The 144,179-nt window shown below is 41.3% G+C and overlaps 5 protein-coding genes across 7 annotated transcripts; 1 reads left to right on the top strand and 4 right to left on the bottom strand.

Moving 5' to 3' along the window:
- Positions 1 to 1,449: 1,449 nt before the first annotated feature.
- Positions 1,450 to 36,743, bottom strand: LOC119735215 (muscle, skeletal receptor tyrosine protein kinase-like). The gene is made up of 20 exons (XM_038208921.1): positions 36,629 to 36,743; positions 20,398 to 20,505; positions 19,362 to 19,454; positions 18,990 to 19,244; positions 17,949 to 18,050; positions 17,362 to 17,418; positions 16,876 to 16,932; positions 14,817 to 15,071; positions 12,933 to 13,049; positions 12,500 to 12,616; positions 10,944 to 11,057; positions 10,150 to 10,322; positions 9,494 to 9,695; positions 6,834 to 6,944; positions 6,319 to 6,512; positions 5,071 to 5,193; positions 3,850 to 3,961; positions 3,251 to 3,347; positions 2,518 to 2,617; positions 1,450 to 1,572 (listed from the first exon to the last, which is right to left on the bottom strand). The coding sequence occupies exons 1-20, from the start codon at positions 36,741 to 36,743 to the stop codon at positions 1,450 to 1,452; spliced, it is 2,625 nt and encodes an 874-aa protein (XP_038064849.1).
- An 11,396-nt stretch (positions 36,744 to 48,139) lies between these two features.
- Positions 48,140 to 76,986, bottom strand: LOC119735216 (muscle, skeletal receptor tyrosine protein kinase-like). The gene is made up of 18 exons (XM_038208923.1): positions 76,911 to 76,986; positions 66,482 to 66,589; positions 65,440 to 65,532; positions 65,068 to 65,322; positions 63,986 to 64,087; positions 63,447 to 63,503; positions 62,961 to 63,017; positions 60,902 to 61,156; positions 59,018 to 59,134; positions 58,585 to 58,701; positions 57,029 to 57,142; positions 56,235 to 56,407; positions 55,580 to 55,781; positions 52,920 to 53,030; positions 52,405 to 52,598; positions 50,542 to 50,664; positions 48,977 to 49,088; positions 48,140 to 48,240 (listed from the first exon to the last, which is right to left on the bottom strand). Exons 1-18 carry the CDS (start codon positions 76,984 to 76,986, stop codon positions 48,140 to 48,142), a joined length of 2,367 nt encoding a protein of 788 aa, XP_038064851.1.
- A 4,954-nt stretch (positions 76,987 to 81,940) lies between these two features.
- On the bottom strand, positions 81,941 to 114,751 carry LOC119735217 (muscle, skeletal receptor tyrosine protein kinase-like). Its single transcript, XM_038208924.1, has 21 exons — positions 114,637 to 114,751; positions 110,937 to 111,038; positions 109,620 to 109,712; positions 109,241 to 109,495; positions 108,268 to 108,369; positions 106,242 to 106,334; positions 104,639 to 104,893; positions 98,997 to 99,275; positions 98,259 to 98,486; positions 97,846 to 97,962; positions 97,422 to 97,538; positions 95,874 to 95,987; positions 94,781 to 94,947; positions 94,129 to 94,330; positions 92,065 to 92,175; positions 91,549 to 91,742; positions 89,630 to 89,752; positions 88,052 to 88,163; positions 87,489 to 87,585; positions 83,372 to 83,471; positions 81,941 to 82,422 (listed from the first exon to the last, which is right to left on the bottom strand). The coding sequence occupies exons 1-21, from the start codon at positions 114,749 to 114,751 to the stop codon at positions 82,300 to 82,302; spliced, it is 3,099 nt and encodes a 1,032-aa protein (XP_038064852.1). The 3' UTR covers positions 81,941 to 82,299.
- A 16,081-nt stretch (positions 114,752 to 130,832) lies between these two features.
- Positions 130,833 to 134,299, top strand: LOC119735973 (protein ALP1-like). The gene is made up of 2 exons (XM_038209952.1): positions 130,833 to 131,114; positions 132,065 to 134,299. The coding sequence occupies exons 1-2, from the start codon at positions 130,842 to 130,844 to the stop codon at positions 132,569 to 132,571; spliced, it is 780 nt and encodes a 259-aa protein (XP_038065880.1). The 5' UTR covers positions 130,833 to 130,841; the 3' UTR covers positions 132,572 to 134,299.
- Positions 134,300 to 138,993: 4,694 nt separating this feature from the next.
- On the bottom strand, positions 138,994 to 142,965 carry LOC119736227. Of its 3 annotated transcripts, XM_038210265.1 has the most exons (5): positions 142,747 to 142,965; positions 141,681 to 141,751; positions 140,935 to 141,132; positions 140,379 to 140,576; positions 138,994 to 139,711 (listed from the first exon to the last, which is right to left on the bottom strand). In XM_038210265.1, exons 1-5 carry the CDS (start codon positions 142,785 to 142,787, stop codon positions 139,134 to 139,136), a joined length of 1,086 nt encoding a protein of 361 aa, XP_038066193.1. In that variant the 5' UTR covers positions 142,788 to 142,965; the 3' UTR covers positions 138,994 to 139,133. The 3 variants fall into 3 exon arrangements, with proteins under 3 accessions (XP_038066193.1, XP_038066194.1, XP_038066195.1); XM_038210266.1 differs by lacking the exon at positions 141,681 to 141,751; XM_038210267.1 differs by lacking the exon at positions 140,379 to 140,576.
- Positions 142,966 to 144,179: the final 1,214 nt, after the last annotated feature.

Below are 144,179 nucleotides of genomic sequence, written 5' to 3' on the forward strand. Positions count from 1 at the left end.
ACAGGGGACTTTTCAGCATATTTGCGCACAAATAAACCCACCCTGTGAGAGCGATATTATTTTGGAGCCGCAAACAAATGGGAATAATTCAATAGCAAAATATTGGTGGCATTTTGTTTATTTGAGGCCACATTCAAAAGTGAATAACTTCTAAATTTGAGGAAAATAGCAATCATCAGACAAATTCGCAGTAAAACTCAAAATAGCACGGGGAAATTAGTAACATTGTACGTAGAAACCATTTAACATGACTAAAATCGTAATTTTGCCTGTTTTGCCCTAACGCAGTGTGCTATTTTGTATGATCATTGTGAACAATGTGTACTACTACTGTAATTCGCATTATGTGAATAATTGCTATTGCTTAGTTCTCACTTAACCTAAATATTGAGCCTTTTCGGTAATCAAGTCAGTGAAATCGGTCCCTGGTCGAAGCATTCCAGCTAAAACTGGAAGGAGTAGTACTGCATAGAATTATATACACTTCAAACATGATCAATACTTTCTGACTTTTAGTTAATTTGAGTAATGAATTTGTACATAATTGTAAAATAAAAAGTTTATTAAGAATATCTGAATATACTTGTACATTTCTTATTGACATACTTCAAGAGTATCTGAGTAAAGTTGTAGGACATCAAATAAACCTATTTTAAGACAATACAAATAATATTTTCAAGTTGAAATTGACACTGATTTGTACATTTGCACTTGTACAAGAAATATATTTAAAAAAACAATTAAACAGTCAAGTTATATACAGTGCCCTGAAATATTCGAAAACACATTCAGTCAATGAACGTAGATGTAGATATTTTAATACCTAACAAAGCTTAGTTCATAATTGGAATGGAAAAAAAATACACACTTTACAAATAACTTCACCATGCATAATATGCAATACATATTATGTCCACCTGTACATTGCAGCCAATTTTTTCAAGAAGTAAAAATAACGTTCGGAATAGTTGATAAAAATCATCATCCATACTCCAAACCGGTCTCAAACATACTGTTTAAAACCGGCCAAGCACACAATTTTTGTTCATAATAAAAACATAATCACCAATGATAGTAAACATCTCGAGGTTAATGTAAATTTATCGTGCTCTACAAAGACAAACCATTTAATGAGCTTCTCCCTTCCTATAATTTTTTTTTTCTGGAGCTTAATAATCACTTAATACATTCTGCAATTTATTTGGTCCTGCAATTTAACAGATGTCGACCGTTATGTACATAAAGCGTAGAGATCAGAACTAGCGCGAGGTCTTCTTCAGGAGTTCAACTATTCCAGGCCTAGGCTACATCTAGAAAAAGACAGTCGAACTATGGTTGACGACAATTCTCGCTCAAACTTGCCCTAGGGCAATGCACACTGAACCAGGGATATTTTCCAAGTTGTACACCGCTGTGGCGCCTGTACGTAGTGAATGCATACGCGATCACTCAGCCTGACTCGATGCTGCCTGTGGGCGAATGAGTGGGTGAGTGAGTGATGCTGCTCGAACCTTGGCCAGGTTTCAGGTACACGTAATCATCCGGGTTAAGACTTCCCATTTCGAGATAGCCCTGTAAATAACGAAATATAAGTATTAAACCATAGAAAAAAACATAGTTAAAGGCAATTTCGGCTCAGTGGATATTAAACTTTTCGAGAGAATGAAAAACCATGCACGATTCTTTTAACACGAAATACGATTTCATCCATAACACTCTTAATTCCAAAACCGTTGAAAATCACAATACATTTCTTGACTTCTTAGGAATACTTTCGTGGGGTGTTAAATACCAGAAAGATATTTAATCCTAGTAAGCTTTTTGATAATAGTTCGGTAGGTTACTTTTGGGTTTACGCACATTATCTTATTATGCCTTTAATGCTGCCTTGTGCAACTAAATCAGTAACTTTATAGTAATTAAGTTGATTTTTCTTCCAATTTGAACGTGAATAACGATGAGTTCACATAGACACACCAGGTCACCAATTGCATTTGTATTTGTCGGATATACTGCATATAAACAATGAGGTAAGCTCCAACTACTGTGTGTCGATCGTGGAGTTGAAAAGTGGCAACATCAGTCGTAATGGCTTCATTCACAAGTTGGCCATATTAAATGGAAAGCGAGGTAACATTTTCATTTTTGGAACTTGTGAAGAGTAATGGAAGCAATGACATACAGTAAATTACAAATTAACACCAGTCTGCTTTGATGAATAATATAAAATGTTTGATTAAACATACCGCAATGTTTTAAGCCACATTTAAAAAAACAAATGAAATTGAGGTTATAATTCACAAATAGTCTGGTGCTATCCCGTTCAAAAGTTTATAATTTATAGAATACATTTAGGGAGCACGACCAAAATGGCTTCCTCGTGATTAAGGTCCATAACTGGAATGACGTTCCTGAGTGCGATCAGGGTTGTATACAACGACAGAATAGTTGTGGCAGACAATATGAGAAATAAAATGACAGGTGATCAGTACACCTGCTTGGAAACTGAATACCCACCGCTGCATCTGCAAGGATGTCGTCTATGGTGGTGTGAAGACCAGCGAAATCCGGCCTGTCTTCAGGTTTCTCCTGCCAGCAGTCCATCATTATCTGGTATCTGCAATAGAAGTATATTTCAGTGTAATGCAGTCATGGAAAATGATCCCTGATGATAACGATAGAATAGCAGAAACGGAAGATGGAAACACTGTTGAGGAAAGACTAACTGAATTTTGTCCATTGTTGGGTTTTCAGAAGAACCCGAGGTGAAATCTTGATTTTTTTTTGGGGGGGGGGGGGTTCGATATACTGACTGTCATCGAAGCGACAACCGGTCCTGCATTTATAAATCAGATTCAATAATATGCTACATACGATTAATACCAACCCCATGCTGCCGATGACAGTAACTGGTATTTATAAAACACCTTTGCCAAAGGATTCGAAACGCTGTAAACAAATCGTACCACACTTTCGGTGAGGGCGCTGTTATAATCCGACGATAATTAACACTATATCACAGAATAGTCTACATATACCCCCTAACAAAGCTGCCTCTTTCCGTATTTTGTGCAAAGGCAGACATTATTACCAATGAAAACAATTTGGGTGTCAGAGCGGGAGGGGGGGGGGGGGTTCGCTTTTTTCATGATTTTCTATGATGTTTTTTGTTTTGACAGAACTGGGGGTGTTGAACCCCCCCCCCCCCCCCCCCCCACCCTGGATCCGCGCCTGACCCCATTATCCTTACATGTCGTCGCCACAATGCTCTGGTTTGGGTAGTCGGTAGCCCTTTTTTAGTTCATTGATGACCTCCTGTGATGACATGCCAGGGTATGGATGCGATCCTGATGGGAAAAAGAGGTGTTACAGAACGTGCCAGAGAAGGTAATAGATATTGAGGGCGCTGTCACGACCCCATATTCGGGATGAACAAGGCGTGAATTAAAGGTATGTGACGTCAGATTACATTTTGCTGTCATTCAAAGTTACCTTTTCAAAACCTTACATTTTCAAAATGGCATTGGGTTAATATCTGAAAATGTGCTTCAGTAAACGTCGTTTTTTTTGATCGAGTCATTAATTGAGGGCGCCCCAGTTATGGCCAGAAACAAATTGTTGGGTGCGGTGTAGTGTGAAAGTTAGACTCCATGAAATATGAATTGATTGGTTGTATTGCGCATGCGTAAGTGAACATGATAATGACAGTGACAGGTCACGAGTTCATCATGATATAAGGTATAAAAAACCAAGATTTCATAGCAGTCCTAATTTCATATGAAAGTGGTATCAACAAAAGAGAAAGGAGCCCTCCAAAACATTAACAAATGAACAGAGATTCCGACTCACCTAACGTAACCAGTTCCCACAGAAGAACACCAAATGACCATACGTCACTCTTGCTCGTGTACATATTACTAAGCAGTGACTCAGGAGCCATCCAACGAACTGGTACCTTGCCCTGTTCAGATTGATTTAAAGATATGATGCAATAAGTTAACTTTCTGGAATTATGTCGCCATACAAGAGAAGTGGAAATTTTTCTAACATTTGATTTCCTGCCTTACATTCTGTAATTTCTATCTGCGTGCTGACAAGAAGCCATTGTTGTAGTAGTCGTACTTGGTACTCGTACTCGAGTACTACTCGATTCCTTTTTTGGAGTACTTGTATATACTCGTACTCGAATGTCAAAGTACTCGTACTCGAAATGACGATACTTACTCGGGCAGCAAAGTACTCATACTCGACATGTCGAAATTGTACTCGATCATCAAAGTACTCGTACTCGAATAGCAGTACTCGAAAGAAATGGTATAGCTCGACTTACCTCGGCCTTATTTTATCGATACTTTCAGTTTGAAATGGTTGATTGGCTTTCGGAGAAATTGAAGTTTTAACAGCTAGCCTTGAGTGGGTCTGTTTATCGGTCTGACAGGGTCTGGATCAATTACGCACAAGGAACCATTGACGGTATGGCCGTATTCTGAAACAGAAGTACTCGTACTCGTACTCGGAAATAGAAGTACTCGTACTCGTACTCGGAAGTACAATACTCGTACTCAGAGACCTGTACTTGTACTCGGAAGTACATGTACAGGTACTAGTACTCGTACACGGTGACCTATGTACTCGGCAGTACTCGGTACTCGGAAAAAAGTACTCGACTGCTACACTGCAATTTAAAGCAAATCTTCAAAACTCAGGCAATGTTATACGTTATTTCTGTCAAACAAACGTGCTTTTCCTGATGGGTCTTTTACTGACGTGCTCCAATCGAGAGTGCATGCTTAACTAGTGCATGACACCAACCTGATTCATGGAACGATTAAACCACTAGAGAGCTACCTCTGAAGTGTATGTACTCAAATGACATTGTATACATGGGCGTGTTCAGGCATTCAAACCGTGGACGAAAAATGCCAGAGAACAAAAGAGAGCAATATCGTCCACGATTCCCAGCAAATGTCCGCGATTGGGGCCGTGTACAAACATAATTATGGGAGTCTTCAAAAGAGGAACAATAGGACTTCCGAGATCGACGGTGTGAACACGAGTGTATGTATGTACCTGTGATTGCATTTCGTATTGGCTTTTCTCGGCCACTTCTCGAGCCAGTCCAAAGTCGGACACCTTGCATACCAGTCCCTCGCCAAGGAGGATGTTACGGGTCGCCAAGTCCCTGTGGATACACTGTGAGAAGATAAGAGAATAAACTACATCAGACCACAGACACGAGACAATGTGTGGGAAAGAATTAATGTGGAGCCTGCAAGATATTGCAAAAGACACACTTTTAGAATCAGTATTAACTGCCACAGAGGAATTGTTGCAAGTATGGTTTGTAGAGCGATCAGATTGAGTGGGAATCTGCGTTGAAGGGGACCCGTCCAAAGACAAAGCATGTTTCGGGGATGATATAGAAAAATGCAAAAAAAAAAAAAAAAATAAGTGGTGAGAAGTATTCGGTTGAGAACAAGGCATATGACTGAGCAATTTGTTGGGGTGTTTGTTTGTTTGTTTGTTTGTTTGTTTGATAGGTTTGGTTGCAGGTTCTGTGTGTACGAGCATTCCCTGTGTGGACCTCTAAACAAAACATGTCCACATAACGTCCAGTGGTGCACCCAGGAGTTGGCTTTTGGGGGGGGGGGGGGTCACAACTATTTTTGGATTTGAAATGTTTTAGAAGTAAACAATTGGGTTTTTTTGGGGGGGGGGGGAGGCCGACTATTTTGACGTTGGTGGCGCCACTTACACCCATATTATACTGCTCGAAAATAGGCCACGTACATACCACCAAGGTCAAAACGTGGGACTAAAAAAAAAAATACAAAAAAACCCAACCAAACAATGACAACCTCTGGGGAGGGGCTGCTCAACCCCCCCCCCCCCCCCCCCCCCCCCCCCCTTGAGTGCGACACTGCCCACGTCTACACAAGGTTTCCTCCTCTCTGGAAAACAGATTTAGAGGCGTTTGGGGGTCAAATTATCGCAAAAAGAAGAGAAACACTCAAGGAAATCATGATACGAACACTGGGCTGAAAGAGTGTTCACAGTGGGAGTAACATGAGTTTTTCTCCAGAACAAAAGGAATGTAAACAGAAGTGTACAGTCGGTTGCGTGTGTTCTGTTGTTTTTTTCTTGGCAGATTCTTTAATCTTAAATGACAAACAACACACACAAAGCGGCAGCTGGATGCACAAATACAACTCCTGCATCATGGCAACGTTTAAAGGCTACTTTTTTGAGGCAAACTCTTAGTGGCACATAACGCATTCTACACTGATGTATCCCCATTAACCCTACATGCGATCTCACCTGTTTCGATGCTAGGTACTCCATCCCCCTGACCACCTGAGATGCGAAAGTCAGGATCTCAGTCGGTGTCAGGTCCTTCTTCTCCTTGAACTCTTCCTTCTTCAGGTAGAAGGGTTCGGTGCCCGTCCGAATGTGTCGCAGGTAGGTCTGCAGGTCTCCATGGGGAACGTACTCTAGGATTACGTACATTGGGTCTGTAGAAAGACATGAAAACTGGGTTGAAAATACAAATTCATCTCATATGCATGCCACATGAGGGCGCTATGTCGTTGGGGAATTCACAGGAATAGACGAAGAGTTGCCAAAACTGCTCTCACTCACAGCTTAATCAATTCAAATAGTATGCACAGAAGTTGACGCTTCGCATGACAGTCAATGCAAATTATTTTAACTGTGTGGGTAATACACTCTATCACTCACTAGTTCGGCCATCTGAAAACTTGTATTGTTTTCAAAACTTATCAAACTCATCAAATTGGAGATGCAACTTGAAATTGTGTGTCACATTATTGTACCTTTATCAGTGCAGTATCCGAGCATAGACAGGACATTGGGATGCTGGTCCATCATGGAATACAGTCGTAACTCTTTCTTGAAATCACTCTGATCGTTTGGTGTAGCAGATTCTGTAAAGGCATAGAAAAAAAGTACTTCTGGTAAGAAAAGTAAAGAAAAAAATCACGGTGCCGTGCAATTTTGTTCAAAGCTCCCTGAATGCCCTAAATGCGGGATTTCTTGTTTCTATCGTTGAGTGGTTATTGGAACGCCGTATCGAACCAGTTCGATCAACGGCCATGGATTCGTTAGGAACGTTGCGACTGCGCGCCAGGGCGAACATGAGAACAATGATCAATGTCAGCACACGACTTGGCTCCCTGTCGCAATGGCTCCCTGCTTTATAATGCAATATGCGCAGTAACTGGTCACCAGCGATGTGACTAACTTCAGACGTCAATTGGGTGCAACCGTGATTAATGGTTCACGCGCACTGCAACGGCCCAATGGACACCGTGGCTTGGCTATAGCCGTTGTGAATCCGTTTCTAGTCATAAATGGTTTTCAGGCAGAAATAAACACAACTGTGGGTATTACTGACCAGTGTGGTGATAATTTGCTGAAAGGCAGTGATTCATTTTCGGGTAGACGTACCAATTTGTGAAACTGTTCCATGAAAGTAGAATTTAAAAGTGCTGTCTGTGATCGCTCACATGTATGGTGGCCCTGAAGGGACATCGCATATCGCAAACGTGTGCGCATACGTATGCGATGTCGCGAAATTTATCGTGAATGTGTGCGCACACGTATGCAATGTCGTGAAACAATTCGCGAATATGTGCGCACACGTATGCGATGTCGCGAAATTTATCGCGAATATGTGCGCACACGTATGCGATGTCGCGAAATTTATCGCGAATATATGCGCACACGTATGCGATGTCGTGAAATTAATCGCGAATATGTGCGCACACGTATGCGATGTCGTGAAAAAATTCGCGAATATGTGCATATAGTGAAAAGGTGACGTCACACTTTCTCGTTCGATTAGAATGGACCGTTCCGGAGTTTACAATATGCCCGCCCCCGCCAAACCCCCTCCCCCCACCCCGTGCGCGCAATTGGGCGTTGGTCATTCTTTATTTTTCTTTGAGTTGTCAACTGTCGCGATGTCGCGAAATTTATCGCGAATATGTGCGCACACGTATGCCATGTCGCGAAATTTATCGCGAATATATGCGCACACGTATGCGATGTCGTGAAATTAATCGCGAATATGTGCACACACGTATGCGATGTCGTGAAAAAATTCGCGAATATGTGCGAATAAAACTTGCTACTTGCTACTTGCGCAACTATTTCAAAGTTGCGCAAGTAGCAAGTTTGCGCTCGACAGTACTAGTAGTAACGATTGCACGAGGAACAGCGTGCGCGCGAAGGTTTATTAGTCAGACCCTATTTTTATCTAACAGTACGTCTAGATTCCAGACTAGCTGCTACAACTCCCTAGTTCATTAGGAATTTAACTGAAAGGTATGCGACAAGGTATGCAATAAAATCCACGACATTGCAAACAAATTCGCATACGTGTGCGCACATATTCGCGAATTGTTTCACGACATCGCATACGTGTGCGCACATATTCGCGAATTGTTTCACGACGTCGCATACGTGTGCGCATATATTCGCGATAAATTTCGCGACATCGCATACGTGTGCGCACATATTCGCGATAAATTTCGCGACATCGCATACGTGTGCGCACATATTCGTGATAAATTTTGCGACATCGCATACGTGTGCGCACATATTCGCGATAAATTTTGCGACATCGCATAAGTGTGCGCACATATTCGCGATAAATTTCGCAACATCGCATACGTGTGCGCACATATTCGCGAATTGTTTTACGACATTGCATACGTGTGCGCACATATTGGCGATAAATTTCGCGACATCGCATACGTGTGCGCACATATTCGCGAATTGTTTCACGACATTGCATACGTGTGCGCACACATTCGCGATAAATTTCGCGACATCGCATACGAATGCGCACACGTTTGCGATATGCGATGTCCCTTCAGGGCCACCATACACATGTGTTAAACGTACGTCAACATTGTCGTTGTATAATGCACGTGAACCGCTGTCGGGGAAGTGAGCCTAACTTGGCTATGGGGAGGAGGTGACGTCACACTTTCTCGTTCGATTAGAATGGACCGTTCCGGAGTTTACAATATGCCCGCCCCCGCCAAACCCCCTCCCCCCCCACCCCGTGCGCGCAATTGGGCGTTGGTCATTCTTTATTTTTCTTTGAGTTGTCAAACTGTTACGTTGAGTTTCCGTTTGCTGGATGCTCTCCTCCGGGCACGCCCCTGCACTGGTCTTATAATTTGTAAGTGTCACCCAATATTATAATTTATCTGCTTTTATTAATTTACTCTTGCTTTATCTTCGTGAATAGTTATTATGTGTATTATCAAACTAAAATCTGAGAGGCGCCCCCGAAGACTGTCTTGCCGAAGACTGTCATTACAATACTGTTGTCACCTGTTCAAAAGTCGTGATCTAATTGGTCAATGACTTACAGGCAGAAAAGGGTCTTTTAATTGGAAACATTATCATACTCCCTCCCCAACCAACTTTTTAGTACACTAGGCCTAAAACAACGTCATACCTTTCAACATTTTTACAGCCACCGTCGTATTGGTTCCCCTACGGATGATTCCCTCTGCCTCGGCCTTGTAGACCACAGCAAACGAGCCGCTGCCTAACTGGCCGAGGATGTGCAGTTTGTCCCGCGGGAACTCCTTAGATGATCCATTAAACTCCGAGGTCGATGTTTGACGATTGTCAATCCAATAAATATTCGACAATTTCTGCAAGGTGTAAAAAAAAAGGAAAGGGCCATTGTGCTTTTGGTTTTCGAGTTAATAATAAGGTCGGATTGCACTTTTAGGGCAAACATTTTGCCACAGGACAAGTTCTTACGTTGTGAGTCCGCACAGCGTTTAAACTCTGGTATTTCTAGTTCCAAAAAGGTGGTTTTACGAGGCAAAATCGTGCTGATTAAGAAATGTTTGCCTGAAACTATGGCATATTTACACAAGAAAATGTTCGACATTCTGACAAGATTTACAAAGGTGTCTGACAGGATTTCAGACGTCGTTCTGAGAATTGTTTGAGTTCTCGTAAGGCTTACACGACGGAATCTTCCATCTTTTTAGAAGCTGTATTTTGTCACACTGCATAGTCACTGGTGATTTGCTCATCACTATACTCGGATATGATACTAGATCAATAAAAAATAGACGTCTTAGAAAAACTACCCACCTTTTGAATGAGCTCCTGTCCACGCCCTCTATCGACGGCAGACGGCAGGCTGCCTCTGCGCTTACGTCGTGACCTTTTGACGAAGCAAACCACGACAATGACCAGCACGACAATCAAGACGACGACAAGACCGACAACGATAATAATGATCGTCGTGGTGTTTGAATGAGCGTCTGCAGCGGAAAAATAAAAACCACAATCGACCGGATGTCACTTTCAATGAGTTCTAAATCTTGGGTTTTCATTTGACTGCTTTTATTAACTTGTGGTCTTTATTGGACTACATTCTTCAAAATTCCAGGTTAGAGTTTACCAACATCCCGGATTGTGTTTGACCTGATACTTTTCAAGCTAACAATGACACTTTTTTAATAAAAACCCCCACTAATGTCAGTACTGCCGGTGTCATATGAAAATCGGACTCGTTTAAAAATTGGGTTTTTTTTCCACTGTTTTGTCACGTGACCAATCCCTCTTCTCATTGTCTATGCACAAGCATGCACATTACCACCAATGAGTCCGTATTTCAAAAACCTAAATTCATGCTACATCAGGTAAAAATGACACGGACAACTATCACAAGAAGTGTAATTTTGACCCGAAAATTGTCACGTGACCCTGAAAGTATCTAGGCAAAGTGGACCTGGATTTCGAAAATCTGAACCGGGACTTGTTAGAATTGTAAGTCTGCAAACAAAGTTAATTGGGGTGGGCATGCTTTTGTAACGTTTGCATTTGAATTCAACAATACTGCAGGGTGTTTAAGGAGGCCGAAGGGTATGTAAGCTACTTACTCTGGCAGTTGTTACCCGTGGCGCCATTTTGGCACGTACAGTTGTACATGTTTTCTGCTTGCGGCATGCACTGTCCGCCATTTTGGCAGGGGTTGGACATGCAAGGGTCATCGGCTGAATGTAAATAGAATAGGAAAGATATTGAAGTAAAAAAAGTATGTCAAATTAAGCATCTATAACTCTATCATGTTTTAAAGCAGTTGATTACCACAATGAAAGAAACGACGTCCATTTTTTTTTTTAAAGGCAAAACAATATTTTTATTTTCACAAAACCATTTTGCAGGCAACAACAGTTACCCATTTAACGGGTTTTACTCCCCTTGCTTCAACTGAAGAAGGTAACCCTACGGAAGAGTTATGACCAATAAGTCAGTCACTGGTAAAGTCTTATGAAGCGAGGCAATGCATGCGAAAAGAAGAAAGGACTATGTGGTTGTTCTTTTACCGTTCATTCGAACAGTTTGTCACTTTACAACGAGAGGCTGAACGACTTGTGATTCATTTTCAAAACGTTCACGTTGATTAACTTGGATATAATAATAATAATTTGGGAGGCTAATCTTCCTTACTCGCAACTGAGAAGCTGAATTGCGAAGGACGCGGCTACAATGTGGTCGACCCATACAAGACCACGGATTTGAGCGTTTGATTTTGTTAAGAAGGGAAGAAAACCAAAGGGCCAAGAGAAAAACCCAAGTGGCCCAGGAGAGAATCAACACACAACTGTACTGACATATGGCATGTACGATCCGCAGCCGGTATACGAACTAGGGCCACATTGGTGAGAGGGGGGTGCTTTACGCACAAGCCACCCATGCCACCTTGGCATGGATCGCGGTACGCAAACAGTTTACTCAATCTAGATCTGAAGATAATCACACATTAAATCTATCACCGTGGAAGCAAGGAGATTTTGCTATTTCTAGAATGAGTATGAAGGATTAAGACATACATGTGTATCATGTTCAGTAATAAGGATAGTCAGTGGAAAGACCAGGGTAAGTAAGTACTGTACAGGTGTGTACAGGAACCACATTATTTTCAAAGCTGAATCACGATCTATGGCTACAATTACTATGCATTAAAATCAAGAATAACATTTGTGTGTAATAGAGATACTCCAAAAATACTTCAAAAAGACATACAAATGTAAATCAGGTGATACAATGTAAAACTGGTTAAATATAATTTGTAAGTTATGTACATATATTTTACTATCTTTGTAGTTTTTATTTTATATAAGCATTTTTGATGTAACTAGCTTTTCAGCAGGAAGACAATTACTTTGTAAGATAACAACTGATTCCTGCTATCGCAGACAAGATGACCTGATTGCAGAGGCATCATGCGATGTCGTGAACATAAAAGAAGACAGACCGATGATGATTCGAATATAATAAATAGGTCTACCCCTAAAAACACAGCATATTACTTGGGTGACTTTATATATGAGGTCCAAGTCAAATATAGTTGATACTTGAACAAGTTCAGGAAAGGTAACAACCATATAACACTGTTGTACATAATGTCCCTTGTTCCATAAAATGTACTCACTTTGGCAATTCCCTCCACTAAAACCGGCGGGGCAGGAACAGTTATAGAAATTACCGGTGGTATCTGGGATACATGTGCCGCCATTTTGGCAGGGGTTTGGGTTGCTACAAACATCATCTTTATGTAAAATCAAAAGAAAAATAAAGACCACAAAGTGTAATAGCGAAACATTTGTGAAATAACCAATGTGAAACCCAAAACTCCCCGGTCGCTTTGCGCCTATTGTGATCGACCTGATCGAGGAGGCATCGTGCAATGTCTTGAACTTGAAAGAAGACAGACAGATGATGACATACAATACTACGTGGGTGACGTTATATACAAGGTCCAAGTCAAACACAATTGATACTTTGAAATGGAACAATTTCAAGAAAGGTAACAACCATATAACATAGTTGCACATAATGTCCACTGTTCCATAATATATACTCACTTTGGCAATCCCCTCCACTAAAACCGGCGGGGCAGGAACAGTTATAGAAATTACCGGTGGTCTCTGGGATACATGTGCCGCCATTGCGGCAGGGGTTTGGGTTGCTACAAACATAATCTATAGGTTAAATAAAAAGACAAATAGAGACCACAAAATTTAATAGCGAATCGTTTGTGAAATAACCAATGTGAAACCCAAAACTCCCCGGTCGCTTTACGCCTATTGTTATTGACCTGATCGAGGAGGCATCGTGCGATGTCGTGAACTTAAAAAGGAGACAGACAGATGATGACATACAATACTACTTGGGTGACGTTATATCTGAGGTCCAAGTCAAATACAATTGATACTTTGAAATGGAACAATTTCAAGAAAGGTAACAACCATATAACACTGTTGCACATAATGTCCCTTGTTCCATAATATGTACTCACTTTGGCAATCCCACTCACTTTAACCACTGTGAAACCCAAAACTCCGCGGTCGCTTTACGTCTATTATGGTCAACGAGCCTGTTCATTCGCTTATACAATGAAGTTCAACCGACGTCTATATTATACATGGTATAGACTTAACCTTTAGGTTTGAATCGGAGAAGTCAGTGTTTATTAATTTGGAGACAGAATTGTTCGTAGTCTAGTTTCATTTTTTTTCTGATTATGATGGGTAAATGTATTTTAATTATTAAAATTTATTAAATGTCTTTTAAGTGTCAAACCAATAAATCCTAGCTGTACTAAAATATTGAACACTAACTACATATCGCTTCATTCACCAGCAATGTCAGGTGCTGATCGTATGATGAGCTAATCTACGGTCCTTTGCTTCTATTCGATTTCTTTTTACTCTGCAGTTTTTCTTTCGAGGAGTGCAACGCATGAACTTGAAACTTAATATAAACATCACCCCAGATCTCAAAAATGCTCGAATGTTCTTGAATACTAATCATAACACCGCTAATTGACTTATTAAAATAAAACAGTGAAATAGACACAAACAAAATTTATATAATATTTTTAATATTATTCAATTAGAATTGTATGTTATTTCATCGTGATTAAAAAAAAGGGTTGCATCGAAAAAGCAGTGATAGAACTCGTTCCCAAAGGACGAAGTACTTTTCTCAGACCTAGCTCTAGACAGCTGATTCTGATGCAGCCGTATAGCCGATTATGATCCAAAAATGTCGGCCATTCAAAAATTCAAGATGGCCGCCATTTGCAAAACTTAATATTTTGCAATCATCAGGGTTTTTTTTTGTTAATGAGGGTCTAAATTAAGGTATCTAGCTAGGTGGCATGTTCTAATCATTCGGCTGTGTGTGTGGCACCGGTACCGGTCAGGCATTAACCACACCATCGCATGTGTATCGAGACGCGTAAATGTCAGGTACGTGTAATATAAATATTCATATCCTCCTGGTCCTTAGCCAATCAGAGTGCTCCGTTCAATTTTTTGCATCATTGTCCATGCCTTTTGTACAAACGTGGGTGCAGATTGTTCAAGTCTGTATTTGGAATCGAGGTACACGCATATGGGCCTGTGGATGCAGAAATCTATGCCGCATGTATATTATATCGCGCGCTTCACGTAAAACTGGGACGATATATGCGGTAGTCGACGCCGGCGGTACGGTGCGGTAAGCTACGCGGTTGCACAGGTGGACTAAGCACCGCCCCATGGTGTTCTGACCAATCACAGCCGTGATTTATGTCCGACGTGCGTGCACAAAAGTCCGACATGCGTGCACGCGCGTATGATGCGCGCGGCAGGAAAGTGCAGTGTGGCATTGGGGAGGAGCACGTGTTAATTTGCCCAGTGTGCAGTGGGCGGGGCTTACTGAATCGGTCCATTACCGACTGACAGGATATCAAGTCTACCTACCAGCACACTCTCCAGACGTGTACTCTTCCACTGCCACCACGGCAAGTTGCAGAAATGCCGTTGTCGGATTAACACTGGGCATGCTGTCATCGATGTCCAAGCTGACGTACCTGGCCGTCCGGGGTGTCAAGCATAGGAACGGTATCGTGGCTCCACTCTGAGACTGTTGGAAGGTAGCCGGTGAGCCGCACGGCAGATTCTCGTTGAAGTTGGGGCTCAGTCCAGCTCGCGCTATCGCCCCGATGAAACGAAAACCTAGAAAAGAAAGGGCAGTTGAACTTTGCAATTTACAGACATTATGGTTATCAAATTCTCTGTAAAAATTATGTATATAAAGTTCTTGATGATTCTACAGCCATGTAACATAGGCATTTGCTCTAGAATTTGAGTTGGTAGCGTTTCAATAAGAGCATGGATACCACATAGTACAGTTATCAGTTTTGATAAAATTTTGATAAAATTACAGAAGGGTTCAACATTCCCATTTTTACCAAACGTTACTTTTGTTTGAACGGGGTCCTATTACTCGACAAGCCCAAAAAGAAATGGTTCAAATTTGTTTCTGGTCCCACTCGCTTCGATTTCACTTGAGGTTGTCATCTGGGTGATGTCTTCACCACAAGATTTGAACAAAATCACGTTCAACAGTTCTGTGTTGCTCTCCGCCGGGTTCGACCGTAGTACATGTATACTAGTGACAGTGCGCGTGCGACAGTGCGCGTGCTATTATGCGCTCAACTGTACTGTTTTCTGTGCGTGTACGTGTACGCTGTACGCACGCGTATTGCATGGCACAAAATAATGAAACAGTCATCGTCATCAAGTGACGTCATCAAAATAGACTTGTAGCGGATGCTGCCGACGGCTTTTGTTCTTGTTTTGCCTGAAGCGAAGCAGTTTTCCAACTTCACGTTTACGGATACAAATCTCCTTATGTAGTTTTTATATATTGTAGCAGAATCCTATTATTGGGCTCTTGTCCGCCAAATCGCGCAAAACGCAAGAAAAGGGGACACACAGACAGGATTTCCAACTCTGTAGGAAGATCTAATTTATTTTGCCAAGCGGACTCTGCGGGCAACTCACCGCACCGCCACCAGAACTAAACTGATATATTCACAGCATAAACATGCACAGTTTCACAAAATGTATTACAATGTTACAACTTTACCAAACCATGGAATCTGGCCAAGCCCTACCCGCGTAAGTGAACAATAGAACCAAAGATATAGAATAAAAAGACTAGATCGGCAGCGCGTCCACACGCGCCCATTCACTGTGCGATAAATCTCCGCCATTTTTATTGTCTCTCGTGGACGCGCAACAAATTAACGTAAAGTAATGGAGCTAAATGTATCTTTCCTCCAGCACGTGACCTAGCTCAACGCGCGCGAAGCTAGAAATGCGCACCGAGTATTTACGCGATGCGTACACGCACGCTTACCCGTTGGTGTGCCGCTTCTCATTTCGGCTATGGGATAATCAGTTTATTTTCTGAAAAATAAACCTGTTTTAAGACAATCATAGCTAAGTAGACCCTAGACATAATCATAAGCATTCATGTTCAAGAGTTACTGATTGAAATAAACAACAAGAGTAGACTGGTGTTTCAACATTATGGGAACGGTGTTATCTTATCTATGATCTTGTGTTTTTTATTAGCATTGAAGGTCTCAAGTACAGTAACAGAAATAAACTCGCATTGTGCGCGTCAACGGCGTTGCGTTCGTCACGTCTAGCGCGCAATTTGTATCTTTCCTCCAGCACGTGACCCTCCATGCAGGGCCGCGCGTATGCACGCGCTGCCGATCTAGTCTTTTTATTCTATATCTATGAATAGATATAGACAACACACTAACAATATCAACACACTAACAATGCGCCGTCGGCTAGGAACAAAAGCCACAACAAAAGTGCTTTACCAACCGTTACAATATTAGAGATTATTTTGAATACATATACGTTTTCAAAATACTCAAAGTTTGCCATATCGAAGTTACTGGTCTTTATTAAGTAAATTTACTACCGTAATATTTTCGAAGAGTGACATTGATTCTACCCAAGCAGTGCTTGCTTCCTAGGTGAAGCAGCCACCAAGGATGCGGATCATTCGCACCTGAAATGAAGGAAAGGAAGAATATTAATTGTATTCAAGTGTAGTTGGTGTTTTGTTTAACAACTGCGAATAAAGTAGTGACGTAAAAACTGACGTTGATGCTGAGGGTGGTGTTCATTAAGCTATAACGATGGTGAAAATGATAAACATGGTGTCAATTGGGATGCGAGTGGATGCATATGGGATGGATATCATGCAAGGGAAAGGGATTGGCTAGGGGATGTGGTGGTGGACACGAGGGTGCACGTGGGGATGGGACCTGGGATAGCAGGGGAGGGAAGAGGGTATGGGGATAACGATCAGTGGGTGATGTGGACCAGTACGGGAATAGGAACGTGGAACATGGGGATGGGCAACGGGGGCCAGTATGGAGATAGGGATGAGGTCAGTATGGGGATTGGGAAGGGCAGGTGGTGACATAGACTCTACCCAAGCAGTGCTTGCTACCAAGGTCCACCAGCCACAAGGGATGCGGATCTCTTTCATCTAGAATGAAGGAAAGGAAGAATGTTAATTTTATGCAAATTACTTGGTGTCTTCTTACAAATATGGTTTACAAATAAGGGATTGGGAAGATGAGATAGGGATCAGTATGGGTATAGAGACGTGGATAACTATGGGGATCGGGACGGGGATCAATGTGGGGATGGGACAGGAATCACTATGGGTATAGGGATGGGGATCACTATGGGGATTGGGACGGGGATCAGTGTGGGGATTGGGACGGGGATCAGTGTGGAGATTGGGAGGGGATCAGTGTGGGGATTGGCACGGGGATCAGTGTTGGGATGGGGACAGGGATCAGTATGGGTATGAAAACGAGGATCAGTATTGGAAAGGGGATGTGGATTATTGGGATGGAAACGAGGATGAGTAAGAGGATGTGGATGGGGATCAGTCTGGGAATGGATATGGGTACGATGACAGTGTTTCCAGAATGACACAGGTGTCGAGGGAGATGAATTTAACGATGGTATTGGGTTACAACAAAGGCAAGTGTTACTCTTAGTTCTTACTGGTGTGAGTGAAGGTATCTGGCATTCCATCGATGGCATTATCAGAAGGATAGTACCCCCATGTTGTGCTCTGTGATGTACTTTTCCCATAAACAGGGAGAGCTGAAATGAATCCGGATTGTGATAACAACTAAATAATTGACAACTACAATATGAACTTCTCCACCAACGGCGAAATGCAGAGTTAAAAAGTTAAAAACACTTAAAGAGAGAAAAGTCATGCAGACAAACAAAGCACTTGCTGGCTCCCCCCCCCCCCGCATAACACCCCGTCCCCTTCAGCCAAAGCTGTATCCGCCGCTTTGATACGAAATATAAAAATAGGAGCAGAGAATAACGAAAGTCGGTCTGATATTCTTCAAGTGGCTTCTAAAAATTGACACTGTGCAGTGTAAACCACATGTGTAAGGCCTTCGCTATACATCGTGTCAATGCCAGTGTGGACGGAGATTCTGTCCCCTGGAAATTCTGTCATTCAGACAACTTTACTCTAAGTTGTTCCGTCCGCCTTGCACAACATAGAATATTACCCCCCCCCTCTACCCCTGATGAGGTCTCCACCCGACTTGTTGGATCTGCCTTACTAAACTAATTTCGCAGTCCCTCGCATTTTACTTTATAGCTCCCACGCATGCTGACTCCGAACTTGAGCCACAATGTAAGAAAAAAGATTTAAATCACATCCTGTTGGTCAAGAAACATTAGTAGTGTCATACAGTAAAAATAAGAACCACTGATGAAGATTACTTCAGTATATCAATGACGTTAGACGTGGGAGGGGGTTGAACTCACCTGGGGGAACATAATCCCTTAGCTTAGGAGACCCGTACTACACGTATCCCTGGGGAACTCCGTCCCCGGATCGTTATGTGGCGGGACGGAATTCCCTGCCACACTGGCCCAGGTTTCAACTGAACATGTGTTAAATATTATACACACCGACTGGTTCTTAGTAACCTGCCAAATTCTGCAGGCAGGTTGTAAACTCCTGCTTTTATTGAAGCATGGCCTGGGTAATATCAACCGACTGTTGTCACCTACCAGAACCCTCTCCAGAAGTGGAGTTTTCCACCGCCACCTCGGCAAGTTGCAGATATGCCTGTTCCGCATCTACACCGGGCATGGAAGTATCGATGTCCAAGCTGATATACCTAGCCGTCCGCTGTGGCTCGCACAGGAACGGGATCTCAGCTCCATCCTGAGACTGTTCGCTGGTAGCCGGTGAGCCGCACGGCGGGTTCTCGGCGAAGTTGGGGCTCAGTCCAGCTCGCACTATTGCCCCGATGAAACGAAAACCTAGAGAAGAAAAGACAGTTCTCTTTCGTATAATACAGTTTCGCAAATTCTCTTTGAAGACAAGAAAGAAACTAAACGAATACAAATTTCTGGGGTAGAGAGTAATAAGAACATTACCCCAATTATCCTGTCGGAGAGTGACGTTGATTTTATCCAAACGGTGCTCGCTTCCTAGGTCCAGCAGCCACCAAGGATGCGAATCATAATCATCTTGAATACGGGAAACGAAAAATATTATTTTTAATCAAAATCAATCTAGTTTTATTCAAAATTATGCAGTTGGTGCCTTTGTCCGCATTTGGTGAGAGTGGTATGGCAAGGACTGGGAATGAAATGGTACATTGCGATAGTGATGCTATAAGGGTGATGCTGATTTAATAGCATGGTGATTGGGAAGGGAAGGGTCGGAAAAGCGACGGGAAGGGATCGGGAAAGGGTGATGGACGTGAGGATGGACGTTCGGATGGGGAGGGGATGGGCCATGGAGGAGAGAGTGATCGGGGAGGGGATGGGGTTTAGTATGGGGGTTGGAAAAGGGGTCAGAATGTGGCCGGGGATCAGTATAGGAATAGGGACGTGGATCAGAATGGGGATAAAAACGGGGATCAGCATGGGGATGGAGACGGTAATCAGTATGGGGATCGGGATGGGGATCAGTATCGGGATGGGCACGGTGGTAACTTAAGTATGGTGCTGGAGACGGGGATCCAAAAATGGACGGGGATCAGTATGGGGATGGGGACGGGGATCAGTATCTGGATATGGACTGCGATCAGCATGTGAATGGGGACGGTGATCAGTGTGGGGATGAGGACAGGATCGGAATGGGATGGGAACGGGGATGGGATGGGGATGAGATGGCGATGGGGATGGGTTGGGGATGGGGATGGGGTTTGGATGGGGATGGGGATGGGGGAGGGGATGGGGGTGGGGATGTTGATAGGGATAGGGATGGGGTCGAGAGGGGGATTTGGTGCCGAAGGTTTGCGTCAGGTGGGAATGAACATCTCAGAGTGTGAGGAGGGAAAACGTAGAAGGAGGAGAGTGTTGGTACGGCGACATTGATTTCGAGAATGGCGATGGTGACGAGGGAGATGATTTGACGATGATATGGCTTTATAGCCAAGGCAAGAGTATTTCTCATTGTTCATACCAGTGTGCGAGTAGGTATCTGTCGTTCCATCGATGGCTTTATCAGAAGAGTGAAATCCCCAGTTTATTGTCGAGCTCTGCGATGTTCTTTTCCCGCGAACAGAGAGGGCTGAAATGAATCCGGATTGTGATAACAACTAACATACTTGACAACTATAATTTGAATTTCTTCAGCAACGGCGAAATGCAAAGATACCATAATCCATAAAAGGTTAAGTCATGAAGAAAAACAAAGCTCATGCCTGCTACCCCCTCCCCTCGACAGCTAGGCACCCGCCCCTTCAGCAAAAGCTGGATCCGTATGTTCCGACACCCTTATGTTCCGACTGCACATATTCCTATCCCTATCCCTACCCCTATCCCTATCCCTATCCCTAAACCTCACCGGGAGTAACACAATCTTATGTGCAGGTTGTCGGAACATAGGGGTGTCGGAACATAGGTTGAGTAGTTGGAACATGTCGGTGTCGGAGCATAGGTTGAGTAGTCAGAATACAGGGGTGTCGGAACATAGGGGTGTCGGAACATAGGTTGAGGTGTCGGAACATAGGGGTGTCGGAACATAGGGGTGTCGGAACATAGGTTGAGTTGTCGGAACATAGGGGTGGGGAACATAGAGCTGCAGTCACCGAGCAAGTTCACGGCGACATGCTGAATGCAGCAAACATCACTGCATTTTTTTTAGTTACAAACAACCAGGCTTTATAAGACTCACGCCTCACCGCACCCATCCTTATAACATCGCATCATCGTTGGAATCTCTCATTCTCCTGACGACGGGCAGAGTATACTGTTCAAAACGTTGAGTCCCTCCGGTTCTTTTCAGAACCACACATACTCACAAAAGAGATTTATTCACATGGTGCTACCGCAAACTTATCTTGTCTTTATAAGACTCGCCTGTTACGCAGGGGGAGACGGCTTCGCCGCCGATTTGAATCTTATCTATGCGTGACTCGGGTCGTACTTGTCGTAAAGTAAAAAATAACAAACTGTTCTACGGCTTCCACTTTTTCCAGTTTTACTCTGCACGTGGCTACACTTAAGGGTAATCATGGAGGTTTAATTAAGTTGTCCAACTGTGTAAAGTTGTTTGGGTTTAATAAAGGGTTCACCTTTAAAGGAAATATCTTTGCTGATGGAAATGTATTCGTACTCGTTTTTGTACTCGTACTCGTGGAAAAGCACTCTACTACAACACTGAGTCGGCAGGCTTTTGTTGCAAGTCCAACAAAATGAATTATTCCTGCTTTTTTGATAATAACTACATGAGATAGATTTTTTTCTTTGATTCATTGCTTAGTTACTTCTCTGTGGAGGTACAATGATGCAAATAATGTAGGCAAACTTTCCAAGAAATAGTTCCTAATCTTTCGGGGTTTTTTGGGCTATGCGCTACATTCTGTCTACGTCTCTTTTTGGCTTTTCCGCATAGTGTTTTCTTTCTTCTTTTCTCGCCTCAACCCCATAGACTTTGTACACGATTTTTTGCCCACCGCTTTTAGCATTTATTTTTGTCATACATCATTCAAAGTTACCACAGGCATAGTCCCTATAGCAAAGTTGTGTCCCGAAGAGTGACGTCATGGTGACGTCATCAAAAATGCATTTTTTGAAAACACATATAAGGGAATGTCCGATCGTCATAAAACTTGGTGGATAGCTAGATAAAGGAACTAATATGCAAAGAGTCAGTTCGCCTCAGCAGAGAGAAGGTGTGGATGAATCGTCTTCGAACTATTCAACCACATGGTCTCAACATCCAACTTGGAAATGATTAATCCTTTTCTTCCTCCATTGTCCTCTGTTACAGATAATCCATCTGGTCTTCCTTGTTTGTGTTTACACATCTCCCGCCATCTTTCATCCCTTTCCACCTCAATACTGTTCCCCCCCCCCGCATCATCCCTTCACTCTCACACTCTTTTGTCCGTTCCCACTCCCTGTGACCTTTGATCCTTCCCCTTTCTGGTCCCTCCCCTGTTTACACCAGACCCCTTGTGGTTTGCCATCTCCCTTTGTTTCTTTGTTCTCTCATCCACCCTCCCCTGCATCTTTCCACACCTTTCCCTCCTAATCCTCCTTTTGTGTTTCTTCTTTCAGCCCTGCATGTTTGTGTGCACCCCCATGTTAATGTATGTATCTCTGTCATTTCTGTTTTAGCCTCTGAAGAAGAACTTGCTAAGTTCGCAACGTCAGGCCACATTAATTTTAAGGCTTCTTGAAGTCATCAGGTATCAAATTACAAGCGGTTTCAGGGCAAATTTTGACAAAATAGTTTGCGTTATATCTTTTGAACTAAATAGAGTATCGTGTGCTTTTTTTCGTGAGGTTGTAGACTATGCCGTGAGAAACATTTCGTGTTCCCGGATACAAAGCCGCTTGACCTTTACTTCCGGTGTTACCGGAAGTGCAATAAAACTGAATATAACTTAAAAAGGAAGCATTTTACTACAAACATATATTCTATGAAAGTGTTAAGTGCGGAATGCCAGACACAAAAAACAGTGTGATGACGTCATCATCCGAAAGGGCGCCCCCTAGCGGCACTTAAAATAGTGTTTTTTTTCTATAATTTTAAAACCATACATTCAAACTTTACCAAATCGCCCCTTGATATTCTTTGATTAACCACAGATAACCTGGCAAGGTTTCAAATTCATAACGTCATCAGACCGGAAGTTACTTCTATGAGAATTTGCCAACGATCATATAGTAAACATTTAATTTTATCATTTGATCCATGTCGTATATCTTAGCCCAAATAACGATACCATTAGCCTACAATGTTCACCTTTTGCTTCCAAATACTGTGACGTTTATCAAACTGGAAGTTTGGTGTTAGGAATACATACACTTATATTTTCCAAATGTTCATACGTTCAATAACTTCACAATGAACATCCTACGAAAGCCCGTTAGTGCCAACATTTTTTTTTTCGAAAAAGTTTTGTTTTTTTCTGGAAAGTTTTGGGTTTTTTTTTGATTTTTTTTTTCTCTTTTGGAAACTTTACGAAACGAAGGTTTGGTACGCGGGCATTGCCGTACTTCATGTCCATAATGTACAAGAACGATTTCAGGCCATAGCCGAAGTGCCGTTTCTTGGTCCATGGTTTCATAAAGGCCGCGCAGTCTATTTTTAGTAACTTTTGGAATGTTGTTTTTTTTTTTTTGGAATTTTTTTTTACCTACCTGCCGTCAGCGGCGCCCTTCCCCTGAGTATTCTGGTTCCCAGACCAAAAGATTCTGACTATTCCTGATGAATCTTTAGGGTGCACACCGGTAAATAGGCCTAAATCCGTCCGCCGAGCTCATTAATAAAAGTTATACCCTCAAAATATTCTATATTAGAGAGTTCTGATAAAATTGGGAAATTGAAGAGATATGGAAAAGAACCTCTTTCCCGGACTTGGGGCTTCCAATTCTGAGCATTTTGGATGCTGTTGGGCTCGAAAGTGGCGCTATTTGGCCATGTTGTGGGGAATCGTTTTTCAAGATGGCTACTTTTTCGCTATGGGGAAAATAGGGTCGTCTTCTTTGGGTGAGAATATCTCGAAAAGTCAATGGTCAACCCACCAAAAATTGAAAAGAAAAGGAAAGATGACATGTTGATCATCATTTTTCTGTTCAGCTTGACTACCTGTGAGAGTTATGAGTATTTTTAAAAGAATTTTGAAGTATGGGCATTTAGCACTGGTGTCTTTGGGAATTTATTTGCAGGCTTGCATCCCAAAGATTCTGATTACTCAGGGGAAGGGCGCCGCTGACGGCAGGTAGGTAACAAAAATATATATTTTTTTAGGGGGGGGGGCGGTAAGCGCTGGTGACAAAATATATATATATATATATATATCTATCTATTTTTTTTTGGGGGGGGGGGGGAAATACCCCCTTAACCCCCACCCCCACCCCACCCCCTCCATCCCCCACTGGCTACGCCCATGATATGGTATAGTATAAAAATGTCATGTGCAAAACCTGTTTGTCCACGGACGGCTTTTTTCCATCCGCTTGACTGAGCTATGAGCTCCGGTGCTTGATTTGTAGGCCAAAAAAACCCACTACACTAGACTTACACGTGGACAACAGTGATTTTGGTGACTTGCATACAAATTAGCATAATAACACTCTTCTTGCGATTTTGTTAAAGTTTTTTTCACCACGTACATTATTTTAAAAAATCAAATAAGTTAAGTTAGTTGGTTACAATTTCTGTCAAAAATGGGTTTATAATGATTACTACTGATTATAATAATGAAGCTATGCGCTGTTCATGCAGCCGATACCGATTTGTCAAGCTTTCTACCAGCTTCTCAATATAATTACCGTACGCTTTGCATCACAACAATACCTTTTCATTGAAAACCACTCTAATGATATCATTATTCATCCGCCTTTGTGCCGCTGCGTGTAGAAATGAAATAAACGACCGGAAGTTTTGCATATTTTATGAACATCTACAAAAGAGACACGACCATTAATTGCCAATTAATTGTCTTTTTCAGTCTCAGTGTCGGAATTATTAGCTTCTATATCAATGCTATCTAATAGTTTAGATGCATCAAGTCAATTTGTGAAGTTTCACCTAAATTTACACCTTTCGAGATGTACCACAAACGCATAATCATTCACTTATACCCGTATAGACAGGCAATTCATCAGGATCGACATTTATTTGTTTTTGTTCACTCTTTTTGTGTTCCCATTATTAATTTTAAGATACTTCCCTCCTAAACAAGCAAAATACTAATAACACGTTAAAAGTGACAAATTTGTTTACTTAGTAGTTGGTACTAACAAGTCTGTACCTTCCTGTTTCAGGAAATGAAGACTAGAATGGTAGAAGGCTTTGAACAATAAATTTAAATGACATTGTGTGTCAACAATAAATTATCATCTGTGGAGAATCTGGTAGAAAGCTTGACAAACCGGTATCGGCTGAGCATGCAGCGCGCGATTGTATGCTTTTTGGGAGTTGAAAGGTTAAACAGGGTAGCTTCATCAGTAATAACACTTTAAAAACAGGTGGGTCCATTATTGATAAAAAGAGCACCTGAAACCTAATCCGTCGATACCTACCCCTGAACCGACCAGTCGCATGGCGGTTTGCAAAGTGTTCCTTCGGCCAAATTTTCGGCTTTTGAAAAAGAGAGACTGACAACATTCTAAAGGGAAAACGGTCCTTTTGCACAATGGTAATATATCATCTTGTCGAGTTAGCCAGTTTTATGCTGTGAAAGGTCATTGTTATGCACTTTATACATGGTGATAAATGAAGGATATAAAAATTGCCATACACTTTGCATAATAGCAACAATACCCTTTCATTGAAAACCGCTCTAATGATATCATTACGCATCCTTCTTTGTACCGCTGCATGTAGAAATGAAATAAACGAGCTGAAGTCTTGCATATTTTATAAACGTAAACAAAAGAGACACAACCATTAATTGCCTCTGCGCACCGCATTTTAATAAACTGTCTTTTTCAGTCTCAGTGTCGGAATGAGCTTCTATATGCTATTGAATAATTTAGATGCATCAAGTCAATTTGTGAAGTTTCACCTAAATTTACACCTTTCCAAATGTACCGCAAACGTATTTACATTCACTTATACCCGTATAGAGAGGCAATTCATAAGGATCCAAATTTCTTTGTTTTTGTTTATACCATGAAAACCACGGATGTCCCATGAGTTTGTAAGCTGGTAAGCGGCGGTGGTTTGTTTGTTGGTTTATCTGCAAACAAGATAACTCAAAAGTTATGGATGGATTTTCATTTATTATTTTAGGGGTTGTCCTTGGTACAAATCGATTAGATTTTGGAAGTGATCCGGATCTGGGTCTGCAAGCCCTGCCCAGTCTCGCTGGGCCCCCACCCCCGGCCCCGGCCAAGAAATGAGTCTCTCATTGGATGTGGAGACTGTATTTTGTTCCTTTCCTCAAAAAAAAGGAAAACATATATTCGATTAATTAATACTTGCAAGTGTTTAAAAAAAAGTGTGGTGAATAAAAGAAAAATGTATGTGCTGACCAAGCATTCAGGGACCGAATGAGCCATCGCAATAAGCCCATGCCGACCCTTATAGGAGTCTTCTGGGATCTCGGCGGTCCCGGCCCACACACTTCTTTCCCTGTCCATCCATATAACCCGAGGGCGAGGCACCATGTATAACCAAAGAGCTACAGGGAGGAATAAGGCGGCACCCTAAGTCCTGATCCCCCGAGTGGACCATGCCTTGAACCTGTACGAAGATGCCTACCTGGAATTCGCGGACAGTACCAGCAGCAGTGCTTACCGATTAAGCTAAGGTACTGTTGGTATTTGAGGACGGTATATTAAATCCTTTATAGCTATATGAAGTGTCGGACAGCGCGCGTTGAAAACTAAAATGACACATGCGCCGGGATTCGAACCACCAATTCCCCACCCGTGGGTCAGCAATTTAACCGCTGGCTATTTCATTCACCCGTTGCGCGCCATAGACAATGGATAACAAACCCTGTCACGCGCTCTGAATCATGATCCTGATAATGCGCCCGGCTGTTTTTGCATTACAAAACACTGCATTCGAATTGACCAATCAAACCATTTATTCCTGATTTGGGAATGAAATGACGTCACGATTAAGTAAAGTCTACTCCGATTGGCTGGCACGTGGCTTGCATATATCTGCATGTCTAAACATATAGGACGTTATACAGGAGACTCTTGGCTCCGGGTGATACTCAGATTAGAGGTTTGCGCTCTCTGAGTGTTTTTTTTAGTTAAGTGGTCGGGCACAACCCGACCACTTTTTGGATTTGTTGCGATTAATCTTTCTTTGATCTTTTTTTTCCTGCATAGCACGTTTCCGCGTTTTTTTTTATAAACGGTATATGATATGAACTTGTAACTTTTAACATATATTGACCCTCATTCCGAGTGGTGCATATAACACTGAAGTCATTATGACGTCATTGGGTGTCAATTTACAAGCGATTTTCATTCAAAAAATGACGATCTTCGTCAGCGGCGCCCTTCCCCTGAGTAGTATGGTTCCCAGACCAAAAGATTCTGACTATTCCTGATGAATCTTTAGGGTGCACACCGGTAAATAGGCCTAAATCCGTCCGCCGAGCTCATGAATAAAAGTTATACCCTCAAAAAATTATATATTAGAGAGTTCTGATAAAATTGGGAAATTGAAGAGATATGGAAAAGAACCTCTGGCCCGGACTTGGGGCTTCCAATTCTGAGCATTTTGGATGCTATTGGGCTCGAAAGTGGCGCTATTTTGCCATGTTGTGGAGGGATCGTTTTTCAAAATGGCTACTTTTTCGCTTTGGGGACAATAGGGTCGTCTTCTTTGGGTGAGAATATCTTGAAAAGTCAATGGTCAACCCACCAAAAAATGAAAAGAAAAGGAAAGATTACATGTTGATCATTATTTTTCTGTTCAGCTTGACTACAGTGACACAAGTGTCCTCCCTTCCTTGTTTTGACTGATGACGCCATCAAACCGGAAATAACTTGTACGTGTACCCAACTGTTTACTGAAATGTATCATACCTTAAAAGACGCATTCTATTTGTACAAAATAATTGGTACTGGAAATGTTGATGTTCTTGGTCCTTTTTTTTCTGACATAAACATATTCATAACCGCGTTTCCGCGGGTGTTCTCCTAAACGGTATATGGTATGAACTTGTAACTTTCAACATATATCGGCCCTCATCCCTAGTAGTGCATATTACTCTGACGTCATGATGACGTCATCGGGTGTCAAATTACAAGCAATTTTCGTTCAAAAAATGATGATATTCCATTAATAGATACATATTTTTTTGTCGTGTACGTTAACTCGCTTGACCTTTAATTCCGGGTCTACCGGAAGGTCAAAGTTAGGTGAATTCAAAATGAAGACGTTAGCCTGAAATCAAAATAAAGCACAATTTCTTCCGAACGGTTAACGGTATGATCACAAAACCTTGTGTGAACTTGTACCATGTTACGAAGATGTTATAAATTTTGTAACGTCACCATGACGTCACCAGGTATCAAATAACAAGCGATTTAAGGGCACATTTTGACAAAATATTTTGCGTTTTATCTTTTAAACTAAATAGAGTATCGTGTTCGTTTTTTCGTGAGGTTGTAGACAATGCCGTGAGAAATATTTTGTGTGCCCGGACACAAAACCGCTTGACCTGGACAGTGTTCATAAAATAGTTGTCTACCCGACCACTCTGCGTTTGTAACAACAAACGCGAATCTCTAGTTTTACAATAACATAAGGACACAATTGACATAAGGTATACGTTTTCTATATGACTGTACAGGATTACGTCCAAACGTATCAATCAGGGTGCCTATAGACCATGTTTGGTGTCATCAAATTCATTAACCCTAAAGGGGCCGGGGGGGCGGAATCCGCCCCCCCCCCCTCAACATTTTCCGCGATAGCTTCTAAAAAAAATTTTTCGCGACCCGAGCTGTTATGACTTTTTAGCCTCGAGCTTTGCGCATCTTTTGATACCAAAAACATAAAAATCGGACCACGGGTTAGCACGTAGCGAAAATTTTTTCGGCGCTACGCGCCGTGAAAACTGAATTTTCGCATATACGTCGTGTACGCCGAGCAGAATTGCCATTCATACATATGAATAATTAATTAGCCATAATTCCAAAACCCTTTGACCTATAGTCATGAAATTTCTTGGGCATGTTTAGGAAGAGTTGCTCTATGCATGTGCTGAGTTTCAAAATTTTTCGTCACTCGATGGCCGAGATCTTAGGGGGGGGGCGGAATCCGCCCCCCCCCCGGCTGAGAGATGGTCAAAATAACCCGGCCCCTTTAGGGTTAAAGCCATTTTCCAATGACTTATTTATGTATTTTATTCATGATATGCAAATTAGCATCTGCCATTATCAAATATTTAATTTCAATCTTTATCTCCGCAGGAATTTGTCCAATCGTATCGTATGAGGTGTCTGAACCCATGCATGTTTTGATGGTCAACGAATTCCAAATGTCCAACCCCCTCAATTCAGAAAAGGGGTGTCGCCTGTATTTCAAGTGATAAAATTGTCCGACCCCCTTAATTTAGAAAAGGGGGTCGCGTATATTTTTCAATGAGATTGTCCGCCTCTAAAATATTGAAAAGGGGGATGCGTGTATTGTCATGTCATAATTCCCCGACCCCTTACATCCTGAAAAGGGGTCCCGTGTTTTTCAATGAATACTTTTAACCTACCGCCAAAATTCTGAAAGCGGGGTGGCGACTGTCTTTCTTTGGTTTTGAAAAACCGGGGTCAGGTGTTGTCTAATGATGATTTTCCCGACCCCTACATTCAAAAGTGGGTTCGCATGTATTTCTAGTGATGATTTTCCCCCAACCCTACAATCTGTAAGAGGGGCTCACGTGTATCTCTGTGTTTTGTTTAATGCAGTACCTAAGCGCATAAAGTCCATAAACCACTCAATTTTTTCGGTACCCACTTGACGGATTAATTTTCATATGGTGTATATTAACGAAAATAATCAGAAAACTTCGTAAACGGCTGATTTGATAGACTTTATAAAATGGTTGCTTAATGTGTTTTTCCTAGCCCAAGTTTAACGTGATATTGGGGGTTCTCAGCACATAGTACAAATCCTGGTGTACGTGCGTCACACACGAGGAACGGTGCGCGTCAACCAGAGAGATGTCCCGCCAATGGGACGTCGTTGCTTGGTAAAAGAGCGCTCTCTTTCGTTGGTGCACGGAACCCATAAACCGGCAGGAAGGACGTGTTAGGGGGCAAACAGTTTCAAAATAAAATCCTGTTTTCATGAGGGTTGCAGTTTTTCGTTTCAATACTACATAAAAGTTGAATATTAATCTTGTCCAACTTGGCAACCTGCACTTAGCTAAAAACCCATAGAAAGTGGGATGACCAAGTCCTCCACAAAATCTCAATTGTCCCTAAAAAAGCGAACTCCAAATGACTTCCGGTCCGGATGAGTTGAAGTCCCAATGACGTCGAGTTTAAACTATAGCTAAAATACAACCGATCTAAGGCCAAAAAAAAAAAGTCTCCGGTTTCTGGTATGGAGCTTGCCCCAAAAGTGGTGCGGCGACGCGTTTTTTTTTTTTTTTTACCTGTGTGTTTTTTTTTTTTTAGCTTCAAATGTCGGCTGATGACTGCAAATGGTGCCCGACTAAACTTAGTGCAAATATATAGGAGTCCAGAGAGGCCACATAAAGCTTATTCTCGATCATAACCCCATCTAAAAACACGTTAAAATTGTGCAGCAGCAGAATTCCAGTCGAACCAGTGAGTTTGGCGGTTTTGAGACATCATCTTTTATTGAAAAAAAAACTTTTTCATTTTGCCGACGCGCATGGCTACGGCGACGCGCGCGCATACCAGAAACCGGAGACTTTTTTTTTTGGCCTTACAAACGGGGTCCAAAACGTGTACCTCATACGTAACGGCGTCGACTGCTGCAACATTACAGGTGCGTTCTCACTTATCACTCTTGGACAGTGTGCGCTGTGTAATTATCAATGGTGTAATCTGCAAAATCGTTGTTACCTAATACGCCTGCATTTATTATCATTTGTTTGAAAAGTTTGATTTCTGAAAAGCCTCAATCAATTTACTTCCCTTCCATTTTTTTAATCTACGTGGACAGCGATCCCTTGGGATGGGGATGTGATGATTTTACGGCCCACTCAAATTTTGATTTATTCAGTTTCTGTTTACGCTTTCATCCGGGACGCAACCGGAACCTTTTACACCTGCGCATATAAATTGTCTGTGTAATAGCTCAAAATACAAAGCACACGCCAAAATAATATTACCCTGCCTTACAACATCGTTCTCGGAGTCTATATACTTCATTTCATTACTTAATCTACGTGGACAGCGATCCCTTAGGATGGGGATGTGATGATTTTACGACCAATCAAATTTTAATTTATTCATTATCTGTTTACTTGTTCATCTGGGACGCAACTGGCCCGCTTTACACCTGCACAGATAAATTGTCGAAATACAAAGCACACACCAAAATATATATCATGCCTTACAACATCGTTCTCGGAGTCTGTATACTTCATTTCAACGTTTGGTCTGTTTTTTTTTTACAGGAAGGTGATAAGCTTTACTGAATGTTCTTGTGAACATACCCGGTAAAGGTACGTGCAAGGATCCAGAACACATTTGTGGGTGGGGGTGGGGGGGGGGGGGAATTGGTCCCCCAAAAAGTGTGTCCAAAAATTACGGCGATGGGTTCGGTGCCTGCTGAAGGGCCGCGAAACCAATTTGAATTTTAGATGGTCTGTCGAGCGATCTGAGGCAATTTTTACCACTTAAACCCATTTTCTTTTGAAAAATATGATGGTGGTGTTACATACATACACCGGCAGGAAGGACGTGTAAGGGGGCAAACAGTATCAAAATGAAATCTTGTTTTCATGAGGGTTGCAGTTTTTCGTTTCAATACTCAGTGTTGTAGTCGAGACCGGATAGTCCGAGACCGAGACCAAGACCGAGACCTGAAGATTCGAGACCGAGACCGAGACCGAGACCAGCCCCTTCAAGGCGAACCGAGACCGAGACCAATATGGTCCGAGACCGAGACCGAGACCGAGACCGCTGATAATAAATAACAATAGTCGAAATAAAAAAAACAAGACACGTTATTATAGTTGAAAAATGTAACCTTTCCATTCACAAAGAATACAGACCAAATTTTGACCAGTGGCAATGTTTACAAATTGATACATGACACCTTACTTGAGCAAAAAGTAGTTACACTTAATAAATATGGGCTTTGACATGTTGTCTACACCCAATCGTGACAAAAGTAAAAAGTTAAAGGTAGATGTTTCATCTGTTATAGGAACTCGGATCCTAAACTCCACAGTCACCCCCTTGGTTTCAGCTATGACTTCTAACGGATATTTAAAGATGCAATTTTAATTTTACATTGTGCCTCTTTTTTGCTAAAATAAATATAGGACTTAACTTCTAACAAGAATTGTGTACTTGATTTTAAAAAAATGGGAGCTAGAAAATGTTGAATTAATTTTTAAATTTTTGTCTTAGAATGTGGACTTGTACATGTAGACCCACAAGTTGCGAGGTGGTAGCCAGAATGTGCCAGATATGGATTTTTAATTTTTTTCTGAACAGGATTTTTAATTTTTGAGGAACAATGGGGTAATTTAAAATGAGCAGCCAGAAAATGGGGTCTCATCATACACTCTCATGGCAACAGTGAGTGGTAACTGGTAAGAGTGTGTGAGTTCAACGCTGGAAAATCAGGTAGAAAAATTTACTTTTTCTTCAAAATACTGTCCAAAATTAAAGAGAACATTGTGTGGGGTCGAAAATATAACTAATTTGAAGCACCTCATTTATTATCAGAATACAAAATGCAAGTGATTACGCCCACAGGGGTGGGCTAAACTACACAATTCCTGAAAATGGTTGACCCTTATTGCATAAATTGTTACAAGTTTATACTTTGCTTTATGTGGCCGACTCAACAGATAAATGCCGAACTTGTTCCAAATCGTTCAGTGACTGGTACTGCTGCAGTTTTACATGTACTTTGGGGACTTTCCAACGTGCAGTCGAGTCCAAACCGACCGCGATATATAACAAGCTTGATCTACGGGCTAGCAAATGTTTTAAATAACAACGGTACTGAACGAAGTGAACACAAAGTAATCGATCGAGCTGTAAAAGCTACATATTGCCGGTCTCGACCCGAGACCAGCCAAAATATCGAGACCAAAGGGGACCGAGACCGAGACCAAGACCGAGACCACAGCTTCCGAGACCGAGACCGAGACCGAGACCAGCAAAAAGTGGTCTCGAGACCGGTCTCGAGACCGAGACCGGTCTCGAGACCTACAACACTGTCAATACTACATAAAAGTTGACAATTAATTTTGTCCAACTTGGCAACCTGCACTAAGCTATGATTAACCATGAAATGTAAAAAAAAAAAATATAAAAAGTGGGATGACCAAGCCCTCCACAAAATCTCAATAGTCCCTAAAAAGCGAACTCCAAATGACTTCCGGTGAGAGTTGAAGTCCCAATGACGTCGAGTTTAAACTATAGCTAAAATACAACCGATCAAACAAACGGGGTCCAAAACGTGAACCTCATACGTAACGGCGTCGACTGCTGCAACATTACAGGTGCGTTCTCACTTATCACTCTTGGACAGTGTGCGCTGTGTAATTATCTATGGCTTAATCTCCAAAATCGTTGTTACCTAATACGCCTGCATTTATTATCATTCGTTGAAAAGGTTGAATTATGAAATAGCCTCAATCAATTTACTTCCATTCATTTTTTTTTAATTTACGTGGACAGCGATCCCTTAGGATGGGGATGTGATGATTTTACGACCAATCAAATTTTAATTTATTCATTATCTGTTTACTTGTTCATCTGGGACGCAACCGGCACGTTTTACACCTGCACATATCAATTGTCTGTGTAATAACTCGAAATACAAAGCACACACCAAAATATATAATCATGCCTTACAACATCGTTTTTAGGAGTCTACATACTTCATATCAACGTTTTTTGGTCTGTTTTTACAGGAAGGTGATAAGTGATAATTTACTGAATGTTCTTGTGAACACATCCCGGTAAAGGTACGTGCAAGGATCCACAACACATTTGTGGGTGGGGTGGGGGGGGATTTGTTCCCACCAAAAGTGTGTCCAAAAATTACGGCGATGGGTTCGGTGCCCGCTGAAGGGCCTCGAAACAAATTTGAATTTTAGATGCTCTGTCGAGCGATCTGAGGCAATTTCTACCACTTGAACCAATTTTCTTTAGAAAAATATGATGGTGGTTTTTTTTTGGGGGGGGGGGCAATGACCCCCGTCCCCCCCCCCCCCCCGATCCACCCTTAAGTGCAACTCGCCCAGAGGAATTGAACTTCGATGCCGACCGGGAACTCAACGGACACAACCAGATTAATTGTCGGGGCTGGAGAATTCCAATGAAGGCCGGTTATTTGTGGTGATTGGAGATTTTCCAAGGAATTGGTACACCGTCCTTTGTTATTTATTAAAAGGACACACACACTCAGCAAAGTCCATTGTAGGAAATCATAGTCAATCCGAACATGCAGCAAAAATATTTCTAGCATCGGTAAAATTGTTATTTATTTTACAGGGCAAATTTAGGCATGCTAATAAATGGCCTATTTATGCGATTTGGGATTAACAAATAATAAACGACTGTTTCTTCTTGTGTCAGTATGTCTAAGCCCAGTCGTTCCCGTAATGTTGAGAAATAGATCTTCTTAATCTGTTACAAACACATTTTGCTCTTTGGTTTTGTCATATAGGCAGATGTGAACCAGCTAGACTTGTCGGTGGAGGGTTTGGGAAAAGGGGGGGGGTCCCAACGAATTTATAAGGAATTATGGGATATCTTTCCATAGTTCTAGTATGAAATCATTATGGCATTTGTTTTAATACACGACAGACGTGCTCTGACAGAAGGGGACCTCAATAATTTTCCCGCAAAGGCTGCATAATGAGCAGTTTAATAAAGGTGTTGACAATAGAATACATGTGAATAATCACTTCGGATTACAGGATTGTATCACACAGTGCAATGTAACCATGCAGGGGAGTTGTTCCGGTTCGTGTTTGGGCTATAATGAGACATCCACCACGAAAAAGATTTTCTTCAAATAATAAATTACAACTTGGTAGGTTTTCCACGCCAATTTCAATTACCACCCTAAATAAAAATGTTCTCCATTTCCCCGTCAGATTCAATTTTGTTTGGGAACAAAAGGTGATGCCTTACATCAAGAATCACTCCCCAAACCCTATTTCAATCTGAATTGGGGGGGGGGGACTGCTATGCTGAATGTGTGCTGATGAAACAGACATAAATTTATCTATGGGTAACGGGACACCAGGCAAGGGTAAACCTATTAAAATGGTTGGCGTGTCGCCTGGGGAAACATCCCAATAAACTATAAAAATAAAACACACACACAAAAACAATATCATTGACTGGAAAAAGATGAATCTGGACACCTCGGTTGATAAGTTTGGTCGATATTCTTCATAGATACATGTATAAAATACCTGTATAAGATGCTACTTTGCATATTATGCATAGATTATTTACATTATCATTGTAGGAATGGCTTCAATTAATTTATTGACCCTAAAACATGGCTTTAGACACTCGTTTGGCACAGCGTGGTGTAGGAAACACATCGGTATAGCAGAACGGCTGCATAGTAAGCACAACCCAAACAAAGAAAGATCAATCAGCAACGTCCCCACCCCACCCCAACCCTCTCTAAATTTTGGGAGACATAAATTAGCTTTTTATCGTTACAATTATTGAGTTCCTCTACTGAAAATGAGACAAGCCGCAGTGCAAAAAATCACAAAATCGCAAACAAAAACGTACAAAGAAAATAATCAGTCGTTGGCAACTGCTTGCCAAAACGATCAAGTGATGTGCTAAAACCTCAACTGTATTTCATTGGAAAGGGATAAGGATGTGTTTTGCTATTTCTGTTATCGAAAGTTTGCAGGATCTTACAACATTTTAGAAACATTTCAATACCAGAAAGAACACTGGGGCAAACCTTTGTGGAAATAGCCGTTAATTAAGCTGGTCAGGGTGCGGTAACCTTTTACATGTAACAGTAATGAAAACTCTAAAAAAAAAAAACAACTAGCATAAAACCCTAAAACTTACAACTAAGTGAAGGTTTGTCAGCGTATTATTTTATCTTGCTTTTAAATATTACTATTTCGGTTAAAATAATATCAAATCAGTTAAAATATGGCAATAACTGAGTCTGTGGTCATGTAATTACAAGTACACATTTGCTATATCAGTTTCACATGCGTCTTTGAAGCTTCCTCGATCGGTTGTCAGTAATATTGGAATCTGCCCAATGAATGATGAGCCTGTATGGGCTAAGCATTGCTCTTACTCAGGCATCACTACTTGGGTCACAGGACATTTCAGGTGCTTACAAATTATATTTTCCTATGAAAAAAAATGTTTAGTTTATTTTGTGTGTTCAATGGCACCCACACAAAATTGGTTCTTAACTAAAACGTCAGGGTATGGCATTTTTCATGGCAATTCTTGCTTGCAAAGTTTCTGGAAGTACCTTGCAAGCTTCTACCCGTTTTTCTCCTCCCCTATCTCCAAATCAAAGGTTTGTTTTATGTACTTACCTGTAAGATCGCAGTGACCTTGTTGAAAGTAATAGCAGGCCAACAGCACCAGGAGCAACGGACGGCAAATGTAGACATTCCAGCCATAACGTGATGCATCCAAAGATCCAGTCATGTTCTTATTACATGTATGCTGGTTGTACATGTATGTCTAAAATCCGTAGTGTTGCTTGTTAAACATGTGTAAAAGATGACAGGTGCGTACCAAATGTATGTTCTGCCACGGAATGAACACGTTTGGCCAGCAACTGTGAAGCATATGAACAGAATTTTAATATTGTATTGTTTACTTGGACCTACCGTTGCTGTACATTTGATTGACGTTCAGGTTGACTTCCGCCGCCTGGGCGAAACTGCGCAAACCAATCAAAGCCATCATGACGGAAGTAATACATATATTAACTAGAGATTCGCGTTTGTTGTTACAAACGCAGAGTGGTCGGGTAGACAACTATTTTATGAAACACTGTCCAGTTAAGTTGTGAATATTTTTATGTAAGAACAAAGTATCAGGAAATTAAATACTTTCCAGTACAATCAATTAAATTTCAGTAAACATGTACACATACAAGTTATTTCTGGCTTGATAACGTCATTAGTCAAAAACGGGAAGTGAATACTGATTTAGTTCGGAGTGGATGTTCATTGTGAAGTTAAATAACGTATGAAAATTTGGAAACTATAAGTGTATGTATTCATAACACAAAACTTCCGGTTTGATGACGTCACAGTGTTTGGAAGCAAAAGGTGAACATTGTAATGGTATCGTTATCTGGGCTAAGATATACGACATGGATCAAATGATAGAATTAAATTTAAAATGATCGTTGGCAAATTCTCATAAAAGTAACTTCCAGTCTGATGACGTCATGAGTTTGAAACCTTGCCAAGTTATCTGTGGTTAATCAAAGAATATCAAGGGTCGATTTGGTAAAATTTGAACCCATGGTTTTAAAAGTAAAGAAGAAAAACAATATTTTATTTCTGCTAGGGGCGCCCTTTCGGATGATGACGTCATCACACTGTTTTTTTTTTGTCTGGCATTCCTCACTAAACACTTTCATAATATATGAGTCTGTGGTAAAATGCTTCCGCTTTTGAGTTATATTCAGTTTTTATTGCACTTTCGGTAACACCGGAAGTAAAGGTCAAGCGGTTTTGTGTCTGGGAACACAAAATGTTTCTCACGGCATAGTCTACAACCTCACGAAAAAACGAACACGATACTCTATTTAGTTCAAAAGATATAACGCAAACTATTTTGTCAAAATTTGCCCTTAAATCGCTTGTAACTTGATACCTGATGACGTCATGATGACGTAACAAAATTTATAACATCTTCGTAACATGGTAATGTCAAGAAATCTCTCCAGGCAGCCATTTACTCTGCCGTCAGTACCGCCAGACCAAATTGGCAAACTGTTCGGTGCCGACACAGAGTAATCGAGGATGCTTTTTGAAGGGAAAAATCAGTCCGGTAGTTCTGACACACAGAAGGAAGCTAATCTTCCCGCTGATCCCCTGTGGGAGATTTTTGGTCAGAAACTGAAGCGCTTGGTTTTTTTTCTTTGAAGTTTGTTGGTTCTTATCTAAGTTGGCATTGCACCTACATTCATCTCCTCAGATTAATTCAGTGAACCTGGTTTTAAAAATTGGGTCAAAGCCACAGCGATGTCCCATACCAACCATTATTTCTTCAGTACCTAATTTAAGTAATTTCACGTGCAGTGCCTTTGATGTCTTGGGTCCAATCTGGACAAAATCTATATCATGAGAAACTGCCATTTTTTTTGTTTTGCTTAAGTGTTGGGAGGAACTTGTTTCAGAAGTTATGCTATAACACTCTTGTGACACTAGGGTTGATTGCAAGGAATATTTTTTAAATAGGTCACTCTCTGAAATTGAACTTCTGGCCCCATGTTCCAGCGTTTTATGGAATTCCTCATAATAGCTTCTATTTTCAGGGGCCTCTGGACACCATTAAAACAATTTCAGTACTGATCCCTAGATTTTGCAACATGATGTACAAGTTCAATATAAGGCAATTATTATTCATTGCCGCTATAAACAGTGCAGCACCAGCCCAGGAATAAGGCGATCGGGGGCTAAATTTGCAAAAACAATCATGAATGGGTATACTGCAGTAATTGGGAGATTTGTTGTGTTCTTTGAGACACCGGAATTTAATGTTCCAGGCTAATTTGTGCGGGGGTCGGTTATTGCTCCAAGTTAATTGAAATGTACCGGTGGCATCATTTGGCATTGTCACGCATGTGGTAATGGGGCGTCATACATGTAGTGGTGACAATGTCCAATTACATGTATTACTTTTATGTGACATCTGTGAAGGCTCTCAGGCATGACTTCACGCTGTTGTGTGCCTTTACTTTATAGAGAGCATTGTGATAACTTAATTGGCAGGTAGTGGGCAGTGAAATGTTTTAAACAAAGACGAAGGAGCTTCCTTAGTTTTCAGGTTTTTTTCTCCAATATAATAGTTCATGTTAAGAGACATAAATTCTGTTTTGAGATCATGACGACTCCACAGGAAAAAAAAGAAAGAATTCTGGTCACGAGCATCCCTAGAGGGGGGGGGGGGGCATGAAGGATATGACCCCCTCCCCCCCCCCCCCCTTAATCGTTTTTGTCGGCAAAATCGTTGTCTTGTCGGCAACATCAGCCCCGACGGCAAATTTGCCGGATTGAAGAGCACCACATTTTGTCCGATACGGTCCATGATAGTCCGATTTGAACGGCAGCCCCATAGGAAGACTGAAAACCCAATCCACATGTGGACCTGGCCAGGAATTGAACTCGGGCCATGGAGGTGAAAGGCCAGGAAGAACTTCTGCGCCAATCTGCACTTTTCCCGTCAATTTATAAATCTGATCTTACAATCTCCAAGGAGATGGCACCATAACAGAAGAAAACGGGGATAAGTTACACGAACTTGCACGGCCTGCACGGCTAGCAACAGACACGCGTCGCAAGGTTTTGTGATCAAACCGTGAACTGTTTGGAAGAAATTTTGCTTTGTTTTGATGTCAGGCTAACGTCTTCATTTTGAATTCACCTAACTTTGACCTTCCGGTAGACCCGGAAGTAAAGGTCAAGCGAGTTTACGTACAAGACACAAAATTTTAAGCAATTAATGGCCTATCTCAATGCACAATACAAATATCATTGATTATTTAGTTCAAGAGTTATAGGTGAAAGTAATTGGTCACTTTTCCACGTAAAATCGCTTGTAATTTGACACCCAATGACGTAATCATGACGTCAGAGTAATATGCACCGCTAAGGATGAGGGTCGATATATATTGAAAGTTACAAGTTCCTATCAGAAACCGTTCAGGAGAAAACCCGCGGAAACGTGCTGTACGGAAAAGAAAGAAAGAAAGAAAGAACTAGAGCTTCGCGTTTGTTGTTACAAACGCAGAGTGGTCGGGTAGACAACTCTTTTATGAAACACTGTCCAGTTAAGTTGTGAATATTTTTTTTATGTAAGAACATGTACAAAGGATAACGAAATTTAAACTGTCTGATAAAATTAGCCATTTTGTTTAAAAATGATTCTTTTAGGTAGTGATCAATGTCAGTATGTATTTATGTTTTTTAAACATAGAAAAAGTGAATATGGGTAGTGAATACTGATGTTATTCGGAGAGGATGCATGTTCATTGATTTGCATGTATTCATGTGTCCGATCATAACTGGAGCCATTTTAAATGGTAAGCTGTTTTCAGCATGAACTCTCAATACCATTTGCCTGAAAAAAAACCCCGAAATAAATACTTACTATCCGAAGGAAAATTTATAAACAGAAACAAACATTTATATTCGCCAAATCGCCACTCAGAGTTCGTACGAGGATGCCTTTCCGGGCCGCGCCACGAACAGCGTAAGTGCACACATTCTACTTTCCGAATCACAGTGTGCATGCAGTGTACAAGCTTAACCCCGATTATGACAAAAATAACTGCGCATGCGCGCTTTTCTGTCTTGCCTTGTTTCAAGACGAAGACGCGCGCAGCGATCTATTTTAGTCGTACACGCGTGACAACAGACCTTTGCTATATTTTCTTTGACTATGTTAAGTTTCAATGTCATAATGAGTGTGCTTTATGACTAAAATGCTGACGAGAAAAATCGTGCACAAAGTCTATGGGATTTGTTATAGAAGACCAAGCGTCTTGAGCACAAGACTACGCGCCACGTGTTTGGCCCCGTTCCAACAAGCATGACGATGATGAAATAATGGATCTGCACTGAATGCATGTACATGTACATGTACGATGTCCTGTACATGCAGTGAACTCACGCACACCCAGCTCTACGCTTTCATTGAATTTTTGAGCGAAGGACTACCGTTAGGGTATTTTTGTCGGCGGCGGATCACGTGTGTGAACAATTTGACAAGCCACGCGCCTGGCACAATTGATGCCAATGTCTAATCTATCATTTAATGGACAATTTAAGATTATATCTCTCACGATTGATTTTTTAGCCATTTTTGAAGAATAAAAAGTATTTTCGTTGTAACTTCCGGTCTGATGACGTCATCGGCTTCAAACTTCACACATGTGTTGTTTGCATAAAGGTCATCATATATACCAATTTTCAAAAGATTACAGCAAACTTCGCTACAGACATCTATTCAAAATGCATTTTGGACATTTTTCAACCTGCCGCTAGAGGGCGCTCTAATATTTCAGGACGTCATCGGTTACAGTTTCGAAAAGTACTTTCTTGCCGAAGACTAACATCGTTGAAAGCACGTTCATATCTTTTACCATTTTCAAATTACCCATGCACTTCCTGGTTCGACCGGTTTCGACCGGAAGTAAGGGTCGTATGATTTGACACCCACAAAGTAAATTGAAGACCCAGTATTATTCTATCGACTGCCGTTAAAAACAAGTTCCGGTCTCTCACGGTTGATTTTATATCGATTTGTAATGATTAAAAAATAGAAAAACTAAATTGCTTGTAATTTGATACCTGATGACGTCATCATGACGTCAGGACAATATGCACTACTCGGGATCAGGGTCGATATGTGTTCGAAGTTACAAGTTTATATCTTGAACGGTTTAGGAGTAAACCCGCGGAGAAGTATTGTCCGGAAAAAAAACGAAAGAAAGAAAGATTAATCGGAACAATTCTAGACAGTGGTCGGGTTGTGCCCGACCACTCAAAGACAGATTAATCGTAACAGACCCAAAGAGTGGTCGGGTTGTGCCCGACCACTCAATAACAAGCTGATTTACCCGATCATATATCGGGTAGGGCGTAGTGTTGGGGATGAAAATTTGGGGAGTTAAATGTAAATGGGGATATAGTTAAGGAGACATGCAGTTATAGAAAAGCAATTTCTGTGGTGTGATCTGAGGCAATTTCTGACCACTAAAACCAATTTCAGCAAAAGATCATCTTTTAAAATTTTGAGTTTGGAGTAATTGAATCAGCTACATGTATTCTGAGCAATAGAATCATTGTTGTAGGCTACAATTTTTATTCGGGGAAGAAAAAGTGTGGGGGGGGGAACCAAACAATGTCCCCCGCTTTAAAATGGGGGGAGGGGGAGGTTCCCCCTGTCCCCCGTCGATTTACGCACATGATAATTATTTACCATGGCAACTGTCTGTAAATGTTCCCGTTGGTCTGTTAAATTGGCATTTTGTGAGGCAGTCGCATTTGGAACACGCAGTGGAAATGTTACCGTAGTACACTGGCGAAGGCTGATTGTACAGTTTTGACAATAAATCATAATGCAATAAAACGTAAAGATGTCATTTGAAATGAAAATATTGAGTGTTACCATAAAATTACAAACGGTCTGAATCATGGAGGAAGGTCATAATTAAGTTTCAGTATTGGACTCTTCAACAAACGTAAACTTGAACTTCTTAAAACTTGCGAGACCGTCTGCGAGGAAAAAGTCAATTTAACTTTTATTGAAGTTGGTTCAACCATCTATATAAGAGCAAGTTTTACTCGGCCTCCGAGAAATGTTTGCTCCTGAAAGGATCCGAGACCGCGGTCTCCCGCGACACCAAAATGGCTCCACGTCCGTGGAAAAATGTGGTGTCTTCCGCCGGGTCGGACACTTTTTCGTCGATTATTTTGTGAATGCATCGATCCTTCGTTGACCCCAAACAGGCCCCCGAAATTATAACACGACACTGAATTATACGTGGCGGGCAGCGAACTCACAACGCTCAGCCTTGGTGGTGGAAGCATGGAGCTGAAAACACATTATGGAAGCAACAGCACTCTATCACGCGACTTCACATGCTTGCACTTCAAATAGCGAGCACCGTAGACCCAACCTCGTTTCCAGGGTGTGGAGCAGGCTGCAGTACGCGTTGCCATCGACAGTTTTGCATAGCTCGGAAATACTACGCAGTGTAGACTTTCGATTGGTCAGACTGCGCAAGGCATACTAATGTGTAGTCCTTCTGAGTATTCGTTGCACTCGGCGCAGGGGTGGCGAGCAAAGCACATGAAAGAATAGGGACACTTGGTGGCCACGCACCATGGAGAAAAAATATTTTGCCAAGGTCATCCCACGCTACCGTTTGGTGAACACTTTTGCAGAACAGCCGAGTAGAACATGTAAACGCAACCCCTAATTCGAAGCCGCTGACCTCGCACAGTCTAGACACGCAGAAAAGCCAGCACAGGGGGCGGCCAGGCAGTCAACGTGAAATCGCACTCGACGGCAAATTCCTGCGCAAAACGCAGTCACGAAAAATCGACGAAACGGATCGCCGGTCCGTACGGGAAAATCAGGACGACCCGAAGCGTCCGACCCGGCGGAAGACACCCTCCGCATTTGTCCACGGACGTTGAGCGATTTTGGCGCCGCGGGAGCCCGCGGTCTCGGATCCTTTTATGAGCAAACATCGTCTCGGAGGCCGAGTTAAACTCTCTTATATACTTAGATATATTGCAATCATTGCGATGTACTGCAACTTTAATGAGAGGAAGGAAATGTCGCAGTGCAGGCGGAAAGAGTAAAAAAAAAGGGAAAAAAAGAGAGTAGACTGACGTTATGTTTGTGGATAAACACAGGGTTATTTCGGTATTTGTTTCGATGTTTATGTCATGTTATAGACTGATAGCTGTGTATATTTGAAAATGCAACATCAAGATGTCAAATGGCAATGTGACGTCATTTCAATGTTTAACTTCCATACATATTGCAGTAAAGAAAATAGTGTTGCAACAATTCTGTATATATAGGTCTTGGTTAAATGCCAATTTTAGGTGACTTCACCTGACGCATGACGCAGCCGAATCGGACCAATATTTATATAGATATAGGCCTTAGCAAAATGTGTTTTTAATGTGACGTCACACATCAGGCGATGACGTCATCATGACATCATTTCAATTTTTATCTAAAACACGTCCTGCATACGTCCTGCATGTAGTTCTGTAGGCCTATATATAGAGAGGTCTTTAAATATGCACCTTTAATGTGACGTCACATTACACGTGAAAGCGTCATAATGACGCAATGTTCGTCGCTCATCGCGTCGCACCATCTTGCGTCGCGTTTTCAGCAACGTTTGTCGAGTCGTGCTTTACGCCTAGGTCGTTTGGCACCATGACTGTCGCCCTCCCAAATTGTTTTGACCTTATGATTATAAAGGGCGCCCTTACTGTTTCTTCTCAATTCCTTCTCCTGGGGCAAACTACACGCCTGATGTAGACCACTCAATTCGGACTTTTTGTAAGTCGATATCACAACAACCGCTGCCACCACAAGCAGCCCTCTTAATATCATAACAAATTTGTTTGTACAGATTTAAAGAAAACCTGCTACATTAGCACACGTGCCATTTCTGTGTCGTATGGAAATGCACGGACATACTGTAAAGTACGCGTACGCAAACAAGTAGGTTTGTTTATGGTGTTTATCAAGGATTTTCTACTGTTCATCATCATCATCGATCTTTGGTTCATACCGTAACTTTTTTTGCAACAGATCAACTTGGCTGTGTACACGTTTTCTAATGGAGATCGTCCTCGATTTGACTCCTGTCCTAAAGTAAGGATGGTTGTTCTAAGAATCTTTATGTTCAAAAATAACATAGAGGGCGCCCTTTTAATTTAGGACGTCATAATGTTTGTGTTCGTCTCTCCCAATAAATATTATCATAATTTGTATGACTGTAGCAAAATGCTTCGGCATTCAAGTTATATTCATTTCTCATTGCACTTCCGGTAAGACAGGAAGTACAAGTCAAGCAGCTTTATTTCCTGGCATCAATAGTATATACCACGCCACAAAAAAGATCACAGTAACTCCATTCAGTGCAAAAGTTAAAGTTCAATGTAATTTTGTTATTTACCTTAATTGCTTGAAATTCAATAACTGATTACATCACAAAGATGACATAAAAATGTAACACCTTCGGACAAGGGTTCCGGTTCATACCACATTTCATCCTCATCCCTTGTCCTGGGTCAAAGAACTTTGTATGTTTTATGTGAAGAATATGTCTGTATTTGGATTCACCTAGCTTTGACCTTTCGGTACCTCCGAAAGGAAAGGTCAAGCGATTTTACTTTCTGAAATCTGCTCACAAATTTTCATCTTCAAATGTATTTTTCATCTTCAAAGATTAAAGAGTACAAACATGATTGTAAATTTTGTTCATAAGTTATCAATGAATGAAAATAACCATTTTAAAACTAACTCGCTTGTAATTTGATGTATCGGACGTCATCATGACGTCACCTCTGTATCGGGTTCGATTTTCTGCTGTGAACAGTTTTGAACAAAAGTCGCCGTGAATTTTTTTCCGGAAAAATAAAACAAAAGATAGACAGAAAACTCGAACGATTCTTAAACAGTGGACGGGTGGTGAACGATCACCCACAAATAAATTTTACGGGGAAATTTTTTTCACCGAATATGTGATCACCCGTTTTAAACATAGTGTTTAAAACTGGCCAAGCACACATTTATTAACTTAATAAAACACAACCGCCAAGGAAAGTAAGCACATCGAAGTTAATGTAAATTAATCGTGCTCTGCTAAGACAATACACTTTATGAGCTTCTCCCTTCCTATAAATTGTTGTCTAAAGCTTAATAATCACTTGATACACTCTGCAATTTAATTGGTCCTGCAACTTGACAGATGTCGGCTGCTATGTACATATAGCGTAGAAATCAGAACAAGCGTGAGAACAAGCTCCGGGGTCGGATTGTCAATAGCTCTAGTAGTTCAACTATTCAAGGTCTAGGCTCTATCGGATAAAGAGAGTTGAACTGTGGTAAACGAAAATGCTCGCTCTAACTTGCCCTAGGGCAATTTACACTGAACAAGCGATCCTTTCAAAGTTTTACACCGCTGTAACGCTTGTAGTGAATGCATGCAACCACTCAACCCGACTCGATGCTGTCTGTGGGTGAGTGAGTGGTGCTTCTCGAACCTTGGCCAGGTTTCAGGTACACGTAATCTTCTAGATTAAGATTTCCCATCTCGAGATAGCCCTGTAAATAAACGAAAAATAAGTATTAAACCATACAGAAACAAGCCATAATTAAAAGCAGTTTCGGCTCAGAGGATATTACACTTTTCGAAAGTACGCAAACCAGTGCAATTATTTTTGTTTACGAAATACGATTTCGTCAATAGCACTCTTCATTCCAAAATATCAGTCAATAATAAGTAATCGTTGGTATTAAATCACCTGCATTTTATGATTTCTTCTAAATTGCGACAAGCCAGATGGAATAATTCACAGGGTGTTTAGTACCAGAAAGATCTTCAATCCAAGTAAGCCTTTTGATAATAATTCGGTAGGTTACTTTTGGTATTTACGCACATTTTCCTATTTGCCTTTAATGCTGCTTTGTGCAACTTAATCAGTAACTTTATTACGATAGTAATTATTAAGTTGATTTGCCTTCCAATTTGAGAGCGAATAACGATGAGTTCACGTTGTCACATTAGGATTCCAATTACATTTGTGTTTGTCGGATATACTGCATATAACCAATGAGGTAAGCTCCAACTACAGTGTGTAAATCGTGAAGTTGAAAGGTGGCAACATCGGTCGTAAAGGACTTTATTCACAAGTTGTGGCCATATTTAATCGAAAGCAAAGTAACATTTTCGTTTTTGGAACTCGTGAAGAGAAATGAAAGCAATGACATAAAGTGAATTACAAATTAACACCAGTCTGCTTTGATGAATAATATACAAATTATGATCAAACATACCGCAATGTTTTAAGCCACATTTAAAAAAAACAAATGAAATTGAGGCTAGAATGCACAAATAGTCTGGCACCATCCCGTTCAACAGTTTATAATTTATATAATACATTTAGGAAGCACGTCCAAAATGGCTGCCTCGTGAATCAGGTCCGTAACTGGAATGACCTTCCTGAGTGCGATCAGGGTTGTAATAATAATAATAATAATAATTTGGGAGGCTAATCATCCTTACTCGCAGCTGGGATGCTGAATTGCGAAGGACGCGGCTACAACGTGGTCGGGCCGCTGGCACGTAAAGGCGCCTCTGGCTGCCGGCCACATCGACCCATATAAGACCACGGAGCACAGCCTGAGATCGAAAGTGTTTGATCTTTCCGGAGGGAGGAAAACCGGAGGGCCCGGAGAAAAACCCTCGTGGCACAGGAGAGAACCAACGCACAACTCTACTCACATGCGATCCGCGGCCAGGATTCGAACCGTGGTCACCTTGGTGAGAGGCGAGCGCTTTACGCACAAGCCACCCATGCCACCCATACAACGAACATATGAGAAATAAAATGACAGGTGATCAGTACACCTGTTTTGAAACTGAATACCCACCGCTGCATCTGCAAGGATGTCGTCTATGGTGGTGTGAAGACCAGCGAAATTCGGCCTGTCTTCAGGTTTCTCCTGCCAGCAGTCCATCATTATCTGGTATCTGCAATAGACGTATATTTTAGAGTATGCAGACATGGAAAATGATCCCTGATAACGATAGAATAGCAGAAACGGAAGATGGAAACACTGTTGAGGAAAGACTAACTGAATTGTGTCCGTTGTTGGTTTTCAGAAGAACCTGAGGTGAAATCTTGATTTTTTTGGGGGGGGGGGGGTCGATATACTGACTGTCATAGGATCAACAGCCGGTCCTGCGTTTATAAATCAGATACAATATTATATGCTACATACCATTAACACCTTTGCCAAAGGATTCAAAACGCCGTAAACAAATCGTACCACACTTTCATTGAGGGCGCTGTTAAAATCCGACGATAATTAACACTATATCACAGAATAGTCTACATATACCCCCTAACAAAGCTGACTCTTTCTTTTTTTGCGTGCAAAAGCAGACATTATTACCAGTAAAAACATTTTGGGTGTCAGAGCCGGAGGGGGGGGGGGTTCGCTTTTTTCATGAATTTCTGTGGATTTTTTTTTTACAGAACTGGGGGGGGGGGGGGGGGGCACCCCCCACCCTGGATCCGCGCCTGACCCCATTATCCTTACATGTCGTCGCCACAATGCTCTGGTTTGGGTAGTCGGTAGCCCTTTTTTAGTTCATTGATGACCTCCTGTGATGACATGCCAGGGTATGGATGCGATCCTGATGGGAAAAAAACAGGTGTTAAAGAACGTAAGTTCAGAGAAAGTACTGGACATTGAGGGCGCTGTCACGACCCCATATTGGGGTGAACAAGACGTGAGTTCAAGGTATGTGACGTCAGACGTCAGATTACATTTTGCTGTAATTCAAAGTTACCTTTTCAAAACCTTTCATTTTCAAAATGGCATTGGGTTAATATCTGAAAATGTTCTTCAGTAAACGTCATTTTTTTGATCGAGTCATTAATTGAGGGCGCTCCAGTTATGGCCAGAAACAAATTGTTGGGTGCGGTGTAGTGTGAAATTAAAAGAGCGTTTTCGAAACGACTGGGTTCGGCTTAAGGAGATTTTAGGCCACCAACTTCTGGAACTTCAGCTACATTTTGGTGCCTGTTATGCTTCAGGAACATCCAGTCGGTTGATTTGAAGCCAAAAATTGGAATATTTTTGTTTAGTTTGCCTCTCAGTGATTCAGAAGTCTAAAGCAAAGCCGAAGCCGAAGACGAAGCAAAGATTTCGAAAACCCCCTGAGACTCCATGAAATATGAAGTGATTGGTTGTATTGCGCATGCGTAAGTGAACATGATGATGACAGTGACAGGTCACGAGTTCATCATGATATAACGTATAAAAAAACCAAGATTTCATAGCAGTCCTAATTTCATATGACAGTGGTATCAACAAAAGAGAAAGGAGCCCTCCAAAACATTAACAAATGAACAGATATTCCAACTCACCTAACGTAACGAGTTCCCACAGAAGAACACCAAATGACCATACGTCACTCTTGCTCGTGTACATATTACTAAGCAGTGACTCAGGAGCCATCCAACGAACTGGTACCTTGCCCTGTTCAGATTGATTTAAAGATATGATGCATTAAGTTAACTCTCTGGAATTAATAGCATAACTGCTATGTTACATTATTATTCACAAATATAAATGTCACCATACAAAAGAAGTGGACATTTTTCGAGCATTTGATTTCCTGCTGTACATTCTGTAATTTCTATCTGCGTGCTGACAAGAAGTCATTGTTGTAGTAGTCGTACTTGGTACTCGTACTCGAGTACGAGTACTACTCGATTCCTTTTTTTGAGTACTCGTACTCGTACTTGAAATGACGGTACTTACTCGGGCAGCAAAGTACTCGTACTCGACATGTCGAAATTGTACTCGATCATCAAAGTACTCGTACTCGAATAGCAGTACTCGAAAGAAACGGTATAGCTCGACTTACCTCGGCCTTATTTTATCGATACTTTCAGTTTGAAATGGTTGATTGGCTTGAGGAGAAATTGAAGTTTTAACAGCTAGCCTTGAGTGGGTCTGTTTATCGGTCTGACAGGGTCTGGATCAATTACGCACAAGGAACCATTGACAGTATGGCCGTATTCTGAAACAGAAGTACTCGTACTCGTACTCGAAAATAGAAGTACTCGTACTCGGAAGTACAATACTCGTACTCAGAGACCTGTACTTGTACTCGGACAAGGGCGGATCCAGAACACAATTATTTTTTGGGGGGCCCAACATATTTTGGTCCCCCAAAAAGTGGGTCAAAAAAATTACGGCGTGGGGTTCGGGGCCCGCTTAAGGGCCCCGAAAATTTTTGGATTCTAGATGCTCTGTGGTGCGATCTGAGGCAATTTCTGACCACTTTAACCAATGTTTTTTTGAGGAAAAGATGGTGGTGTACTCATTGCCTGCCTTTATTGCGATGTCACATAAAAAAAAAAAAAATTGGTTTCGTTTTTTTTTTTTTGGGGGGGGGGGCATGGCCCCCTTTGGCCCCCCCCCCCGGATCCGCCCTTGTACTCGGAAGTACATGTACAGGTACTAGTACTCGTACTCGGTGACCTATGTACTCGGCAGTACTCGGTACTCGGAAAAAAATACTCGACTGCTACACTGCAATTTAAAGCAAATCTTCAAAACTCAGGCAATGTAATACGTTATTTCTGTCAAACAAACGTGCTTTTACTGATGGGTCTTTTACTGACGTGCTCCAATCGAGAGTGCATGCTTAACTAGTGCAAGACACCAACCTGATTCATGGAAAGATTAAACCACTAGAGAGCTACCTCCGAAGTGCATGTACTTAAATGACATTATATACATGGGCGTGTTCAGGCATTCAAACCGTGGACGAAAAATGCCAGAGAACAAAAGAGAGCAATATCGTCACTGATTCCCAGCAAATGTCCGCGATTGGGGCCGTGTACAAACATTTGGGAGTCTTCAAAAGAGGAACAATAGGACTTCCGAGATCGACGGCGTGAACACGACTGTATGTATGTACCTGTGATTGCATTTCGTATTGACTTTTTTCGGCCACTTCTCGAGCCAGTCCAAAGTCAGACACCTTGCATATCAATCCCTCGCCAAGAAGGATGTTACGGGTCGCCAAGTCCCTGTGGATACACTGTGAAAAGATAGGAGAATAAACTACATCAGACCACGGACACAAGAAAATGTGTCGGAAAGAATTAATTTTGAGTCTGCAACATATGGCAAAAGACACACTTTTAGAATCAGTATTAACTGCCACAGGGGAATTGTTGCAAGTATGGTTTGTAGAGCGATCAGATTGAGTGCGAATCTGCGTTGAAGGGGACCCGTCAAAAGACAAAGCATGTTTCGGGGATGATCTAGACAAATGCAGAAAAAAAGTGGTGAGAAGTAATTGGTTGAGAACAAGGCATATGACTGAGCAATTTGTTTGGTTGTTTGTTTGTTTGTTTGATACACTGTAAACAAAACCCGTAAAAACACTGTCCATTTCCCGTATTGTTTACGGTTTAGTACCGTTATTGCTCGAACCGTCACAAGAAAGAACGTGCTACGTGCATTTCCAGTAAAACTTGGTGCCCTGACGCAGGCTTGGATTCACAATGGTTTGTATTCGTAACTTTTCAAAACCCCTACCCTTTCAAACCCTCACAACCGCCTAGTTTTTAAAGCTGTGATTCGTGTGCACTCACGCAACGTTCGCTACGTGCTGATCATTGGGACGTCAAAGCTTTGGTATTGCGGAATTTGAAGAGTCAAGCAGCTAATCCTGCGGGTATTGACCAGCAATAGGTTGACCCCTTTCTGTGGGATCGGTAAAAAGTTGTAAATGAAAATTACAACTTAAAGATAATCTCACCTTAAGTGATTTGAAAACCACTATGCGTGTAAAAGACAAGCTGCAAGACGTATGCATACCCCACTCCCAGCTGCTGCAACTGGAACTTACCCCCCTCCCTACCCCTACACTCAGCTCTGACGCCACCCATTTTGTATTCCATTACTTTACGGCAAATTGCCGTAACTGACCGTAATTTTACGGTCTTTTGTTGGCAACCCGTTTGACAGTGCTTTTACCGTAAAATTACGGGCAAATTTTTTACAGTGTAGGTTTGGTTGTAGGTTCTGTGTATGAGCCTTACATTCTCTGTGTGGACCTCTAAACAAAACATGTCCACGTAACCGTCCAGTGACGCACCCAGGAGTTGGCTTTTTTTTGGGGGGGGGGCTCACAACTATTTTTTGATTTCAAATTTTTTAGAAGTAAAACATTGGTTTTTTTGGGGGGGGGGGGCTGACTATTTTGACGTTGGTGGCGCCACTTACACCCACATTATACTGCTCGAAAATAGGCCACATACGTACCACCAAGGTCAAATCGTGTGACTAAAAAAAATACAAAAAAAACCCAAAACAATGACAACCTCTGGGGAGGGGCTGCTCAACCCCCCCCCCCCCCCCCTTGGGTGCGACACTGCCCACGTCCACACAAGGTTTCCTCCTCCCTGGAAAACAGGTTTAGAGGCGTTTGGGGGTCAAATGTATCGCAAACAGAAGAGTAACACTCAAGGAAATCATGATTCGAACATTAGGCTGAAAGAGTGTTCACAGTGGGAGTAACATGAGTTTTTTCTCCAGAACAAAAGGAATGTAAACAGTAGTGTACAGTGGGTTGCGTGTGTTCTGTTTTTTCTTTTCTTGGCAGATTACTTAATCCCAAATGACAAACAACACACACAAAGTGGCAGCTGGATGCACAAATACAACTCCTGCATCATGGCAACGTTTAAAAGTTACTTTTACGAGGCAAACTCTTGGTGGCACATAACGCATTCTACACTGATTTATCCCCATTAACCCTACATGCGATCACCTGTTTCGATGCTAGATACTCCATCCCCCTGACTACCTGAGATGCGAAACTCAGGATCTCAGTCGGTGTCAGGTCCTTCTTCTCCTTGAACTCTTCCTTCTTCAGGTAGAAGGGTTCGGTGCCCGTCCGAATGTGTCGCAGGTAGGTCTGCAGGTCTCCATGGGGAACGTACTCTAGGATTACGTACATTGGGTCTGTAGAAAGACATGAAAACTGGGTTGAAAATACAAATTCATCTCATATGCATGCCACATGAGGGCGCTATGTCGTTGGGGAATTCACAGGAATAGACGAAGAGTTGCCAAAACTGCTCTCACTCACAGCTTAATCAATTCAAATAGTATGCACAGAAGTTGACGCTTCGCATGACAGTCAATGCAAATTATTTTAACTGTGTGGGTAATACACTCTATCACTCACTAGTTCGGCCATCTGAAAACTTGTATTGTTTTCAAAACTTATCAAACTCATCAAATTGGAGATGCAACTTGAAATTGTGTGTCACATTATTGTACCTTTATCAGTGCAGTATCCGAGCATAGACAGGACATTGGGATGCTGGTCCATCATGGAATACAGTCGTAACTCTTTCTTGAAATCACTCTGATCGTTTGGTGTAGCAGATTCTGTAAAGGCATAGAAAAAAAGTACTTCTGGTAAGAAAAGTAAAGAAAAAAATCACGGTGCCGTGCAATTTTGTTCAAAGCTCCCTGAATGCCCTAAATGCGGGATTTCTTGTTTCTATCGTTGAGTGGTTATTGGAACGCCGTATCGAACCAGTTCGATCAACGGCCATGGATTCGTTAGGAACGTTGCGACTGCGCGCCAGGGCGAACATGAGAACAATGATCAATGTCAGCACACGACTTGGCTCCCTGTCGCAATGGCTCCCTGCTTTATAATGCAATATGCGCAGTAACTGGTCACCAGCGATGTGACTAACTTCAGACGTCAATTGGGTGCAACCGTGATTAATGGTTCACGCGCACTGCAACGGCCCAATGGACACCGTGGCTTGGCTATAGCCGTTGTGAATCCGTTTCTAGTCATAAATGGTTTTCAGGCAGAAATAAACACAACTGTGGGTATTACTGACCAGTGTGGTGATAATTTGCTGAAAGGCAGTGATTCATTTTCGGGTAGACGTACCAATTTGTGAAACTGTTCCATGAAAGTAGAATTTAAAAGTGCTGTCTGTGATCGCTCACATGTATGGTGGCCCTGAAGGGACATCGCATATCGCAAACGTGTGCGCATACGTATGCGATGTCGCGAAATTTATCGTGAATGTGTGCGCACACGTATGCAATGTCGTGAAACAATTCGCGAATATGTGCGCACACGTATGCGATGTCGCGAAATTTATCGCGAATATGTGCGCACACGTATGCGATGTCGCGAAATTTATCGCGAATATATGCGCACACGTATGCGATGTCGTGAAATTAATCGCGAATATGTGCGCACACGTATGCGATGTCGTGAAAAAATTCGCGAATATGTGCATATAGTGAAAAGGTGACGTCACACTTTCTCGTTCGATTAGAATGGACCGTTCCGGAGTTTACAATATGCCCGCCCCCGCCAAACCCCCTCCCCCCACCCCGTGCGCGCAATTGGGCGTTGGTCATTCTTTATTTTTCTTTGAGTTGTCAACTGTCGCGATGTCGCGAAATTTATCGCGAATATGTGCGCACACGTATGCCATGTCGCGAAATTTATCGCGAATATATGCGCACACGTATGCGATGTCGTGAAATTAATCGCGAATATGTGCACACACGTATGCGATGTCGTGAAAAAATTCGCGAATATGTGCGAATAAAACTTGCTACTTGCTACTTGCGCAACTATTTCAAAGTTGCGCAAGTAGCAAGTTTGCGCTCGACAGTACTAGTAGTAACGATTGCACGAGGAACAGCGTGCGCGCGAAGGTTTATTAGTCAGACCCTATTTTTATCTAACAGTACGTCTAGATTCCAGACTAGCTGCTACAACTCCCTAGTTCATTAGGAATTTAACTGAAAGGTATGCGACAAGGTATGCAATAAAATCCACGACATTGCAAACAAATTCGCATACGTGTGCGCACATATTCGCGAATTGTTTCACGACATCGCATACGTGTGCGCACATATTCGCGAATTGTTTCACGACGTCGCATACGTGTGCGCATATATTCGCGATAAATTTCGCGACATCGCATACGTGTGCGCACATATTCGCGATAAATTTCGCGACATCGCATACGTGTGCGCACATATTCGTGATAAATTTTGCGACATCGCATACGTGTGCGCACATATTCGCGATAAATTTTGCGACATCGCATAAGTGTGCGCACATATTCGCGATAAATTTCGCAACATCGCATACGTGTGCGCACATATTCGCGAATTGTTTTACGACATTGCATACGTGTGCGCACATATTGGCGATAAATTTCGCGACATCGCATACGTGTGCGCACATATTCGCGAATTGTTTCACGACATTGCATACGTGTGCGCACACATTCGCGATAAATTTCGCGACATCGCATACGAATGCGCACACGTTTGCGATATGCGATGTCCCTTCAGGGCCACCATACACATGTGTTAAACGTACGTCAACATTGTCGTTGTATAATGCACGTGAACCGCTGTCGGGGAAGTGAGCCTAACTTGGCTATGGGGAGGAGGTGACGTCACACTTTCTCGTTCGATTAGAATGGACCGTTCCGGAGTTTACAATATGCCCGCCCCCGCCAAACCCCCTCCCCCCCCACCCCGTGCGCGCAATTGGGCGTTGGTCATTCTTTATTTTTCTTTGAGTTGTCAAACTGTTACGTTGAGTTTCCGTTTGCTGGATGCTCTCCTCCGGGCACGCCCCTGCACTGGTCTTATAATTTGTAAGTGTCACCCAATATTATAATTTATCTGCTTTTATTAATTTACTCTTGCTTTATCTTCGTGAATAGTTATTATGTGTATTATCAAACTAAAATCTGAGAGGCGCCCCCGAAGACTGTCTTGCCGAAGACTGTCATTACAATACTGTTGTCACCTGTTCAAAAGTCGTGATCTAATTGGTCAATGACTTACAGGCAGAAAAGGGTCTTTTAATTGGAAACATTATCATACTCCCTCCCCAACCAACTTTTTAGTACACTAGGCCTAAAACAACGTCATACCTTTCAACATTTTTACAGCCACCGTCGTATTGGTTCCCCTACGGATGATTCCCTCTGCCTCGGCCTTGTAGACCACAGCAAACGAGCCGCTGCCTAACTGGCCGAGGATGTGCAGTTTGTCCCGCGGGAACTCCTTAGATGATCCATTAAACTCCGAGGTCGATGTTTGACGATTGTCAATCCAATAAATATTCGACAATTTCTGCAAGGTGTAAAAAAAAGGAAAGGGCCATTGTGCTTTTGGTTTTCGAGTTAATAATAAGGTCGGATTGCACTTTTAGGGCAAACATTTTGCCACAGGACAAGTTCTTACGTTGTGAGTCCGCACAGCGTTTAAACTCTGGTATTTCTAGTTCCAAAAAGGTGGTTTTACGAGGCAAAATCGTGCTGATTAAGAAATGTTTGCCTGAAACTATGGCATATTTACACAAGAAAATGTTCGACATTCTGACAAGATTTACAAAGGTGTCTGACAGGATTTCAGACGTCGTTCTGAGAATTGTTTGAGTTCTCGTAAGGCTTACACGACGGAATCTTCCATCTTTTTAGAAGCTGTATTTTGTCACACTGCATAGTCACTGGTGATTTGCTCATCACTATACTCGGATATGATACTAGATCAATAAAAAATAGACGTCTTAGAAAAACTACCCACCTTTTGAATGAGCTCCTGTCCACGCCCTCTATCGACGGCAGACGGCAGGCTGCCTCTGCGCTTACGTCGTGACCTTTTGACGAAGCAAACCACGACAATGACCAGCACGACAATCAAGACGACGACAAGACCGACAACGATAATAATGATCGTCGTGGTGTTTGAATGAGCGTCTGCAGCGGAAAAATAAAAACCACAATCGACCGGATGTCACTTTCAATGAGTTCTAAATCTTGGGTTTTCATTTGACTGCTTTTATTAACTTGTGGTCTTTATTGGACTACATTCTTCAAAATTCCAGGTTAGAGTTTACCAACATCCCGGATTGTGTTTGACCTGATACTTTTCAAGCTAACAATGACACTTTTTTAATAAAAACCCCCACTAATGTCAGTACTGCCGGTGTCATATGAAAATCGGACTCGTTTAAAAATTGGGTTTTTTTTCCACTGTTTTGTCACGTGACCAATCCCTCTTCTCATTGTCTATGCACAAGCATGCACATTACCACCAATGAGTCCGTATTTCAAAAACCTAAATTCATGCTACATCAGGTAAAAATGACACGGACAACTATCACAAGAAGTGTAATTTTGACCCGAAAATTGTCACGTGACCCTGAAAGTATCTAGGCAAAGTGGACCTGGATTTCGAAAATCTGAACCGGGACTTGTTAGAATTGTAAGTCTGCAAACAAAGTTAATTGGGGTGGGCATGCTTTTGTAACGTTTGCATTTGAATTCAACAATACTGCAGGGTGTTTAAGGAGGCCGAAGGGTATGTAAGCTACTTACTCTGGCAGTTGTTACCCGTGGCGCCATTTTGGCACGTACAGTTGTACATGTTTTCTGCTTGCGGCATGCACTGTCCGCCATTTTGGCAGGGGTTGGACATGCAAGGGTCATCGGCTGAATGTAAATAGAATAGGAAAGATATTGAAGTAAAAAAAGTATGTCAAATTAAGCATCTATAACTCTATCATGTTTTAAAGCAGTTGATTACCACAATGAAAGAAACGACGTCCATTTTTTTTTTTAAAGGCAAAACAATATTTTTATTTTCACAAAACCATTTTGCAGGCAACAACAGTTACCCATTTAACGGGTTTTACTCCCCTTGCTTCAACTGAAGAAGGTAACCCTACGGAAGAGTTATGACCAATAAGTCAGTCACTGGTAAAGTCTTATGAAGCGAGGCAATGCATGCGAAAAGAAGAAAGGACTATGTGGTTGTTCTTTTACCGTTCATTCGAACAGTTTGTCACTTTACAACGAGAGGCTGAACGACTTGTGATTCATTTTCAAAACGTTCACGTTGATTAACTTGGATATAATAATAATAATTTGGGAGGCTAATCTTCCTTACTCGCAACTGAGAAGCTGAATTGCGAAGGACGCGGCTACAATGTGGTCGACCCATACAAGACCACGGATTTGAGCGTTTGATTTTGTTAAGAAGGGAAGAAAACCAAAGGGCCAAGAGAAAAACCCAAGTGGCCCAGGAGAGAATCAACACACAACTGTACTGACATATGGCATGTACGATCCGCAGCCGGTATACGAACTAGGGCCACATTGGTGAGAGGGGGGTGCTTTACGCACAAGCCACCCATGCCACCTTGGCATGGATCGCGGTACGCAAACAGTTTACTCAATCTAGATCTGAAGATAATCACACATTAAATCTATCACCGTGGAAGCAAGGAGATTTTGCTATTTCTAGAATGAGTATGAAGGATTAAGACATACATGTGTATCATGTTCAGTAATAAGGATAGTCAGTGGAAAGACCAGGGTAAGTAAGTACTGTACAGGTGTGTACAGGAACCACATTATTTTCAAAGCTGAATCACGATCTATGGCTACAATTACTATGCATTAAAATCAAGAATAACATTTGTGTGTAATAGAGATACTCCAAAAATACTTCAAAAAGACATACAAATGTAAATCAGGTGATACAATGTAAAACTGGTTAAATATAATTTGTAAGTTATGTACATATATTTTACTATCTTTGTAGTTTTTATTTTATATAAGCATTTTTGATGTAACTAGCTTTTCAGCAGGAAGACAATTACTTTGTAAGATAACAACTGATTCCTGCTATCGCAGACAAGATGACCTGATTGCAGAGGCATCATGCGATGTCGTGAACATAAAAGAAGACAGACCGATGATGATTCGAATATAATAAATAGGTCTACCCCTAAAAACACAGCATATTACTTGGGTGACTTTATATATGAGGTCCAAGTCAAATATAGTTGATACTTGAACAAGTTCAGGAAAGGTAACAACCATATAACACTGTTGTACATAATGTCCCTTGTTCCATAAAATGTACTCACTTTGGCAATTCCCTCCACTAAAACCGGCGGGGCAGGAACAGTTATAGAAATTACCGGTGGTATCTGGGATACATGTGCCGCCATTTTGGCAGGGGTTTGGGTTGCTACAAACATCATCTTTATGTAAAATCAAAAGAAAAATAAAGACCACAAAGTGTAATAGCGAAACATTTGTGAAATAACCAATGTGAAACCCAAAACTCCCCGGTCGCTTTGCGCCTATTGTGATCGACCTGATCGAGGAGGCATCGTGCAATGTCTTGAACTTGAAAGAAGACAGACAGATGATGACATACAATACTACGTGGGTGACGTTATATACAAGGTCCAAGTCAAACACAATTGATACTTTGAAATGGAACAATTTCAAGAAAGGTAACAACCATATAACATAGTTGCACATAATGTCCACTGTTCCATAATATATACTCACTTTGGCAATCCCCTCCACTAAAACCGGCGGGGCAGGAACAGTTATAGAAATTACCGGTGGTCTCTGGGATACATGTGCCGCCATTGCGGCAGGGGTTTGGGTTGCTACAAACATAATCTATAGGTTAAATAAAAAGACAAATAGAGACCACAAAATTTAATAGCGAATCGTTTGTGAAATAACCAATGTGAAACCCAAAACTCCCCGGTCGCTTTACGCCTATTGTTATTGACCTGATCGAGGAGGCATCGTGCGATGTCGTGAACTTAAAAAGGAGACAGACAGATGATGACATACAATACTACTTGGGTGACGTTATATCTGAGGTCCAAGTCAAATACAATTGATACTTTGAAATGGAACAATTTCAAGAAAGGTAACAACCATATAACACTGTTGCACATAATGTCCCTTGTTCCATAATATGTACTCACTTTGGCAATCCCACTCACTTTAACCACTGTGAAACCCAAAACTCCGCGGTCGCTTTACGTCTATTATGGTCAACGAGCCTGTTCATTCGCTTATACAATGAAGTTCAACCGACGTCTATATTATACATGGTATAGACTTAACCTTTAGGTTTGAATCGGAGAAGTCAGTGTTTATTAATTTGGAGACAGAATTGTTCGTAGTCTAGTTTCATTTTTTTTCTGATTATGATGGGTAAATGTATTTTAATTATTAAAATTTATTAAATGTCTTTTAAGTGTCAAACCAATAAATCCTAGCTGTACTAAAATATTGAACACTAACTACATATCGCTTCATTCACCAGCAATGTCAGGTGCTGATCGTATGATGAGCTAATCTACGGTCCTTTGCTTCTATTCGATTTCTTTTTACTCTGCAGTTTTTCTTTCGAGGAGTGCAACGCATGAACTTGAAACTTAATATAAACATCACCCCAGATCTCAAAAATGCTCGAATGTTCTTGAATACTAATCATAACACCGCTAATTGACTTATTAAAATAAAACAGTGAAATAGACACAAACAAAATTTATATAATATTTTTAATATTATTCAATTAGAATTGTATGTTATTTCATCGTGATTAAAAAAAAGGGTTGCATCGAAAAAGCAGTGATAGAACTCGTTCCCAAAGGACGAAGTACTTTTCTCAGACCTAGCTCTAGACAGCTGATTCTGATGCAGCCGTATAGCCGATTATGATCCAAAAATGTCGGCCATTCAAAAATTCAAGATGGCCGCCATTTGCAAAACTTAATATTTTGCAATCATCAGGGTTTTTTTTTGTTAATGAGGGTCTAAATTAAGGTATCTAGCTAGGTGGCATGTTCTAATCATTCGGCTGTGTGTGTGGCACCGGTACCGGTCAGGCATTAACCACACCATCGCATGTGTATCGAGACGCGTAAATGTCAGGTACGTGTAATATAAATATTCATATCCTCCTGGTCCTTAGCCAATCAGAGTGCTCCGTTCAATTTTTTGCATCATTGTCCATGCCTTTTGTACAAACGTGGGTGCAGATTGTTCAAGTCTGTATTTGGAATCGAGGTACACGCATATGGGCCTGTGGATGCAGAAATCTATGCCGCATGTATATTATATCGCGCGCTTCACGTAAAACTGGGACGATATATGCGGTAGTCGACGCCGGCGGTACGGTGCGGTAAGCTACGCGGTTGCACAGGTGGACTAAGCACCGCCCCATGGTGTTCTGACCAATCACAGCCGTGATTTATGTCCGACGTGCGTGCACAAAAGTCCGACATGCGTGCACGCGCGTATGATGCGCGCGGCAGGAAAGTGCAGTGTGGCATTGGGGAGGAGCACGTGTTAATTTGCCCAGTGTGCAGTGGGCGGGGCTTACTGAATCGGTCCATTACCGACTGACAGGATATCAAGTCTACCTACCAGCACACTCTCCAGACGTGTACTCTTCCACTGCCACCACGGCAAGTTGCAGAAATGCCGTTGTCGGATTAACACTGGGCATGCTGTCATCGATGTCCAAGCTGACGTACCTGGCCGTCCGGGGTGTCAAGCATAGGAACGGTATCGTGGCTCCACTCTGAGACTGTTGGAAGGTAGCCGGTGAGCCGCACGGCAGATTCTCGTTGAAGTTGGGGCTCAGTCCAGCTCGCGCTATCGCCCCGATGAAACGAAAACCTAGAAAAGAAAGGGCAGTTGAACTTTGCAATTTACAGACATTATGGTTATCAAATTCTCTGTAAAAATTATGTATATAAAGTTCTTGATGATTCTACAGCCATGTAACATAGGCCTTTGCTCTAGAATTTGAGTTGGTAGCGTTTCAATAAGAGCATGGATACCACATAGTACAGTTATCAGTTTTGATAAAATTTTGATAAAATTACAGAAGGGTTCAACATTCCCATTTTTACCAAACGTTACTTTTGTTTGAACGGGGTCCTATTACTCGACAAGCCCAAAAAGAAATGGTTCAAATTTGTTTCTGGTCCCACTCGCTTCGATTTCACTTGAGGTTGTCATCTGGGTGATGTCTTCACCACAAGATTTGAACAAAATCACGTTCAACAGTTCTGTGTTGCTCTCCGCCGGGTTCGACCGTAGTACATGTATACTAGTGACAGTGCGCGTGCGACAGTGCGCGTGCTATTATGCGCTCAACTGTACTGTTTTCTGTGCGTGTACGTGTACGCTGTACGCACGCGTATTGCATGGCACAAAATAATGAAACAGTCATCGTCATCAAGTGACGTCATCAAAATAGACTTGTAGCGGATGCTGCCGACGGCTTTTGTTCTTGTTTTGCCTGAAGCGAAGCAGTTTTCCAACTTCACGTTTACGGATACAAATCTCCTTATGTAGTTTTTATATATTGTAGCAGAATCCTATTATTGGGCTCTTGTCCGCCAAATCGCGCAAAACACAAGAAAAGGGGACACACAGACAGGATTTCCAACTCTGTAGGAAGATCTAATTTATTTTGCCAAGCGGACTCTGCGGGCAACTCACCGCACCGCCACCAGAACTAAACTGATATATTCACAGCATAAACATGCACAGTTTCACAAAATGTATTACAATGTTACAACTTTACCAAACCATGGAATCTGGCCAAGCCCTACCCGCGTAAGTGAACAATAGAACCAAAGATATAGAATAAAAAGACTAGATCGGCAGCGCGTCCACACGCGCCCATTCACTGTGCGATAAATCTCCGCCATTTTTATTGTCTCTCGTGGACGCGCAACAAATTAACGTAAAGTAATGGAGCTAAATGTATCTTTCCTCCAGCACGTGACCTAGCTCAACGCGCGCGAAGCTAGAAATGCGCACCGAGTATTTACGCGATGCGTACACGCACGCTTACCCGTTGGTGTGCCGCTTCTCATTTCGGCTATGGGATAATCAGTTTATTTTCTGAAAAATAAACCTGTTTTAAGACAATCATAGCTAAGTAGACCCTAGACATAATCATAAGCATTCATGTTCAAGAGTTACTGATTGAAATAAACAACAAGAGTAGACTGGTGTTTCAACATTATGGGAACGGTGTTATCTTATCTATGATCTTGTGTTTTTTATTAGCATTGAAGGTCTCAAGTACAGTAACAGAAATAAACTCGCATTGTGCGCGTCAACGGCGTTGCGTTCGTCACGTCTAGCGCGCAATTTGTATCTTTCCTCCAGCACGTGACCCTCCATGCAGGGCCGCGCGTATGCACGCGCTGCCGATCTAGTCTTTTTATTCTATATCTATGAATAGATATAGACAACACACTAACAATATCAACACACTAACAATGCGCCGTCGGCTAGGAACAAAAGCCACAACAAAAGTGCTTTACCAACCGTTACAATATTAGAGATTATTTTGAATACATATACGTTTTCAAAATACTCAAAGTTTGCCATATCGAAGTTACTGGTCTTTATTAAGTAAATTTACTACCGTAATATTTTCGAAGAGTGACATTGATTCTACCCAAGCAGTGCTTGCTTCCTAGGTGAAGCAGCCACCAAGGATGCGGATCATTCGCACCTGAAATGAAGGAAAGGAAGAATATTAATTGTATTCAAGTGTAGTTGGTGTTTTGTTTAACAACTGCGAATAAAGTAGTGACGTAAAAACTGACGTTGATGCTGAGGGTGGTGTTCATTAAGCTATAACGATGGTGAAAATGATAAACATGGTGTCAATTGGGATGCGAGTGGATGCATATGGGATGGATATCATGCAAGGGAAAGGGATTGGCTAGGGGATGTGGTGGTGTGCACGAGGGTGCACGTGGGGATGGGACCTGGGATAGCAGGGGAGGGAAGAGGGTATGGGGATAACGATCAGTGGGTGATGTGGACCAGTACGGGAATAGGAACGTGGAACATGGGGATGGGCAACGGGGGCCAGTATGGAGATAGGGATGAGGTCAGTATGGGGATTGGGAAGGGCAGGTGGTGACATAGACTCTACCCAAGCAGTGCTTGCTACCAAGGTCCACCAGCCACAAGGGATGCGGATCTCTTTCATCTAGAATGAAGGAAAGGAAGAATGTTAATTTTATGCAAATTACTTGGTGTCTTCTTACAAATATGGTTTACAAATAAGGGATTGGGAAGATGAGATAAGGATCAGTATGGGTATAGAGACGTAGATAACTATGGGGATCGGGACGGGGATCAGTGTGGGGATGGGACAGGAATCACTATGGGTATGGGGATGGGGATCACTATGGGGATTGGGAGGGGATCAGTGTGCGGATTGGCACGGGGATCAGTGTTGGGATAGGGACAGGGATCAGTATGGGTATGAAAACGGGGATCAGTATTGGAATGGGGATGTGGATTATTGCGATGGAAACGAGGATGAGTAAGAGGATGTGGATGGGGATCAGTCTGGGAATGGATATGGGTAAGATGACAGTGTTTCCAGAATGACAAAGGTGTCGAGGGAGACGAATTTAACGAGGGTATTGGGTTACAGCAAAGGCAAGTGTTACTCATAGTTCTTACTGGTGTGAGTGAAAGTATCTGGCATTCCATCGATGGCATTATCAGAAGGATAGTACCCCCATGTTGTGCTCTGTGATGTACTTTTCCCATAAACAGGGAGAGCTGAAATGAATCCGGATTGTGATAACAACTAAATAATTGACAACTACAATATGAACTTCTCCACCGACGGTGAAATGCAAAGTTAAAAAGTTAAAAACATTTAAAGAGAGAAAAGTCATGCAGACAAACAAAGCACATGCTGGCTCCCCCCCCCCCCCCCGCATAACACCCCGTCCCCTTCAGCCAAAGCTGTATCCGCAGCTTTGATACGAAATGTAAAAATAGGAGCAGAGAATAACGAAAGTCGGTCTGATATTCTTTAAGTGGCTTCTAAAAATTGACACTGTGCAGTGTAAACCACATGTTTAAGGCCTTCGCTATACATCGTGTCAATGCCGGTGTGGACGGAGATTCTGTCCTCTGGAAATTCTGTCCTTCAGACAACTTCACTCTAAGTTGTTCTGTCCGCCTTGCACAACATAGAATATTACCCCCCCCCCCTACCCGTGATGAGGTCTCCACGCGACTTGCTGGATCTGCCTTACTAAACTAATTTCGCAGTCCCTCGCATTTTACTAAGCTCCCACGCATGCTGACTCCAAACTTGAGCCACAATGTAAGAAAAAGATTTAAATCACATCCTGTTGGTCAAGAAACATTAGTAGTGTCATACAGTAAAAATAGGAAACCACTGATGAAGATTACTTCAGTATATCAATGAAGTTAGACGGGGGGGGGGGGGGGTGAACTTACCTGGGAGAACATAATCCCCTAGCTTAGGGGACACGTACTACACGTATCCCTGGGGAACTCCGTCCCCGGATCGTTATGTGGCGGGACGGAATTCCCTGCCACACTGGCCCAGCGAAACCATTTGGCTAGGCTAGGCAAAAGTTGGTCAGGTTTCAACTTAACATTTTTTTAAATATTATACACACCGACTGGTTCTTAGTAACCTGCCAAATTCTGCAGGCAGGTTGTAAACTCCTGCTTTTATTGAAGCATGACCTGGGTAATATCAAACGACTGTTGTCACCTACCAGAACCCTCTCCAGAAGTGGAGTTTTCCACCGCCACCTCGGCAAGTTGCAGATATGCCTGTTCCGCATCTACACCGGGCATGGAAGTATCGATGTCCAAGCTGATATACCTAGCCGTCCGCGGTGGCTCGCATAGGAACGGGATCTCGGCTCCATTCTGAGACTGTTCGCTGGTAGCCGGTGAGCCGCACGGCAGGTTCTCGGCGAAGTTGGGGCTCAGTCCAGCTCGCACTATTGCCCCGATGAAACGAAAACCTAGAGAAGAAAAGACAGTTCTCCTTCGTATAATACAGTTTCGCAAATTCTCTTTGAAGACAAGAAAGAAACTAAACGAATACACATTTCTGGGGTAGAGAGTAATAAGAACATTACCCCAATTATCCTGTCGGAGAGTGACGTTGATTTTATCCAAACGGTGCTCGCTTCCTAGGTCCAGCAGCCACCAAGGATGCGAATCATAATCATCTTGAATAAAGGAAACGAAAAAAAAAATTGAATCAAAATCAATGTAGTTTTATTCAAAATTATGCAGTTGGTGCCTTTGTCCGCATTTGGTGAGAGTGGTATGGCAAGGACTGCGAATGAAATGGTACATTGCGATAGTGATGCTATAAGGGTGATGCTGATTTAATAGCATGGTGATTGGGAAGGGAGAGGAGGGGTCGGAAAAGCGACGGGAAGGGATCGGGAAAGGGTGATGGACGTGAAGATGGACGTTCGGATGGGGAGGGGATGGGCCATGGAGGAGAGAGTGATCGGGGAGTGGATGGGGTTTAGTATGGGTGTTGGAAAAGGGGTCAGAATGTGGCCGGGGATCAGTATAGGAATAGGGACGTGGATCAGAATGGGGATAAAAACGGGGATCAGCATGGGGATGGAGACGGTAATCAGTATGGGGATCGGGATGGGGATCAGTATCGGGATGGGCACGGTGGTAACTTAAGTATGGTGCTGGAGAGGGGGATCCAAAAATGTACGGGGATCAGTATGGGGACTGGGACGGGGATCAGTATCTGGATATGGACTGCGATCAGCAAGTGAATGGGGACGGCGATCAGTGTGGGGATGAGGACAGGATCGGAATGGGATGGGAACGTGGATGGGGATGGGATGGGGATGAGATGGCGATGGGGATGGGTTGGGGATGGGGATGGGGTTGGGATGGGGATGGGGATGGGAGAGGGGATGGGGGTGGGGATGTTGATAGGGATAGGGATGGGGTCGAGAGGTGGATTTGGTGCCGAAGGTTGGCGTCAGGTGGGAATGGGCATCTCAGAGTGTGAGGAGGGAAAACGTAGGAGGAGAGTGTTGGTACGGCGACATTGATTTCGAGAATGGCGATGGTGACGAAGGAGATGATTTGACGATGATATGGCTTTATAGCCAAGGCAAGAGTATTTCTCATTGTTCATACCAGTGTGCGAGTAGGTATCTGTCGTTCCATCGATGGCTTTATCAGAAGAGTGAAATCCCCAGTTTATTGTCGAGCTCTGCGATGTTCCTTTCCCGCGAACAGAGAGGGCTGAAATGAATCCGGATTGTGATAACAACTAAAACACTTGACAACTATAATTTGAATTTCTTCAGCAACGGCGAAATGCAAAGATACCATAATCCATAAAAGGTTAAGTCATGAAGAAAAACAAAGCTCATGCCTGCTACCCCCTCCCCTCGACAGCTAGGCACCCGCCCCTTCAGCAAAAGCTGGATCCGTATGTTCCGACACCCTTATGTTCCGACTGCACATATTCTTATCCCTATCCCTACCTCTATCCATATCCCTATCCCTAAACCTCACCGGGAGTAACACAATCTTATGTGCAGGTTGTCGGAACATAGGGGTGTCGGATCAAAGGTTGAGTAGTTGGAACATGGGGTGTCGGAGCATAGGTTGAGTAGTCAGAATACAGGGGTGTCGGAACATAGGGGTGTCGGAACATAGGTTGAGTTGTCGGAACATAGGGGTGGGGGAACATAGAACTGAAGTCACCGAGCAAGTTCACGGCGACATGCTGAATGCAGCAAACATCACTGCATTTTATAGTTACAAACAACGAGGCTTTATAAGACTCACGCCTCACCGCACCCATCCTTATAACATCGCATCATCGTTGGAATCTCTCATTCTCCTGACGACAGGCAGAGTATACTGTTCAAAACGTTGAGTCCCTCCGGTTCTTTTCAGAACCACACATACTCACAAAAGAGATTTATTCACATGGGTGCTACCGCAAACTTATCTTGTCTTTATAAGACTCGCCTGTTACGCAGGGGTAGACGGCTTCGCCGCCGATTTGAATCTTATCTATGCGTGACTCGGGTCGTACTTGTCGTAAAGTACAAAATAACAAAAATAACAAACTTTTCTACGGCTTCCACTTTTTCCAGTTTTACTCTGCACGTGGCTACACTTAAGGGTAATCATGGAGGTTTAATTAAGTTGTCCAACTGTGTAAAGTTGTTTGGGTTTAATAAAGGGTTCACCTTTGTTCATGTGTAACGTTCGCGAACCCCTCCCCTTTTGTTTTGATGTGTGACAAGTTAAAGGGAATATCTTTGCTCATGGAAATGTATTCGTACACGTTCTTGTACTCGTGGAAAAGCACAAAACCTTGTGTGAACTTGCACCATGTTACGAAGATGCTATAAATTTTGTCACGGCTTCTTGAAGTCATCAGGTATCAAATTACAAGCGATATAAGGGCAAATTTTGACAAAATAGTTAGCGTTATATCTTTTGAACTAAATAGAGTATCGTGTTCTTTTTTTCGTGAGGTTGTAGACTATGCTGTGAGAAACATTTCGTGTTCCCGGATACAAAGCCGCTTGACCTTTACTTCCGGTGTTACCGGAAGTGCAATAAAAACTGAATATAACTAATAAACGGAAACATTTTACTACAAACATATATATTATGAAAGTGTTTAGTGTGGAATGCCAGACACAAAAAACAGTGTGATGACGTCATCATCCGAAAGGGCGCCCCCAGCGGCACTTAAAATAGTGGGTTTTTTTCTATAATTTTAAAACCATACATTCAAATTTTACCAAATCGCCCCTTGATATTCTTTGATTAACCACAGATGACTTGGCAAGGTTTCAAATTCATAACGTCATCAGACCGGAAGTTACTTCTATGGGAATTTGCCAAAGATCACAAATTTAATTTTATCATTTGATCCATGTCGTATATCTTAGCCCAAATAACGATACCATTACAATGTTCACCTTTTGCTTCCAAATACTGTGACGTCATTAAACCGGAAGTTTGGTGTTATGAATACAAACACTTATATTTTCAAAATGTTCATACGTTCACAATGAACATCCTACGAAAGCCCGTTAGTGCCAACATTTTTTTGTGTGAAATATTTTTTTTTGGGGGGGGAATTTTTTTATTTTTTTTTTTGGAATGTATAGGTTTTCTCGGTCAATTTCGGCAAATGAGCAGCCAATTTAACCACTACGCTATTCTGTTTCGCGCGAAATCAAATGCTACTGAAAAGGGTAATTCGATTTCGTTTTATGACCAGTCAAATGTACTGTTGCGTCATTCGATTTAACAAAATAATCATGCAATTTAACAATTCAACAAAGCAGCATTCAAATTCGCAGGAGCTTTTTGAGGCGTGTGTTTAGTCATTCAAATTCATTTTTGGGCAGTCATTTCTAGAATTTGTGCAATCTAAAAAACGCTTTGTTAAATTTTTGTTTCCTTAAGAATGTTGAAGGCATAAATACGGATCACTTTTTGGCACTTGAGTCACTTTGCCGATGTATTTCGAAGACGAGCTTTCGCTACAGTTTTACACACATATTTCTAGAAATGGCAGCTCGTGGTCGCTACGCTAGAGTGGCCCAGGTAGATCGAGAAAGGTTGATTGAGGCCTTCGAGGGAAACGAGCAAGACTGCCTTCAGCTTGCGGTCAATTTGAACATCAACAAGTTCACAGCCAGATCAATTGTTGCAACATATTTGAGGACTGGAAGGCGAGAGACGCTGGCAAGAGGAGGAGCAACCCACAGCAAGATGGATGATGACATGCGAAACCATCTGCAAGGCATTCTTGACGCTAATCCCGTCTTGACACTTCAACAAATGAAGGCTAGTTTGAGTGAGCATATGCCAGAGAAGCCCCAGGTTTCTACTGCCACCATAGCCAGGGCCTTGGATGGGATGATGATTACACTGAAACTAGTGGAGGACGTCCCTGATGCAAGAAATTCCCCTGAAGTTCTTGATCAACGCGTCCAGTATGGTGAGTGGTTCCTGCAGCATGGTGTTCTGGCACATCTAGTCTTCATTGACGAGACAGGTTATAACATCTGGACTCGACGCTCCCAGGGTAGAGCTCCACGAGGGATCGCTGCAAGACGAGTCGTCGACAGACAACGAGGGAGAAATTGCAATGTCACCTTCGCTGTTTCTAGTGAAGTAGGCTTGGTGCACCACCGAATCGCATTCGAAACTGTGACGCGAGAGAGATTCGAGGAGTTTCTTGCGGACACAATTCAAGAGTGTGATGCAGTTTTCCCAGACGACGAACCCATTTACCTCATATACGACAATGCGCGGCCTCACGTGCGAGCCCAACTCCCTGAAGGTGCCAACCCAATGATCCAGCTGAAGCGCCTCCCTCCCTACTCCCCATTCCTGAACAGCACGGAGATGGCACACTCTGCATTCAAGGCTGCAGTTAAACGCATCCTTGGGTTACCTGAGTGGCAACAACGTGTCGGAGACAGACAGGCTGCCCAGCAAGCAGGAATGAACATGCAGCAGTGGAGGTGCGATCTCCTTCAACAAGCAGCCATCCAGAGCATTGATGTCATCACCCAAGTGAAGTGCATACAGTGGTACAACCATACCCAAACATATATGCCAAGATGTCTGGCACGCCAACAGATTGATGGTTGAGGAAGAAACAACATAAACAATAAACAACTAGGAAAAACATAAAGAAACACCCCATTCAAACACAATACAAAATTAGGTCTTGGTCAGTTAACCAATAAAGACCCCCCCCCCCAAAAAAAAGAATGAAGAAGAAAACAAAGAAGAAGAAAAAAACTCATTGGACCCATGTAAAGTCTACTGGAAGCATAAATAAAGAAAACAAGGTTTGCCTGAATTAAAGTGAAGATACGAAACAGTTGCCTAGTACAGTTTATCTGTTTATTCGTATTTCTTTACTCGTACTTATTTGAATTCTCTTTAAGCGAAATTGATTGCCTCTTTACGAAATTGAAAAAATTAAATCAGTAAAATCTCCAGTCGAACCAGCTTTGCTAAATTGAATGATGATTGTGTGTCACGAAAAAGAATGACGATATGCTAAATTGAACACAGTGCTAAAGGAATTTGAATGCCTCAAAACGAAATTGAATGGCCGAATTCTGAATTTGAAACGCAGTAACAACTGGAGAGGCAAAATAGCTTCAATTCGAACGCACGAAAATTAAATTGGCTGCTCATTTGCCGAAATTGACCGAGAAAACCTATATTATTTTTTTGTTGGGCATTTTTTTTGGGGGGGGGGGAATTTCTTTTTTTTGGGTAAGATTTTTTGGGGACGGTAATTTTTTTTCTTTTTGGAAGATTTTTTTGGGGGGGAATTTTTTTTTCTTTTAGAAAATTTACGAAACGAAGGTTTGGTACGCAGGCATTGCCGTACTTCATGTCCATAATGTACAAGAACGATTTCAGGCCATAGCCGAAGTGCCGTTTATTGGTCCATGGTTTCATAGAGGCCGCGCAGTCTATTTCAAGTAAATTTTGGAAGTGGTTTTTTTCGAAATTTTTTTTTGAATTTTTTTTTTTGGGGGGGGAAGTTTTTTTTTTTTTTTTTTTGGAAAGTTTTTTATTTTTGGAATTTTTTTTTACCTACCTGCCGTCCTGAGTAGTCTGGTTCCAAGACCAAAAGATTCTGACTATTCTTGATGAATCTATAGGGTGCACACCGGTGAATAGGCCTTAATCCGTCCGCCGAGCTCATGAATAAAAGTTATACCCTCAAAATATTCTATATTAGAGAGTTCTGATAAAATTGGGAAATGAAGAGATATGGAAAAGAACCTCTGGCCCGGACTTGGGGCTTCCAATTCTGAGCATTTTGGATGCTATTGGGCTCAAAAGTTGTGCTTTTTTGCCATGTTGTGGAGGGGTCGTTTTTCAAGATGGCTACTTTTTCGCTTTGGGGAAAATGGGGTCGTCTTCTTTGGGTGAGAATATCTCGAAAAGTCAATGGTCAACCCACCAAAAAATGAAAAGAAAACGAAAGATGACATGTTGATCATCATTTTTCAGTTCAGCTTGACTACCTGTGAGAGTTCTGAGTATTTTTAAAAGAATTTTGAAGTATGGGCATTTAGCACTAGTGTCTTTGGGAATTTATTTGCAGGGTTGCATCCCAAAGATTCTGATGACTAAGGGGAAGGGCGCCGCTGACGGCAGGTAGGTAAAAAAAAAAAAAATCCCCCCCCCCCAAAAAAACCTTTCTTTTCCCCCAAAAAAAATTCAAAAAAAAAAAAAACATTCCAAAAAAAAAAAAAAACACTTTCCAAAAAAAACCAAAAGTCCAAAAGTTACTAAAAAAAGACTGCGCGGCGCGGCCTTTATGAAACCATGGACCAAGAAACGGCACTTCGCTATGGCCCGAAATCGCTCTTGTAAATTATGGACATGAAGTACGGCAATGCCCGCGTACCAAACCTTCGTTTCGTAAACGTGTAAAAAAAAATAACTCTCCCGAAAAAACAAACACTTTCCAAAAAACAAAAGTAAATTCCAAAAAAAAAAAAAATTCAAAAAAAAAAAAAATCTTAAAAAAAAAGGTGGCACTAACGGGCTTTCGTAACATCCACTCCAAACCAAATCAGTATTCACTTCCCGTTTTTGACTAATGACGTTATCAAGCCAGAAATAACTTGTATGTGTACATTGAATGTTTACTGAAATTTATCACAGCGTTAAAGATGCATTTTTTAAACAAAATAATTGATTGTCCTGAAAAGGATTCAATTTCGTGATCTTTTGTTCTTACATAAAAATATTCATAACTGAACTGGACAGTGTTCATAAAATAGTTGTCTACCCGACCACTCTGCGTTTGTAACAACAAACGCGAATCTCTAGTGTTTTTAATACATCTGCCTGGCAGTTGCGCGAAAGGAACGTTCACCTTTTGGAATTTTGTTGTCAGACTTCCCCTCTTAAAAGCCGGAAATTTGGCCGAAGAGACACGAACCGCCATGCACGTGAGTGTTCGGAGGTCGGTTCGGAATGTAAGTTCTATACACAGGGTGCATGGTGCAAAAAAGGGAAACCCACTTTTGACAGCAATTTTCACCTACATGAGCATATTAAAAAAATTAAATGTATTGGTACATGTATTAAAGTATTGATCTTTAAACATAGGTGACGACAATATTATTGCGAAAGCATATTTGTCTCTGAGGCAGGGGCGTACCGCGTAGCAAGGTCATTTTTATTGGGGGGGGGGTAACAATTTATTGAAAAGGGCACCTACACATCCGTGCTGACACGTTTTTTCTTCGGGCACTTGGCCTCAGTAAAATAGTGTGGGGGGGGGGGGCTATTCAAAACCGACGATTATGCACACTATAATGGTGCTTTTCAGGGCGATACGTGCGCGAAATAAAAAAGGGGCTATGCCACAAAAAAGGGAACGACTTTTTTATTGTTTTTAACGGGCACTTGTTCAGAAAAAAAGGCACTTGTTAATAAAAGAAGGGCACTATTTCAAAATATTGGGGGGGGGGGGGCGGTAAGCGCTGGTGACAATATATATATATATATATATATTTTTTTTTTGGGGGGGGGGGGGTAAATTCCCCCTTAACCCCCACCCCCAACCCACCCCCCTCCATCCCCCACTGGCTACGCCCATGATATCGTATAGTATAAAAATGTCATGTGCAAAACCTGTTTGTCCACGGACGGCTTATAATGATTATTACTGATTATAATAATGAAGCCATGCGCTGTTCATGCAGCCGATACCGATTTGTCAAGCTTTCTACCAGCTTCTCATAATATTTACCGTACGCTTTGCATCACAACAATACCTTTCCGTTGAAAACCACTCTAATGATATCATTATTCATCCGTCTTTGTGACGCTGCGTGTAGAAATGAAATAAACGACCTGAAGTTTTGCATATTTTATGAACATCTACAAAATAGACACAACCATTAATTGCCAATTAATTGTCTTTTTCAGTCTCAGTGTCGGAATTATTAGCTTCTACATCAATGCTATCTAATAGTTTAGATGCATCAAGTCAATTTGTGAAGTTTCACCTAAATTTACACCTTTCGAGATGTACCACAAACGCATAACCATTCACTTATACCCGTATAGACAGGCAATTCATCAGGATCGACATTTATTTGTTTTTGTTTACTCTTTTTGTGTTCCCATTATTAATTTAAAAATACTTCCCTCCTCAACAAGTAAAATGCTAATAACACGTTAAAAGTGACAAATGTGTTTACTTGGTAGTGGGTACTAACAAGGCTGTACCTTCCTGTTTCAGTAAATGAAGACTAGAACGGTAGAAGGCTTTGAAAATTAAATTTAAATGAAATTGTGTGTCAACAATAAATTATCATCTGTGGAGAAGCTGGTAGAAAGCTTGACGAACAGGTATCGGCTGAGCATGCAGCGCGCGATTGTATGCTTTTTGGGAATTGAAAGGTTAAACAGGGTAGCTTCATCAGTGATAACACTTTAAAAACAGGTGGGCTCATTATTGATAAAAAGAGCACCTGAAACCTAAACCGTCGATACCTACTCCGAACCGACCAGTCGCATGGCGGTTTGCAACGTGTTCCTTCGGCCATGTTTTGGGCTTTTGAAAAAGAGCGACTGACAACATTCTAAAGGGAAAACGGTCCTTTTTGCGCAATGTTAATATATCATCTTGTCGAGTTAGCCAGTTTTATTCTGTGAAAGGTCATCTATTTACCCTATACTTGGTGATAAATGAAGGATATAAAAATTGCCATACACTTTGCATCACAGCAACAATACCCTTTCATTGAAAACCACTCTAATGATATCATTACACATCCTTCTTTGTACCGTTGCATGTATAAATGAAATAAACGAGCTGAAGTCTTGCATATTTTATAAACGTAAACAAAAGAAACACAACCATTAATTGCCTCTGCGCACCGCATTTTAATAAACTGTCTTTTTCAGTCTCAGTGTCGGAATTAGCTTCTATATGCTTTTAAATAATTTAGATGCACTTAAGTCAATTTGTGAAGTTTCACCTAAATTTACACCTTTCCAAATGTACTGCAAACGTATTTACATTCACTTATACCCATATAGAGAGGCAATTCATAAGGATCCAAATGTCTTTGTTTTTGTTTATACCATGAAAACCACAGATGTCCCATGAGTTTGTAAGCTGGTAAGCGGCGGTGGTTTGTCTGTTAACAAGATAACTCAAAAGTTATGGATGGATTTTCATTTATTATTTTAGGGGTTGTCCTTGGTACAAATCGATTAGATGTTGGAAGTGATCCGGATCTGGGTCTGCAAGCCCTGCCCAATCTCGCTGGGCCCCCCCCCCGGCCCCGGCCAAAAAATTAGACAACCACCACAAAAAAGACGACCACTTTTTCTTCAAATAATAAATAACATGTGGAACTTTTCCAACTTGTTAGGTTTTCCACGCCAATTTCAATTACCACCCTAAATAAAAATGTTCTCCATTTCCCCGTCAGATTCAATTTTGTTTGGGGAAAAAAAGTGATGCCTTACATCAAGAATCACTACCCAAATACTATTTCAATCTAAATTAGGGGGGGGGGGGACTGCTATGCTGAATGTGTGCTAATGAAACAGACATAAATTTATCTATGGGGTACGGGACACAAGGCAAGGGTGAACTTATTGAAATGGTTGATGTGTCGCCTGGGGAAACATCCCAATAAACTATAAAAATAAAACACACACACAAAAACAATATCATTGACTGGAAAAAGATGAATCTGGACACCTCGGTTGATAATTTTGGTCGATATTCTTCATAGATACATGTATAAAATACATGTATAATATGCTACTTTGCATATTATGCATAGATTATTCATAGGCGGATCCAGAACACAATTTGGGGGGGGGCCAAAAAAAAATTGTCTCCCAAAAAGTGGGTCAAAAAATTACGGCGTGGGGTTCGGGGCCCGCTTAAGGGCCCCGAAATTTTTTTGGACTCTCGATGCTCTGTGGTGCGATCTGAGGCAAGTTCTGACCACTTTAGCCAATGTTTTTTGAGGAAAAGATGGTGGTGTATTCATTGCCTGCCTTTTATTGCGACATCACATAAAAAAAAAAAAAAAATGGTTTCGGGGTTTTTTTTTTGGAAGGGAAGGGCATTGCCCCCTTTGGCCCCCCCCCCCTCCCCTGGATCCGCCCTTGAGATTATTTACATTATCATTGTAGGAATGGCTTCAATGAATTTATTGACCCTAAAACATGGCTTTAGACACTCGTTTGGCACAGCGTGGTGTAGGAAACACATCGGTGTAGCAGAACGGCTGCATAGTAAGCACAACCCAAAGAAAGAAAGATCAATCAGCAACGTCCCCACCCCACCCCAACCCTCTCAAAATATCGGGAGACATAAATTAGCTTTTTATCGTTACAATTATTGAGTGCCTCTACTGAAAATGAGACAAGCCGCAGTGCAAAAAATCACAAAATCGCAAACAAAAACGTACAAAGAAAATAATCAGTCGTTGGCAACTGCCTGCCAAAACGATCAAGTGATGTGCTAAAACCTGAACTGTATTTCATTGGAAAGGGATAAGGATGTGTTTTGCTGTTTCTTTAATCGAAAGTTTGCAGGATCTTACAACATTTTAGAAACATTTCAATACCAGAAAGAACACTGGGGCAAACCTTTGTGGAAATAGCCGTTAATTAAGCTGTTCAGGGTGCGGTAACCTTTTACATGTAACAGTAATACAAACTCTAAAAAAAATAAAAAAATAAAAAAATAAAATCGCATAAAACCCTAAAACCTACAACTAAGTGAAGGTTTGTCAGCATATTATTTTATCTTGCTTTTAAATATTACTATTTGGGTTAAAATAATATCAAATCAGTTAAAACATGGCAATAACTGAGTACACATTTGCTATATCAGTTTCACATGTGTCTTTGAAGCTTCCTCGATCGGTTGTCAGTAATATTGAAATCTGCCCAATTAATGATGAGCCTGTATGGGCTAAGCATTGTTCTTACTCAGGCATCACTACTTGGGTCACAGGACATTTCAGGTGCTTAAAAATTATGTTTTCCTATGAAAAAAATAGGTTTAGTTCATTTGGCGTGTCCATGGCACCCACACAAAATTGGTTCTTAACTAAAACGTCAGGGTATGGCATTTTTCATGGCAATTCTTGCTTGCAAAGTTTCTGGAAGTACCTTGCAAGCTTCTACCCGTTTTTCTCCTCCCCTATCTCCAATTCAAAGGTTTGTTTTATGTACCTACCTGTAAGATCGCAGTGACCTTGTTGAAAGTAATAGCAGGCCAATAGCACAAGGAGCAATATACGGTAAATGTAGACATTCCAGCCATAACGTGATGCATCCAAAGATCCAGTCATGTTCGTATTACATGTATGCTGGTTGTACATCTAAAATCCGTAGTGTTGCTTGTTAAACATGTGTAAAAGATGGCAGGTGCGTACCAAATGTATGTTCTGCCACCGTTTCTTATTCGCTGATTAATAGAACATGTTAGGCCAGCAACTGTGAAGCATATGAACAGGATTTTAATATTGTATTGTTTACTTGGACCTACCGTTGCTGTACATTGGATTCACGTTCAGGTTGACTTCCGCCGCCTGGGCGAAACTGTGCAAACCAATCAAAGCCATCATGACGGAAGTAATACATATATTAATAACAAGCTGATTTACCCGATCATAGATCGGGTAGGGCGTAGTGTTGGGGATGAAAATTTGGGGAGTGAAATGTAAATGGGGATATAGTTAAGGAGACATGCAGTTATAGAAAAGCAATTTCTGTGGTGTGATTTGAGGCGATTTCTGACCACTAAAACCAATTTCAGCAAAAGATCATCTGTTAAAGTTTTGAGTTTGGAGTAATTGAATCAGCTACATGTATTCTGAGCAATAGAATCATTGTTGTAGGCTACAGTTTTTATTCGGGGAAAAAAAGGGGGGGGGGAACCAAACAATGTCCCCCGCTTTAAAATGGAGGGGGGGGGGGTTCCCCCTGTCCCCCGTCGATTTACACACATGATAATTATGTACCATGGCAACTGTCTGTAAATGTTCCCGTTGGTCTGTTAAATTGGCATTTTGTGAGGCAGTCGCATTTGGAAAACGCAGTGAAAAGGTTACCGTAGTACACAGGCGAAGGCTGATTGTACAGTTTTGACAATAAATCATAATGCAATAAAACGTAAAGGTGTCATTTGAAATGAAAATGTTGAGTGTTACCATAAAATTACAAACGGTCTGAATCATGGAGGAAGGTCATAATTAAGTTTCAGTATTGGACTCTTCAACAAACGTAAACTTGAACTTCTTACAATTTGCGAGACCGTCTGCGAGGAAAAAGTCGATTTAACTTTTATTGAAGTTGGTTCAACCATCTATATAAGAGCAAGTTTTACCCGGCCTCCGAGAAATGTTTGCTCCTGAAAGGATCCGAGACCGCGGTCTCCCGCGACACCAAAATGGCTCCACGTCCGTGGAAAAATGTGGGTGTCTTCCGCTGGGTCGGACACTTTTCGTCGATTTTTTTGTGAATGCATCGATCCTTCGTTGACCCCAAACAGGCCCCCGAAATTATAACACGACACTGAATTATACGTGGCGGGCAGCGAACTAACAACGCTCAGCCTTGGTGGTGGAAGCATGGAGCTGTAAACACATTATGGAAGCAACAACACTCTATCACGCGACGTCACATGCTTGCACTTCAAATAGCGAGCACCGTAGACCCAACCTCGTTTCCAGGGTGTGGAGCAGGCTGCAGTACGCGTTGCCATCGACAATTTTGCATAGCCCGGAAATACTACGCAGTGTAGACTTTCGATTGGTCAGACCGCGCAAGGCATACTAATGTGTAGTCCTTCTGAGTATTCGTTGCACTCGGCGCACGGGCGGCAAGCAAAGCACATGAAAGAATAGAGACACTTGGTGGCCACGCACCATGGAGAAAAAAATATTTTGCCAAGGTCACTCCACGCTACCGTTTGGTGAACACTTTTGCAGAACAGCCGAGTAGAACACGTAAACGCAATCCCTAATTCGAAGCCGCTGACCTCGCACAGTCTAGACACGCAGAAAAGCCAGCACAGGGGGCGGCCAGGCAGTCAACGTGAAAGCGCACACGACGGCAAATTCCTGCGCAAAACGCAGTCACGAAAAATCGACGAAACGGATCGCCGGTCCGTACGGGAAAATCAGGACGACCCGAAGTGTCCGACCCGGCGGAAGACACCCTCCGCATTTTTCCACGGACGTTGAGCGATTTTGGCGCCGCGGGAGCCTGCGGTCTCGGATCCTTTCATGAGCAAACATCGTCTCTTAGGCCGAGTTAAACTCTCTCTTATATATATATATATAGATATATTGCAATCATTGCGATGTACTGCAACTTTAATGAGAGGAAGGAAATGTCGCAGTGCAGGCGGAAAGAGTAAAAAAAAACAAAAAAAAAGAGAGTAGACTGACGTTATGTTTGTGGATAAACACAGGGTTATTTCGGTATTTGTATCGATGTTTATGTCATGTTATAGACTGATAGATGTGTATATTTGAAAATGCAACATCAAGATGTCAAATCGTCACCGTTTTCACGAAGAGCCACATATGTCGATTTTGAAGAAAAAGTGTTTTCGAGATAATCGCAAAAGAAGTTTCTCATATTTTAAAACTGCAAAAAATACCACTTTGCCTAACTTTGTGAAGCAAGGAAACCATCACACTATTCAGTGTGAGCTGAATTTTTACATGAACCCAGTAATAAGACTTAATTCAGCAGTTAATTAGTGAAAATTAATTAGTAAAGATATGTGGCTCTTTGTGAAAACGCAAATTCAGGTTTCCGACATATTGGCCCTTTCTGTTCAATGTGTATTTCCATAGGCGCGCGTGAGTACGCGCGCGCAGCTGAAAATGTAACAAAGATATGTGGCTCTTCGCGAAAACGAAAATCTCATTTGACCTACTTTTACGTATTTCCGTGCAATGGGTTTTGTACGCGTTCAAAGGGCCAAAATGTATGTGGCTCTTCGTGAAAACGCAAAATTCATTTATCGAGATTTTGGCCCCTTGCAACATTAATGAAACTTTGAAATTAATGATGTTTTGCTTACAAAAACATGTCAAAATGGTTAAGTACATTGTTTTAAAGCAAAATATTAAAAAAAATCAAAATCGAAAAAACCGTAATTTTTGACATATGTGGCTCTTCGTGAAAACGGTGACGAAATGGCAATGTGACGTCATTTCAATGTTTAACTTCCATACATATTGCAGTAAAGAAAATAGTGTTGCAACAATTCTGTATATAAGGGCTTGGTTAAATGCCAATTTTAGGTGACTTCACATGACGCATGATGACACAGCCACACTTTCGTCATCTATAACACATCCTGGTCTAGGAACATACCAAGTTACAGCCGAATCGGACCAATATTTATATAGATATAGGCCTTAGCAAAATGTGTTTTTAATTTGACGTCACACATCAGGCGATGACGTCATCATGACATCATTTCAATTTGTATCTAAAACACGTCCTGCATACGTCCTGCATGTAGTTCTGTAGGCCTATAAATATAGAGAGAGGTATTTTAATATGCACCTTTAATGTGACGTCACGTTACGCGTGATAGCGTCATAATGACGCAATGTTCGTCGCTCATCGCGTCGCACCATCTTGCGTCGGGTTTTCAGCAACGTTTGTCGAGTCGTGCTTTACGTCTAGGTCGTTTGGTGGCATGACTGTCGCCCTCCCAAATTGTTTTGACCTTATGATTATAAAGGGCGCCCTTACTGTTTCTTCTCAGTTCCTTCTCCTGGGACAAACTACATGCCTGATGTAGACCACTCAATTCGGACTTTTCGTAAGTCGATATTACAACAACCGCTGCCACCACAAGCAGCCCTCTTAATATCATAACAACGTTGTTTGTCCAGATTTCACGTGCCATTTCTGTGCCGTATGGAAATGCACGGAAATACTGTACAGTACGCGTACGCAAACAAGTAGGTTTGTTTATGGTGTTTATCAAGGATTTTCTACTGTTCATCATCATCGATCTTTGGTTCATACCGTAACTCTTTTTGCAACAGATCAACTTGGCTGTACACGTTTTCTAATTGAGATCGTCCTCAATTTGACTCCTGTTCTAAAGTAAGGATGGTTGTTCTAAAAATCTTTACGTAATAAATAGGACTTGTTTATGCTACTCTGCATCGGGAGTCCTGTTTATTACGTCACGATTTAATGTGTTTTGTTTGCTGCCCGCAACGACGACTTTTACACAAATTGCACGTTCGGGTCGAAACAGGCATGACAGGACTTGAAAAACAGCTCTCAAAAGTATCTTTGTACTCATTTTATGACAGAAACAATAGTCGTTTTTATTTCATCACACCTTAGGCTACATATACCCGAAAAATGACGGAAATGTCTTCGAGCATTCCACAACCTCTTTAACCCTAAAGGGGCCGGGGGCGGAATCCGCCCCCCCCTCAACATTTTCCGTGATAGCCTCTAAACACATTTTTTTCGCGACCCGAGCTGTTATGACTGTTTAGCCTCGAGCTTTGCGCATCTTTTGATACCAAAAACATAAAAATCGGACCACGGGTTGCCGCGTAGCGAAAATTTTTCCGGCGCTACGCGCCGTGAAAACTGAATTTTCGCATATACGTCGTGTACACAGAGCAAAATTGACATTCATACATATGAATAATTAATTAGCCATAATTCCAAAACCCTTTGACCTATAGTCATGAAATTTCTTGGGTATGTTAAGGAACAGTTGCTCTATGCATGTGCCGAGTTTCAAAATTTTTCGTCACTCGATGGCCGAGATCTTAGGGGGGGGGGCGGAATCCGCCCCCCCCCGGCTGAGAGATGGTCAAAATAACCCGGCCCCTTTAGGGTTAAATTGCTTGAAGTTCGATAACTGATTACATCACAAAGATGACATAAAAATGTAACACCTTCGGACAAGGGTTCCTGTTCATACCACATTTCATCCTTATCTCTTGTCCTGTGTCGAAGAACTATGTATGTTTTATGTGAGGAATATGTTTGTATTTGGATTCACCTAGCTTTGACCTTTCGGTGCCTCCAAAAGGAAAGGTCAAGCGATTTTACTTTCTGAAATCTGCTCACAAATTTTCATCTTCAAATGTATTTTTCATCTTCAAAGATTAAAGAGTACAAACATGATTGTAAATTGTGTACATAAGTTATCAGTGAATAAAAATAGTCATTTTAAAACTAACTCGCTTGTAATTTGATGCATCGGACGTCATCATGACGTCACCTCTGTATCGGGTTCGATTTTCTGCTGTGAACAGTTTTGAACAAAGTCGCCGTGAATTTATTTTCGGAAAAATAAACAAAAGATAGACAGAAAACTCGAACGATTCTTAAACAGTGGACGGGTGGTGAACGATCACCCACAAATAAACTATACGGGGAAAATTTTTTCACCTAATATGTGATCACCCGTTTTAAACATAGTGTTTAAAACTGGCCAAGCACACATTTATTCACTTAATAAAACACAACCACCAAGGAAAGTAAGCACCTCGAAGTTAATGTAAATTAATCGTGCTCTGCTAAGACAATACACTTTATGAGCTTCTCCCTTCCTATAAATTGTTGTCTAAAGCTTAATAATCACTTGATACACTCTGCAATTTAATTGGTCCTGCAACTTGACAGATGTCGGCTGCTATGTACATATAGCGTAGAGATCAGAACTAGCGCGAGAACAAGCTCCGGGGTCGGATTGTCAATAGCTCTAGTAGTTCAACTACTTCATGCCTGGGCTATATCGGATAAAGAGAGTTGAACTATGGTAAACGAAAATGCTCGCTCTAACTTGCCCTAGGGCAATTTACACTGAACAAGCGATCCTTTCAAAGTTTTACACCGCTGTGACGCTTGTAGTGAATGCACGCAACCACTCAGCCCGACTCGATGCTGCCTGTGGGCGAACGAGTGGGTGAGTGAGTGGTGCTTCTCGAACCTTGGCCAGGTTTCAGGTACACGTAATCGTCTGGGTTAAGATTTCCCATCTCGAGATAACCCTGTAAATAAAGGAAAAATAAGTAGTAAACCATAGAAATACAAACCATAATTAAAAGCAGTTTCGACTCACAGGATATTGTACTTTTCGAAAGTACGAAAAAACAGTGCAATTATTTTTTGATAACGAAATACGATTTCGTAATAATAAGTAATCGTTGGTATTATATCGCCTGCATTTTATTAATTCTTCTAAATTGCGACAAGCCAGACGGATAATTCACGGGTGTTTAGTACCAGAAAGATCTTCAATCCTAGTAAGCTTTTTGATGATAATTCGGTAGGTTACTTTTGGTATTACGCAAATTATCCTATTTGCCTTTAATGTTACTTTGTGCAACTTAATCAGTAACTTTATAATAGTAATTAAGTTGATTTGCCTTCCAATTTGAGGGCGAATAACGACGAGTTTACGTTGTCAAATGAGGTTTCCAATTGCATTTGTGTTTGTCGGAAATACTGAATATAACCAATGAGGTAAGCTCCAACTACAGTGTGTCAATCGTGAAGTTGAAAAGTGGCAACATCGGTCGTAATGGACTTTATTCACAAGTTGTGGCCATATTGAATCGAAAGCGACGTAACATTTTCATTTTTGGAACTCGTGAAGAGAAATGAAAGCAATGACATAAAGTGAATTACAAATTAACACCAGCCTGCTTTGATGAATAATATACAAATTATGATTAAACATACCGCCATGTTTTAAGCCACATTTAAAAAAAACCAAATGAAATTGAGGCTAGAATGCACAAATAGTCTGGCACCATCCCGTTCAACAGTTTATAATTTATAGAATACATTTAGGGAGCACGTCCAAAATGGCTGCCTCGTGAATCAGGTCCGTAACTGGAATGACCTTCCTGAGTGCGATCAGGGTTGTATACAACGAAAATATGAGAAATAAAATAACAGGTGATCAGTACACCTGTTTTGAAACTGAATACCCACCGCTGCATCTGCAAGGATGTCGTCTATGGTGGTGTGAAGACCAGCGAAATCAGGCCTGTCTTCAGGTTTCTCCTGCCAGCAGTCCATCATTATCTGGTAACTGCAATCGAAGTAATATATTTCAGTGTATACAGAGATGGAAATTGATCACATTTTGGGTGTCAGAGCGGGAGGGGGGGGTTCGCTTTTTTCATGAATTTCTGTGGATTTTTTGTTGACAGAACTGGGGGGGGGGCACCCCCCACCCTGGTCCATCATTATCTGGTAACTGCAATCGAAGTAATATATTTCAGTGTATACAGAGATGGAAATTGATCCCTGATGATAACGATAGAATAGCAGAAACGGAAGATGGAAACTCTGTTGAGGAAAGACTAACTGAATTGTGTCCATTGTTGGTTTTCAGAAGAACCTGAGGTGAAATCTTGATTTTTTTTAGGGGGGGGGTTCGATATACTGACTATCATCGAAGCGACAGCCGGTCCTGCATTTATAAATCAGATACATAATTCGTCACCGTTTTCACGAAGAGAGAAAAGTGGCGAGAAATCTTCATATTTTCGAAATTCTGTTTTTGGTCTTAATTGAATAAGTGAACAATCACGCTTTTGTCTCTTCGTGAAAACGCTAAAATGTGTTTTGCCCTCCCCGCAGTCACTTTTCTCTCTTCGTGAAAACATAACGCGCTGTACGCGCAGTGGCGTAGTGGGGTAAAATGCACTTTCGCTCTTCGTGAAAACAGTACGCGCAGTGGCGTTGTGCAGTAAAATCATATAGCTCTAGGGAAAAATGCACTTTCGCTCTTCGTGAAAACGGTCAAGTCGATCTAGGGCAGTGTTTTTCCCTAGTGTTTTTTTAAATAACAGATGCAGGTCGGTCGGCAAGATGATATGCATTATCTATTGTGTGTTACTGCAGGACCTGAAGGGAGCTTTCGGGTTACTGACAGTAACTTTTTTTGTTTACATTCGTACAGTTTTTCTTTCAATTTTTTTTCCCACCAAAGTAACTACAAGAGAACCCTTCAGCTTACTGATGGAATATTCATTTTGTCTGATACCATAAACGGAAATAGAACAAAAGGAAGTTTTTTTGACAAGGACAGTACTGGATTGTCATTTACCTTTGTTTTAGTGCACCTTATTTGGGGGAGGCGTGCGTGAAACGATGGAAAATATGGCTTTAATTGAAGATGTTTTGAGTAATGAGGTGACTTCTACACCGCTAAAACGTGCTATTTTGATCATTTTTTATGTCTCATAAGCACTCCAAATGAAAACATGTCAATTATTTCAAAGTATTTCTGTTCATCATTAAACTTCTTGTAACAATGTATACAGAAAACGATCAAGATAAATACTCAGAAAATAAAACTCGTCAAAAAGCAGCATGCTAATGTGAAGATTTCTATTGCCAGGAGGACGTTTGGGAAGCTTGCACAAGTGCTTTGATCATTTGTTATTAAAAATAATAGCTTGTATTTGCGGAATGCTTTTCAAACAGGGGGGGGGGCATCAATAAAAGGCGGCACTTCCTCAGAAAAAAAGGTACTTCCCATCAGTTTGAAAGAAGAGAAAATTATGAAACTGTTTTCGTTCACATTGCAAAAAAAGTTACTAGCAACAAATTTACTAACAGCGAAATACACTTTTTGAAATGTTTGCGTTAAACTTTTTTTACATTTTAATTTCCTAACTCAAATAATTTACAGTATGCTAGCCTTTTCCTGACTTTTTTTTTCACTTGAGAGAGACATTCGGCCTCCAGCACACCCTGGCAGTAACCTCTCTGGGTCCGCCCTTAAATTTGACTAGCTAAGCCTATGCAAAGGGACCCGATTTGTTATCGTGAGAGGGGCAATGTTGCTTTTGATGGCCGGTTAGTAACCATTTTATTTATCGCGTGAGGAGCACTTTACATGTTTTTTTTACAGGCCAGTTTTCCATCTTGAGAGTGGCACAGTATAATAATGTTGCGAGCAGGGTACTTGTCATGTTTTCGCGGGGCAGTATTCCATCTCGATAAGTTGTTGGCACTTTTGTTTTTGATAGCCAATTTCAAATCTCGAGAGGGGCACAATTTTAGTATTGCGAGAGGGGTATTTGTGCTTTCGAGGGGTAGTTTTCCATATCGAGAAGTTTTACAAATCTGGAGAAGGTTCACGCGAGGGGTATTGTGTTTTTGAGGGGCAATTTTTCATTACATGAGAGGAGACAATATTTAAGCGCAATCATGATTATGCTTTCATGACTTCGTAGGGGCAGTTTTGTTTTCATCTCGAATGGGCACATTTACGGACCCAGAGAGGGGCACTTTTGTTGGCCGGGGGGGGGGGGGGGGCAAGTCCCCCTTCCCCCTAGTTCTGCCGCACCTTGGTGCCACATGTCACGTCTCCTCAATCTTGTAATATTTTAATACGGAAAGAGAGAAGTACACTCAAGACATGGATTTAATACATTTGTACATCTCTTCTCCTTTGCCGATTGCCTGCTCATGACGAGAGGTGTTCCTGCTATACTGATACCATTAGTGGATACCACAACCATTTGATTTAGAACTGGCTTGAATTTAAGCCGAATAGGCCTTTATCATTATTTATCAAGGTTTCTGGACTGAACTTTAAACGGTGGTTGTGTTTACAATTCCGTAACGTGAACATTACATGAATGACTTGATTATTATTCTTGCACTAAAAGAAAGCTGATGAATTGGGCTTTCATATCCTAGATTTTGAAAGTGCTATACATGCAGAACTTAATTCCCTTTGTTTCACGAAAGCCCCCCCCAAAAAAATGGAAAAACAGTAAAATTAAAATGGCAAATGGCATGTAATGAAAACTTCATTTTGATAATATTTTGCGTTCATGGTATCAGACAAAATGAAAAGTCTATCACTAAGCTGAAGGGTACTCTTGAAGTTACTTGATCATAAATGTGTGGAAACAAAACAAATAAATGAGAACAGTTTAAATGGAAAAAAAAAACTGTACAAAATTAATGTAAACAAAATATACCCAGTCCCATTGACCTAAATTTCCATCACACAGTAACCCGAAAGCACCCTATAGCTACTGCAGTAACACATAATAAATTACGTCATATAATCTTACTGCATCTGTTACACGGCCGGATAAGAGACTAATGATTTGTCAAAAAGACCATAATTATATTTTACATGGAAACCAAGTTGCTTTGAGTTGCAAAATAATGCGTGTTTGCTCATCTACCTTAGTTGTGTACACGGTTAATGCGTGAATGTAGGGGAAAAACACTGCCCTAGATCGACTTGACCGTTTTCACGAAAAGCGAAAGTGCATTTTGCCCTAGAGCTATATGATTTTACTGCACAACGCCACTGTGCGTACTGCCCGTACCGTTTTCACGAAGAGCGAAAGTGCATTTTACCCCACTACGCCACTGCGCGTACAGCGCGTAATGTTTTCACGAAGAGAGAAAAGTGACTGCGGGGAGGGCAAAAGACATTTTAGCGTTTTCACGAACAGACAAAAGTGTTTCTTTGCTAATTAACCAATGTTAATTAATTCTTTTTGGAAATAATTTAATAGTTTTTAGTCATTCAACATCTGGTCTTTCGTGTGGTAACATTGGTGAATTAAAAAGAGTACCGGGTAATATGGAAATGTGCGATGCAAAAAGAGACCAACTTCAAATGCGATTTTCTCAAAACATGCTTTTCACTTAACGGGCAGACTTTTGTCTCTTCGTGAAAACGGTGACGAATTATATGCTACATACGATTAATACCAACCCCATGCTGCCGATGACAAAAACTGAAATTTATAAAGCACCTTTGCCAAAGGATTCAAAACGCTGTAAACAAATCGTACCACACTTTCAGTGAGGGCGCTGTTAAAATCCGACGATAATTAACACTATATCACAGAATAGTCTACATATACCCCCTAACAAAGCCGACTCTTTCTTTTTTGTGTGCAAAGGCAGACATTATTACCAGTAAAAACATTTTGGGTGTCAGAGCGGGAGGGGGGGGGGGGGTTTCGCTTTTTTCATGAATTTCTGTGGATTTTTTGTTGACAGAACTGGGGGGGGGGGGCACCCCCCACCCTGGATCCGCGCCTGACCCCATTATCCTTACATGTCGTCGCCACAATGCTCTGGTTTGGGTAGTCTGTAGCCCTTTTTTAGTTCATTGATGACCTCCTGTGATGACATGCCAGGGTATGGATGCGATCCTGATGGGAAAAAAACAGGTGTTAAAGAACGTAAGTTCAGAGAAAGTACTGGACATTGAGGGCGCTGTCAAGACCCCATATTGGGGTGAACAAGACGTGAATTCAAGGTATGTGACGTCAGATTACATTTTGCTATAATTCAAAGTTACCTTTTCAAAACCTTACATTTTCAAAATGGCATTGGGTTAATATCTGAAAATGTGCTTCAGTAAACGTCGGAAACAAATTGTTGGGTGCGGTGTAGTGTGAAATTTAGACTCCATGAAATATGAAGTGATTGGTTGTATTGCGCATGCGTAAGTGAACATGATAATGACAGTGACAGGTCACATGTGAGGGTTCGAGTTCATATAAGGTAAAAAAACCAAGATTTCATAGCAGTCCTAATTTCATATGACAGCGGTATCAAGAAAAGAGGAAGGAGCCCTCCAAAAACATTACCAAATCAACACAGATTCTGACTCACCTAACGTTACCAGTTCCCACAGAAGAACACCAAAAGACCATACGTCACTCTTGCTCGTGTACATATTACTAAGCAGTGACTCAGGAGCCATCCAACGAACTGGTACCTTGCCCTGTTCAGATTGATTTAAAGATATGATGCATTAAGTTAACTCTCTGGAATTAATAGCATAACGTTAACTGCTATGTTACATTATTATTCACAAATATAAATGTCACCATACAAAAGAAGTGGACATTTTTCGAGCATTTGATTTCCTGCTGTACATTCTGTAATTTCTATCTGTGTGCTGACAAGAAGTCATTGTTGTAGTAGTCGTACTTGGTACTCATACTCGAGTACGAGTACTACTCGATTCCTTTTTTTGAGTACTCGTACTCGTACTTGAAATGACGGTACTTACTCGGGCAGCAAAGTACTCGTACTCGACATGTCGAAATTGTACTCGATCATCAAAGTACTCGTACTCGAATAGCAGTACTCGAAAGAAACGGTATAGCTCGACTTACCTCGGCCTTATTTTATCGATATTTCCAGTTTGAAATGGTTGATTGGCTTGCGGAGAAATTGAGGTTTTAACAGCTAGCCTTGAGTGGGTCTGTTTATCGGTCTGACAGGGTCTGGATCAATTACGCACAAGGAACCATTGACAGTATGGCCGTATTCTGAAACAGAAGTACTCGTACTCGTACTCGGAAATAGAAGTACTCGTACTCGTACTCGGAAGTACAATACTCGTACTCAGAGACCTGTACTTGTACTCGGACAAGGGCGGATCCAGAACACAATTATTTTTTGGGGGGCCCAACATATTTTGGTCCCCCAAAAAGTGGGTCAAAGAAATTATACGGCGTGGGGTTCGGGGCCCGCTTAAGGGCCCCGAAAATTTTTGGATTCTAGATGCTCTGTGGTGCGATCTGAGGCAATTTCTGACCACTTTAACCAATGTTTTTTTGAGGAAAAGATGGTGGTGTACTCATTGCCTGCCTTTATTGCGATGTCACATAAAAAAAAAAAAATTGGTTTCGTTTTTTTTTTTTGGGGGGGGGGGGGCATGGCCCCCTTTGCCCCCCCCCCGGATCCGCCCTTGTACTCGGAAGTACATGTACAGGTACTAGTACTCGTACTCGGTGACCTATGTACTCGGCAGTACTCGGTACTCGGAAAAAAAGTACTCGACTGCTACACTGCAATTTAAAGCAAATCTTCAAAACTCAGGCAATGTAATACGTTATTTCTGTCAAACAAACGTGCTTTTACTGATGGGTCTTTTACTGACGTGCTCCAATCGAGAGTGCATGCTTAACTAGTGCAAGACACCAACCTGATTCATGGAAAGCTTAAACCACTAGAGAGCTACCTCCGAAGTGCATGTACTTAAATGACATTATATACATGGGCGTGTTCAGGCATTCAAACCGTGGACGAAAAATGCCAGAGAACAAAAGAGAGCAATATCGTCACTGATTCCCAGCAAATGTCCGCGATTGGGGCCGTGTACAAACATTTGGGAGTCTTCAAAAGAGGAACAATAGGACTTCCGAGATCGACGGCGTGAACACGACTGTATGTATGTACCTGTGATTGCATTTCGTATTGACTTTTTTCGGCCACTTCTCGAGCCAGTCCAAAGTCAGACACCTTGCATATCAATCCCTCGCCAAGAAGGATGTTACGGGTCGCCAAGTCCCTGTGGATACACTGTGAAAAGATAGGAGAATAAACTACATCAGACCACGGAAACAAGAAAATGTGTCGGAAAGAATTAATTTTGAGTCTGCAAGATATGGCAAAAGACACACTTTTAGAATCAGTATTAACTGCCACAGGGGAATTGTTGCAAGTATGGTTTGTAGAGCGATCAGATTGAGTGCGAATCTGCGTTGAAGGGGACCCGTCAAAAGACAAAGCATGTTTCGGGGATGATCTAGACAAATGCAGAAAAAAAGTGGTGAGAAGTAATTGGTTGAGAACAAGGCATATGACTGAGCAATTTGTTTGGTTGTTTGTTTGTTTGTTTGATACACTGTAAACAAAACCCGTAAAAACACTGTCCATTTCCCGTATTGTTTACGGTTTAGTACCGTTATTGCTCGAACCGTCACAAGAAAGAACGTGCTACGTGCATTTCCAGTAAAACTTGGTGCCCTGACGCAGGCTTGGATTCACAATGGTTTGTATTCGTAACTTTTCAAAACCCCTACCCTTTCAAACCCTCACAACCGCCTAGTTTTTAAAGCTGTGATTCGTGTGCACTCACGCAACGTTCGCTACGTGCTGATCATTGGGACGTCAAAGCTTTGGTATTGCGGAATTTGAAGAGTCAAGCAGCTAATCCTGCGGGTATTGACCAGCAATAGGTTGACCCCTTTCTGTGGGATCGGTAAAAAGTTGTAAATGAAAATTACAACTTAAAGATAATCTCACCTTAAGTGATTTGAAAACCACTATGCGTGTAAAAGACAAGCTGCAAGACGTATGCATACCCCACTCCCAGCTGCTGCAACTGGAACTTACCCCCCTCCCTACCCCTACACTCAGCTCTGACGCCACCCATTTTGTATTCCATTACTTTACGGCAAATTGCCGTTAAATTTACGGGAAATTCGCGTTAAAATTACGGTCACCGTCATTTTTGGAAACCCGTAACTGACCGTAATTTTACGGTCTTTTGTTGGCAACCCGTTTGACAGTGCTTTTACCGTAAAATTACGGGCAAATTTTTTACAGTGTAGGTTTGGTTGTAGGTTCTGTGTATGAGCCTTACATTCTCTGTGTGGACCTCTAAACAAAACATGTCCACGTAACCGTCCAGTGGCGCACCCAGGAGTTGGCTTTTGGGGGGGGGGGGCTCACAACTATTTTTTGATTTCAAATTTGTTAGAAGTAAAACATTGGGGTTTTTTTTTTGGGGGGGGGGCTGACTATTTTGACGTTGGTGGCGCCACTTACACCCATATTATACTGCTCGAAAATAGGCCACATACGTACCACCAAGGTCAAATCGTGTGACTAAAAAAAATACAAAAACAAAACAAAACAATGACAACCTCTGGGGAGGGGCTGCTCAACCCCCCCCCACCCCCCTTGGGTGCGACACTGCCCACGTCCACACAAGGTTTCCTCCTCCCTGGAAAACAGGTTTAGAGGCGTTTGGGGGTCAAATGTATCGCAAACAGAAGAGTAACACTCAAGGAAATCATGATTCGAACATTAGGCTGAAAGAGTGTTCACAGTGGGAGTAACATGAGTTTTTCTTCAGAACAAAAGGAATGTAAACAGTAGTGTACAGTGGGTTGCGTGTGTTCTGGTTTTTCTTTTCTTGGCAGATTACTTAATCCTAAATGACAAACAACACACACAAAGTGGCAGCTGGATGCACAAATACAACTCCTGCATCATGGCAACGTTTAAAAGTTACTTTTACGAGGCAAACTCTTGGTGGCACATAACGCATTCTACACTGATTTATCCCCATTAACCCTACATGCGATCACCTGTTTCGATGCTAGATACTCCATCCCCCTGACTACCTGAGATGCGAAAGTCAGGATCTCCGTCGGTGTCAGGTCCTTCTTCTCCTTGAACTCTTCCTTCTTCAGGTAGAAGGGTTCGGTGCCCGTCCGAATGTGTCGCAGGTAGGTCTGCAGGTCTCCATGGGGAACGTACTCCAGGATTATGTACATTGGGTCTGTAGAAAGACATCAAAACTGGGTTGAAAATACAAAGCATCTCAAATGCATGCAAGATGAGGGCGCTATGTCGTTGGGGAATTCACAGGAATAGACAAAGAGTTGCCTAAACCGCTCTCACTCACAGCTTAATCAATTCAAATAGTATGCACAGAAGTTGACGCTTCGCATGACAGTCAATGCAAATTATTTTAACTGTGTGGGTAATACACTCACTCACTAGGTCGGCCATCTGAAAACTTGTATTGTTTTTAAAACTTATCAAAACTCATCAAATTGGAGATGCAACTGGAATTTGTTGTCACATTATTTGAATTGTACCTTTATCAGTGCAGTATCCGAGCATAGACAGGACATTGGGGTGCTGGTCCATCATGGAGTACATTTGCAACTCTTTCTTGAAATCACTCTGATCGTTTGGTGTAGCAAATTCTGAAAAGGCATAGAGAAAATACTTCTGGCTGAAAAGTAAAGAAAAAATATCACGGCTATTTCCCGTGCAAGTTTTCAAAGCTCCCTGAATGCCCTAAATGAATGCAGGATTTCTTATTTTTACCGTTGAGTGGTTATTTGAACACCGTATCGAACCGGTTCGATAAATGAATTCCATCAACGGCCATGGATTCGTTAGGAACGTTGCGCGACTGCGCGCCAGGGCGAACATGCGCACGACGATCAATGTCAGCACACGACTTGGCTCCCTGTCGCAATGGCTCCCTACTTTATAATGCAATATAATGCAGTAACTGGTCACCAGCGTTGTGACTAACTTCGGTAGACTGGCACTAAATTCGCTGGCGTAGTCGTGACGTCACTCCGACGTCAATTGGGTGCAACCGTGATTAATGGTTCACGCGCACTGCAACGACCCAGGGGACACCGTGGTTTAGCTATAGCCGTTGTGAATCCGTTTCTAGTTATAAATGGCTTTCAGACAAAAAATATACACAACTGTGGATGTTAAGATGGTGATAATCTGCTGCATGGAATCATTTTCGGGTAGCTCGGCTCGGCTATCCCCTTCGTGCCGGCTGGCACATAAGGCCTCCACACTCTTCTTCCACTGTCTCCTGTTTTTTGCTTTATTCCGTGCCTCATTCCATGACTTCCATCCAAAATCTTCCTTTTCCTTTTCCACTGTTCTACGCCATGTTGTTTTTGGCCTGCCAACTTTTCGTTTGCCATTTCGATGCCATGTCAAAGCAGTCATGCAATGGTGTTCCTTTTCTTTTCGCTGTATATGACCTATCCAGTTCCATCTTCTTCTTTCGGGTAGACCTACTAATTTTTGAAACTGTTCCGTGAAAGTAGAGTTTAAAATTGCTGTCTGTGATCGCTCACGTTTGTTAACCCTAAAGGGGCCGGGGGGGCGGAATCCGCTCCCCCCCCCCCTCAACATTTTCCGCGATAGCTACTAAAACATTTTTTTCGCGATCCGAGCTGTTACGACTTTTTAGCCTCGAGCTTTGCGCATCTTTTGATACCAAAAACATAAAAATCGGACCACGGGTTGGCCCGTAGCGAAAAATTTTCCGGCGCTACGCGCCATGAAAACTGAATTTTCGTATATACGTCGTGTACTCCGAGCAGAATTGCCATTCACACATATGAATAATTAATTAGCCATAATTCCAAAACCCTTTGACCTATAGTAATGAAATTTCTTGGGCATGTTTAGGAAGAGTTGCTCTATGCATGTGCTGAGTTTCAAAATTTTTCTTCACTCGATGGCCGAGATCTTGGGGGGGGGGGCGGAATCCGCCCCCCCCCCCCCGGCTGAGAGATGGTCAAAATAACCCGGCCCCTTTAGGGTTAAACGTACGTGAACATTGTCGTTGTGTTATGCACGTGAAACGCTCTCGGGGGAAGTGGGCTTGGCCATGGAGAGGTGACGTCACACTTTCTCGTTCAATTAGAATGGACCGTTCCGGAGTTTACAATATGCCCGCCCCCACCCCACCCCACCCCCCCCCACCCCACCCGGTGCGCGCAATTGGGCGTTGGTCATTCTTTCTTTTTCTTTGAGTTGTCAAACTGTTACGTTGGGTTTCCGTTTGCTGGGTGCTCTCCTCCGGGCACGCCCCATGCACATGGTCTTATAATTTGTAAGTGTCACCCAATATTATAATTTATCTGCTTTTATTAATTTACTCTTGCTTTATCTTCGTGAATAGTTATTATGTGTATTATCAAACTAAAATCTGGGAGGCGCCCCCGAAGACTGTCTTGCCGAAGACTGTCATTACAATACTGTTGTCACCTGTTCAAAAGTCGTGATCTAATTGGTCAATGACTTACAGGCAGAGAAGGGTCTTTCAATTGGAAACATTATCATAGTCCCCCCAACCAACTTTTTAGTACACTAGGCATAAAACAACGTCATACCTTTCAACATTTTCACAGCCACCGTCGTATTGGTTCCCCTACGGGTGATTCCCTCTGCCTCGGCCTTGTAGACCACAGCAAACGAGCCGCTGCCTAACTGGCCGAGGATGTGCAGTTTGTCCCGCGGGAACTCCTTGGATGGACCATTGAACTCCGAGGTCGATGCTTGATGAGTGTCAATCCAATAAATATTCGACAATTTCTGCAAGGTGGAGAAAAAAAGGAAAGGACCATTGTGCTTTTGGTTTTCGAGTAAATAATAAGGTCGGATTGTACTTTTAGGGCGAACATTTTGCCACAGGACAAGTTTTTACGTTGCGAGTCCGCACAGCGTTTAAACTCTGGTATTTCTAGTTCCAAAAAAGTGGTTTTTACGAGGCAAAATCGTGCTGATTAAGAAATATGTGCCTGAAACTATGGCATATTTACACGAGAAAATGTTCAACATTCTGACAAGATTTACAAAGGTGTCTGACAGGATTTAAGACGTTCTGAGAATTGTTTGAGTTCTCGTAAGGCTTACACGACGGAATCTTCCATCTTTGAGAAGCTGTTTTTTAGACACTGCATAGTCACTGGTGATTTGCTCATCACTTTACTCGGTTGTGATACTAGATCAATAAAAAATAGACGTCTTAGAAAAACTACCCACCTTTTGAATGAGCTCCTGTCCACGCCCTCTATCGACGGCAGACGGCAGGCTGCCTCTGCGCTTTCGTCGTGACCTTTTGACGAAGCAAACCACGACAATGACCAGTACGACAATCACGACGACGACGAGAACGACAATAATGATCGTCTTGGTGTTTGAATGAGCGTCTGCAGTGTAAAAATAAAATCCATAATCAACCAGATGTCACTTTCAACAAGTTCTAAATCTTGGGTTTTCATTTGACTCCCTTTATTAACTTATGGTCTTTATTGGACTACATTCTTAAAAATCCCAAGTCAGAGTTGACCAGCATCCCGAATAATGTTTGACCTGATAATTTTCAGGTTAACAATGACACTTTCTTACTCAAAAAGACACTATTGCCAATACTGCCGGTGTCATATGAAAATCGGACTCTTTGTTGTAGCGTGACCAATCCCTCTTCTTATTATCTATGCATGAGCATGCGCATTACCATCAATGAGTCCGTATTTCATAAAACCTAAATTCATGCTACACCGGGTCAAAATGACACGGAAAATTATCCCGAGAAGTGTGATTTTGACCCGAAAAGTGTCATGTGACCCTGAAAGTATCCAGTCAAAGTGAACGTGGATTTCGAAAATCTGAACCGGGACTTGTAAGAATTGTAAGTCTGCAAACATAGTTAATTGGGGTAAGCATACTTTTGTAACGTTTGCACAAGGGCGGATCCAGAACACAATTTTTTTTGGGGGGGGGCAAAAACAAAAAGTGTCTCCCAAAAAGTGGGTCAAAAAATTACGGTGTGGGGTTCGGGGCCCGCTTAAGGGCCCCGAATTTTTGTTGGATTCTCGATGCTCTGTGGTGCGATCTGAGGCAATTTCTGACCACTTTAGCCAATGTTTTTGAGGAAAAGATGGTGGTGTACTCATTGCCTGCCTTTATTGCGACGTCACATAAAAAAACAAAAACAATTGGTTTCGTGGGTTTTTTTTGGGGGGGGGCATGGCCCCCTTTGCCCCCCCCCCCCGGATCCGCCCTTGCATTTGCATTTGAATACAACAATACTGCAGGGTGTTTAAGGAGGCCGAAGGGTATGTAAGCTACTTACTCTGGCAGTTGTTACCCGTGGCGCCATTTTGGCACGTACAGTTATACATGTTTTCTGCTTGCGGCATGCACTGTCCGCCATTTTGGCAGGGGTTGGACATGCAAGGGTCATCGGCTGAATGTAAATAGAATAGGAAAGATATTGAAGTAAAAAAGTATGTCAAATTAAGCATCTATAACTCTATCATGTTTAAAAGCAGTTGATTACCATAATGAAAGAAACGACGTCCATTTTTTTTTGAAAAGGCAAAACAATATTTTTATTTTCACAAAACCATTTTGCAGGCAACAACAGTTACCCATTTAACGGGTTTTACTCCCCTTGCTTCAACTGAAGAAGGTAACCCTACGGAAGAGTCATGACCAATACGTCAGTCACTGGTAAAGTCTTATGAAGCGAGGCAATGCATGCGAAAAGAAGAAAGGACTATGTGGTTGTTCTTTTACCGTTCATTCGAACAGTTTGTCACTTTACAACGAGAGGCTGAACGACTTGTGATTCATTTTCAAAACGTTCACGTTGATTAACTTGGATATAATAATAATAATTTGGGAGGCTAATCTTCCTTACTTGCAACTGAGAAGCTGAATTGCGAAGGACGCGGCTACAATGTGGTCGACCCATACAAGACCACGGATTTGAGCGTTTGATTTTGTTAAGAAGGGAAGAAAACCAGAGGGCCAAGAGAAAAACCCAAGTGGCCCAGGAGAGAATCAACACACAACTGTACTGACATATGGCATGTACGATCCGCAGCCGGTATACGAACTAGGGCCACATTGGTGAGAGGGGAGTGCTTTACGCCCAAGCCACCCATGCCACCTTGGCATGGATCGCGGTACGCAAACAGTTTACTCAATCTAGATCTGAAGATAATCACACATTAAATCTATCACCGTAGAAGCAAGGAGATTTTGACGACTAATCATGAAGGATTAAGATATACATGTGTATCATGCTCAGTAATAAGGATAGTCAGTGGAAAGACCAGGGTAAGTAAGTACTTGTACAGGTGTGTACATGGAACCACATTATTTTCAAAGCTGAAACACACTCCATAGCTACACTAACTATGCATTAAAATGGAGGATAACATCTGTGTGTAATGTAGATACTAATAAAAACTTCAAAAAGACATACAAATGCAAATCAGGTGATACAATGTAAAACTGGTGAAATATAATTTGAAATAATTTGTTCATATATTTTACTATCATTGTAGTTATTATTTTATATTAGCATTTTTGATTCAACTAGATTTTCAGCTGGAGGACAATAGCTTTCTAAGATTACAACTGATTCCTACTATCGGAGATAAGATGACTTGATCCAGGAGGCATCGTGCGATGTCGTGAACATAAAAGAAGACAGACCGATGATGACTCGAATATAATAAGTAGGCCTACCCATAAAAACGCAGAATATTACGTAGGGACCTTATATGAGGTTCAAGTCATATATAATTGATACTTTGAACAAGTTCAGGGAAGGTAACAACCATATAACACTGTTGTACTTAATTTCCCTTGTTCCATAAAATGAACTCACTTTGGCAATCACCTCCACTAAAACCGGCGGGGCAGAAACAGTTATAGAAATTACCGCTGGTATCTGGGATACATGTGCCGCCATTTTGGCAGGGGTTTGGGTTGCTACAAACATCATCTATATGTAAAATCAAAAGAAAAATTAAAACACAATGTGTAATAGCGAAACATTTGTGAAATAACCAATGTAAAACCCACAACTCCCCGGTCACTTTACGACTATTGTGATCGACCTGATCGAGGAGGCATCGTGCGATGTCTTGAACTTGAAAGAAGATGATGAAATACATTAATACGTGGGTGACGTTATATACGAGGTCCAAGTCAAACACAATTGATACTTTGAAATGGAACAATTTCAAGAAAGGTAACAACCATATAACATAGTCGCACATTATGTCCATTGTTCCATAATATATACTCACTTTGGCAATCCCCTCCACTAAACCCGGCGGGGCAGGAACAGTTATAGAAATTACCGGTGGTCTCTGGGATACATGTGCCGCCATTGCGGCAGAGGTTTGGGTTGCTACAAACATTATCTATATGTAAAATGAAAAGACAAATAGAGACCACAAAGTTTAATAGCGAATCATTTGTGAAATAACCAATGTGAAACCCAAAACTCCCCGGTCGCTTTACGCCTATTGTGATCGACGAGCCTGTTCATCCACTTATACAATAAAGTTCAACTGACCGTCTTTATTACATAGTATAGACTTAAACATTAGGTTTGAATCGGAGAGGTCAGTGTTTATTAATTTGGAGTTTATTGTTCGTAGTCTAGTTTCATTTCTTTCTGATTATGATAGGTAAATGTATTTTAATGATTAAATACCTTCACATGTTGGTACCGAGTCACTCCACGTGACGTTGTTGTAGCCAGTCTCAATGCATTCAATACTGGATGCTCCATGGAGGGTATATCCATGATAACAGGAGAAATCTACACTAGTCCCGAAGAACTTGAAGTTGATGAGATTGTAAGACAGTGAACGCGGGTTGGTGATGGTGTGCTCTCCGTTGGTGGGTGGTCCTATGTCGTTACTACACACTCCTTGTGATACTGCAATAAGACAACATAATACGTATCTTGTGAACTTCTGATGAGGGGATCCATGTTGTTGACGAGTCAATTTCGATTCTCTTCGCAAGTAAATCACAAGCTACTTCACAAGTACACTCACACAATCGTGTGTTCACCGTCGATCGTGGACGTCCTATTGTCCCTTTTTTTTTACTTTAACTTTTTAGGAAGACTCCCATAAATTTTGTCACGACCCCAATCGTGGACGTATGCTGGGAATCGTGGACGATATGGTTCCCTGTTGTTCTCTGGTATTTTTCGTCCACGGTTTGAAAAGATGAGCACCTACGCAAGTAACATTGGATAAATGTTGACAAAGGAATGCCTTTGTCTCGGTTTATTTCAATAGATTGGGACTTGACGCAGGACTGGATGACTTGTGATGGACTGATGAGGACTTGTGATGCAGTCGACTGGCTTTGATTGAAAGTCCACAATACATTTAAATGAAATGTTAAATGTGTTCAGTTGGTTAGCTTGTGTACTCACCTCTGTACACGGATAAGAGCCAATCGCCTCCACAGATCTGGTCGCTGTTTCCGGTGCACAAATCTTGACAATCGGAATCCGGCGCTTTACCGTGTTTATCGTAGTCTTCATTCCCACACCAGCATTCGTGTTCGAATTCCAGTCCCGCATATTTATACTCGGTACGTTCCAAACAGTTTCTGAAGCACCACTCTACCGACTGCTCATTGTATTCTATCGCAGGACCGACCGTTAGGGAACGATCTTTAGCGTCCCCAAAACATCCCAAATAACCAGGGGCTGGAAAAAGAAAACACATTTTGAAAACCTAACTGGTATAAAACCTACCCAAAGCATACGAAAGGTTCGTTGAAATGTCTTTTAAGTGTCAAACCAACTAATACTAGCTGTACTAAAATATTGAACACTATACAATTTGCTTTATTCTCCAGCAATGTCAGATGCTGATCGTATGATGAGCTAGTCTCCGGTCCTTTGCTTCTATTCGATTTCTTTTTACTCTGCAGTTTTTCTTTCGAGGAGTGCAACGCATGAACATGAAACTTGATATGAACATCAACCCAGATCTCAAAAAATGCAAGAACGTTCTTAATGAATACTAATCATAACACTGCTAATTGACTTATTAAAATAAAACACTAGTGCGTGATATTCGAAATGGACGCTTAATTTATGGCATAGAAAAAAAAAACAGATGCCCCACTTTAATTCTATTCAATAAGAATTGTATGTTATATCTTCATGATTCAAAAAAAAGTGTTGCATCAAGAAAGCAGTGATAGAACTCGTTCCCAAAGGATGAAGTGTTTTCCTAGTCCTCCAAACTAAAAGATCCTTTTGTGCCTGATTTTATTGGATTGCAGTGCTAATGCAGTTATCACCGTTCATTGGGCTTGATATTAGACTATTTTGGGGCAAAGAATGTATATTTCGTGCCATAAGCTCTGATTATTATTATTATTATATATCCCTGTGATACTTGGAATTCCAAATGGTCCAGGAATTAATTTCGACTGCTCAAGCCATCGATTTGCTCCAGGCTGTGTGTGTGGCACCGGTAGCGAATTTTTTTTCCCCAAACGACATCCGCTTTCCATCTTCTGATTGGTCCATTACATGCATTTGTAATGCCTTCTTCTCCATGTTCCTTCATCACTTTACTTATTTAATAGGTAAAAGAGAAGAAGTGAAAACGCTCACTGAGACTTTTTCCAACCAGTCCACGAATGAGCTGCCCATCGTCGGTGATTTAAACACTAGTATTCCTTGTTATATAACGTGTTCTTTAATTTCCCTGAACATCATGAATATGCATAACGCAGAGAGAGAGCGCCCTCTTTTGATTTTGTCCGATCTCGTTTGGGAAAAGAAATTTCGCGCAACGGTACCGGTGAGGAAGTCACCACGCATCGCATGTGCATCGAGAAGTGTAAATGTCAGGTACGTGTGATATAAATATTCATATCCTCCTGAACCTTAGCCAATCAGAGTGCTCCGTTCAATTCTTTTTGTATCATTGTCCAAGCCTTGTATACAAACGTGGGTGCAGATTATTAAAGTCTGTATTTGAAATCATGGTACACGCATATGGGCCTGCGGATGCAGGAATCGTTGCCGTATGTATATATACCGCGCGCTTCACGTAAAATTGGGACGATATATATATGGTGTACTATAAAGGACACCTATCTGTCCATCGTGCCTGTGAGTAAAACCATCGTGCCTGTGAGTAAAAACATCGTGCCTGTGAGTAAAACATCGCGCCTGTGAGTAAAAACATCGTGCCTGTGAGCAGGTCCATCGTGCCTGTGAGTAAAACATCGCGCCTGTGAGTAAAACATCGTGCCTGTGAGTAAAAACATCGTGCCTGTGAGTAAAACATCGCGCCTGTGAGTAAAAACATCGTGCCTGTGAGTAAAACATCGCGCCTGTGAGTAAAAACATCGTGCCTGTGAGTAAAAACATCGTGCCTGTGAGTAAAAACATCGTGCCTGTGAGTAAAAACATCGTGCCTGTGAGTAAAAACATCGTGCCTGTGAGTAAAACCATCGTGCCTTTGAGTAAAAACATCGTGCCTGTGAGTAAAAACATCGTGCCTGTGAGTAAAAACATCGTGCCTGTGAGTAAAACCATCGTACCTGTGAGTAAAAACATTGTGCCTGTGAGCAGGTCCATCGTGCCTGTGAGTAAAGCCGTCGTGCCTATGGGGCGCAATGTGTAAATAATTATTTAACAAAATTGTTTATATATAATTCATTATTTATTATATAATTCAGTTTTCCGGATAATTATATGTAAATAATTGTTTGGCCGTTTGCATTCTATGTAAATAAATTTATTTGCCACCGCATTATTTATATATAATTTTTTTTGCAACCTAATTATTTACATATAGTTTTGGGCAAACTTGAATTATTTATATATAATTTATTTGCAACATTATTATTTATATATTATTTTACGCACACTTTTTTTATTTATATATAATTGATTTGCAACCTTTTTATTTATATATAATTTTTTGCACACTTTATTTATTTATACATAATTTATTTGATACCTCATTATTTATATATAATTTTTTGCACGCTTTAATTATTTATTATATAATTTATTTGGTACCTCATTATTCTCAGACAACACACAAAACCACGCATCCAAACGATGACTTGACTTTTTGGCATAGTTTTTGAGCCGCTATTTTATTTCTCCTTGGTCAATGTTTAACTTGATTAAATGGCAGTGAATACCTTTAACGGAACAATTAAAATTATCTTTCGATTTACTTAAAGTTATTTTCCTAAACATTTTGGCACGCTTGCCATAAAACGGGGCACGCTTGCCCCTCCTTGCCATGCTTGGCATCATTGGGCCCAAAACCTTGGCACGCTTGCCAACCATTCACTAGCCCCACCAGAACAAGTGGGTGCTAGCCAAAGTGTTTTTTTAGTTTTTGTCACGTGACTTGAATATATGCAAAAATTACTTAATAAATTGGAAAAGCACCCCGATTTGGTCCACCGCTCGTAGATACGGTTGGCACGCCCCATCAGTACAAATGGGTGCTTGGCGTACTTTTTTACAAAGACTAAACACAACCTCTTAAATGTTTAACATCCAAATTCCAAGTCTTACTTCAGAACTAAATACCCAACTTGTTTATTTAGTTTGAATTGAGGCACTGCCTGTCGCTCCAAGGACCTTACTGCCATTTATAAATTCGTAAAATATGGCGGATGAAGGGGAGGAGGTGGGTTTATTTTTGATGTAGCGGTCTCAAAAAGCTACGCCGAACTGGCCTTTCTTGCGCGCGTGCATTGCAATGCACGCGCGTGAACTTGATACATTTGTATCAAATTAGCCAAAAACATCAATCCTTATGCCAAGAACATCGTTTTTGGCTTTAAGCCATCAAGGGGCAGATAACTGCAATTAGGCCAATCGATATGTTTACTTTTGTTTCCTTTTCCTACACCATAGCAACCATCAGCTGATGAAAGAAAGTGTAGGACTCAACTGTGCGTTTGTGGAGAATAATGTATTTTATCTTGCAGTGATAAAATGTATTATTTATATATATTTTTTTGCACTGCACTGCGGGATAGATCATGATGGCCATCGTAGCTAGCTAGTGCGAGCGTTGTGCATAGCTACTTTCTCCGTAATTTTTAAGAATCGTTGACCTGAAATACGCTAGTTTACATTAATTGAGACAAGGGTTTACAACATTTGAGAGTCATTTCCAATAGCTTTCGGGGCGCAAATTACAAAAATTCAGACCCACCCAAAATACACAATACTGCATGTTTTCTATAGCAAGTGCGGTGTGCAATGTGATATGACTATTTAAAACATAGGCGTGTCCTAGTAAAGGTAATTTGCATGCGAGTTTCATTATTTAGCTCAAAAAACCATTATATAATATATAATGGTTTTGCTGTAGTCTTGTTCCCTTGTTTGCTGAAAACCATTATTTATAGATCATAGCCTCGTTCGCCTCAGACCGAACCAATTATTTATAAATAATGTGTGTGGCGCACACTTATATAATAAATAATGAATTATATAATGAATAATGCATTATATAATTTAATGCATTATATAATAAATAATGCATTAAATAATTAATAATGAATTATATATAAATAATGAATTATATATAAGTAATGAATTATAAAATAATTAATGGATTATATAAGAAATAATAAATTATATAATAAATAATTAAAGTGTGCAAAAAATTATATATAAATAATGAGGTACCAAATAAATTATATAATAAAAAATTAAAGTGTGCAAAAAATTATATATAAATAAAAAGGTTGCAAATAAATTATATATAAATAAAAAAGTGTGCAAAAATTATATATAAATAATAAGTTTGCAAATAAATTATATATAAATAATGCGGTGGCAAATAAATGTATTTACATATAATGCAAACGGCCAAACAATTATTTACATATAATTATCCGAAAAACTGAATTATATAATAAATAATGAAATATATATTAACAATTTTGTTAAATAATTTATTTACACATTGCGCCCCATAGGCACGACGGTTTTACTCACAGGTACGATGGACCTGCTCACAGGCACGATGTTTTTACTCACAGGTACGATGGTTTTACTCACAGGCACGATGTTTTTACTCACAGGCACGATGTTTTTACTCACAGGCACGATGGTTTAACTCACAGGCACGATGTTTTTACTCACAGGCACGATGTTTTTACTCACAGGCACGATGTTTTTACTCACAGGCACGATGTTTTTACTCACAGGCGCGATGTTTTTACTCACAGGCGCGATGTTTTACTCACAGGCACGATGTTTTTACTCACAGGCGCGATGTTTTTACTCACAGGCACGATGTTTTTACTCACAGGCACGATGTTTTTACTTTCAGGCGCGATGTTTTTACTCACAGGCGCGATGTTTTACTCACAGGCACGATGTTTTTACTCACAGGCGCGCTGTTTTACTCACAGGCACGATGGACCTGCTCACAGGCACGATGTTTTTACTCACAGACGCGATGTTTTTACTCACAGGCACGATGTTTTTACTCACAGGTGCGATGTTTTACTCACAGGCGCGATGTTTTTACTCACAGGCACGATGTTTTTACTCACAGGCGCGATGTATTACTCACAGGCACGATGTTTTTACTCACAGACGCGATGTTTTACTCACAGGCACGATGTTTTTACTCACAGGCGCGATGTTTTACTCACAGGCACGATGTTTTTACTCACAGGCGCGATGTTTTACTTACAGGCACGATGTTTTTACTCACAGGCGCGATGTTTTACTCACAGGCACGATGGACCTGCTCACAGGCACGATGTTTTTACTCACAGGCGCGATGTTTTACTCACAGGCACGATGTTTTTACTCACAGGCGCGATGTTTTACTCACAGGCACGATGTTTTTACTCACAGGCACGATGTTTTACTCACAGGCACGATGGTTTTACTCACAGGCACGATGGACAGATAGGTGTCCTTTATAGTACACCATATATATAAGCTGTGGTAGTCAACGCCGGCGGTACGGTACGGTACGCAACTATGCGGTTGCACATTCGGACTAAACCCAGCCAATTACCGACCGACAGGATATCAAGTCTACCTACCAGCACACTCTCCAGACGTGTACTCTTCCACCGCCACCTCGGCAATTTGCAGAAAAGCTGCTGTCGGATTAACACTGGGCATGCTGTCATCGATGTCCAAGCTGACGTACCTGGCCGTCCGCGGTGTCTCGCACAGGAACGGGATCACGGCTCCATTCTGAGACTGGTTGCTGGTAGCCGGTGAGCCGCACGGCAGGTTCTCGGTGAAGTTGGGGCTCAGTCCGGCTCGCACTATCGCCCCGATGAAACGAAAACCTAGAAAAGAAAAGACAGTTAAACTTTGCAATTTACAGACATTATGGTAATCAGAACTGTCAAAATTATATTTATAAAGTTCTTGATGATTCTGCAGCCATGTAACATAGGCCTTTGCTCTAGAATTTGAGTTGGTAGCGTTTTAATAAGAGCATGGATACCACAAAGTACAGTTATCAGTTTTGATACAATTTTGATAAAATTACAGAAGTGTTTAACATTCCCTTTTTTACCAAACGTTACTTTTGTTTGAAAGGGGCCCATGACCTTTACAACCCCGTAAAGAAATGGTTCAAATTTGTTTCTGGTCCCACTCGCTACGATTTCAATTGAGTTTGTCATCTGGGTGATGTCTTCACCACAAGATTTGGACAAAATCACGTTCAACAGTTCTGTGTTGCTCTCGGCCGGGTTCGACCGTAGTACATGTACATTAGTGACAGTGTACGTGCGATTACGCGCTCAGCTGTACTGTTTTCTGTGCGTGTACTTGTACGCACGCGTATTGCATGGCACAAAATAACGAAACAGTCATCGTGAGTGACGTCATCAAAATAGACTTGTAGCGGATGCTGCCGACGGCTTTTGTGCTTGTTTTGCCTAAGCGAAGCAGTTTTCCAACTTCACGTTTACGGATACAAATCTCCTTATGTAGTTTTCATATATTGTACCGGGATCCTATTTGGCTCTTGTCCGCCAAATCGTGCAAAACGCACGAAAAGGGGACACACAGACGGGATTTCCAACTCTGTAGGAAGATCTAATTTGTTTTTCCAAGCGGACTCTGCGGTCAACTCACCGCACCGCCACCAGAACTGTAACTGATATATTCCCAGCACAGTTTCACAAAATGTATTACAATGTTAAAACTCTACCCAACCATGGAATCTGGCCAAGCCCTACCCGCGTAAGTGAACAATAGAATTACTAAGCAACCTATTTATAGAGCCTATTTCCAGAGCGCGCGCTTGCCAGACCCCAAAACAGGTCAGCGCACCTGTGGCTCAACGCGCCAACAATGCGCTGTCGGAGCCCTCCGGCAGCGGCTAGGAACAAAAGCCTCAACAAAAGTGCTATACCAACTGTCCGTTACGGTGACTGCTCTATGTTCCGACACCCCTATGTTCCGACACCCCTATGTTCCGTCAAACTGCACATACGATTGTGTTACTGGTTAGGGTTGGGGTTAGGGTTAGGAATAGGAATATGTGCAGTCGGAACATAGGGGTGTCGGAACATAGAGGTGTAACCGTCCGTTACAATATTACAGATTATTTTGAATACATATACATTTTCAAAATTGTCGAAGTTTGCCATATCGAAGTGGCTGGTCTGTAAGCAACTTTACCCCATCCATCTGTCCGGAGAGTGACAGTGATTCTTCCCAAGCAGTGCTTTCTACCTAGGTCCAGCAGCCACCAAGGATGCGGATCATTCTCATCTGGAATGAAGGAAAAGAAGAATATTAATTTTATTCAGGTGTAGTTGGTGTTATGTGTAACAACTGCGAATAAAGTGGTGACGTTGATGCTGAGGGTGGTGTTCATGAAGTTATAATGATGATGAAAATGATAAACATGGTGTCAATTGGGATGCGAGTGGATGCATGGGATCCAGATCATGGGATGGGACCTGGGATAGCAGGGAGGGAAGAGGGCATGGGAAAAACGATCAGTCGGTGATGGGGATCAGAATGTGGATGGGGCCGGAGGGAAGCATTGGGATAGGAACGGGGGTCAGATTGGGATGGGGACGGAGAGGCAAGGGGGAGGGATTGGCAAGGGGAGGTATTGATGGACATTAGGTGCACGTGGAGATGGGACCTGGGATAGCAGGGAGGGAAGAGGGCACGATGATAATTATCAGTGGGAGATGGGGATCAGTGTGGGAATAGGAACGGGGATCATGGGGATGGGCAACGGGGGCCAGTATGGAGATATGGATGAGGTTAGTACGGGGACTGGGAAGGGGAGGTGGTGATGGACAGGAGGATGCACGTGGGGATGGGATCTGGGATAGCAGGGGAGAGGAGAGGGCACGATCAGTGGGTGATGGGGATCAGTATGGGGATAGGAACGGAGATCAAAATGGAGATTTGGACGGGGTCAGTATTGGGATGGGCACGGGGGTCGGTATGGGGTTGGGGACGACGGGATCAGTTCAGGGCAGGGGACGGGGATCAGCATTGGGATGGTAGGGGTATCAGTGAGAAGTTAAGGATGGGGATCAATACAATCAGGTATATGGGGATTGGGCGGGGATCAGTGTGGGTATAGGAAAGGGGATGGGAACGAGTAATGGGGACGGGTATCAGATTGGGATGGGAACGAGTGCAAATTGGGGAAGGAGATCAGTATGGGCGTTGGACTGGTTACGTTTTTAGATAGGGATGGGGATCAGACTGAAGTGTGATTGTGGATCATTTACATGTAAGGGTATCAGACAGGCATCATTGAGGGAATTTGGCGTGGATCAGTATGATAATGGCAACCAGTATTGGGATGGGGACGGGAATCAGTGAGGGGATGTTGTTGGGGATCAGTATGGGACGGCAATAAGTACGGGTGAAGAGGACGGATATCAATATGGGTATGGGGGCGGGGATCACATTGCGATCAGGGCGGTTCGGCATTGGGATAGGGACGAAGATAAGTGTGACGATGGGGATTGGGATCAGTACGGGGATGTGGACAGGGAACAGTATAGTGATTGTAACGGGGATTAGCATGCTGATATGGCTACTGGGTCAGCATAGGAGGAGGACAATGGAGATGGGTATGGGGATCAAAATGTGGCCGGCGATCAGTATGGAGATTGGACGGGGATCAGTATGGTGATGGGACGGGATCGGAATGTGGCTGGGGACGAATTTTTTTCTCCCAAACGACATCCACATATGGGTGTACGCTATGGTGTTTTGGCCAATTTTTATAAAAACATGAGAAGAAAAAATACAATTAGAAACAAGGTGAAATTGAACGTTCAAATTCGGACTGTATTTCCCTTTTAAAAAAATCTTCCAAAGCCTCAGGTTAGAAAAGGAAATAAATTCGGGTGCAAAACCGAGTTTCGAACCCGCAACCTCGTGGTGCACAATCCTACCTTTTATCGACTGAGCTGTCGCACTGCTCGTAAAAACGTGGGGCAACAAATAATTATATACCTGCGTGTGTATCATAAAAGTATCATAGAAGGCGCTAAATAACCATGTATGCGGATGTCGTAGAAAAAAAATCGCTGGCCGGGGATCAGTATAGCGATGGGGCGGGGATCGGTAGGCGGCTGGGGATCAGTATTGGTATTGGGATTCGACGAATTCGACGATGACAATGACACATAACAGAAAATGCGAATGTATTTCTCATTGTTCTTACCAGTGTGTGTGTAGGTATCTGTCTGTCCATCGATGGCCTTATAAGAAGGGTGAGAGTCCCATGTTGTGCTCTGTGATGTAGTTTTCCCGTAAACAGGGAGGGCTGCAATGAATCAGGATTTTGACAACAATTTGAATTTCTCCACCAACGGCGAAACGCAAAACTAAACTAGAAATGTGTTTGTGGACAAGCACCAGCTGTTTTTGGATCTTTGAAATGACTGTGTGACGTGATGAACACACGATGAAGTCACTTCAAATGTCATCTATAACATATCCCGGTATACGTTTACGTATACGTATATATCAAAAGTTACAACCAAAACGAACACATAGTTCTGTAGATAGGCCTTTAATAGATAGGCCTTCAATCTCACGTCACATGACACGTGACAACATCATGCTGAGGTCACTTTAATTTTCATCGATAATATATCCCGGTATTGGCACATATTAAGTGACAAGTACATCGGGTTTATGGTTTTTGAGATTTAAGCCTTAGAAAATTGCCCATTTAATTTGACGTCAAATGACATGCGATGACGTTATGACGACGTCACCCAGATTTCCATCTATAACACATCCCCGTCTGTTGCATACCAAGATTCAACCCAATCGGACTGGCACTTCAAAAAAGAAGTCATCGTGACGAAAATTGTTAGTGGCAATTCCACGGTTACTCACGTTACATTTTTTGATGTACTTTCGAGTTTCCTTGGGCTGTAATTACCTTACTGAAAAGGTTTAATAACTGTTATCCCCATGGTAGATAGAGTAGACCTAGACCTACCTAAGCACCAAAGATGACATCCAGAAAAAGGTGTTATGTATGATAAACAAGACGCGAAAAATCGGTTACTCACGTTACATTTTCGTAACGTGAGTAACCGATTTTGTGCGTCTTGTTATCATACATAAACCTTTTTTTTTTTTAAGCTTGACCAAGGTAATGCCGAACGACTGGTTTTACCTACCAGCACCCTCTCCAGACGTGACGTTTTCCACCGTCACCTCGGCAAGTTGCAGATATGCCTGTGCCGCATCTACACCGGGCATGGAAGTATCGATGTCCAAGCTGATATACCTAGCCGTCCGCGGTGGCTCGCACAGGAATGGGATCTCAGCTCCATCCTGAGACTGTTCGCTGGTAGCCGGTGAGCCGCACGGCAGGTTCTCGGTGAAGTTGGGGCTCAGTCCGGCTCGCCCTATCGCCCCGGTGAAGCGAAAACCTAGAGAAGAAAAGACAGTTCTACTTCGTAAATTACAGTTTCGCAAAAAAAAAAAAGATCTTTAAAAATATACAACCTCAACGAATAATAAATCTTAGGGTGAAGAGTACTACGAAACATTTACCCCCGCTATCCTTTCGGAGAATGACGTTGATTCTACTCAAGTTGTGATTGCTACCTAGGTCAAGCAGCCACCAAGGATGCGGATCATTATTATCTGGAAGGAAGGAAAGGAAGAATATTAAATGGTCCATGAAGTGCTCCTTTCTAGTCCTCTCAAGTGTATGGAAACTAATTGACATCCCTTTTTGGTTAATTTTACTGAAAAGTGCACTTCTTTCAACAATAAAATTGTACATGCACTTCATTCAACATCTAACATTTTTCCTGCTTTTCCAGAGTTAGGATTATTTTGCCGTGATGTCAGTTAAGTAAGACACTGTCCATATTTGGTGGTTTTTCTGTTGAAATTGTAAACCCAAACATTAGTTTAGTGAAAACATTTGTGAGAAAGGTTTGCTCATTGGCTTACTGCCATGAACTGACACATCAACGAATCACCATAAAAGATGGGGATGGGGCCGGGGTTGGGTTGGGGTGGGGATGGGGTGGGGAAAGGGATGGGGGTGGGGATGATGATGTAGTTTTGGTGGCAGAAGGTTGGTGTGGGGTGGGATTGCGGATCGAGGAGATTAAGGAGGGAAGTAGCCATGGGCGTAGCCTGGATTTTTCCAGTGGGGGAGGGGGCATAGCACAAATCCGTGTACTTTTTCCAGCATATTCTCAATTTATCATTCCTTGGAGGGTGGGCGGGGGGGGGGGTGGCATTTGACCACCTCACCCACGCATGTTTACGTTACATACGTAGTGTGGAAGTTCTTTTGTTTTCGTGCAGTTATTAAGACAAACCTGTGAAAAAAATCATTTTACTCGCACTGTGAACATTCTTTCAACCCTATTTATTTTTCTATGATTCTCTTTTAGTGTTTTTCTTCATTTTGCCATAAATAAACCTAACCCCAAAATGCCTCTCAACCCGTTTTCCAGAGAGGGGGAATCACTGTGTGGACGTGGGCAAGTCCACACAACGTAGCTGCTACTTGGTTTATGTGGACCTCTTTTGTTCGGAAGTCCACACAGTGAATGGTAATGTTGGTATACATTGACACCCCTTGCAGGCCCCAATTTTGTAAAAATGTGTATTAAGCTAATAGCAAATGTGATTTACATCTCCCTTTTTTTCCCCCGTCCCTTTTTTTTTAAGGCTTCTTTTCCAGGAGGAGCTCCCCCTTGGCCCTCCACCTACGCAACGCTTACGGAAGTAGCAGAAGGAGGAGGCGTTTTTACGTTGATTTCAAGAATGCCGAAGGTGATGAGAGAGACGAAGTTGATGATGATATGGGGTCGCAACAAATGCAGAAGTATTTCTCATTGTTCTTACCAGTGTGCGAGAAGGTGTACGCATATCCATCGATGGCCTGATAAGATTCGTGAGGCGACCATATTGTGCTCTGTGACGTATGTTTCCCATCAACAGGGAGGGCTGAAATAAATCAGGGATTTAATAAAGCAACTATAATTGGACAACTACCGTTTGAATTTCGCCACCAGCGGCGAAATGCAAAGCTAAAACATATTTAAATGTCAAATTTTATCCTCTCCTTTTATGGAGGTCTTGCTGGAAATAAATAAATGAAAACAAAATAAATTAAAACCAATTAACCCTAAAAGAGGAAAGTCATGACCAAAAAAAAAACACCACAAAACGCATGCCTTCTACCTCCCCGGACGCATTTTATTTTACCCACGCTATTACGTTTTGGACTTAACTTCTCTTAAATGCACGAGTTGTTTTTCTGTCAAGGGTAAAACCCTGCAAAATAGACTGATAAAGTCACCTGAAAGCTCAAAAACTTAATGGAAACTCGAAAAATCGACTGGAAACGTAAACTCGAAACTCGACAAGTCAACGCGGCGAACTCAAAAGTTAAATCAAAACTAAAAAACTCTAAATTAAAATTAAGCTTTCAGTAATTGGACATGATTAACCAAACAGTGTACATGCACATGTATAGGTTTTGCATATACATGTACGTACCATAGCGCAGGTAGGTACATATGCATGTATGTACATTGTACTATGCGCTTTGTTCATCTACATCCAAGTACACATTTTGTCAAAATAAAAGTATATTCTGCTCTGATCGTGTATTTCTGGATTTTCACGCTGTTATTTTCCTTATTCGGCCCTTTTGGCGCAATTTTTTTTCTCGAAATTAGAAGTGACCTTCCACACATTTGGCTACGGTGCATTCCATTGTTTGTCTTTGCAATCGATAAAGACACTAGTTGTCTGACACAATATCCACATCTGTTGACGAGAAGAATTACTTTTTATGCGCAAACCAATACACATTGGGAGTCAGGTTGGCGTAGCGGTACTCTATTTTCCTCGCCTTCCACTGCTGTGACCCGGGTTCGAATCCCGCCTGGGCCAACATGTGGATTGGGTTTTCAGTCCCTGCCTGATTCCGTAGGTTTTCCACAGAATATTCCTCTGGGCTTTATCTCCTACCTCTAAAACTGTAATTCTTATCATTGTCTTCTTTCTACAGGTTTCTTCAGGCTTTCGAGCTACAGTGCCTAGGGCACTTTTGAGGAATCCTTGGTTTCATTACCAGAAAGAAAATAAATATTTTTTTTGTAAAAGTCCGGAACGTTCTGTTTCGGAACGTGTTTTAAAACAATAGGGCAGAGTGGCGCAAACTTTGCCATGTTTGGTTCAATTTGCGTGGCGTCAAAGATGTCATATTGTCTGAAATTATAAATATTCTGTAATTAGGCCAATGTAATCAAAGAATATTTTCAAGCCATTTTAAGCAAATGACATTCAATGAAACTTCAGACCCTGAGCACCTTTAACTAAGCCGGCCATTAATGCACATCAGAAATGAATTAATGAAGGAAGTCACAAAAAGAGGGCAGTATTTTAACATTGTCTCCACTCAATGGCCAGATAGAGGGGGTGGCTCAACAGACCCTATGGCTCAACTGACCCCATACATGGGCGTTGCCAGGATTTTTTCCAGGGGGGGGGGGCAAACAAAATTTTGCCCCAAAATGCCTTTACTTTTTCATTTTATTCTCAATTGATCATTTTTCCGAGCGTGAGCAGGGGAGCAATATGGCTTCGCACCTCTTTTTCCCGTGTTTTTTTTCGTTTTCCATGGCTCAACTTGCCCCACTCTCCCATATTTTTTTTTTTGTAGACGATTAGGTAATCGCTACGGAAACATTATTTTGTTCAGTCAAATTCATTGACATTTATACAAAAACGATGCTTAAATTTCCATGAAAGCGCGTGACAACAGTCACGTTCGTTGAGCACGAATCTTACCTAGGCGCACTCTGGTGATGCTCAATCAGTATTCGGTTTGCACGTTAACTGCTGACGTCACCAGACTGGGAATAACTTAAACGTGTACATGAAAGGTACTGACATTTACATAAAGACGCTTCCCCCCAATTAAATATGAAAAAGTTTTCGGCCCGATCACTATAGCGTTTGTAACTCAACAAACGCAAAGCTCGTTTTGCTTTCCGAGTGAGCAGATTCAACGCTGTGGCCACGGTGGTTCAAAAGTGGCACTCTGCTTTTCTGCCACCAGAACATCAGATTGAACGTGTTGTCCCAAAGGTTCAAAAGTAGCCATCGACTTTGTTTTTCTGCTTGCACACAAAAGCTGATCAGTTTTCCCAGTCACCCTGCCTCCTTTTATCGTGATTATGTTTGGACAAACCTCATCCGCAAACAGTTCTGATAAGCGTAGCCGCTCTTTGAAGTGCAATCGTCGTTCGCTTTTTTGACAAATTGTTAATCGAATGAAAATGTACATCGGACACTAATAATCCTATGCAAACCATCAACACTAATAGCGAAGGCTGAGACAGTCGGTTTAAGATATCTTTATGGGTTTTAATTTATGTGTAAAAGATATAGCATGGCAGAGTGGTGTCATTACCGTGTCAAAAGGAGGAATTTACGCCCTTTCCTTAAAACACTATCATCATCATCATCATCAGTCTCCAAATCCAGCTATGGGACGTTGAGCCACCCACGCCAACCGATCAGTCGAGATGATAAAACACTTTGTTTATAGTAATTTATGTGTAAAAGATATAGCATAGCGGAGTGGTGTCATAACCGTGTGAAAAGGAGGCATTTACGCCCTTTCCTTAAATCACTATGTTTATAAAAAATACGGCATCTTTTATCCAAGTCTCGGGACCCCACATGCCCGGATTTAATATTGGCGTCTCCTCCCCTTCGTAGGTAAAATATTAAAACTTGTTTTAAACAGCAGCAAAAAAATCCGGTATACATGTAGAAACGCCATGTGATAAAGAAGACTGGTAACGAATAGCGTTAATCCCCCACACCCGAGATTGGCTACTTAAAATTTTAATTTGATAGTCACTGGCATTATCATACGACAAAAAAACAAAACAAAACAAAACCACAACTTGTGAATTTTTACGGAAGCCTCAGGACAGAACCAACAAAATGTAACCTGACCCACTATTCTGCCCGGTCGGAATAGTAATTCGCCCGGGCGGAATAGTTATCCGCCTAGCTGGATTACTATTCCGCCCAGGAAGATTACCCGAGCGGATTGCTATTATTCAAAAAGGCTTTTATTATGAACTTAAAGTTGCCGAGTATATCTTACAGTGCACGTCATTGTGACGTCCTTATGTATTTAATTTGAATCCTCAAAATCAAATGAAAAATAAAACTAATTTCTTCGAAACGGGACGAGGGATGAAAATAAAACCTGGTGTGAAAATATTGTCTAAAAGCTTTGTGTGACTTCATGACGTTAAGGGTATGAAATTACAAGCGATTTAAGGTTGCAAGTTTTTACAATACTGAATAAAAACAATTGTCTCGGACAAGATTGATTCCAGAGCACGAAGCCGCTCAAATTTTACTTCTGGTTGAAACAGAAGTGCAATATGTCAAGACGAAGTCTTGTGCATTTTTCATGTCTTCTTACAGGACTCAGAAACAAAGCTTTAGGCTTCTACCGTCTCTCTTCGCCCCAGTCCTAAAACTTATATATTTGTTTTTATTTACCTACCTGTAAGATTGCATCGACCTAGTTGAAAGAAGCAGCAGACCAACACCATCAGGAACAACAGACGGCAAATGTAGACGTCCCAGCCATAACGTGATACATCCAACAGCCCAGCCATGTTCGTAATGTTTTATGGTTGTATTTCTAAAATCCACAGTATTGATTATAAATATGTAAGCATCGCGAGTTCGTTCCAAATGTTCTACCGCATACGTTGCTGTACATTAAATTGACGTTCAGGTTGGCTTCTGTAACAACCAACCGTAGGCGTCGTTACGGAATTAATAATTTGTATTACTCTATTGTCATTAGGGCGTCTCTTTCTTATTCTATGGTTCTCAATTCCGACCGACCATTTTTGGGGTTCCCGATCGAGAAAATAACAACGTTTTGTTTATGCCGCCGAATCTGTCTTGAATTTCTTACCTAGAAAACAAAATGCAGAAAGGAGGAAAATCTGTCCAATTTCAAGGGAAAAACGTTGAAGTAATGTCCAATAATGTACGTGCGTGCATTCACAAACGGTACGGCGCGGTACGGATTGAGATGTGGTGTTGTCGCCAGCAACAACACGCTTTGTGTCAGCACTATACATGTTCTAGGTTTGCTGGTCCTAACCACTTAATTATGTTGCACGCTGCGGCGGCTGATGGGGACGAGCGCTGCATGTCTGTTTCCCTAACCTGATAATTCTCTAACGCCCTGACGTCTAAATTGTAGTTCAGTTAATAAACCGTCATTTTAGCCGGTGGGGGGGGGGGGGGGGGGGGCAGTAGCAAAGCAATGTTGAAATGTAGACAGGTTTTTTGGGTTATCTGGACACTTGGCCTCCGTAAAATCAATAAGGGGGGGGGGTGCTCGTACCGATCTGGGAATCTGGGTAAATTCGGAATTTGCCCAGGGCAAAGTGGGAATTCCAACACTGCGCGGCAAAGTGGGAATGTTGTCTTTATGTACTATTAACATCAATAACTCTTCATAAAATCAACCCCGAACCCTTCGCTGCTAGAGGGAGGTACTTAAATATTCATCGACTTTATTCCTTTATTTTGTTATCACCTAACCGACACAATTGTTCGTGAATCACTCATGAATTACAACATAGTAAACTCGGGAGAAAGATCATGTAGAGCAACGACAATATCCCCTTGCACTAATTCGAAATTTACCGAGATTCCAGCATTGTGCTACTACCAAACCTTGGCAACGTGGGAATTTCGTTCGATTTCGATGTATTTGCTGTAGTATTTGCCAGTACTAGCACTAGCCTTAACGACCCTTTCTTGTGCTTTGTCTGCACGTACCTACGCTCCACATACACAGCCGCATACAATGGGCCGAATTCATAAAAAAAAACTAGTAATTGCTATTAAGCAGAGGCACCGAACAAAAGCAAAAGTTCATCAAGCAGAAGCTGAAGCATAAGCAATTGCTTAAAAAAGTTTAAATAAGGCAAAAAAAAAAGTCTCCGGTTTCTGGTATGCGCGCGTCGCCGTAGGCATGCGCGTCGGCAAAACGAAAAAGTTTTTTTTTAAATGAAAGATGATGTCCCAAAACCGCCAAACTCACTGGTTTGACTGGAATACTGCTGCTGCACAATTTTAACGCGTTTTTAGATTGGGTTATGGACGAGAATAAGCTTTATGTGGCCTCTCTGGACTCCCATATATTTGCACTAAGTTTAGTCGGACACCATTTGCAGTCATCAGCACACATTTGAAGCAAAAAAGTCAGGTAAAAAAAAAAACAAAAGCCGCGTCGCCGCATCATTTTTTGGGCAAGCTCCATACCAGAAACCGGAGACTTTTTTTTGTTGGCCTAACCTTTTGCTTTGACTAATTGCTTTTTCTCAAGCTAGCCCAGCGATTGCTTGCAGGTCCTTAATAAAGCGCTATTCATGTGCGATGAGGCATGCGTAAATGTGAAGCTTTTTTATAGAAGCAGGCTTGCTTTTCCCACACAATTTCCAAAATTGGTGCACAGAGTGATGATCAAACTGCTGTCAAATGTGATCAACAAGTGAGTGCAGTTTTGGTCAAAATCATCCAAAAACACCCTGTGCTATAAGACAAATTTCAACTACCAAGTAGCAAGGAAAAGAAATGGAGGGCACTTCAGGATGCCAAAGCAACAATTGCTACAAACACCGGAAAAAAAATGGATGACAAACATTATTGAAGAAGGTTGCCAACATGAAAGCACAGGTCAAGAAGAAAAGGGACGCAAATGAAACGGGTAAATCGTATGATCAATTTGTGTTCCTGTCTTCGACGCACTGAAAGGGCAAGAAAACCCTACCATAAACAAAATGGCTTCCGCATTTTCAGCGGGAGTTTGTTCCTCCAGTTGCGCTTCTGCTGATGCCCGCTTTAGGGTTTGTATTTTTTTCTAAAGTTCTTCTTATTTTTTACTGTAATTTTACATTCGTTAGAAATGATTTGATCAAGTATTGTTGCTTTTACCATTCTATCTTACTGAATATTAAAGTCCTACCCAACATTTGTAGCTTAATCTGTATTCCGCAGAAATAAAGAGCAGTTGCATCACTTTATACATCAACTTTTTGTGTTCACTTAACACTACTTTAATCATGACAAATCTGTCCAAAATGGAACATACATGTGCATATAAGACAAAGACAATCTTTGAACCATTCTCTAATATGCAATGTGGGGATCTTGTAACACTACAAGCAATTGCTGAATAACACAAGCAAAAGGTGGTTGTTATGTATACGTTTTTAGGCAATTGCTAATCCAGGTGGCATTTGCTTGCAAGAAACAAGCTTTTGCTTTTGCTTAAAACTATAAACTTTTGCTTGCTAGCAACTGCTTATATTTATGTATGAAGATGTAAGCAAAAGCCTAGAAAAAGCAATTGCCAGTTTTTATGAATTCGGCCCAATAAGTCGAGGCGGATCCGCCTCCACTTACTGTACCGGACAAACCAGCCCAAAGCTGCACTGTAGGGAGCAAGCTCGTTTGGGGAACAAGCGTGGCAACCTTGGCCAAGGCTAACTTTCCCACGGTTCAGTGGTGGCGCGATTATTACCAAAAGGTTATTTCAACACACCTATCCATAACATTTACATCAAAGGTGAAAGAAATTCCCAATTTGGGTATGAAAAATAACTACTTCTACGTAATTGGCATTTTCTCAGCAACCAAGAGTGCTATTTTCATGATTTTTTTTTCTCAGTTTTTGAAAGAATAAGCTCTCAGCTAAAAAAAACCATAACAATCCACCAATCCTTTTTTTTTTAAAGGCAAATGTTTTAGTTGCATTATGTTGGGTCACCCTGTATATTACAGAATAGTGTACACATACCCACATTCCCAATCTGACTCAGTCCGAATGTTGTGCACAGGCGGACATTGAGAAATTTAAGACTGGCCATTCTGTGATCAGGGTCGATGATACTATGCGATAAGACAATCAGGGAATTTGTTCCCGAAATTTTAATTTAACCCTATCCAGCTCTAAGTCTATATCTACGACCACTGGAAACAAAACAGTGAACACGTCAATGAATTACCATCCTCATTCATAATCTTAAGTGCAAATAATGTCTACTACCTTTAACGCTTCATATAATCACTTAGCTCAACATATATACATCGATGTATACATGAGTATCAAGTACCACATGAAGTGAAACAATACAAAGTTTACTGTGAGATTAGTATGTCTTCATAAATAATTATATTTGGTGCGATACTGTACATTTTTTTGTGCAAATTAGTCAAGTACACGTGTTAACAATAATATGTGGTAAAAAAAGCAATTCGAATTATTTTAGTGCTAAACCATGAACAAAAGTTTGTGTGGATCATTTGATCAAATTCCATCTTATGAATAGGTTGATCATTTGGTTATCTATAAAACTGTTAGTAGGTCATGGCAATATTTTAAATTGAACGATATAATCCACACATTCGATTTTAAATAAATACCACAGCGTACAATGATACCTATTGATTCGTATACACCAAGTACATGCTACCCAGACTATTACATGTTAAGTATTTCGTTTTATCTACCCTGTAGCTAAAATGTGAATGTTTCTGAAATAAAGCATAAGTCATTGTTTTGTCGGATATGGCACCCGCATACACATTTGTGCAGACTCTCGGTTATTTTATCGAAAATAACTGAATGGAGAATTTCACGTTTAGTAAATAAATTTTACATTGGACATAGAATAATTTTAAATTATCAAATTTAAATTAAAACTTATTGTAAGTGTTTGCCAGTAATCACTCAACCTTGGTTGTCATGGGCAATTATTTTAAGTCTATTTGAGGTAAATTTAAACGGCTCACCCTTTTTAATTGAAAACTTGAGATTGTTCGAGATTGTTGAAAACAAAGCAAAAATCCAAGGTGTTGTCATGCCCTGAATAAACTGCTGTAAACATGTTGACTTTCTTCGGCAGTTCAGCACAAGTTATTACAAACGTATTGAGATAATAGTAAAGAGGAGACATTTAGCCAATCAAAAAAGTGTAAATAACTTCATTTACCAAATTAAATGATGTAACTACTCCGTGGATTATAAAGGTAAATTAAAGGTGCATCAATCTAACTCAATATTTTAAGACTAATGTTAAAAAAGGACTCCTTTAAATCCAAAAAGGTCACGTTGTAACTGAAAACTACTTGTTTGGTGTTAATGATCAGGAAATCCATAAATTATGTTCATAACTTTGATCGCAGCTACAATCGCCGTACAGAAGTCCATTACTATTAGTATTTACGTCATCGTTTTAAAATTGAAAAAAAAGTAAGAGCGCACTTTCCTATTTTTGTTTTACGCAGTATATATGTACAAACCCCATTATGTTTTATTAATGATCCCGTAAAGTTAATTTACTAATCTATCCTAAAAGGCACTCGACAATATTTGCAAACATCTAAAAATAAAATTATGAAGTAATTATGAAACAAATTGCTTGGTAAATAACAACACCAAGCATTCTGTGAAGTCGTTTTGCCAGGTATGATGTTAATTTAAAGACTTTTAAATACATTTTCCAAAGATCGCACGGCCAAACGCTCGTTGGATTTTATTTTCTTCAAATAAGCCACCTATTGACCTCCGTTCGGTACACTCGGATTTTAATTCCATGGGATTTTACTAGCAAAACGCATTCAGAGAGCTGCACCGTGATGGTTGAAAGCCATATGTGTTTTCCCTTGTTTTGTCTACTACCAATAGACACAAAACATTGAACACGTCAGTGCAACGATATTTTCTATTATGACTAGCCCCATTCGGAACATTATGGCAAATGCAATTGTTGTCTACTACCTTTAACGATTAATATAACCCTGTAAATTGTGTTATTTTACAACGGCTTACAGCAAAAAAAGTCTGTGAAAATCATCGAAAAATACAGAGGATTTGTTATTAATGTTTAATTGCAGTAAATAATTGTTGGTGAACAAGTATCGTCGAAACTGTTTGTAGTTCTACTGCATCCATGTTCAGCAACAAAGGTTAACTGTTAAAAAGTGCCTCGTGCTGGATGTTTACTGTTGTATTAATCAAAGCTACGTGTTATTTAAACAACCCTACATATTATAAAAGGCTATTTAAATTAAAAGATCCTTTATTGAACTTCTTTCTTCACAAACAGTTAATTATTAGACTCAGTCGTGCCAGTGCCTGTACAAAATGTAGCACAATTGTGTTCGCTCGATCTATCGAATCAAGCGCGCATTCTGGAAATAAAGATGTGGTTGTTAGTTCGTCGACAACTAACTCAGTTATCCAAACCTGCACAGGTACGTTCACGCACACCTAAACAGTACAGACAATTTCAAAACAGTGCATACCAAAATTTAGTTACCAAGCTTTCGGTCCGATGTCTTTCTTCGGGGGTTGTTCTTTCATGAGCAACGCACGAGCATGGGCGTCGCCAGAATTGTTTTCTGTTGGGGAGGGGGAAATCTACGGAGCTTTTAAAGGGCATAGGTGAAAAAAAAATTGAAAAAATCATCGTAAGAATGAAAAAAATCTGCGTTCGAACGAAAAAAATCTGCGTTCGAACGAAAAAAATCTGCGTTCGAACGAAAAAAATCTGCGTTCGAACGAAAAAAATCTGCGTTCGAACGAAAAAAATCTGCGTTCGAACGAAAAAGCTGTTTGCTGTTTGCTGTAAGTTGTTTGCCCTCCCTGTGCTGCCCCACCACTTATGTGGGTGATTTGGTCATGTTTTTTTCAGGTCCATATGTGCCCAATGTAGGTCCGTGGCCCAAGTACAGGAATTTCAATAACTGGTCTTAAAGCAGTCTATGAGCTTTCAAACGGTCTTACTAGGGCTTGCTGTTAGTTGGTCATGAAGTCTAACCATTGCAATGAAGATCTAGCTAATTGTCCTTTTTTTAAGAGTCCCTATCCTGTTTCAATACTAGCTACACCCCCCCCCCCCCCCCATCAGTCCCACCCTTTATGCTATGCTGAGGCAACACACTTATGAGACATTTTTGAAAGTAATTTGCCTTTTTGGTTTCTTTTTATAAAGTGAGGCAAGTTTAAAAAAAAATAATTAAAAAAGGCTATATAATTATCTTTTAAATTTTTCAGGTAAAACAATTTAACTGGTCGTCATTGTGATTTTCAGAAATTTGTCTATCCACAAATTCTTTACAGTATAAATTTTCATTCCTAATCCTTGTAATAGTTCCAAACTTTAGAAGCGACTGACATGTATATATTGTTTGATCATTTCTGGCTTTCAATAAGCCTATTTAACTAGTCCAACGCTTGTACATGTACATGTACTTTCTGCTTCCTCACTTTCAGATACGGGATTCACTAATTAGCTGATTCCTACTCATACTCATAGCAATTGACAAACATGTCGGGCTATTCTGATAGCCATGGCTAGCCCAACATGTTTTTGGTGGCCCATGGATAACCAGTTAAATGTGGAGAAACTGTTGCACTTACAAGAGCATAATATGAGTCACATCATGATTGATACGTTTTACATGTTTGGTGCAACAGTTTTCAGGGCAAAGAATGTTTTGACCCACAAAAATCACCCACATAAGTGGTGGGGCAGCACAGGGAGGGCAAACAGCTTACAGCAAACAGCAAACAGCTTTTTCGTTCGAACGCAGATTTTTTTCGTTCGAACGCAGATTTTTTTCGTTCGAACGCAGATTTTTTTCGTTCGAACGCAGATTTTTTTCGTTCGAACGCAGTTTTTTTTTCGTTCGAACGCAGATTTTTTTCGTTCGAACGCAGATTTTTTTCGTTCGAACGCAGATTTTTTTCGTTCGAACGCAGATTTTTTTTCGTTCGAACGCAGATTTTTTTCGTTCGAACGCGGATTTTTTTCGTTCGAACGCAGATTTTTTTCGTTCGAACGCAGATTTTTTTCGTTCGAACGCAGATGTTTTTCGTTCGAACGCAGATTTTTTCGTTCGAACGCAGATTTTTTTCGTTCGAACGCAGATTTTTTTCGTTCGAACGCAGATTTTTTTCGTTCGAACGCAGATTTTTTTTCGTTCGAACGCAGATTTTTTTCGTTCGAACGCGGATTTTTTTCGTTCGAACGCAGATTTTTTTCGTTCGAACGCAGATTTTTTTCGTTCGAACGCAGATGTTTTTCGTTCGAACGCAGATTTTTTTCGTTCGAACGCAGATTTTTTTCGTTCGAACGCAGATTTTTTTCGTTCTAACGAAGATGTTTTCAATTTTTTTTTCCATCTATGTCCCTTTAAAATCTCCGTAGAAATCACATCCCCCCCCCAAAAAAAGAGAGAACTCATTGTACGTTCTCTAGCATAATCTCAATTTATCATATTTTTTGTTAGGTGGGCAGGGGACATTTACCCACCCCATCCCCACAGACTCCCATTTTGTTATATATGTATTAAATTCATAACAAATATGACCTATGTTATGCTTTTTTACGGGGGGGGGGGCTTGCTTTTCCAGGGGGTCCCAAAGACTTGGAACTTAATTTTGGTAAGCACTGCTTTGAAATTGTCTGAACCGTTTACTAAAATCACCGGTGCTACACAGCTTCTCGTTTGCTTACTCACATATATCTACTTGCCCAGCTTGTCTTTGCCCACTGTACGTCAAAGCTGCATGGTTCATTATTTTGTGTGGATTAAATGCAGCATGACCGTCACTTGCATTTTGTGTTCATTTATTTTCCTGTTCTTTTTCAGTCTTCATGCAGCAATCTTATTCCACCATCAAAGTTACAAATATTGTATGTACTGGTGCACTGCATTTTAAGTTCTCAAACAGCCGTCTACATAAAAAAAAATGACTGTTCACCAACAGAACAGTACTGTGCCGTTTACAACAGTTCTTTAAATTCACCAAAAACTGTTGTTCCGCCCTCTACTGGCATCAAATAAACCATTGTGCAGTACCATACTCTTTGTAATAACAACTGACAAGAATCTTTGTGAAATAAGGCCCCCCCCCCCGCCAAAAAAAAAATATTCGGTCTCTGGTCAGACCAAAGTTCCGGAATTGACGCGGTCACGCGGCTTTTTTTTGTTTTTTGGGTTTTTTTTTTCTTTTTCTTCAAGCTTGGATTGTACAGACAAGGTGGGTACTATTTTGCTTTGTTGGTGTCCTCATGTACATTGGTATCCTCCATAATTTGCCTTGGTGCTTTCGATCATTTGCCTTGGAGCAATTTCCCATTCCTTGGTGCTCTTTGGTAAAAAGGTGCGGAAATAGAGGGCGCTGTTGGAGCTACCGCGGAACATTTTGGAAAAAAAAAGATCGACGCGCATGATTAAAATCGACGCGCGCGCTGACCAGAGACCGACTTATTTTTTGGGGGGCCTAACAGCGAATTTTTAAACAGTGTACAGCCCAGTAATACATACGTCGTTGTATATAGTCACGGCCATATGCACCGCACTCACAAATAGAGTGCAAAAAAGCTTAACTGTGATTAATGTGGCTCCATAACTAATTCTATTTGGTGCGATACTGTACAGTTTTGTGCAAATTTGTGTGCAAGTACATATGTTAACAATAAAAGCAATGCGAATTGTTTAAGTACCAACACATGAAAATATTACGTTTGTTGATCATTTGGTTATCAATAAAACTGTCATTAAGTCACAACAACTTTTGAAATTGAACAATATAATTCACAAATTAGATTTGATGTACATACCACAGCGTATAATGTTACCTATTGATTTGTTTACACCAATTACACTAGCTGCGCTCACTGGCGGCGGAACCAGGGGGAGGGGGAGGGGGGTTAATTGCCTACCCCTACCACTTTTTTTCACGGGGGGGGGGGGGGGCATTCATTATGAAAATTCAATAGCGGCCCCATGTTCCATTTTTTTTATGATAGCACCACCTATCTCACACTGTTTGAAAGCATCTGCCTTTTTTTTTAAATGGCAACACATCCTATGTCAATGTTACGCTCTGAACATCAATGATTTTTCTAATGGCATCGAGCTGTAAGTTATTGTTAGGTCGTTTGTAAGGCCTAAATTGGATTAAAAATTGTTTTAAGTCTTCACGGCAAGACAACTTAGGTACGTGTCATTTTATCTAAATATACACTGTTTTGGAACCAAAAAATGCGTGCATGTTTAAGTGCCAATAATGTGGCAAAAGAATGTAAATTCTGAAAATTTATCATACTTTTGAAACTACCAAGAAATTTACTGTAAAAAGGTGTTCTTATTCCTCCATGTGTAAACATTTGCAGGAAGGTAAAATAACATATCTCCCATGATCACACAATTTGACAGCATAAGAGTAAACACTCAATTTTCTCAAAAAAGCATTTTTCGAGTTAGGCTGCTTTGCCATAAAAGGGCCAACCAGCATTGAGATGTCAGGTTTATTCCGCAGGTTAGTTACACATGGAGTCGTTAATAGTCATGTTTGAGGTGCCAAATGTTCTACATGATTTTGTATGAGTGGCACTCTGTTGCATTCACTGCACCGAATACAAATTGACCTCAAAAGATGAATTTTCAGTGTAAATATCTAGTGTTGATAGTCAGCAAGCTGCTTATTATGGAATACCAAAAGGGGCTTTCGATAAAAGTTCGCTATTATTTGATTCGTATCAGATTGATCATTCCATTCGGAAAATTCATCATTCCATTCAGCAATTTCATCACATTTTGGCTCGAATTCCTCATTCCTTTCTGTGAAATCTGATTTCATTCTGCAAATTCGCAAATCAATTCGGCAATTTTATCATTGCATTCGTCAATTTTAGCGCCCCATTCTTTGAATTCATAATTGCATTCTACAAATACATCGTTGCACTCGGTACTTTCGATAGTTCGCTATTATTTGATTATTCCAATCGGTAAATTCATCATTCCATTCGGTAAAATCATCATTCCATTCGGCAATTTCATCACATTTTTTTGCTCGATTTCTCGATTGAGACATTTTTGCAGGGAGGCGTGCTGAAATGTGCCAGTAATTATGTGCTGAATTATTTTCTTTGGACACTTGGGCCTCCGAAAATGAATAGGTGGGGTGGGAGTGGGGGAGGGGGGGGGTGGGGGGCTCGTACCATAATTTCAATGTGGAGCGCTGGCATATCCTACCATGCACATTATATTCCCTGTTAGTGTACAAATGCCCCCTTCCGATTACGTCTATTTTAAGGGGGAGGGGACCGTTTGCATGTGACGTTACATAACATTTGCTATTGCCATTTTAATGGATTTTTTTTAGAGAGGGGGGGGGGTTGACACAATTTAAATTGTGGCTAAAGCCCCCCGCTAGCCCCCCGCCTCCCCCCCCCCCCCCCCCGCCAGCCGCCTCTGGCCAAAAGGAGTGATAAAATCGCATAATGGAATGATGAATTCGCCGAATGGAATAATGAGTCTGACTAATGTAGTGATATGACCTATTAAAAGCAGTTTGACGTTCCACAGTTTCTGTTGAAATTTTTTCTTCCTGTTGTTCAAACTGCTTCTGCTCCTGTTATATTGACGTTATTCCAAGTCGTAGACCGAGCAGTCCTGGCTGGGAGTTAGCTCGGCGTCTGCTGAGGCCAGACCATGGAGGCGACACTGGCCACTTCCCTTCGCGTAGTCGAAGGAGACACACTCGGCGTCCTTGGTGCAGTAGCCGGCGCATCGCGAGAGCGATTTAAGCCAGGGGCTCCGAGTTGCCGATCAATGCTCCCTGGTGCGTCTTTGTGAAGACTGTTGACCTAGTCTTGGCTGTAAAAATGACGCAAAGACCTTGGCAAATGTAACAATATAATATACAATGTACAACTTATTAGTCTTGCACCCTTTAGCCAACAGAGGGCTCTGCGCAAATGTTATCATTCTCTGAAACATGGCTGCTCCCAGAAAGTTCTAAATCTGTGTCAAACAGTACTCGTGTCGTTATTTATGCGCTACTCGCGTTTGGACACCATATAAGTCAGCATCAGGTACCATCTTCTGAGTGTGCTATAAACACGAAAAACAGCGCGCGCGAACCAGCGAACGGTACGTCCACCCGTGCACATGTTATTATGGCAAGTCGTTTGGAAAACCAGAACACTCGGCTTCCAAGAGTCCATAGCTGCAAGGTGTCTTGAAACCATGGGTATTAAACCCAGCAGTGGATTACATGACTACCTGGTCGGGACCTTGGACCTACCTCATTTAAAGAGGGCCTCCCACAAATTGCTCTCCTAAATATTTCTACAAAATTGGTGAACATTCTTGTGCTTGTTCAAAAAGGGGAGTATTTTTTATCAATTATAATTCACGTTGATGAGGTTATGCAAGTTACTGACATAACATGCGTGAACCACGTCTGCTTATTTTCCTTACGTGGCGCAATTTGACTTTTTATATTTCTCCTCGAAGAGCTTACCCTAAGTGTCGCAGTGGAATGTGGAATAAGTGGAATTTACTGGCCCATTTTTAAGTTACGGTTCTTGGTTTCGCTCGTACCCCCGCCCTGCAAACAGAACGCTGGGATACTCTGATGAATTCACGCTCAGTCAGTTACCGTGTCACGCGTTGCTGCTCTATTTTCTCGTCCACACAATTGATAGCAACGCGAGGCCAGCGAACGATGGCCGTAAAAAGGGCTTCAAAAAATTCGCAATTTTCATTGCATAAATCATAACCAATCCAAACAAACAAAGTTGCTTTAGGTAGTTAAAGACCTACTTCATGTAGCTATCAAGGTATTTTTTTTTCTCAAAAAAGGATTTCGATGCATTTTGACGATATTACTTCACGAACAAATCGACTAAAAATTAGGTCATTAAATTGCCGGGTTTTTTATGAACGACGAAAGTCTCCCAAATGTTAAGGTAATCAAACGAAAGAGTGGCCTTCATTTACAAAAATCTCGTGAAAGCGATGTCGTTATTTTAAGAATTCGATGTACGCCTAATGTTTCCATCAAGTTCCATTAAAAGATGATGTCTCAAAACTGCCAAACTCACTGGTTTGACTAAAATCCTGCTGCTGCACAATTTTAACGTGTTTTTAGATGGGGTTATGATCGAGAATAAGCTTTATGTGGCCTCTCTGGACTCCCATATATTTGCACTAAGTTTAGTCGGGCACCATTTGCATTCATCAGCCGACATTTGAAGCAAAAAAAAAACAGGTAAAAAAAAAAAAAAAACCCGCGTCGCCGCACCACTTTTTGGGCAAGCTTTATACCAGAAACCGGAGACTTTTTTTGGCCTAAAGCATAGAGCAAGGAACCCAAACACGATGTGACCTTGTGACCCATACGCCCACAGATTGGTCGAGCTCGCGCTGGAGTATGGCCTGCTTAATATTCACAAGTCATTCGTTGCGCGAATAGCGCTTGATATTCACAATGTTTCAGGCCAATGTACGTCGGCGTACATTTACACGCGCACATTGTGATTGCAAAACATGAAATCTCGAAAAAGTCTTCATTTTTCAACCGGCGATTTGGACCAAACATTAGTCTCCTGCACGAGTTTCACATGAAAATGAAGCGTATACTTTCCTCTATCTACTAAGCCTTGCCATTTGTTTCGGCCTTTTTTAAGAAACGAATGTACACCTTAAACTATCTGACCTCGATTTTGTTGATAAAAAATATGATTTTGTTTGACAGGCCATAACAACACTTTGTGATGCGATCAAGCTAAATGATGAGTCGTTTGTCGGGATTTTTTATTTGGAGATGCAGACCAAAATAGGGCCACTTCATCACATCACTTCATCACATCTCTTGGTGTTCCGATTTCCATAGTTTTTAAATTACAGATGGTATCAGCATGCGGTTTTCACAGCAGTAATGCTGAGATTGTACTCTTTTCAAATCTGTAAAAAAGAAATTTTTGACCGAGGTCGACAAATGACTTATGTAGCTTGAGCGCATCACATATTTGTCAAAAACGATTTTTTTTGTTTTGTTATCAAAATAAAGACATTTTTCAACTGTTCACTTATTTAGCCATCTTGGCCAAACAGTGCATGTATTGAGGCACTTTTTTGTGTTTTTCTGTAGTCTCGAATAAATCTCGTAAGATCTCGCGCACGCTTTTGGGCCATGCGTGCTCGACCTCGGGGCGAGAAACTGAGGTCAAACAGGCTGTGTGCGTGACACGGCTACTGACTGCGCTCTAATTCGTGACTGTGACCTGCGTGTCATCACGGTCATAACACTGTAAGGTGTACAGTGTAACACTGTAAGGTTTATAGTGTAACACTGTAAGGTTTACATTGTAAGGTTTACATTTACAATTCCCGTCACTTGCTCAGGCTCCGTTTCGAATCACGAACGGTCGGATTGCATAATGCGATGTTTAAAATTGTGTCCACATGGTCCGCAATGAAACATAATCACATCCGGTATGGAATGTGCGCAATGGACCGATCCAGTAAGAACCACCCCATGGTGCTCTGACCAATCACAGCCGTGATTTATGTCCGACATGAGTGCACAAAAGTCCGACATGCGTGCATGCGCGTATGATGCGCGCGGCAGGAAAATGCAGTGTGGCATTGGAGAGGAGCACGTGTTAATTTGCCCAGTGCGCAGTGGGAGGGGCTTACTGGATCGGTCCATTCTATGGGAAGTTTTCATTTACGCACATTGTGTAACTGCGGTTTTGAACAGCTGCAGACAGATGCTTTATACATAGGTCACAGGCCACTTCCTTCACACGATTCCGTAAAGCTCATTAGCATATCCAAGTTTGCAGGGCGGAGGGGGGGGGGGAGGGTACGAGCGAAGTTCTTGGTAACCTGCTGATTTCTGCAGACAGGTTGCAAACTCTTTTTTTTTTTAAAGCTTGGCCTAGGTAATATCAGACGACTGTTTTCACCTACCAGTACACTCCCCAGACGTAAACTCTTCCATCGTCAGCTCAGCAAGTTGCAGGATTGCCTTTGTCGGATCTACTCCAGGCATAGAAGTATCGATGTCCACACTGACGTACCTAGCCGTCCGCAGGCACAGGAACGTGATCTCGGCTCCATTCTGAGACTGTTCGCTGGTAGCCGGTGAGCCACATGGGTGGTTCTCGGTGAAGTTGGGGTTCAGTCCGGCTCGCACTATCGCCCCGATGAAACAATAGCCTAGAGAAGAAAAGAGAGTAAAACTTCTTTAAAAAACAAACAAATTTCTTAAAATTCGGAACTAAAATATTACAAAACTTTGGATAAAGAGTAATAAAAAAATATCCCGTAATCCTTTAGTTCTACTTAGTAAAATACAATTTCGCAAATTCTCTTAAAAAAAACTAAAACGAAATAAAAAGAACAACAACAACCTATTAAAATCTAATATAAGTCACCCGATAAACATTGTGAAGAAAATTTACCCGATTGGTGTTTTCGGAGAGTGACGTTGATTCTCCCCAAGCAGTGCTTGCTACCTAGGTCAAGCAGCCACCAAGGATGCGGATCATTTACATCTGGAATGAAAGAAAAGAATATTAATTTTATTCAAAATTAATGTAGTTGGTGCCATTGTCCGAATGTGGTGATACTCGTGATGGCAAAAGATAGCGAATAAAAAGTATTGCACTTGTGATGCTAAGAGTGATGCTGATTATCGTGGTGATTAGGATGGAAGGAGAAGAAGACGGAGAGGCAAGGACAAGGGATATGGAAGGTGGGATGGACATGAGGATGGACGAGGGATGAGGATGGACGTGGGGGGGGGATATGGCATGGTAGAGAGCGATCAGATGGGAAGTGAGCGATCGGGGGTGGGTTGGGGATGGGGATCAGTATGGGGATGGGAAGGGGATCAGTATGGGGATGGGGAGGGAATCGGTATGGGGATGGGGACAGGATCAGTATTGGGATGGGGACGGGTATAAGTATGGGGTTTGGGAGAAGGATCAGCATGGGGGTGGGCAGAAGGGTCAGCATGGACTGTGATGGGGACAGGAATCAGCATGGGGATGGGGACGGGGATCAGTGTGGGGTTGGGGACGGGGTCAGTATGGGGATGGGGACGGGGATCAGTATGGGGGTGGTGGCGGGGATCAGTATGGGGATGGGGACGGGGATCAGTATGGGGACGGGGATTAGTATAGTCTCGGGTCCGAGACGCTCCTTGTGTTTTATTCAACGAGCGCACAATCAACCCAGAACCGTTATGACGCACCATCACTGATATAGAGGGCGCTATCTCCTGACAAACCGCTATCACACGCGAACCCTTGCGATTTTGTGGTCGAGTTCGGGCGACCGCGTTCTCGGCTGTTCGTGAACAGCGGAGTTTTGTTCCCGGACTACCCGCCCGAACGACCCGAACAATGAAGAGCGCCATCATGGCAACAACAAATCTCTCATGATGGTATTTAAAGATGGCTGCCGTTTGTTTATAAACATGTTCCGCGAGGTGTGTTTGAGTTTGAGGCGGTGTCAGTCACTGTCAGAATGGCAGAATTAGCTATCGTTCTACATGATTTAATGTTTGAATTTGATGATGACGAAGCACTTGATGGAGATAACGATTTTCCTTCATATATCCTGGCATTCGTAAACCAGAAGAGAGAGAAAGTACCAAGAATTGAGGGATTCGTTGAAACAGTCGTGCCACAGTACACCTCCTGGGACTTTAAATATCATTTTAGAATAAGTCGTGTCACATTTGAAAGATTGCTTGGTAAAGTGGGACCTGAACTTTACCGTGATTATTGCGGAGGAAATACTCCACTTCTGCCTGACAAGCAATGTCTGACCTTCCTGTGGTATGCATGTAACCAAAGTAGCATGAGAGGTGTAAGCCATATGTTTGGGTTGTCCAAGTCAACCGTTCACTCATGCATTCACAAAGTTGCAGCAACTATATCCACTAGACGGCATAGTGTGATAAGATGGCCTGACCAAACAAGACAAGCTCATATTGCTGAAGGGTTTGCTGGGGAAAGCTGCCTTCGTGGCATCGTTGGTGTGATCGATGGGACCCACATCAGAATTATCAACATTCTGAATGGTCAACCTGATTATATAAATCGAAAATCCTATCCATCCGTCCAGCTTCAGGTTAGTCATGTTTAAATTAATACTGCTCTGATCGCTTTAATTAGTTGACTACTGTTTCTGTATTTTGAAATACAATGCACATGTTGATACTTATCTCTTTTGGCAGAAAATAAATACAACTGTTTTTCCAAAAGATAAATGACGTAGTGCCAGGATCACGACCATTTGTGGGCCCACTTATGATAATTTATGCTGGGTTATATAGCGTCATTGGAGCTTATGATGAATTATGCATACCCGCACGCATATGATTTTTGCTGAAAGGCGTTATACATGCATAGTTTAAAATTACCACTGTTGTCGAATCACCGCTGTAGGATACTACATGGGATTACAATTCCAATGGTGCGAGTTCGATCCCCATTGGGGTTTTAGCGGCTTGGAGGATTTTTTTTTCAAGGGAAGGTAAAGTCCGTGAACCTGACTTGCAACTGTACGCGGTTATGTGCGTAATTCATAAGTTCCGATGACACTAGACCTAACCCAGCATAAATTATCATAAGTGGGCCCACAAACAGTCGTGGTGTTGAGCGCAATTTTGAAAGACACGTAGTTTATAAATTTGCGCGCACAAATTTCAAAAATTGTGCGCGGTGATTAATTTTGTTCAAGTTTGCGCGCGCAAACTTAAATTGCGCGATGCGATCAACAACTGAGGCAAATACTGACACAAACTACATTAAAAAGGCAACAAATGAAAAGAAAAGATTTCAAATGAAGATTGTGCATTTCTGGTGTCTTAAAGGAGATCCAACTGGTAGCTCTGTCATTTTGAATCAATAATTACCCAACGCATCTGTGCTTGTTGCTTGATATCTGTGCTGATTGTGCTTATTGTGCTCAGTCATGGGTTCAGAAAGCTGTATTCAGAAATTCCCCCGTAAAATTGAAAATGATATGCTATATTATTTAACCCTTTGTGTTATGATATTTTCTCTATTTGTCTGCAGCTTGTAGTTGATGACATGATGCTAATAACGGATGCATATGTAGGATGGCCGGGATCAGTGCACGATGCACGGGTTTTCCGCAACTCTCCACTGTACCATGACGTTGAAGATGGACATAAATTGGCAGAGCATCAGTATCTCATAGGTGATACTGCCTACCCGCTCAGAAGCTGGCTGGTAACACCCTTCAAAGACAACGGACACCTGTCGCAGCAGCAACGCAGATTTAACAGGATGTTGTCTGGCAAACGCCAAGTTGTGGAAAGAGCCATAGGCCACCTAAAAGGCAGGTTCCGAAGATTGCGAGAGCTCATGTTCCATGACATAAGTCAGATATGCCAATTTATAATGGCTACATGTGTAATGCACAACTTGTGCGTGCTGTCTGATGACGATGTGAGCAGTTTCATCAACTTCGACGACCAAGATGACATGGAACTTGAGAATATCTTTGCAGATGCAACAGGTGGACATGTCAGGAGGAATGCTTTGGTTGCCCAGTGTTAGTGAGTTTGGAGTTTTCTCCTTAGATGGGTCTGTCCCGTAGAGCTATATTAGATTACTAGAGCGCTAACTCGACGTACAAAGTGATGCCTGCTGAGCGCATCCATGTTTGTACACAAACCTATGGGAAAACTCGAAATTTTGTACAGCTTTTGTATGGCTATGTGCATAAGAATGAGGAGTTCGCGCTCTAGTAATTTAATAAAGCTCTATGATCTGTCTTTGTCCACACTAAATGATACATTTTTGTGACACTGAGTTTGAATTTCCAACTGCAATATTTTGCCCTTCTTATTTTTATGCTTCTTACACCAGAAAGGTTAAGAAAATTTAAGCAATATTTAAGGAGCTATGGAAGGTTAATTGTGAAGGCATAATGTTTGTCACATGGACAAACACTTTTTTTCGACTCACCATTATTCAAAGCAGTATGAACCAAGTCCGATAATATTTGTTCCAGTATAATTAAGTGCCAACACTGTTAGTACATGTAGTTGGGCAATTCCGTATGAGAAACGACATTTTTCGGAAAATTTGTGAAGTACGAATTATGTAAGAAGTACAGTCTGAATCAATTATCTCAAAGCATAGGGCCTAGTTGACACTATAGATAACAAAATCCATTAAATTAGAGCCAAAATTTCTCTGAATTGTAATTCCGTTACCTTGGAATTGCCCATTTAGAGAACTTTCAAAGAAACAATCCTCTTTCTTAAGGAAGTATTTGGAAAACGGATGCCTTGAAAATAACGTTTGTTACCAGGACAGACAAGAAAATTTCAAATTAATTGTTTTGCTAATTGATGGAGACAGTTTTAACAAAGAGAATAGTTAGGACACTGTACATGTACACCCACATTCATTTTTTCCAGACTAAAATGAGGAGCTTTATATTTCAACTTATTTCTCATCTGTAACATTTTCAGTACCCATGAATTGTTTTTTTTCCGCATGATAATGCCTATTTTACATAACTTGAAAAAGGACCCCCGAAAAATAAACTGGACATTTGTATCAAATTTCTCATTATTTCAACAACTAACAACCAAATCCTTTATTATGTACACTATATTTCTACTATTGTACGACTACTACTAGAATCATTGAAGCTTATTTCTTGACTGTTAACAAAGTTTAAATGAGAGCTATTTTTTATGTTGTGCAGTTGTATCATTTAGTGTGGACAGACCATAGAGCTATATTAAATTACTAGAGCGCGACCTCCTCATTCTTACGCGCGGAGATATTTTGAAGTTGTCTGGGCACAGACATTTTGAATTAATGTGCGTGTTTGTAGAACAATGAAATTAAATGGAGTGAATTTTGGAAGTGTACTCTAAATGCAACGCGCAAGTACATCATACGCGCGGCGCGTCATGATAGTTAAAAAGCGTCACAGCATAATTATCTGGAGCTGATCCGTGCATGTGTTTGCGTTGTTTGCGCAGAACAAAATGAAACGCTCACTTAGTGATTTTGTGTTTCTGTTTTGGGCTTTGATAACGCACCAGTATAGAATAAAAACGCAGATATGCACATAGCCATACAAAAGCTGTACAAAATTTCGAGTTTTCCCATAGGTTTGTGCACAAACATGGATGCGATCAGCAGGCATCACTTTGTACATCGAGTTAGCGCTCTAGTAATCTAATATAGCTCTACGGGACAGACTCAGATTCATCAGCAGTGTAAAGTTTGGAAATGGATAATAAAACTCCCCACATTTTCCAATATACAGTGAAACACTGATATAACAGGGTCCTTCAGACTTTACAAAATTCCTTGTTATAACAGATATCTTGTATTAACAGTATTGAAAACAAAGAAAAACCACAGACTTGGGACCTAAAATTTTCCTTGTTATAAGCATGACGTTGTATTAACAGTGCTCTTCTTATCAGTCTTCAACTGTATTGGTTTCTTCTTTTTAGTGTTTTTTTCCACACACAAATCTGTAAGTCTTTTCAAGAGGGTAAAATATATCAACTTGAAAACTGGCATTATCATCAACCTTTATACCCAGTAACTTGTGCATGCAAGTGTGATGTCATGATGACACCATCAGTCATCAAGTTACAAAAAAGTTTAACTCAAACAATGACCGATTTCTTATAACTGTATTTGAGGGAACATGGTATGATACTCCTTATATCGGATCTGACAGATCTTGAGTGGGGGCTAAATATTGTTGTCTGACCCTTACATATACTTCCATGGTTAAACTCAAAGTTAAATGAATTTAAACTACTGAAAAGTTTGTATTCAAATAAGCAAATGTCTTTAAACCGGTCATGGTGTAAACTTTAAATCTGGTAGAAACCCAAAGTTTGGTGTGCATATTTTTGTGACATCACTGTGACATTATCAAATGTCAAATTACATTGTCAAAATTAAAAGAAACAATTTTAGCTATAACTATCAAACTGAATGAGACATCACTTCATATTTTCCGATCTGTTAAGCCTAATTTTAGGCAACATAGTTGATTCACAGACACATCAGATAACCTTTATGTCCATGATTACTGAAGTGCAACGATATATGAAAAAACATTTAAAATGGAGGTGAATTTCACACACATTTACCAAAGTGGAGCTTGAACGCTTGAGAAAAAGTGTAAATTTGGAAAATGATGCGTTTCCCTTGTTTTTACGCCGTCATTCAGTAAACATGCAGAAGTATTATTTTACACAAATAATTGCACTACACTAGACTTTCCAGTCATTGGTGTGCAAATGCTAGAACGTCATCAAATCAGAAGTTACGTGCAAACTCATATGTAACATGTACGTTTTCATTGTTCTGATTTTCAGGAAGTTGCCGTTTGTCATATTTTATATCCAAAATAGTGACCTTAAAAATGTCAATTGTATCTGGATATTATACTCGTGTTGACTAACTTAAAATAACAGAGACCTGGTATGTGAGAAAATTTTGCAAATTTCTTACCAAATTCTTGTTTTATTTTGAAGGTTAATACCAACTCTAACAAGGCCAAAAACAGTTAATACAACTTCAGTTTGTAATAAACGTACATTAATTTTTTTTTGAAAATTAATACCAACTCCAACAAGGCCAAAAACGGTTAGTACAACTTCAGTTTGTAATAAACAATTTTTTTCAACAGCATAAAAATTAGTGGGCATTTTTTTCACTATTACTGTAGGAAATCAATGTATGGAAACTTTTGGCTGATACAATTAATACAAATTAATTTATTATGTGATCTTGGTAGGGCAGCTAAAAGTATTTGTTATTTTTTATTGATTGTTTAATTACTTGTCTTTTGTTTTGACTGCTTTTATCTGTATTTCTTAATAACTTATGGAATTTTAATTGTACAGCGCTTTGTGATGTCTGTGTGACATGGAATGCATTTTTTTAAATAATATATTTTATTATTAGGCCTGTTTATTGTTATTTATTGTTACCCAAATTTTATGAACTTGTTTAAGGCTCAAAGCCAAATGACCTATTTGTAAGTATACAAGCATATTAAAGAACCAGAACAAAAAAAATGAACAGATAACATTTGTCTGTGTCCAAATGATTGATTCACAGTATTACTTGCCCCAAAGTAATAACTCAGAACCTATCAAAAAATGCAGTTATAGGTTTTCTTTAGCTGAGGAAAAACTAGGAGAAAAACTTTACCACCTACATTTTACAGGAAACACAACTTCTTGTGAGACTACAGCAATAAACCTACTTTATAACAATACACACTTCATTTGACCAAGAGCAAAGGTACAAATGTACTGATAGAATTGTATATTGTGAATAATGTTATAATTTTCAAAGATGGAAAGGGAACATATAATCAGATGAAACTATACAAGCTCTGCCATATTTATTATATGAAGTTTAATTAGCTGTTTCGGTGTACACACCGAAACAGCTCTTGTTTTTGTTATTTTTTTTTTTTCTCTTTTTTTTTTTTTCTTCCACTTTTTTTCCCATAGGATAACACGTGTTTTCGTTCTACAAGGCACTTTTGGACTTTTTTCAAATCCGATCGACTTCAAACCTGGCACACACTTAGACCAACATCTGAAGATGTATGCCGAAACTTTTCGTCATCATGACGTCATCACGTGTCACGTGACGTCATCCTTAAGGAGCATACTTTAAGGCCCTATATCTACAGAACCGGAAGTCCGATTTGGTTCAAACTTGGTATGCAAGTGTTCCGGGACGTGTTATAGACGAAAATTGCAGTGACGTCATGATGACGTCATCGTGTGATTTTATATAAATTATTCAATTTTTGGACCTTTTACTCATATCTCATGAACGGAATGTGGTAAATTCGAAATTCTTTTTGTAACAGGTTTGTTAGGTCATAGATAGATGCACAAAATTTCGTAAAATGTGTGACGTCATCATGACGTCATCAAAAACGTGAATTTTTGATTCACATATAAGGGTATGTCCGATCGTTATGAAACTTGGTGGGTAGGTAGGTATAGATAACAGCATTCAAAATCTGAAGTGACATCATCATGACGTCATCATCTGATTTTTTTATGAATTTTTCAAATTTTAATATTTATTCATACATACCTCAGACAGTTTAGCCATTCCTATTGGTCGAGAGCCCGTCACGTGGCCGGTATTAAACGGATGATAAAGACATGGCTAGCTGGTCTTAAACACTTTTCCAGTTACAATAAAATGTGGACTCCTAAAAATCCAGTGCCTCTTATCGTTTCATTGGTTGAACGTTCACAATCCTCACGTAGACATGCGCAACACTACCAGGGAGTTAGAATTTTATAGTTCTAAATTCAAAACGCAACGCGCCAGGTGCGTTCTGCGCGACATCGCATAGAACATGATACGCGCGCGTCAATCTCCATAAAAGGGTTGTTTTCATCTTACTCGCCAGCTGAACACTCCATTATTTTGCAGGAGGGATGATTCAAAAGCATAAAGTGAATTTGTTGAACAAAATCGGGATGTTTTGAACGAATTATATGATTTTTTTTTACCGAAAAGGTATTTATGAATGGGAATAAATATGTACTCCGTCGGTATTTATCACTCTGTTTAATACCACTTAGAGTCTGGGTGCTGATAATTACCCTCGCCTCCGGCTCGGGTAATTATCAGCACCCAGACTCTAAGTGGTATTAAACAGAGTGATAAAAACCTCCGGAGCACACATTTATTCCCTTAATCAAATTTTGCAAAAAATGTATAAAATACGGTCCGATCGACTTCAAACCTGGCACACACTTGGACCACCATCTGAAGATTCAGGTCGAATCATGACGGCATCATGACGTCATCACGTGTCACTTGACATCATCCTAAATCTGCATAGTTTAAGTCACTATATCTAGAGAACCTGAGGTCCGATTGGGTTCAATCTCGGTATGCAGATATTCCAGGAAGTGTTATAGACAAAAATTGCAGTGACGTCACGATGACGTCATCATGTGATTTCATATGAATTATTCAATTTTTGGACCTTTTACTCATATCTCACCAATGGAACGTGGTTAATTCGAAAAAAAATGTTTGCAAAAAAGTTTGTTAGGTCGTAGATAGTTACAGAAAAGTTTTTAAAATGTGTGCCGTCATCCTGACGTCATGAAAAATATTATAATTTTACATAGGATGGACACTTTTTGTATAGAATACGCTTGTACATGTTCATTCGACCTGGATGAAACTCCTTTACGGCAGTCATTAATAAAACGGTCGAAACAGCTCAGTGTTTGTCCACAAACACATTTCTAGTTTTTTTTATATTTATATTTGCAGAGTATTTCGTCGCAGAGCTGACAAAATGACGAATAAGCGAAAACCTTGTTTGGAGTAATTCGCGATTGAAGTTGGACACTTCTCCGGGCGCCGTATTTTACCCTCAATGTTTCGATAAAAAAACTGTTAGTATATATTCTGAATAAAATATGAAACTAAGAATCCACCAGGTCACTTATTTAATCAGAGAAGTTGTGCGATATGATTTTATTTGATCGTAAACGCATTCGTCAGTTTGTCAAATTACATTAAACTGCAATATCCGGTTGTTCTTCACACTGTTTGTATGCTATTCGTCAGTTTGTCGGATCGCGCGTGCACGCACGCGCAATCCGACAAACTGACGAATAACATTCGTTGGTACTTTGAACGCACACCTTACATAAGCTGGTTACCAGCGAAATGTTTGTATGCTATTCGTCAGTTTGTCGGATCGCGCGTGCACGCACGCGCAATCCAACAAACTGACGAATAACATTCGTTGGTACTTGGAACGCACACCTTACATAAGCTGCTTACCAGCGAAATTTCGTATTCGACACTATGTCAAATTATGGATTTGTTTTTGTGAGTGATTCGCCACAAGGGGGGCTCTGAATCTCAAAATCCAGACAAATATTAAGAATTTTGGCATAAATACCTGAAAGAGCAACCTTCATAAAGCCTAAAAATAACAAAATATCGAAATCGCAAAAATGGTCGATTCGCCGGTTTGTCAGCTCTGCGACGATTTAGCAAAAAAGGAACACCAACAACACAGAACTTTTAGCCTGATCAACTGATCAATCGAGAATGTTCAATCCTCTTTTTTCGATTTAGCAAGAATATCGAGAAGTCTGTCAAATCTGTCAAGTTTCTGTCGATTGTGTTCTCTCACCATTTCTTCTCGCCGTTTGTCTCTCTCTCTTTGTTCCTTATGAAACTCATTAAGCCAGTCTACTACATTGGGCAATTTTGTTGGCTTACGACTTTTTCGCCCTATGGGCAGCTTTGCCACTTTTTCAGCAGGTTCCTCCGTTTCATCAAGGAGGTTACCTGTAGTAGATGGCACACTACAACTGCTAAGTGTCATGGATGGTCTGGTACTCTCGTTGTTGCCATATAATTCATCTAATTCAGTGTAAAATTTACAGATCTTCCTATTGGCCCCTGTTTGGGAATTATGATCCACTGTTTGTTTATACTCTCGTTTAATTGATTTCCATTTGTTTTGGCAGTGGTCTGTTGTGACCAAACAACCCTTACTTTGCATTTCTTTGGCAATTTTATTCCATAACACTTTATGAGCTTTGGTTCCGTGGAATGAATCTTCCATCTTGACTCTCAAGCTCACAAGCAGGGTACTATCTCTGTCACTCCAGGTTTTTCTTTCATCTGGAACAAAGGAAAAAATCAGGCATGAGTATACATGTAGTACATGTATTTTACAACTGTGATTCAGGATTTGCCTGTTGACATATTCATGTAGAACATATACGCCATACACACACACTGCGCGGTGATGTAATGTTAACAGTGAAGTATTAGTGATAATCTTTATGCAACAAAAGGCGCACGCAAAATAATGTCGCAACCAGTGCTCCATAATAGCGATTACCACACGCAAACCACCTACACGCTATGCCTTCAAATTTTAACTGACGCAGTATGGAGTTTTAACTGGCTCGTGTAAATATGATTGGCGAATTTTGAATATTCGAATATTCAGTCTAACGCAGTTTTGAATAATCAAATACTAAACTATTCGAAATTGAACAGCCCTACTCTTTATAGTTTGTGACTTGGCTTTGATCTCAGGTACAACAACACTAAAGAAAAGTACACATACTACATACTAAGACCAAAACTCAGCTGACTCAGCTGATGAAATAATGAGGACCCTGTCTCATTACAATTTTGCATAATTCTGTCAGCTGAAGAGCAAGTAAATTTGACCTGAATTTGTTTAATTTCCATGTTTTTCTGTGCTCGAGACCCCCGTCTGGGAAGTTACATAATACTACACTACATGCTAATAACATGTTATTAGTTCAAATTTTACCATGTCCAACTGAAGAGGGCCCTGCCTCTGTCTCTTGTCCTGGTGTAAGGCTGGACTGGGTTGGATGGGGCATCCCTGCTTCATGTAACCGTGGCTGTCCAGTTCTGTTGGTTAGGGGAGGTGTCTCTCGTGTTTTCGGTTGGCTAGTCCTGCCAGGCCGCTGTACCGTTGCACAAAATGTTTGTGCAAAACTTTCATCTATGAGAAGAATATAATATAACAGTAATGGTCTAACCCATTTAAATATACTAGTTTCAAATAATCAAATACTAAATTTTCGAAATTGAACAGCCCTACTCTTCATAGTTTGTGACTTGGGTTTGATCTCAGGTACAACAACACTAAAGAAAAGTACACATACTAAGACCAAAAACTCAGCTGATGAAATAATGAGGACCCTGTCTCATTACAATTTTGCATAACTCTGTCAGCTGAAGAGCAAGTAAATTTGACCTGAATTTGTTTAATTTCCATGTTTTTCTGTGCTCAAGACCCCCGTCTGGGAAGTTACATAATACTACACTACATGCTAATAACATATTAGTTCAAATTTTACCATGTCCAACTGAAGAGGGCCCTGCCTCTGTCTCTTGTCCTGGTGTAAGGCTGGACTTGGTTGGATGGGGCATCCCTGCTTCATGTAACCGTGGCTGTCCAGTTCTGTTGGTTAGGGGAGGTGTCTCTCGTGTTTTCGGTTGGCTAGTCCTGCCAGGCCGCTGTACCGTTGCACAAAATGTTTGTGCAAAACTTTCATCTATGAGAAGATTCAATATAAAAATAATGGTCTAAATACATGTAATGCACAGGACCTGTGTAGCAAATTAAGATAATTTCTTTGTATGAAATTGAGATGGAAATAATTGGAAAAGGGAAACTTTTCTGTACTGATAATGAAACCTTGCAGCCCTTTCCCATTTAAAGTCACCAAGTTAAAAATAAAAAACAAAATAAAAACTAGGCAGTGTAGATTTGACCGTTAACTGGTAATGTTATACTTTTGCATTTGTACTGGCACGGTAACCAATTATGTGCAGTGAGTGCTTTGGGGGACTTAGAAATGTTTCCATGAGAAATCTTTGTCTGATTCATACGTTCATTGTCATTGTGAACTCATAATAATTCACAAGATGGAATTAAAATTTAAACATTTGTTGTTAAAAAATGTTAGGTCTATAATGTATAAAGCCCTACCTACCAACAGGTATGGAACAATAGTCTCGGACATAGTTTTTGGGATAGCCCCCAACTTAAAATAGGCCCCACATATATAAGGGGATTTACGAGCCCAAACAAAATGCTTACCAGATTTCAAACGCTCTGCAATACCAGCAGGAACATAGCGGATTATGACAGGAACTTGCTTTGTTGTGTACCTATTTCCAATAAGGGTAAACAAAAGTTTCAACAGTTATTGAGCATATTGAGCTCACCCTAGGCTGCTAAAAGTGCTAGGCAGCTAGTAGTTGCGATAATCGTAACCTACCATCCTCCCGACAGTCGAAGACCGGAGGGTTACAACTAGTGTACACAATTTACATAATAGCAATTTCGACCATTTTTGCCAGACTAGTCACCAGATGTGCCCAATTTTTACCACTTTCAAAGATCATGACACACATTTTAAGAACACAGATTCGATCTTCAATGTGTAATGACTCCGTTCATAACACTCAAAACATCATTGAGAAAATATTTTGAGGAAAGTGGTAAAAATTGGGCAAATCTGGTGACTAGTCTGGCAAAAATGGTCAAAATTGCAACTAGGCCTATGTAAATTTTGTACACTAACTAAGCCCTAGTTGTCTCGACTCTCTTAACCCTCCGGTCTTCGACCGTCGCGTCGGGAGGATGGTGGGTTACGATTATCGCAACTAGGCAGCTAGGTAAATTATATAAATACGTGTAACATTACTCCTTAGACTAAGGAGTACTAACAATGACTAAGGCTTTTTTAGTAGCCTATAGTAAATACCAGGCAGCTGCTAGGTAGGGACATTAATTTTGTATGCAAAATAATCACACCATCTGACCATGATCACAGACACAGTTAAGTAAGTGCTTACTGACTTAGTTTTTCTTACTGACTTAGGCCTAGTTTTATCTGCATTATTAAACCATGGAGCTATATTAACGTAACATTACACATTCATGACATTTCACAGAGTCGGAAAGAATATTTTACTAGTTTACGGTTCACCCCTTTCCTTACACAATACCATGCTTACAGTCGCTTTACAGCTAATATCAACCACCAAAATGTTTCCGCGGTGAAATTTGCTTCAAACTTCTGCCTTGCAAACAAATTTGTCATCAGAACTGACTACCTACCCGAGGGAAAAAAGAATTAAAAGCAATTAAAATATCCTACCCCTTCTCAGCAACGCTGAATCCGTCATGTCCGTCGGCCATTTTGCTAGAGAAGTTTCTGCCGCTGTTTTGAAATCCCGCGCTTTTTTACGTGTGTTCGTGCAAACCCCCGGCGGATAGGTGGTGTGCGATTTTGTTCCGAGTACAATGTTCTTGGGACGTGTTCGTGTGGTTCGAGCGCGAGAACAAAGTTCGCGTGTCAAGAACAGACCGCCCGAACTCGACCGACGTGTGATAGCGGTTCGTCAGGAGATGGCGCCCTCTATCAGCAATAGCGGTTCTTGTGTGATAGCGGTTCGTGTGTGATAGCGGTTCGTCAGGAGATAGCGCCCTCTATAATCAGCGATGGTTCTTGAATAAAACCAGAAGGAGCGTCTCGGATCCGAGACTAGAATTAGTGTTGGGATGGGGAAGCGGATCAGACTGGAATCGTGGGGAAGGAGATCAGTATGGAGTGGGGACGGAGATGAGTATTGGGATGGGGACGGGGATCAGTATTGTGATGGGACGGGATCAGTATTGGGACGGGACGGGGATCAGTATGGGGTTGGGACGGGATCAGATTGTGATGGGGACTAGGATCAGTAAGGGGAATGGAAAGGGGATCAGCGAGGGGATCGGGAAGGGATCAGTATTGGGAAACGGGCGTTGATCAGTATTGGATTAGACGGGATCAGTAGGCATGGGGATGGGGACGGGGATCAATATTGGGATGAGGGACGGGATCTGTCTGGGGTTGGGAATGGGGATGGGAATGGGGATTGGGATGGGGATTTGAATGTCAGAGGTTGGCGTAGGTTGGGAATGGGTTTCGAGGAGATTGATGAGGGGAAAAAGCAGATGGAGTGACATTGATTTCAAGAATGACGAGGGAGACGAATGTTACAATGATATGGGATTACAGTAAGGCGAGAGCATTTCTCATTGTTCTTACCAGTGTGCGAAAATGTATTTGTCCGTCCATCGATGGCCTTATCAGAAGGGAAAAACCCCATGTTGTGCTCTGTGATGTATTTTTCCCATGAACAGGGAGAGCTGAAATGAATCAGGGTTTTGATAACCATTTAATAATTGACACCTATAATATGAATTTCTCCACCTACTGCATAATGCAAAGCTAAAACTCCCATAAACCCTATTAGGGGGACGGGAGCCCAAAACGTTCAAGCTACATAGTATACACCTGCCGGTTCTTTAAACCTGCCAAAATCTGCAGACAGGTTGTAAACTCCTTTTTTTATTGCAGCTTCGCTTATGTAACATCAAACGGTTGTTTTTACCTACCTGCACCCTCTCAAGACGTGAAGTCGTCCACTACCACATCAGCGAGTTGAAGAAATGCCTCAGTGACACCAGACATGGTGGTATCGATGTCCAAGCTGACGTACCTGGCAGTCCGCGGTTGCTCGCACACGAACGAGATCTCGGCTCCAT

This window comes from Patiria miniata, unplaced genomic scaffold (assembly GCF_015706575.1).
Source record: "Patiria miniata isolate m_02_andy unplaced genomic scaffold, ASM1570657v1 HiC_scaffold_29, whole genome shotgun sequence".
Taxonomy (NCBI): domain Eukaryota; kingdom Metazoa; phylum Echinodermata; class Asteroidea; order Valvatida; family Asterinidae; genus Patiria; species Patiria miniata.

What these genes read in the sequence shown, in the direction of transcription:
- LOC119735215 (XM_038208921.1), bottom strand. Translation starts at nt 36,743, where the DNA reads ATGACTGGATCTTTGGATGCATCACGTTATGGCTGGAATGTCTACATT. An exon ending in AGGTCACTGCGATCTTACAG is followed by an intron (nt 20,506 to 36,628) that starts GTAAGTACATAA and finishes GATTCATTTCAG; the next exon opens with CCCTCTCTGTTCGCGGGAAA. An exon ending in CACGTCTGGAGAGTGTGCTG is followed by an intron (nt 13,050 to 14,816) that starts GTAGGTAGACTT and finishes TTTAACCTATAG; the next exon opens with ATTATGTTTGTAGCAACCCA.
- LOC119735217 (XM_038208924.1), bottom strand. Translation starts at nt 114,751, where the DNA reads ATGGCTGGGCTGTTGGATGTATCACGTTATGGCTGGGACGTCTACATT. An exon ending in CACGTCTGGAGAGTGTGCTG is followed by an intron (nt 99,276 to 104,638) that starts GTAGGTAGACTT and finishes TTCTTTTTCCAG; the next exon opens with CCCCTGGTTATTTGGGATGT. An exon ending in GAGCATTGTGGCGACGACAT is followed by an intron (nt 83,472 to 87,488) that starts GTAAGGATAATG and finishes CTTCGATTGCAG; the next exon opens with TTACCAGATAATGATGGACT.
- LOC119736227 (XM_038210265.1), bottom strand. Translation starts at nt 142,787, where the DNA reads ATGGCCGACGGACATGACGGATTCAGCGTTGCTGAGAAGGG. An exon ending in TGCAGAGCGTTTGAAATCTG is followed by an intron (nt 141,133 to 141,680) that starts GTAAGCATTTTG and finishes ATCTTCTCATAG; the next exon opens with ATGAAAGTTTTGCACAAACA. An exon ending in GCCCTCTTCAGTTGGACATG is followed by an intron (nt 139,712 to 140,378) that starts GTAAAATTTGAA and finishes CCTTTGTTCCAG; the next exon opens with ATGAAAGAAAAACCTGGAGT.
- LOC119735973 (XM_038209952.1), top strand. Translation starts at nt 130,842, where the DNA reads ATGAGAGGTGTAAGCCATATGTTTGGGTTGTCCAAGTCAACCGTTCAC. An exon ending in ATCCATCCGTCCAGCTTCAG is followed by an intron (nt 131,115 to 132,064) that starts GTTAGTCATGTT and finishes ATTTGTCTGCAG; the next exon opens with CTTGTAGTTGATGACATGAT.
- LOC119735216 (XM_038208923.1), bottom strand. Translation starts at nt 76,986, where the DNA reads ATGGCTTTGATTGGTTTGCACAGTTTCGCCCAGGCGGCGGAAGTCAAC. An exon ending in GAATCCAATGTACAGCAACG is followed by an intron (nt 66,590 to 76,910) that starts GTAGGTCCAAGT and finishes GATTCATTTCAG; the next exon opens with CCCTCTCTGTTCGCGGGAAA. An exon ending in AGTATCTAGCATCGAAACAG is followed by an intron (nt 50,665 to 52,404) that starts GTGATCGCATGT and finishes ATCTTTTCACAG; the next exon opens with TGTATCCACAGGGACTTGGC.